This window comes from Pseudochaenichthys georgianus, chromosome 3 (genome assembly GCF_902827115.2).
Source record: "Pseudochaenichthys georgianus chromosome 3, fPseGeo1.2, whole genome shotgun sequence".
Classification (NCBI taxonomy): domain Eukaryota; kingdom Metazoa; phylum Chordata; class Actinopteri; order Perciformes; family Channichthyidae; genus Pseudochaenichthys; species Pseudochaenichthys georgianus.
In genome coordinates this window covers 40331290-40475468 of record NC_047505.1, presented here as the reverse complement: position 1 = coordinate 40475468, position 144179 = coordinate 40331290, and the positions used below count along the sequence as shown (strand labels likewise).

Sequence of the window (144179 nt, the reverse complement as noted above, 5' to 3'; positions counted from 1 at the left end):
CCAGACAGACAAGTGAAGGGAAGCAGAAGTTGATGAAACAAGATGTCACCATTGATGGGTCATTACACCCAAGTAAGCACTGACCCCCCTCGCTTTCTCTATCTTTTTGTCTCCCTCTCCCACAAAGAACTAGAAAATATGCTCCTGCCTACTTTCTTACTATTACTTTTAGGGCCTATTGGCGATTACCCTCTCGGTACGACAATTCACTGCAGTTCAGCGTGGCAGCACTCCTAATTGGCCCTCTTATATCCTCATACACATGTGTTTACATCTCCAGGTCAATTGAATTAGGCTTTATAATGAGCCTGGGTGCTGAATATCTAACGCAGCTCAACACATTGATGCATAAACCGGCACAAATCAGGTGAATTCAGTTAAGTGTTTACACTTTACAGCACATGCACCCAGTATCTGTCTCACGGTTCCTTGTTGCACCCTTCCTGTTGCTCATTATCAAGGCTTCGTGAAGATCAGGGCTACGGCGTCCATGATGCCACATCAGCGGGTCGAGGATATGAGATCAAAAAGCGACACTAATCTACAAATCCCTAGTGTTGGAGTTTAAGCTCACCCATTATTTGTTTTAAAGCTTACTCATTATTTACACAATGTCCATATCACACAGCCACTGACCACATCCCAGAGATGAGACAGTAAGAACCTGAGGATGCAGAAAGTGAGATGTTAATATATGGAAGAACTTAAGGTGCGATTATTAAAAAAGCAGAAAGAAGTCTTGATTTGAGTGTGTGAGGGATGAATTAGTGATCTGTCAGTGATTCAGGGCGTTAGTTTCTGTTGATGGATAGGGGAGTCTGGATAAGAGCTGTGATGTGAACATGACAGAGTGGGATTAGGCTTTGATTGTCCCTAGGCTGTTCAGTGGCAGAGAAGTTAGAGGTTATCGTTTAAGTATCAGTGCTGCAACTTACACAGGAGAGCCACTCGACTGTAAAATGTAAGGTTTAATATGTGTTCATTGTCTTGCATCAGTTACTTATACATTGTTCACTGTATAATGAATATAATATTAGCAAAATAAGGGATAGTGTTAGCTTTGTTTACTTACTTTACGTGAATTCATTATATGTCGAAAAGTGTTAATTGTGGAGGTTAATATATTATGTTTGTGTTTGTGTGTGGTTGACTGTTTTTCACATTAAATATAAGCCAACAAGCATTTCTTTGAGTCACAAAATGAAACAATGAGTGCATGCAAACTATCCGACCCAAACATCTCAAAGGCAGGCTTTGCCATCTCTATCAATCAAATGAAAAATACAGAACTAATGTAGTCAGTGTTGGATAAGAGTGTCAGGCTGTCACATGTAAAGAGGGGAGCGGCCCAGTGGGACCCCACATCATCCTTCATGTGTGCATTAAGACTAGTGAGTGGAACTAAAACCTGGCTCGCGAAACCAACACGCCTGGCTCCATTGGGACACACATAAGTGACAATAACAACCGAATTAACCATGCACATGCAGGCGTCGGCGTGTTGAGCTGATATTGGTGAGCCGTGGGCTCAGTCAGTGGCCCCGAGTCCAGTCTGGTCCACTGATTCGAGGGACTACAACGAAACCATCATGCAGCCAGGACTCTGTACTGTGAAATTAGACCGGGGTGTGAAAGTGGAAAAACCAAATAAGCATGAGGTTGAAACACGGTATCACGCTCCCTCGCCTGCCTCATTCCCACGCCTCAACACTGTCAAACTCAATAAAGAAGAAAATTGTCCACGATCAGAAGTATCTTGGTTTCTCTGTTGTGACTAATGTGCCATCTCTGCCTCAAGCTTGTTGAAATGCGGTCTCCTTTATCTCCATCTTGAATTATTAAGCCGTGCAAATATCTCTCAGCAAACAAAAGAGAAGCAGTTTGAAAACCAAAGTGAAACTTATCCCCTCACTTTTCTCTGCATTTTTTCCTACAAAGCAACGTAGATCAAGACACTGCCGCTAATTAAACAATGAGCAATTAACTTTGCAACGTGATAAGTGTATTCATCTAAATTTCCTTGTGTCATTTTACGTGTGTTTTGCCAAATCGCAACTGAGGTTCCTTTGCCATATTCTATTTGATTTCTTTTTATCCATCCATTCTTTTGGTCCTCCTTTGAGCCTCGACATGTTGCTTCTTTCATGCTGGCAACTCTAATAGCATCTCATCCACAGAGACCTGACTAACACTGCTCTGTCCACACACACACACACACACACACACACACACACACACACACACACACACACACACACACACACACACACACACACACACACACACACACACACACACACACACACACACACACACACACACACACACACACACACTGAGAATTAGGCCTAGTTGAAACACACAGAGGTCATAGGTGTATTATAGAACATAACACACATAAACAATAACATTTTTCCCACACAAGGAACTTTTTCTTGCTCTAAAAGAAAAAGACACTGTGAGGAACAAACAACTCCCTCCCTGACACCTCTCCATGTTACCTTAACCTTCTGCACCTCCGCTGTCTTGGTGGCATCTAGAGGCGGTAACTCCAATCTTAGTATCCATGACCACACACACTCACAGCAGCTGAACAGTCATCATGGCACGGCAGAGAGCTGGTCTACAGCAGTCTCTCCACATCAGGCGTAGTTATACTCTGCCTGTTTGAGGTACACTGATTACTGATATTACACACACACAAACACACACACCACCTTCACTGCAGGGTATGTGTAAACTCACCATGCAGAAGCAGGTCGCTGAATTAAACACAAGCATATGCTATCAAGGAGTCTTACTATGATCTTGCACACAGCCCTCCACTAGACTGGGCTTCAGTACGCTACACTTGTCTGTATTCCACTGCATTACATTGGGCAGAACAGGCTAATGGTAGCTGATGCACTGCCACACTGTTACAAGTCCAGGGCCTTGCTAGCAGGATGCTAGGCTAGGCTAAAGCAAATCAAGGCCTCCTGCAGTCATTGGTGTGAGAGCCCATTTTCACAGTTCACACCCGACCTACTAATGGCTGATCATTCATTCACGCTCTCTGTTGATTGTGCAGGCAGGGGGTTGGCCAATCGTACAATTCACTAATGTACCATACAGGATAATCGGCGAGAGCAATAAGCATGCTGATGTTCTGTTGGCCATGAAAACTGAGGTCTGGTAATATGGGAATGTTTTAGATCAGGATCATGACTGAGTTGTGGGAGCCACAGGTTGGGAGAGGAATGGACATTTAGATTTGATCAACACAAAAACCTTTGTATCTGTAAAATCTATGGATGCATAGTATTCAAAAGGGTGGCTGGCTATTCATTTCTATGCTCAGTAGGTTACTGATGATAATGTTACTGTTATATTATATTCCAGACCTGATGATACTAATGCATAGGCCTTCCTCTCTTTCTGCTTTGCTTGCATGCCATCTGAAATGTTTCATGGTTGCAGGTTTGCTGCATTGGGTTCATGAAATATTCAGTCAAAAGTGCTTGATATCTTTTCAAAACCAGCTGATTTGATGATAAACAAACATCACACTTTTGGCAGAGAGTGAAATTAGCTAACAATGGGACATGCTTATTTCACATTTATCATATCAATGTATTGGGCTCTCAATACACAGCATTTTTGGGATCTTCTTCACTTCAGATATTTTTATATATATATATATGTATTTTTAACTATTTCAATATGATCAAACTAATCCTGCTTTTAGTCATCAGAATATTAATTTAGTATATTTTGAGGTGCATGCTGTTTGCTCTCTTACAAAGATTTTTTTTTTTAAAGAACCAAATGTATTTATTCCAATGTAAATAAGTTACTGGTTAAGAAACACTCATAAAATCAGCAAGGTTTTTACAAACAAAAATAAAGACTTATAATGTTTTCTCACTCTAATCTGGGATGGTTTGTAAACCTGATTATGTTACTAATTAGAGAAAAGAGAGGCATGGAAAACTAAGTGTGAGGGAGGAAACAAACCCTCACAAATAAATTAATTGATATATTAAGGCAGCCTGCCTCAGGCAGCATGGGGCTGTTAACAGGAAAAAACAGTTCACTCCCTATAATTAACGTCAGTATATGCAGAGAAATACTGCACACATTCTCCACAGTTTCCCCGCTTTGACTGTATTTAGAAATTCTAATTGACATTAAGCCTGTATTAGTTTAGCATTTTATGTGTCAGTAAAGAGCTGTGAGGCTTGCTGATGTGAAACATGTTGCATCTGCCTCCCTCACAGGTTTTTCACAGTGCATTAGGAGAACCTTGTAGAATCAGTCTTTGAGATCACACCGCATTTTCTGTTTGACTTCACATCCTTACCCTGTGGACGAGCTTGACTCTGCTTCCCTGTCCATCTGGATTTCCCCTCTCATCCCAGAAAGTCCAGTTCTGCCAAACATGACAAACTTCCTCAACTAGATTGGATTACAACACGAAAGCGAGCGTGCGGCCTCAGCCTCAGACTTAAACACTCTGCGGGCTAAAAAGAGAGTGATAGAGTTAGTGCCAAGGAAGCATAATTAATGTTCTTAATTGGGCCTTTCCTTACAGTGGCCACTGATAGTCCACTCATAGCCATGGCTCCGGGGGCCACTGCCATGCATTTATAATGACGTGTGTCCTGTGCTTGTCTGATCTCATACAGTTGTTGGCCTTTTCTAGCAGGAATCTGTCTCAGATAACACTCAGCTTTGGACAGAGCAGGGGATGCAGCCTTAAAGTCATCAAGACAAGACATAATTATGTGTTGTCATCTCGTCATGTCTTAAGATGATCTACTGTTTGTTGACTGATGAAATGAGTCATAACAAGTCCCCTCTGTGTCCCTTCTTATTCAACCTGTGTCCACTACAAGATGGGTTTAACCCCCTGAACCTGCTCTCCCCCAGAGGTCTTACTTAAGCACTCTCCTCCCTCTGACCCATGGCTTAGTGACATCGGATGGGCAACGAGGTGTAAATCCGCTGCTATTACAGACCCCTGCCACAGTTAAGTCAGGTGTGACACACAATCCTGTTTGGTGGCAGGGAACATGTATTGTATATCCACTTGCGGTGAGATTTATTTTGATGTTTCTGCTGCAGAGGTTGAAAGATTCAATGAATGTCACTTGCGGTGTCCTGCTGGCTAGTGGAAAAGCATAACTGCAATATCCTTGGTTTAATTTCAGCTGGAGACCTTTGTTCCATGTCATACTCTGCTCTCTCTCATCACATGTTTCCTGTCCTTTTACTGTTGTCATTCATCCAATATCTGCTATAATCCTAGTTTTTTTCCCTTTCACTTAACCAGGTTAAAAAACGATTGATACAAATGTATTTTACAATGACTACAATGCCAAGAATGCAGCAAAGTGACATGCCATGTAGGCTACACGTGAATTTCATACAAGACATTTACATAAATATACATAAAACATAAATGGTAAGGAGTGAAAACTAATGTCCCTATCAACCAAACACAACACAACATTTTGTATGACATGTTACAATAATGTACATTAAATAATACAGACATGGTAAGTCCTGCAAAGAATTCAGATTTGAATATTTTTTACAACATAATGAAGTAGTATGGTTAATGTTTACCGGAATAAACTGTATCTCGTATTCACAGTAAATAGATATAACAACATTTATTGAAGTATACTAAGTATAGATGAAGCCTTGTAAAACCAACAGGCAAATGCTTTTTAGTCTGAGGATAAAGATTGTTGTTGAATTTGCAGTCCCTGAACAGCATCAGACCAGCAGGGGTCAGTAGTGCACTGCTATCAGAGCTCCTCATCACCAGCTGCACTAAGCTTAAGGTTAAGTAACACAGATATTTTCATATATAAAATATATTTCCTATATAACTTGAGTGCCTGTCTTCTATTTAGCAGCTACACAAAATTCAATAAATCACTTGACATATAACATAAGTAAAACACATATTGAAAATAATTATTTTCATGCTTACAGCTCGTATTAATTATGTGGACAAGGGTCAGTAATTTGTGGTCTCATTTTTAAATCATAATGAACTTCAGTCGGGCTAAAATGCTGAGATCTCACTGATGCACAAAGGTAGGGACAGACATTACCTTGTAATTGTTCAATTTAGTCAGCATTTATAATATTCACCTCAGTGAATTCACATATCTCACGATGTTCTGGACTAAATATAAATGCACCTTATTTCTATGTCTAATTAGATACCATTAGAGTGGACGTCTAAAAATCTATTTTTCTGCTTTCTCAGCACAAGGCTGTTGTTGTTTTCTTTGCAATAAGTGACAATTAAAAAATTACATTCAAGAGATAAAAATGAGGCAAGGAGCGCAGACTTGAAAACAATCACTAAGTTAATAAAGGCTATTTAGATATGCACATGCACAAGTGTGCTGATATGTTACTTGGCCTCCATGGTCATGGGGACGGGGTGACAGCTTAGTGTCCAACAAGAGAAGAGACTGACACACTTTCTCTCTGTGGTTTCACCCCGGGGCAGAGAGCTAATTAAGGAGGTATTCTGGTTTTATTTACTGTCAGCTATTGGCCTCTGGGTGTGTGTGTGTGTGTGTGTGTGTGTGTGTGTGTGTGTGTGTGTGTGTGTGTGTGTGTGTGTGTGTGTGTGTGTGTGTGTGTGTGTGTGTGTGTGTGTGTGTGTGTGTGTGTGTGTGTGTGTGTGTGTGTGTGTGTGTGTGTGTGTGTGTGTGTGTGTGTGTGTGTGTGTGTGTGTGTGTGTGTGTGTGAGTAGGACTGATTTTGCCCTATTTGAGACCGTTCTCAGTCTCACCAGTTTAGTTGGTTTAATTTCGCCCACATTCAGCCAGCGGCAGTAAGACAGTGGTAATGCTGACCGTTGTCCTTTAGCTAAAGCCTCTCTTAGAAGGGTATCTCCACGACGATGCAGGGAGGTGCGGGGCAGCCAGCGCTGCAGGGAGAAATGTAATTACTATGCCCTCAATATGATACAGATATCACAGATATATCAAAGATGTGGTGTGGAGATGCACTGTGCATCAGTGAGGCATATCAGCAGAACCATTACATCATCTTTTAATCATAATTCAAAGAATGTACAGTAAGTTAGTGTTCTAAATATAAATAGTCTTATTTTAAATCATCCAGTTGTTTGTATTACAACCTAAACATTGGTTTTGATGATCAAACATATCAAACATCCAAAGGTCTGCTTCTTTACCCAGCATCACATTATTTATCACTTTAAGTTTGAGCTTAATTTGGGCAATCTGTTCCTTTTCAACTTCATCATTGGACTTCTTAAAAAATAACAAATATGTTTTAGTGTCAGTGGATATTTTTTACAACATATTATATTTTGGATTCATTTTTCATTATTAATTATTCAAACTTCTCAAACAGTCCCTTCTTGAAAGTTGCCTAGTATGCTTTTATGTTTTTTCTAACCTAGATTTAAAATGTTACTTTTCTTATTGTTACTTCACTTGCATCTTTGACCTTAAGGATTTATGTGCAGAGTTTGACAATAGGAGACTTTTCACATGTATCTGCTAAAGGGGGAACATTTGTCAGTTTTCACCTCAATACTGAGGTTAAGATTTATATGTTCTCTTTTAATTAATTTTTTTATTATTTTGTGATTACTATTAGTCTGTATGAAAACCATGGTTGTGTGATAACTTGAAAACAGCATGTATAATGAAAGACTTACATATGAAGTAGGGGGATTTTGAAACTAACAGATTGTTTGCAAATTCATAAAAGCTGTTTTCTTTATTGTTGGAGAATGAATTGACTTGCCCGTGTGGATTCTTAACTAATAAATGTGTCATGAGTCAAATAGTAATAAAAGGTAGAAGTGCAATTATCAGCAGGCAATATGCAGAAAGACAATAGACAAAAAAACTAAAGAAAGGCAAAGACAAACCGCATGCATTAACTATTGAAAATATTATAACTACAAGGTTGTTGTATCAGATATTAGAGCATCAGTTAATCACCGACTACAACCAGGTATAATCTGTGACAGTGACAACAATAACAAAAGCAATCAATCTCAAAGTAATTATCGAGGCATGTTTGAACATACCAAATCTTATATTAGAATATTATACAATTCTCCTAAACCTTGCTTAAACATACTGCTGCTTATGCAACAAATACCCACTGTCTGTGTTGACTGTGGATGGTCATTTGTAGTTAAGCCGACAGTGGACACCCTCCCAACATCCGCTGATGTTGATCAAACAGAACCTGCAGTCCCCCAGCGGCCCCAAGCTGATTCAAACAGTACCTCAGCAGGACTCTCTTTACAGGGTTCCTCTGCAGCTCCATTTGTTGGTGACAGCGCTGCAGAGGTGACACACCACAGTGACAGGGGCAGCCCCCCCTCTTCTTCCTCCACCCTCTCCACCACCATCCACTCACCCAGCGGTGGTGCCCCAGTGAGCCCTCTACCTCGGCCACGTCAGTCAATAAACCACAGGCAGCCACACACACACAAACACACGTGTACACACGCGTACACACGCGTACACACACACTCACACACACACACACACACACACACACACACACACACACACACACACACACACACACACACACACACACACACACACACACACACACACATCATCGACAACCTGTGTGGATGTTGAGGGGAACGACAGGACACAGAGTGAGTGAAAGAAAGGAAGTGATGGCTGGATGGATGCGGAGTGTTTGAGTGGAATCTGTACGCCGGGCGCAGCGAGCAGGACTCTCATTATGGGCTGTTTTGTCTGACAGCGACGGTGCTGTAGCTGTTATGGGGAGTTGATGACCCAAGTGACCCGGAAAGCAAGGCGTGGCCCACACAGCTGTGGTCACCGTGGTGATCCCACACAGTGTAATTAATGCACACAATCAGAGGCATACTTGTGTGTGTGTGTGTGTGTGTGTGTGTGTGTGTGTGTGTGTGTGTGTGTGTGTGTGTGTGTGTGTGTGTGTGTGTGTGTGTGTGTGTGTGTGTGTGTGTGTGTGTGTGTGTGTGTGTGTGTGTGTGTGTGTGTGTGTGTGTGTGTGTGTGTGTGTGTGTGTGTGTGTGTGTGTGTGTGTGTGTGTGTGTGTGTGTGTGTGTGTGTGTGTGTGTGTGTGTGTGTGTGTGTGTGTGTGTGTGTGTGAACATGCAAGCAGGGGTTTGCCTGCTTATTACAACCAAACAGTGAGTTACAATCTGACAACAGAGAGCTCTGGGTAATTTCCCATCATGCCTCATCAGGAACAGCGGGGGGCCAAGAGCCTCGCCACATCAGCTCACACTCGGACCTGGGTAGAAAATTACCATCATTAAACAGCGATGTGTGCGAGAGAGAAAGAGGGAGCCAATAAAAGAGAGAGCCTGTGATAGACAATGGGAGAGAAGGGAGAATGGAGGACACACACTCCATCCTGTGAAAGGAGAGAGGGACAGTCTGTAAATGCCAAAATCATGATGCGGTATTGATTTAGGAAACATTGAGCTCTCAGGATCTGGGGTCCACAAAAGACAAATCTATGATACCATTTCACTAGAAAAACACAGAACAGAGCTTCACAGTTTCCTTGTCTCTCTTGTCGCTCCTTTTCTCTCTCTCTCTCTCATTAGCGAGTGGCTGTGATTGTATTGGATTGAACGGTGACTCTGTATTGATCTGGTCATTCCTCTGAGGAAAAACGTAATCAGTGCGCTGTGTCTCTGCGGGCCGAGAGGCTGGGGGTGGAGGGTGAGATTAGCTATGGGACAGGTGGGAAGATAGGCAGCAGACAACCACCGAGGAGCACAAGACACACAGTTTATATTTTATTGGGAGAAACAAGCGCGAGGAAAGAAAATCTCAACTTTGTACTTTAATGAACAAATTACTTTGGCCGTAAATGTACTCACTGAGGAACTTTCTCATAATAATTGATGCATTATTTCTGGGTGGTATAATCAGTCAAAATGCATCATTATGTATTTGTTTATAACTTTGTTTATGAATAATCTGGATCTTATGTTTCTCGTAGCTTTAAAATAAATGTATTCAAGGATTATTTGCAATATTTTCTGGAGTAGAAGTAGTAGCATAAAATGGAAACACACAAGTAATTTTTTTTTATAGGGTTACACAGAGTGAAACCACTGCTTAAAGCAAACAGATCCAGCCTCTTGCTTGTCAAATGTCCAACTGTGTTTCAGTACTGAAATACACACAAGATATGATAGACAAAGGATTTGTGGCGAGGCTCCAAGCTGAATCCCTGTCTCTCATCTCAAGCTTGCTTTATGTTACAGTGACACCTACATATTTAAGAAGTTAAAATGTAAGGCGGTATCAAAAAAGTGGTGTGAAATCACAACCACGCTGTGAGCAGAGTTGTGGTTATCTTGGAGAAGCCCAGTGTTTCCTGACAGTCTGTAGTCCTGCAGCTCCCTTTCCGTCCTGACAGCTCAACTAGGCCCATGGCTCTGTTATTAAGTCCTTCTGTCTTCTTATATTTTTCTCAGCCCCATGCTTAAAGAGTTTACCCTTCTATTCTCTACCATTACCCTTTTTCCCCAACACTAATTTCTGGATTTTCTGTACCCGCCTTTACAAAATGTAGCAATTTCTCCCTCTTTCTAATCTAGAAATGTCTCATCTTTCTAGTGCGCTGTTATATTTCCTCCGTTTCTCCCACTTCCTATAGTTCTCTTATGAAAATAGGAAAAAATAGCATCACATGATCACTTGACTGAACGTTCACCAGGCTGCTCTGCTGGCTGGAGATGAGAGGAAGGAAGAGATGAAAAAAAAACAAATGAGATGGAAAGTAAACAGAGATAGACTGAAAGACCCAGGAGGAGAGTGGGACATATGCAGACCAGAATTTATGTTTTGTTGAGGAGCAGTTGGCCCATCACCCCTCGTCTTTCTCTAACACATATTGTATCCTTATTAACACACACACACACACACACACACACACACACACACACACACACACACACACACACACACACACACACACACACACACACACACACACACACACACACACACACACACACACACACACACACACACACACACACACACACACACACACACACACACACACATTCCCCATGTAAAGGCCTACACAGATGCGCTCTTGGTGAGGAGGAGAGAGAGTCTTTGCATGGATGACCCAGTTGGGTGTGTGCCAGTTCTGGAGGAGCCTGGAGCCAAAGTGTAGACCTGGAGACAAACACACACACAATACACACACACGCACACACACGGACGTACACCATCTGGTCCCGTGCCTTTTAATAACTGAAACAAGGCACAAGATGTAGGCAGCATGGTGCATGATTTCCCATCAGCCTGGCAGCGAGAGAGCAGTAAGTATCAATAGCAACAATAGCCCTGAGAACAGTAAATACACAAAGCATAACAAGTGTAGATGGAAACACAAGGCAGCGGATAAGGCCTTTGTTTGCAGAAAATTGGAGAATGTGTTGAAGGAGATTATAATGCTTTTATGGGTTTCAACACACAGGATGTTCAAAAAGATGCAGCCACGCTTTCTCACCATAGCCGGCATACATTCCTTCGCTTCCTTTGCTCTCTCCCTTTCTTTTCTTCCTCTCTGTCTTTCTCCCCTGCTGCGTACAGGAGTCAGTCTGACTTTTGATCCTGACATCTGCGTCTTGCAGGAATGTCTGTGTGCTCTCTCTGCCCTCTGATGTAGCTCCAGGAACTAATGGAATGTGAAAGAGACAGACGGGCTTCTCGTCTGAAAAACACTGCCCTCTCTCCGTACACATGTGTATATATGTGTGTGTCTACATGTGTGTGTGTGTGTGTGTGTGTGTGTGTGTGTGTGTGTGTGTGTGTGTGTGTGTGTGTGTGTGTGTGTGTGTGTGTGTGTGTGTGTGTGTGTGTGTGTGTGTGTGTGTGTGTGTGTGTGTGTGTGTGTGTGTGTGTGTGTGTGTGTGTGTGTGTGTGTGTGTGTGTGTGTGTGTGTGTGTGTGAGTTGAGAGGGCACACACATATCTACTGTCTGCTTCAATCCAGCCATTTCCACAGCATCCCGAGATAAGATGAAATGAAATGAAAAGGGGGGAGACAGGGGAGAAAGCAAGTGAGTTGAACACCTCCATTTATGATTTTGCACTTGGCAATATGTGGTTTTTGGATCGGGTAACCTTTGAGCTGTAGTGTACGGGTTAATCCCACAACTCTTTTACTTTCTCTCCCTTGCTCCCTCTCCCTCATTCTGCGGAGAGAGTCTGAAGGTCTAAAAGGGTGTTTACAATTCACTAATCTGACTTCAAAACCAGCTTAACTCTGGGAGACATCAAAGGTGCGCGCGTGATGGCCCCACTGATCCCAGTAAGGGGGGATGTATGATAGACTGGAAACATAGTGAGAAGGGGTGGGGGATAAAAGAAACGAGAGGAAACTAGATATTTCTGAGATCTTGTGATGACTGTCTCACTTGATCCAAAACCAACTGTTCCAGACTTATGATAAGGCTTAGAAATCAAAAGCACTTCATGGGGATGCCCAGAAAACACAATCTAGGATTTGATTCCATCTTGATACATTATTTTAATGAAATAATAAATAGAACCTCATTTTCTCATTAACAAGGTTGGTAAATGTTGTGATGCACATCTCAAACTGTGATTTTTTTCTTACCCGAATAATAAATGCATCCATCACGCTTTATCGTCTTTATCAGAATCACGCATGATAAAAAAGGACGGATAATATATCTGCGTTTCATAAACATATTAATTAAGAACTGAAAGCTGGATTTTCCCATGTTCCAGGAGGTGGACATGGGAGTCTTTGTCCTGGTGAGGCTAACTAATGATGAAGAGCTCATTTAGAAGAGACTTGCATGAATATCTGCTCAGGAGAAAATGCAGCCAAAGTAAAATTAGCCAGTAATAAATGAACATTGTAGAAATACATCTGGCATTAATTTTCATCCAAAGGTCACGGTTCATTAAATTACCATTAAAGAGTTTGACAAAATATATTTGGTGCTCACTGAGGTATGCTGGCTTTGTGATGTAAAATATATAAATAACTGTAATAACTATAGCTGTGTTTCCAAGACCTATTAATATGAGATGGAGAGGAGAAGCCTATTCTGTAGGGACGTTATCAAGGGATTTTTGCTATTAACAGATGTATTTTTCCTCCTCTTTGAACACATAGAAATAATGCAAATTATAATAAATTATCAGGCCAAAAATGGGAGCAGCATGATTTGATGGAGATGAGCTGATTGCAGCCTTATTAGTTATTCCGTAAGTGTGGTGAATACATCTCAATGCAAAGTTCTTTTGTGATTTGAAGTTTGTCCCACATTTCTATCGAGCTATCAGGGACGGACATGTGAGACTGCCCCGAGCAAACATCTGCTCACACATGTACACATATGTATAAACATACACAGGCTGACATACTTGCCCACGCTGGACCCTTTGGAGACGAAACACTTAAACAAAAAACAACAAAAAGGAAAAATTAAAATGCCAAAGACAATGTACAATAGGAGCATATTTGATTGAGAGTAAAATAAAAATATAGGACATTTGTGTGTGCATTCTTCCATCTGTATTTTTATTTGTCTGGGTATGTGTGTGCGTGTGCGTGTGCGTGTGCGTGTGCGTGTGTGTGTGTGTGTGTGTGTGTGTGTGTGTGTGTGTGTGTGTGTGTGTGTGTGTGTGTGTGTGTCAGAGGGAAGCAGAGCAACATGAGATAGAGAGACTCGGGTGGACAGACACTGATTCCCCCAGGTGCATGTTGGGTAAGTCTTCAATAATATGGAGTGACAAGGAACAGAAGGAGCCGATTTCTCCTCATGTCATATCCTCTTTCTCTTCTCGCTTCCTGCTTCTTGTCAACAGGACTTTAAACTGGTGTTTGTTAAATTGGATGTCAGGGTCAACAGAGGACTTTGTTACATCGAATGCTTGTCTGTTTGTGTGCGTGTGCAAGCCTGCGCGTGCAGAAATGAGTGTGCGTGTTCAATGCGGTCGTTTAAATGTGATAACATGTTGTCTCTTGGTATTAGAGGGTCTGGGTCAGAGATTAAAACACTGTCGAAATACCTTTACCCAAACCAAACTTTAACATAATGTGTATATCACAACACATGTAATTTAAACACAAACACCATCGTGACACCGAGCTCTCAACCAAAGCAGAATCCGCACTGTATTACATGTCAAAGCCGCCGGAGCCTCCTCTGTTCAGCCATGCCACTGCAGCAGGTCTACACTGCCTTTACAGGAAGCCTCATATGAGTAGGAAGCCCCTGGACATCTCTGCTAATCACTCATCCCTAAACAAGCACTTCTTAAATGACCTCAGAGAGAAAGAAACACGAAACAGACAAACCGAGCAGCCCAACAAGGCCCCCAGGCCTCCAACCAATTTAAATCCCAATTAGATTTATCAGATACTCTCAAGAGGTGAGTGTGTGTCCGTAAATGTTTGTGCATGCTTGTGCGTATGTTTGCGTGCATGAGTGTGGATTGTCAGACAACCAGCTCTCCCGTACAAACAACAAAGGTCATTCCCTGTCTCAGTCGGTGTATGTTATTGTTCCGATTAGTGTGTGTGATTTTGTTTTGACTGTTATTGTTACAATCGCAGAAGCATCTGACCTTTGTCTGTATAAAATAGAGGATCAGATTATTGTCATTGTCAGAGGATTTCCCAAATGTCTTATCATGCTTTGGCAAGTCAATACTGATCATAAAGATTTATTTCCTGGATTACCCTAGGTCAAAGGGTATGCCCCCCCCCCCCCCCCCCCACACACACACACACACACACACACACACACACACACACACACACACACACACACACACACACACACACACACACACACACACACACACACACACACACACACACACACACACACACACACACACACACACACACACACACACACACACACACACACACACGTTAAGTGTTTATTGTGTTAACTACTGCAGTTTCTCACGTCATTACCTACATGCTAAAGTCTTAAAGAAAGAATATATACGCCATGTTTGCTGTTATACACAGTGTCAAGCAGGTTAGAATAGGCACTCTATTTTCTTTCCGCCCGCATACTCACTTAAACTCTGCCAACGGAAACTTTTATCCGTTTCTCCATCACACAGATAAAATGTACAATATCTCAATACACAGAATAAAAAGAGATGTAGCCTACGTTGTTTTGTTGTATAACCTCAGAATTTTAGATATAAATCACAAACGTTACATATCATAAAGCGAGTCCTACATACACTGTGCCCTGTCTCCATGTTGAGGGAATTACTTGAACAAACAGATTTGTGATCTATCTATCAAGTTAATTTCGCAAATGTCTACATTGTACACAACAATTTCAGAATGTTTTAGTAGCAGCTGCTTAAAAAAATCCTTTGGCCTATTAACGCTGTTTGATAGCTACATAAACAAAAGCACACACACACTCTGACAAACACACACCAGATGGCCACTCCCCCCTTCACCTCTTACATTAGGGTCCCGTGGCAACAGGTCAAAACAGGTCCCACCTGAACGGGGCATTTCTGGTTCACAGGTGAGTCCAATATTTTCCTCTGCTCCTCCTTCTCTTTATAGTCATGTCCCGCATCTCAAATGAGAGCAGGTCAGCATGTGCCGGGCTACTTCTGCGGGCCAGATGGGATTCAATGGAGATGACATTCGGTGGATGACCCACCTGATGTAACCATCGTGCAGCGAGAGACGCTGTTTCATATCCTTTTGATAACCACAATAGAGAGGTGGACACATGCAGGTGCACACAAATGCACACATGAACAAATGCAGCTTCAAATCCATACTGAAGATATAGTGCTAATGCTTTTGAATGTCAGCTACATATGTATTTAGTTGAGCATTGGCCTGTGTCATCAAATGTAGCAGGCCTGAATAAGGTTTCAGTCGGACTTGTGTTCCCGCCTCAGTCCTCCCCATGCCTCTAGGTGGCAGTATTGTCATATCAAGATCTTAAACCACAACTGCACAATAAATCTCAACAGTCTTCATCCGCAGTATAATTATATGACTGCTGCTAAAAGCTGATCATGTACCTTGCACCGAGTCAATGCTGTACAAAATATATCCAAAACTACAAAAAAAAGTGATATGTCCAAGATGTTTCCAGAGGGCCCGTCTGTTTGCGTTTGATCCTACATAAAATAGTATGTCGTTGTGGTTTAATACATCAACCCCACAATTTAAAATCTAAGTGACCATACATTAACAAGAAAGCATGTTTTATCAATGTTACAGAAATACAAAAATATAATTAATTGAAATAGATACCAATTAATGTTGTTTGAATGAAACTCCAATAGACTGCTCTTTTTTTAATTAAAACTGTGTTCAATGTACACATTCTCAGTTATTAAAGAGGATTCAGTGCTTATTGTATATGGCACAAAAGGAATGATTGCAGGGCTCAGAAATAATAAAAGCATCATCCTCACCAACCATGAGGTAATCTACATTGAAGTATGTCAGGCTCCAGTGTGAGCATCCTTCCTATGTTATATGGAACAAGGTGTTTTGGAGATGCAGGGAGCTTTACGTGCAGAGCAGCACTTGTTCCAACGCTGACAGTGAGCTAGTAGCAATAACAGCCGCATGGTTTGTACAAGTGAGCAGCAAACAATTAGACTCATTATTGTGTCCTGGAGATTAGAGAAATGCAACGCGGGCCCTCCCCTGCTGTGCCTTGGCACCCTTTGGAGACAGTGAATCATATACACATGTAGACATTTCCCACAACAATACACCAGAAGCACTTCAAACAGCCGGCCCCATTCATGCATTCTTCAGCCAGCCAAGCACACCGTCTACATTTGTCAGTCATTGGCAAGTGGTATTTAGGTATCTGGCCAACTCACCACTTCACACAGGTATGGGTTAATCAACTGCAGGCCTCTTTTCCATCCTGGGTTTGCTGCATTAGTTGATGCAAGTCCTGAATACAATCTGGTTGTAATCATCACTAAAATATATATTACTTCACGCAGGCCTCAATAACATGCTCATGGTTGACAGAGGAGTTACCTTTTATACTGTAGTTTGGGTATTTATGCACACAGGATTCAAAACGCCTCCTTGTTCTCTTGCTTTTACCTCCTTCCTTGGCTGCTAGAACTGTGGGTGCACCTGGACTCCCCAGCAGAGTGCTGGTCTGACAGCTAACGCTGCGCAATGTCACGGTGTGCACTGATTGTGTTATCTGCCCATTTATCACAGTTGAATTGGAACCAGCCTTGCCTGAAACCTGCTTTCAGACTTTGTTCGGGTGACTTGGGATGCATGATGGTGCAATTGCTGAGCTTTCGGAAATGGGGGTTCCATTGCAAATATATTCAGGGTTATTTTAATGCCGAGATACTTCATGTGTTTCTTACTGTATTACACTGGCCTGAGATAATAATTACAATTAGCCTGCCAGGGAGGAATTGTAGGGGAACTGTGCATAATGTCTTTGGACTTTTCTGTTTCAGCAAACTGACACAAAATGACTTCCTGACAAGTGTACGTTTCTCCTGCTTCAAATAGCTTTAAATGAAATCTTGCATGATTGTAAGACCTAAAAAATGCATCAGTGTGCGAAAAGTGGTTGGCTCCATGAAACTGTCCGCACAAGATGTTTGCACACAAACCAGCTCTGATGTCTTCTGTCAGCCCTCATTTTGGTAAACACTGATGTCGACGTGATGAAACGGAGTGACAGGTGCATGATTGAGGTACTTAAAAGCAGACACTCAGCGTCTCTCCTCCTCTCTCCTGATCTCCCAGGGTTGCTGTGATTCTCCTCATGCGTTTCAATCCTGACATTATATGCATCAGCTCTCTTTCATCTTCTACCATTTTTTTAAGGTCCCGTTTTAATGGATGTAATGCACCTTTTGCAAGCTTTAGTGTTAATTGCAATATCATAATAATCACCTTGTTATCATTCACTGAGGCAGAGTTGCTATGCATCTTCATTAATAATAGGAGTATTACTTCTTAGAGATCTAGTGCAAACTTCTTTGATTCTGTTGGGCATGCGCTGGCTTCAGATGGACTGTTGCCACCTTTTCAAAGACTTTGCTCTCCGAACAGGTCGGCTTAAACGAGATCTGTAAAAGATAAACCTTAAATATGCATCCAGATCTTCTGCTTGGGCAAGTGGACTGAATCTGTATGAATGGCTAATGTGTTGCTGTGACGGCAAGCAACTAGATTGATCACTCATTACGATATCTGCTCCATTGGCCATTAACACCCGCAAGGAGCCTAACCATGGGCCCCATCACACACCAGGGTTAAATTGAGAGTGAAGAAGTGAAGTGTGTGTGTGTGTGTGTGTGTGTGTGTGTGTGTGTGTGTGTGTGTGTGTGTGTGTGTGTGTGTGTGTGTGTGTGTGTGTGTGTGTGTGTGTGTGTGTGTGTGTGTGTGTGTGTGTGTGTGTGTGTGTGTGTGTGTGTGTGTGTGTGTGTGTGTGTGTGTGTGTGTGTGTGTGTGTGTGTGTGTGTGTGTGTGTGTGTGTGTGTGTGTGTGTGTGGGAAGGGTTGCTGAATTATCCAAATATGGTCAGCTATAGGCTGATGCAAGATGAAAGCAAAGATGACGATATAGGTGAGTGGGTTCAGGTGTCCTATACATCAATTGTACAATACATCTTTATAGTTTCTCACCAGGGATACTGTCCTCTGTATCTATCACACTCACTAACCACATTAGGCTACAATACTGCAGATAAAAGCGTAACCATTTACCCAGATGGCTCTTCAATGGCAATCCAATGTGTGATTAAATTAGACATTGACTCGCATGTGGCCTGCCTGAGACCTACCTTCCTGGTGGCTGTAAGAATGACGAACACATAGAAGTGAGTCAAGAGGTTCTCCACACCCACCGCTGCAGGGATGTTGTCAAAAGAACAACATTTAATAAACCTGTACACGACACACACACACACACACACACACACACACACACACACACACACACACACACACACACACACACACACACACACACACACACACACACACACACACACACACACACACACACACCTGCCTAAGTGAAGGATTTACCTGGGTTACACACAGTACATTGAACATGCCAATCACCGCACGGTGCAGCTGTCTGTGTGTTGTCTGTGAGCTGTCTGCATTCCTTTAGAAATTGACTGTGCACCTCAAATACTCTCAGACACGCAGCGTTACATGCTAAAGTGGGGACAAATGTCGTGACAAGCTGTTCCATCAGTTGCACGTCAGAATCACTCAAATTGTTTTTAATTACCATAACTGAATGACTAATGATGACCAAGATATTAAATTCATACCATAATGATTCATTCGCTACACAAACAAACAGAGAGCTGCTCTGCCACTGTGTAGTCTCACACCTCCTTCAGCACACTTCAATTCCAAGATTAATTACAAGATGTCGTCCTTTTTAAGCTTAGCTGATCCTAATAGTGACAGTCAACTGTTATATCAGGTTCTGAATGTTGGCTGACAATTGTGTTGTAGTAAATCCACAGGTGGGTAAAGTATAAACACTAGTTTCAAGTCAAAAACCAACAAACAGAAACATATTAAATAGGTGTTGTGTATTTCCCTAAACATCAATTATGTCTATCTCAAAGTGTATTATACTATATTACATTGTTCATGTATAAATGATACAAACATTAAAATATTTTGAAAAGTAGAGAACAATTATTTATATAGCCCCTTCTTCTACAGCAACATCGCAAACAAATTCCCCAAATGTACCATTTTCAAACGCAACTATTGCAAGGATAGTAGTTGCTATGTTGTGGGAGATGTATTGACATAAAGCCTGTTTACTCCACTGTGCTCCCTCTGTAAAGATTCTGTACACAGAGACCTCATACGGAGCGAGGGGACCCCTATTCATCTCCTCCCAAATGGGATAGCATCCTCCAGGGGAGAGGGGTGACACAGTCCCTGCCAAAGCGATGGGGAAGTCCTTCTGCTGATAATAGCAGTCGACGGGGGGAACAACCTCAGCAGGCAACAGGCCAGACAACTGTCAATCAAAGTACCTCTCCTCTTTTTCCACTTCTGGTTGCTCCTGCCCCTCTTCTCTTATGTGTCTCTCTTTCTTCCATCTCTTCCTCACAGTGTGCACACTCCAGAAAACCCTGATTCAAATCTCCAGCATGGAGATCCTTGCAGTGAACATAATGAGCATGATGCTCCGACAAATATCGGTCAGGGCAGCGATGAACACAATTCAATTACAGATGTATAACTATAAATAATAATGCATTTTAATGAGTCAGCTAATTGCATATCAGCAAGGACAACTGCCACACAAAGTAGAAAACAAACAATCTGTCCAACAATTTATTTTTCGGTCCCTTAGTGCATTAGATAACAAATAACAATCAACAATTGTGGATTCCTTTTACCTAATTAGTAATTAGCACAATGATAATTACTCGACTGTGCAATGGCATGAAACAAATTGTTATGAGAATAAAGTGTGAATCCCTCTCAATTTGTTTAATTTGTAACTTTGAGTCTCAATCATCCATCCATCATTTAAAAAAGACAAAAACAAAATAAGCTGCATGGAAGAAAGAAGAACAAGGAATTAACAGAGAACTCTGAGGCTGACTGATGTTTTAAATAATACATTCATGTAAGTGCCCACTTTAAGGCTCATGTATGTCAATAGTTCATGTGCATGTTTTTCCCTTTATCACATTGTATATACTGAAGTGTAGTGTTTTTCTGTGTTTTTGTTAAATCTTGTATTTGTTTTCTGTCTTGTGGAAGAAAAGTGTGAAAGTAATGAAAGAGTGCCTGTACATTGTCATTTTAAGCCTGTTTTGGTAGTATTTAGTACGTATTAGAAACAGCAAATTGCCTTGATAACAAAGTAATACAACATTGGCCTGACATTTGAAATGATTTCAATTATTCAGATGCATTGCTATTTGGTATGCCATGTTTGTATGGAAGGAGATAAGTTGGCGTCTTTTTCATTTTCACAATAACACCATGTTTGGAAGCACTATTCATCACACATACACAACCTCCTTTTGAGAGTATTTTGGATTAACAACAGCTTTTATTTAAGCTGGATTCTTTATTACTGAGTGTGATGAAGTGTGTTGCCATTTAGGGTGTCACGGGAACTTATTTTCTCTACAGAAAAGTGTTATGAATTAAATTGCCATCACTGATGACAACTTCGTACCTCAAATTGTTACACCTTCGGTTGCACCCAGTATTACAGAAATAGAAACATTATATTTTGTATTATTGTAACAGAAACTTTTTTGTCTTTTTTTTTGCTTCCAGTTGGGATGTGTCTGCGATGGACTGGGGACACATGTTTGTTGATAAAAGCAGAGCTGTCACCATGGCCCAGTGAAAGTGGGAGAGGTAACGCCATTCTTTAGCTGCAAGCCGTCTATTAATGAGACATCACTCCATCAGGGGTGGTCTGTTATGACAACTACCAGAGGCATTTCTGTGTGTTTTTGTTTGTTCGTATACAGCACATGTGTATGTGTGTATATTTGAACACTTGTGGCCCCAAGCAAACACTGAATAATGCACATTCTTAGGATTTCATAAAAGTCCTACAGTGTGTTTGTCATGATGAACATGACACATCTTAATGCAAAGGCAAGAGACTGAATAATTATCACACTCTTTTGTGGAAGATGTCAGAATCACCATGACGATTGCATAAACTGTACAATATTATAATCCAAAAAATGGGAAAATGAAGAATCAGCAATGTGAATGTCTTGGTCCACATGCCTGAAAGCACTGATTCAACACTGATCAATATTGTATTTATTAAGTTAATTATATTTGTTTTTTGGCATTAATTTGATTATATTTTTTCTTACAAAAAACAAAACCATGTTAAATGTTGGGATGATCTACATTAAATAACTATGCGTGTCTACCAGAGTTGCGTGAGTTTCCGTACCCTGCTGTGCATTACTAAATGCATTTTATTGAGGAGAACCATCCACTTATTTTTAAAGCAAGCTTTTTGCATTTACAAGTCACCGTGTGTGCGTGTCTTAACCAGCGTTATGTATAGCAGGTATTTGCGTGTCTGAGAGTGGTATGGTATAAAAAGAAACCCAAGACTCATAAAATATATAACACAGCCCATCTTGCAGATTTTACGATTGGAAACATTGACACACACACACACACACACACACACACACACACACACACACACACACACACACACACACACACACACACACACACACACACACACACACACACACACACACACACACACAACATGCACTCACACTCTGGTGTGCTGTCATATTTTTAAGCAGCAGCTTTGTGAAATGCCCCTTTAAACTGTTTAGAGTTTTTCTCGATTACTAACACACTTTTTTTTTTAGATTGCTCAGTTTCTCAGAACACTAAACACAATTCACAAAACCACACACCCAAAGTACAAAACACCTAATTTCTCTTGCTAAATGAAGAACTGCCACTCAAAACTACATAAACACTTACCAAATGCAAACTTTAGCACCAAATATAACACACTTCATTCATAATACTAGATAGTTTGACCACCCAACTACACACTGCTGAGCATACTCTAAAGCACTTTCATCTGTTATGGCCTTTGCTCTGTACAGAGAGGTTTCTGCAGAGAAAGATTGCTTGAGTTTACAGAAATACAGTAAATGAAGAAATACAAATGAGTTGTTGAAAAAAAATCACATTTTATTCAAAGATAACACTGTGCAACATGCATCTCAGCACAGAGCTACTATGCTTCGAATCTCTCTAAGTGTGATGCATTGTTTGCCAAAACCAAGTTTGTAGCTGCTGCTGCCTGCCTCATTGGAAATCCTTAGCTTTCCGCCTCTTTGTTTCTCAGTCCTTCAGATAAACAACAAAGATATAGTGGTTGGTCAGTGTGTGTGTTGCATAAAAGTAAGTTTACCACAGCACATTGTACAGGATTTCTGTACAGTTATAGTCTGCAACATGCCAACAATTCAATTACAGTAATGAAGTAAATACGTTTCACACAACAGATATAAGCACTGATATATCATGAGTTATGCAGAGCTACTGGTGACTAACCTGTTTTCAAGTCTACGTGTTCGGATTACAGAGGCGACAGTACATCAGCTTAGATTAGGCTGAACCCTGTGTCCAGCCTCTCTCATCGTCAAACCATGGTTGATAACATTTCATTTAATTAGAGAGTATTCTTCTTTGTCCACGTCCTCTCCCTCCAGCTCTACCTCCTCTCATTCTTCCTCCTCTCACTCTCACCCACCTCTTCCTCCTCTCACTCTCACCCCACCTATTCCTCTTCCTCTTGCTTCCATGTTGGCTTCCATTGTTGCTGTAAGAAAGTACTCACCTGTGGTGTTTTTATAGTGCTAACATCCTGATTGATGAGCCAACAAGTATGCTACCAGGTGTTTGGTCAGGTGGAACGTGTTTCTTGATCATTGGTCCATGTGTGAGGCATTTTGAATATCAGTGTTTTAAACCTGCTAACACGTGACTTGATGTCAGATTCCTGTATCTTATGTGGAGAAACGTGTGCAGTGGTTTGCAAAAAGTGCCATGTCGATTTGCAAATTGTGTGAAAAGCTGAAAACGTGTTTAGAGTTTTGGAGATTTGAGCCAATGTTTTGCTCTTTGAGTGTCAGTTAAAATAATTGTGCTTTTTGTAGAATTTAGTGTGTTAGCAATCGATAAAAAGTGTAAGTCAGTTGAATAGCACGTCTTTCAAATGTGGTCTTTGTTATGACATGGCACATTCAGGAACAATTTAACAATTATTGCATGTGCAGTCTAATTGTTTGCTCAGTGATTCAATAACCTGCTCAGGTATTTTAGGGCTGGACAACTAATTTAAATGTTTGATTGTAATGCCAGAATGACAATGAAAAGTACGGGTAAAAGTACTCCGGTGTGAAAGCGCCATGAAAATCACTTTTTCATCCACTTTTTTGCCTTTTGTCAGTGTTTTTTCTCACAAATAAAAGGTTTAATTGAGGTTTACTTACAATTAGCTAGAAATGAATAATTTTGACAAAATGGTTTGCAACACACGACACGGTTTGATCTCATTATGATACAAATCTACAAACTGTAAACTGCAAACAATGCTTTTGAATTATTGCAAATTCAATATGCAAGTGTATACTGTCTGACCTTTCAAATGTACTTACAGTATACAGTACATTAACTTTTCAGTACAATCTTTCATTCAGTTTGTTTTGAATTCACTTAAAGTCTTAAGTTCCTTGAAAGTGGAAACAACACTATTTTGATGATGTGTGATGACAAAGCATGTCCTTCACGTCCCTCTCTGTCTCTCTGTCTCTCTCTGTCTCTCTTTAGTTCAGAGGCTCCACAGATCTGTACTGTTTGCTCTCTCACAGCATTTCAGCTGACATCACCAAGAACTCCTTTTTATCAGTCCAGCAAAGTGCCTGGCATCGACAGAATGAACACAGTATTATCTCTTGCACAATGGATTCACCCGAACCCACCAAACTCTCATAATGACCAAGTCTCTCTATCCATGGCTGCGGTTGATGTTTGGCTTGCACTGTTGCTGATATTGCCCCCTCCTCCTGCTCTTTCCTTTCAAGTCCACCCATTTGACAAAGTGAAAACAGCAACAAAAACACAAACAAAAACCTACCCCAAGCTCAGGCACGCACAGCCAAACCTGACATTCTAATTAGTTTTAAAAGTAATTGCTCGAAATGATTAGTTGAGTTGGGCCACTTTCCCCTGTTACCTCTGAATTGGAAATATAATTGCGGCGGACAGTAATTGGCCAGCCATAGACTGTTGGTTATTGTAGTCTGTTGTGGCCGGCTGCATCATTACCAAGGCTTGGACGCGGTTCAGCTTTTGAACTACAATGACCGAAGAGGAACACACACACACACACACACACACACACACACACACACACACACACACACACACACACACACACACACACACACACACACACACACGCAATGCTCTGCTTCCTCTGACCTCTCTCTTTCCCATTCTTTCTCTTCTCCCTTTCTTTGCCCCTGCTCTAGTCTACCTTAGGGGCAAATGGACTCCATGTTCAGAGAAAGGGAAGCGGCAAGCTCTAATCCAGAGAGGAGAATCTGTAGTTAGAAAATACAAGAGCGCAGAGAGAGAGAGAGAGAGAGAGAGAGAGACACACACACACACACACACACACACACACACACACACACACACACACACGTGTTGAAATGTAATTGTATCTCTGTATATATATATATCATCAATAATATGTAAACATTTGAAATGTATGTTAATGTTGTTAATTATTTTGTATTGTGTTGCTTTGGCAACGTTGTTTAATTTAACTTTCATGCCAATAGAGAGAGAGAGAGAGAGAGAGAGAGAGAGAGAAGAGAGAGAGTAGAGAGAGAGAGAGAGAGAGAGAGAGAAGAGAGAGAGAGAGAGAGAGAGAGAGAGAGAGAGAGAGAGAGAGAGAGAGAGAGAGAGAGAGAGAGAGAGATTGTATAAGAATAAGAGACCGGATCAACCCGCGTGGTATGTGCTCATCCGTGACCTTCATGTATGATAATTACTTTGTCTTTTGTTTGCATATCTACGTGTGTCACTGGCTGCGTTTCTTTGTGTGTGCTCTCTCTGTTATTGCCTGGATCATTCTGTGTCTGTTTATGTTTGTTGTGCAGAGTTTCCTTTGCTAAATTGTCTGGAAGCAGAATAGCCCCCATCAGTAAACCAGGCAGAAAGTTCTGTGTATCCCAGCGCGGGATCCAGGACATGCCAGGGGGACCACAGCAAACACACACACACGCACACACACACACGCACGCACGCGCACACACACACACACACCCACCCACCCCCACACACACACACACACACACACACTAATTCGTGTCATAACTAACAAACGCTCACACCAGATGACTGACTAATTGTCTGACCATCAGAGAGAAACACAGACAGATTAGTTTGTTTCAGTATTGCAGCCACTGGACTTAGGATCATGCTAATGACGCAGACCATTTTTGTGTCAAGGCAAGACTTGTCTTATTAACTTGGCTCCAAAGGTGACACACAAGAGACTCAAGTAACGAGGAATTCTCCACACCCTCGCTTTTTGCTCTATATAGCGACCACACAAAACACTCTCCAGAAAGAATAGGAGCTACTAACTACAAATGTGTATATGCCAATTACTGTCCCTCTCTCTATTAAGCAAAGAGGCATATAGGTCAGGCCTGTCAGGCTAAGGCTTCTGTCACCCTCCCCTCCCCACCCTCTCCTCTATGCATCACTCCTTGCCTGAGGATAGAGGTCCCATAGCTTTCCATTAGGACCCTCAGTGAGTGTACTGTATGTACAGCAGAGGCCCCCCACCCTGTACTAACACATATTCCCACCCACCCGCACCATTAGAGGGAAGAAGCACTAATAGTGTTGACTGCCTTTAGGGGGGAAAAACACTAAGGCCAAAGGCGGACTAATGTTCGTGCGAAACCCTGTGCGTCACTGTCCTTTTGACTTCATTCACACAATGTGGAAACACAAGCAAACATGTACAAGTGTTACTTTTTGTGTTTAGAAGTTCATAAACTCACTTCTTTAATGAAATCCAGCAAAAGTTTTCTTAATACTCTTTGTGTGGGGTTGTTTTTTTCAACCTCTTTGATTAGTGGACTGTGAGTATTGACAGCTTGGTGTGTGTGTGATCATCACAACAAACTGACAGTAGGGAGCTCGATAGCCGTCCTACCCAGCCTCCAATACCATCTGTCTAGTATGGATCTCTGGAGGTTGACGCCTGTTGGCTTGGGAGATGTACACACCACATGCCTCAAGGGCTGGCAGAACAGAGTTGGAGGAGGTGTATGTGCCCCACTTGAAGCTGTTCAGTCATCTTCACACAGAACAGGGACCGGTAGAGTATCCCCACTCTTTTTCATGCGCTCTCACTCTCTCACACACACACAGAAAAGAAAGTGTGATCAAACGCGACTGTGATGTCTTAATTAAGAAGTACTAACAGGCTTGATTGAAAGAAGAGAATGAAAGGATCCGTCAATGAAAGGAGCAATTCCCTTATCAGCTAACAGCAACACGAGCGGATGGGAGAGTAAAGAAAAGAGGAGGCAGAAAACAGGATGCATCAATAGAACAGGAATATGCAAAGAGAGAGGGAGGAGAACTGACGCATGGTTGAATTCGTGCAGCAGTTTAATTGATATTGCTTAGTGACTGAGAGTCAAAAGTTTAGAGTGATAAAGGCTAAATAAGTTTTCATTAGTGACCTCGTGCCGGTAGTGCGTCCTCAGCACAGATATTTTTGTTTGCAGACAGCACTAAAAGAGACATTTGGCTGTCTGAGTAATGCTGCAGCGTCTGACCCAAGTTTACTTTTGGGTCACGTTCTCTACCATGGATATGAAAACAAACAAACCAGGCCATTACCGGTGACGGGTGGTTCTCTTACTCTCTTTACCCATACCTCCCTCTTTCACGTGTCTCTGCGCTTTTAAAGGATTCAATTAACCTGAAATGAACCAAGGAATCAAGCCAACAGATACTGCCTGTCTTCCCGTCTCTACCCCATATTCAACTATTCTCCACTCCAGTTCCCTCTTGTCCCTTCTGCCGCCTCCGCTTATTTCTCATCTTCCTCTTGCTTAACTCCTTTATTTAGTTAGTGCAACAGTTTCAGGAAACACAGTAGAGGGGGCAAGTATGAGGGACCAATACTGAATAATAATAATAATAACAGAAATAATGCAAATAATAATATTATTTGTCCTCACAATGCAAAACTCCAATTAAAAAAAAAAGTGTTTAGGGAAAATGATGGTGGTATATATTGAATGGCCTCACAGGATATCAACCTACTCAAATATTTGTTCAATACCCAAATTGCCCAGAAAATATTTCATATTTGATAAACAGACATCTAGTAACCTTGCATTATTGACTAATTTATGTGGCTCTTGGTAAACATACTGTATATAAACAAGGCCAAGAAAAATAAACCTAAAGCTACCGTTTATTAACTTAACATAATATGCACATCATCAGGGTAATTTGCGCTGCTAATTGTGTTACTTTATGCAATAGCATGATTACAGCGGTATAGAGAAACCCTTTTCTTAAAACGTTCATCCTGAGAACAACACAAAGGGATGAATTACTAATAATTGGTTTACCAGGAATTTGGACCCCAAGTAAGGCATACATGATATTTAACTACATGGGTTGGATGAGGTGACAAAAGATACAACACTATGGCTCTTAATGTTCCCCGATGAAAGAACTTCTTTCTAGTAAAAGATACATCACAATTATCTGGTAACTTAACAGTAACATTGATGTACCAGCCACTACAAGAAGAAGACACCTCAATGTCCCATGACATTGTGGGTTCTGTTGCATTGTGGGTAATGTAGGCACCATGATTGACAATGAAAAAGAACGCATGAATAAATAAATCGAAAACTCTGGTTCGCTGCATTGTTAGAAAGATGACCCTTTCAAAAGTGTATCTTTCGGCTTGGCAGATGTAGAGCTACATACTGCAGCAACACTATGACAATACATGTGTTCTGTCCCCCTGTTCTGTTACGGAGCAGCAGACACACTTCAGCCCGCTGACAGCACACAGCCTGACTCTGTGGTGCTGCATAGCTCAGCACAGCTGTCTGTTGTCCGTTTCTTCCGATCTCTATCTCTTCCTGCCTCAGTCCCAGCTTTGTGCCCACTCAGCATGATAATGATATACACCTCTGCCCGGTCATCTTTTTGAAACTCTGGTCTCCTGACACGACTCAAACTACAACAACAAAGGCAAAATACAGGATGTATCTATACTTCTAATATGAAGCTTTAATGTAGGTAGCCTACTATATGAGGAGAGTCTGATCAGCTGTAACTTTAAAGCCGGCCTGGAAATACTTGTCCTGTACTTGAGGCGGTGTGAATCCCCAATCTTCAGCTTTTACCGTGTTAACAGAGTAGGCCTACTGAAATCATAAAGAGCTTCATCCACCAGGACCTTGGTTTACAATAAACAGTGAGAGCTCCCTCTATGGGGCAGTATCTTTAAAGGGGCACGCTAAGATTACTTGTGTCAGCATTTCAGCTGAACACTGGCACAGTGTTGACACGCAGCAGATGAATATTAAACATTGAGAAACCAAGATGTGCTTGAAGCAAAATCCTACATAAATATTTTTCATGTACACACACACAGACGCTCACACAATCTTGAGCGTCCCTCCCAGCAGGCACAATCACACTCAGGCAGATAATTCAGTGTCACAGGGAGCCTTGTCTTTGACCCTCTGGCCCCCTCCAGACAGAGGAGGCAGCTGGACAGGGACCCACGGCTGCCGGGGACTCACTTCCCCTGGGGAGCTCTGAGGAGAAGAGTCCTTCTCTGCCTCGGAGAATGACCAGCTGAGCTTCCACAGCTCAGTATGTGAATGTGCAGTTATGTTTCTGTTTCCAAGAGGGGCTGAGCAGGCTTTAAAATGAGGATGTCGTGCAGGCCTTTTTGCGAGATTAAGCAGACTGGAGAAAAATATAATATCACAACCATCTTAATTTGTAACTCTTGGTCAGAAGTTGTTGCTTTCACTAAGTCACTATGCGTTGCACCAGGGCTAGCTCCCTATTGAGAGAATAGTTTTAACCTGCTTTTTAGAGGTGGAAACTTTTTGTTCATATATTTTAGCTTTCGCTTATTTATTATTTCAAATACAAAACGAGACCTACATCTACAGTAATGCTTCCTTCTTACTGCCTCATTACTTTTCCCATTAACTCTTTGTCATGCAGATGCACTCCTCTTAAAATCCTGTGAGAAACCTGGTTAAACTTTGATATGACTGAGAAGTTTGGTTTCACTGGCACCAATCTAACTACCAGTTTCTTCTTAGCCCTTTACCCCAACAAGATAAAACCACATTTACATGATGTTTGGTTACTACAGTAAGCTGATCATAATGCTGTGTCTTAAGTGCATGTTGAATACTGGTTGTAGGACTGGTTTGGTTCCAGACACACGCGCTGTTTCCAGTGGTGAGTGAGGCCCTTACTAAGTGCTTATTAATATTTTATGGTTAAATGGGAAATGTTAACATTTTTTCAATTGCCTTGGCAGCCTAATGAAATATTAAACGATATGAGAGCTTTTGTTTTACCATAATACTAAGAAAGGGTAAACATGAAATTAACAATATCTTTTTAAAAGCATGACTTTCCTTTGGTCATAGTCTATAGATTGAGACAGCTATCCTTGTTTAAAGCAATTGTTCAGTTGTCCTGTAAATAGTTATTTGGGTGCATTTCAGAGCAAATTAAATGAAACAGTTAAATTCAGCAATAAGTACCCATCCCATCATATTTATATTGAAAACGTTGAATTATTTTTGTCTTATTACTGAATGAGCACGATATCCAACATTAATCTTGTGCTGCCCATTTTCTGCCATTAGCAGTTCCTCAGAGACGCAGCTGTATTGGCTGCTAACGCAATGCCGTTTTTTATAGTATAGTGCTGCACATCCAGCACAATGTAAGCCCCAGATGACAAGGCCTTATCACCAAAACAATTATCTAAAGATGAAGCAAGTATAAGGTATGATTGCATGATGTTTTAACCCTTTAAAATACTGAGTACCAAAAGAATAACTACCTTTTAAAATATGCATTTATATAAATATCAGCTTTATTCAAAATGGTTGAAAACAAAGTGAATGAGTCAGTCTGAGTCACTCCGGGCTTTAATGATCCGTCTGGTTGGGCTTTCACTGAGGCTCCCAAAACTATGCAGTGGCCAGAGCTGTATGGGACAAAGGTTACAGAAAAACAATGGGTTAAAAAAAAAAGAGTGATTACACTCACAACATTACATAAATGACTCCTTAGCATCATGTGCAACACTTTATCTCCCTTTTTAGACACATTTGCTAATATGCCTTTTAATAATGCGTTTGACTTCGTAGAAGATCTTGTTATTTCATCAGCTGTCGTTATAGGGCCTCCAGTGGAGTGCCGCTGTCCAATCAGAGGGACAGAAGGTTGGCTGACCTGTTTCCAGGGTCGTGGTTGCTATGACATCCAGTGACATGACAACACAGCAGAATGGAAAGCTAGACAATATGTTGTCCAGGCTTTGGTCAATCAGACACACTTGCTTTGAACTTCCAACTGACTCACGTCTCTCAATTGTGCTTAAATATGGCCATACTGCACTAATGAAAAACCAAATGAAGAAAAAAAAGGAGCTCAACACCTAGCACTGTTAGACCCCATTATTGAAAGATTTAATCAAACAATTTTCCTCATTATGAAGAACAATTGTTTTTTAATACAAAACAAATACATCACAACATGCATTTCACAACCCCAGTTACCTTTAGGCAAACACGCCCTCGGATCAGGGCATATGGAATTGGGCCATAGCTCCTCGAGTCAGAGGAGTTCCTCAGGTTGTCCCCTTCTAGCCATACATGGCCTTTTGGAACCTAAAAACATCACCACACACATGGAAAGAGGAAAAACATAAACATGTGGACTGTTTCACCCCACAAATATTTTTGTTGCAGCACGACTTAACTTTAACACGAAAAAGTCAGTTAATCCATTATGCAGTGAGACTCTACCTTAACCCCACCCCCTACGCCTCGGCCGGCCCTGCCTCCTCAGCCAATCTTAACGTCAAACCTGCCTGTCCCTCTTTAACCCCGAACCGTCTTAGGAGAGGGGTCATGGGTAACGGGCAGGGTCGGGGGGGATTTAGAAGAACTTCAAACGGGGTCATTAGGCTGTTGGCTGAGATCTGCGCCCCTCTTACCCAGGGAGGGCAGAGCAGGAGAGGGGCCTGAGATAGCTGGGCAGAGAGAGAGAGGGAAACAGGGAGACGGAGAGGGCTAAGCCTCGGCTAGCAGCAGTGTCCAAGGGTCTCCACCGCGCTCTGACCTGCCAGTGGGGCGCTCATCCAAGCGGGCTCTAATTCACAGTGACACCAATTATGATTAATCTCATCACTTTAGGAGAGTAGGCTTGTCAAGGCCCTAATTAAGTGCGCTGTCCCCCCTATATGTGCAGACAGGATCAACAACACATTATATTGTCATAATGGGCATCACAATCCACGAGTCTATTTTTGTGTTGCCTAACTTTTTAACGGCAAAAGTCTTCTGCAGTGGAGAATAACATGAATAAGGAAAAATAATAATATCCACACTGAGGTGAAGTCACATCTTCGCATCTGCTCGTATCTCTCAGTCCCATCACCCTGCTGTCTGATTAAAGTCTTTAGTCCTACTGTGGGATGCTGCGTTTTGTTTCATATTCGATAATTGAGACAGATGATGTGACATAATCACGAGCCATTGACATGTTGACCTAACACGAGGTAAACAACTCACTGAATAACGACGACACAAATGAATATCATTAAAGGAGTCATCTGAGAACCATATGTCAGCATGCTGGATTCCCACCATTACACCTCATTAACATGGTAACATATGCTGGCTCCCAAGCACAGGAAAAAGAAACACCACCGTTTGTCATCTGTCAAACCAGAACCCCCCATTTCTCTGCATCTTCTATTAAAAAAAGCTTAATCTTTCTTGTACTTATCCTTAAGACATGGAGCTTTGATTAAGACATTTCAAGCTGCAGCACTTTTTGGAAATGAGGAAACTTTTCTTAGTCACTGTCAACATCTCTTCCACTTTATTAAGGATCAAGCTTCAGTAAGACGTCTGTGGCGATCGATCAATACCATTGGCACCAGCTGAAATAAGCGGCTTGATTTTGAGCCCCGTCAAACAAATGACCCTAAAGAGAAATCCAAGCATAGATAAAGAGAAAAGTACTTTAAGGATCAACGAAGCAGTATTTCAGAAAAGTGAAAAAGTGACGAGGTCTGAAACTTGATCTGCTGGAGAAAAGCTTATGCATATCACCTTGCAAGTCGCAGGTGTGTGAATGAGGGGGGACAAAAAATAGTAAGTCAAAAGGTTCTGAATTAAAGCTAGGTTAATGCAGAACAGCGGTGGAACCAGATAATGCCCTATCCTTGACTCTTCTTTTCAAAGACAACTGCTGTTTCAAGCACTTGTAAATGACCACAAAGCCACGAGCCTCATTAAAGTTTCCATGCACGTCCGTTGGGTTTGTGAAGCTTCTCTGCAGACAGGGTGGAATGGAGATACCTCAATCATTCATTAGTTTAGCCATATAGTTATATCGTTTTTAGAAGCAGAGTCACTTTGATCAACCCTGCCGGCGGCTCTGGTGTGATGGACGGCAGAGATTGCCCTCGTCCTGCAGTTGTAAGCTGGGTCAAAGCGAGGCATTGTGTACCTGTCAAGGACGTGTCGAGAGGCACTGAAACTAGAGCTCTCCTTGCTGCGAAGGTGTGTTGTTTAACAGCCACACCATTACAGTGCTCATTACGTTAACATGATTGAGGTAGTGAACTATGTTTAGCTTAAACACATACAGGCTTATAGAGATCATCTTTTACTATATCTCTCCGTCTATCTTTACTGCAAATAACATAACGTATGGGGACATTTCATCTCCCCCTCTGTCCCCCCTCTCTCCCTCGCTTTGCTATAATATTTGGGATCAAGTGTCATTGTTTTGACACAATAGCTCAGACACAGAAATGATTCCTAAAAGGTGACAGGGCAATTAGTCGGCTGTTGGATCTCTGAGGGAGGAGAGGACCTGCCTGTCTGTCAGGACAAAAAAGGAGGTGATAACAGGGTCTAACATTGGCTTCCAAAATGCATCTTTACAGGTCCAACCCTAATGCCAAACACCATCCTAATAGTCACAGACAAAACATACATCCTCTGGGGAAAAAACTCCCTGAGGGAATTCAAACATTTATATCGTCAGCGGGTGTTTTCTCAGCTACCTCCAATGCTGTCACATGAAGCTGATGGTTTTGCTCCTGGGAGATAATGAAATAATTGTACATAGGAAAGCTTATTATGCTTTAACAAAAAGCTCAGTGACAATCAGCTTTGTGAAGGGTTATTTTAAGCTTCCTCCCTTGTTTGTGATGCTCACAACTCTAAGACTTTAGAATAACATTAGCTATGCAGGTGTGCCTTTCCAGTTCAATTATTGTTTTAATCAATTCTGGCCACTATTAAAAGCATGACGTTTTGTCCAGTCTGGGAAAAATACTTCCTTTGACTTTTGCTGAGATTCTGGATGTCCAAAAACGACCATGTCCTTTATGCGAGCTCCGAAAGCTTCAACATCATGACTGTTAAAGAGGTTGCCCACAGTATCATCTCTGCTATCAGTGCTATTGGGGACACATTGGAGCTCGTATTTAGTGTGACTACCCCTCACAGACCCAATGAGATGGTTAGTCAGGCTGGCCAAATGATAAAACCATTTATGTGCAAGTCAAGTTTGTTGTGCACTGTAGATAAATTAAAACTTTAGTAGCTGTGCACCTAGTGGGAAACTTAAAAATGACTCAAACTGGACCGTCATTTCATCCTGGGATCACAAGTGAAAACCCAATGATGTCACCTGTTACAAGTCCGCTCCTGTGTATGTGGGGTTAGGGATGAAGCTAGTAGAAGAAGAAACCTCTGTATTCCTCATTTCATTTGTTCAATGACACTTATAGGCTTGGCCTTATGCTATGTTTTTTTTCTGAACTCATTCAACAGCCTGCCCATAGTCTATAAAATACGCAATAAATTCAAAAACATTCAACGCAACCTTTGCTTTGCCGACGTATGCACACACACGCACAAGCACACACCCATACACACACCTCCGCCCACCCATCAGTCTGTCCATTCGGCTGGCACTAACTCTAACAGGCTTCAGAGAGATTGCAGGCCTGAGCTGTGGGCGTTTGGGAGAGTAGTAATAGAAAAGCAATGACAGTGGTTTCAGCAGCAGAACCCCTGCTCACTCTGTGGTTTTATCACTGTTCTGAGGAAATATAGGTGTTGTCAAAAGCTGATATTTTGACCAATGGCACAAAATGGATGTGTGCCGTCTAAAATGTAAACAACTATGATAGTCTATAGACTGTGGTACACACACACACAAAGACAACCAAAGACAAAGTGAGAGACGATTTTGCATTATGCATAGATATTGTGTCATTTTAGGATGAAACAAGTATTTTATTGGAAACACATTCTTTAGTCATGCTCCCTTTTACTGTTTTATTTTAACATTTTCTTCTTCAAAATAGAGAAAACCTTCTAAAGCTGCCACAAGGTACCGTCCTTAGAAAGATGCTTATCAGGAAAGTATAAGAAAAGCGTCAGGAAATCATGACAAAGATGTAAACATACTCACATATGTGTGGGCCTTGAACAGATCTGATGGGGAACTTGTGCAGACCTTGTCACCCTCCAGTCCAGTTACCCTTTTACAAATGTTCATGTTAGGGTCAAATGGACTCTTTGCAATAATGATATCACCCCTGAAAAGAAAAAGAATTTTTTTTTAATTTGTAACACCTCGGTGTGCAGTAATTCACAAAAATAAAGCAAAGATATCTTGCTTTATCTATGATGTATATTTGTAAAAAAAAAAATGCTGCCCTATTTTCCTAACTCCTCTAAGAAAGAGAAAAGGAAATACAATTAGAATTTAAAATCGTGCAGGTAGAAAATATAATTTGTAAATGTCTCTTCATATTCCGGCATGCATATGAATCCATTGACTGGAACTCACTTCTGTATTTTGCATTGCAGACGACTCATCCGTTCAGAGAACACAATATCATGGTTGACGATGGTTGGCTCCATGGATGGACCAGAACACTGAAGAAGAAATACATCGTTTTCTTTTTTGCATAGATTTGTTGACAAGATTTGAGAGAAAAAATAACGGCCTGGACATTATTTCTGTAACACTAATCTACGAACCACCACAAATTCTCCAATGTATTCGAAGGCACAATGTGCAATGCAGCCATACTGGACTGTGTAGCCCACAAAGCCCAAGGTCTTTCCCAGCACACTGCGGAACATCTCCACCTGCAAAACAAAACACAACCAGAGGTTATAACACAATGTCAGAGTACATTGTTATCATGCTCTATACAATAGGGGTGACACGTTATGACATGCAATAAACACATTTTCTGCGATATTTAGCCTGATGTTTTACAGTTCTCTTTATAATAAACTCTTCCTTTCTGCTTGTTTTTCAGTATCCAGATAAAATAAAAATATTGCCAGTGTTTCCTCTAGGATGGAGTCATAGCAGCGGTGCTAAGGCACGCGGGCCCAGCTAAATGTGAGCACGGAGCCGCCGCTATTTGTATATAGGGGATATACTGATTGCTCACAAATGTATTATTTCATTAAATTCTTTAATGAAACACAAAAGGTACCAATAATAATAGAATAATAGTTACATTTTAAAGTGCAGTTTTTTCTACTGATACTCTCCTTAAAATCAATATATTGTGGAGCCCTATTAAACATACAGTGGTGAGTAAAGGGCTTAGTTTCTGATCCATTTATGGTAGGCTTATGTCTTTTACTAGATTACTAAAACAAAAGTTGTTTTGGGTTTAATTCTTAAAAAGGTGTGGACAAGGTTGTCACAGTTGGCCTACTGCTAAGATGGCACATTCCCTGGTGTTTCATTCTCAGAGGCTGAGCGGCCGGTTCACACCCGAAAACTGCGCTGAACTTTGCTCCTGTGTAGGATGGACCAATCGACACCTTGCGCTCAGGTGATGGACAAACACGGAGGCTGTGACACATCCAGCCTTGCAGCTCCACACTGTCTGCAACCAGCTGCTGACACCGGGCTGCCTCCAATACCACCACAATCATTAGAGCAGTTATCAACTTCTGTCAGCACCATAGAAACACAGAGACACCCCCAGCAGCACCCATCCGCCCGCCCTGCAAACACTCTGTCACACACACAAGGACCGTGTGTCTTCTGAGCAAACATCCCAGCCACACTCAGGTTATTGACTTTTACTCAAGCTGCAACCTGTTGTTCGGAGAGAAGAAAGTAAGTCAATCTTTACACACTGCCGTGCTCAGTGTGTACGCTGGCTCACCTGCACACACACACACACACACATGCAAATACACAAACAGATTGAAACTGTATGTCTTTCAGAAGAATAGATAAAGCTCGGTTTAGTCTGCCCTTCAAACATTTTATAGTTCAGGCCGCCGTCCTGCCAGTCCGCCACAGGGTAAAGAAATATTTTCCTCCGTCTCCCTTATTCCTTCTGTCTCTTTCCTTCTTTCTCTCTCCATGTCTTCTCTCCCTCCCAGGGTATTATTAACAAAAGCAAGTAGAGCGGAAACCAAAGCCCCAAATCCTCAGAGCTCTGGGAATGACTTCCCAAAGATGGACACGGATTAGACCCCCAATTTCTCCCTTGCCCCACCACCTCCACCCCCCTTTCTCCCCAGGTCCCCAACAGACCGGGTGTCAGGTGGCTCTCCCAGCCCTGCCAAAGGTGTTACTCCTAATCCCATTACCCCCCTCTGCTTTTCTCACACACAAATACAAAACACACACACAATGCTCTCTCATTCATGCCAACTATATTCCACCTATTAAACCCTCTCTCTATTCGTTCATCCCTAGCATGGTTTGTCTCTTTGGCCCATTCACCATCCTCTCTGATACAAAAAAGACCAACTTCATCCTTTCACCTCCCTGCGTGCTGCCTTTCCACTCTTCTCACTTTTCCTTGATCACCCCTGGCAACCCTGAATAACAGGTGAAGAGGCATATATGCGTTCAGCACAGGGCCAAAATGAGGTGCCCCTTTCCAGTCAGATTCTGCTCTGTGGTTCCTTTCCACGGGAACTATAAACTCAGTCCTACCACAGCTGGTACAACGACACCCCTGGCCCTATAATTCCTCTGTAGGGAAGCGAGTGGTCTAAAGGTTCATGTGAATCTCTAGGTCTGCACTAAGGTGACATGTTCAACTCTATTTGTCTTGCCCTCAGCATCCTCCAGCAGCATCTCTGTCATTGCAGGACTATAAAGTACTCTCAGACATGATCTCACATGTGCTCTTCCTTCTGCTAGGCTGGGGATCAGGAATCTTTGCTAGCACTTATTCGCAGAGCACAGTGGACGCCAGCCTCCCTTACAGCTGCCCTCATATCTCTGTTTCAGCTCCCCCTCCATTCCAGCCTGCATTCATCATAGGTAGGGATTAAGGGACTTTGCATAACAAGATCACACGGCCAGTGACTGATATCAAGAGAGTCCATATGCAGCCGCCTGGTTTTCTGAGGCACCCTCTGTCATTGATAGTGTGCGCTTGTGTGTGTGCGCATGTGGTGTGACTGTGCACAGACAAAAGCATTACCTATGTGTTTCATAGGAAGTGTATTTGAGCCGCAGTGACTCCTTTGGGATTCAGAATAAGGTGGACATCCACAGAGACTTCTGATTAGATCTCTATTACCTCTAACTCCCCAGGGCAAAGAGTCAGACAACCCACACTATCTCTTGCCCCTAATACCCAGCCCATGTGTGTGCTGGGGAGCACCAATATTAAATCGAATGCTGTATTACAGCTGTGAATTAACACAAAGTCTCTCTGTTAATCCAGGATTACACACCAAACATGTTCATTGGAAAACAAAGAAAGTCAGCGCAGCCCCCTCTGCAGAACCATCTGTGGCCACCGGCCTCCCGTGGTCACAGCACAGCGCTACAGTGGGGAAAAGAGGGGGATCCCAAATGAATAGCTGTGGATAGAAACACTTCATTGTGTGTTTAACTCTGTGATCCTCTTACTGGGGGAGCCCGTTACTCAGGGCAGAGCAATCACAAGTAGATACATTCTTTTTTTTTGCCAATACCAACTATGAGGAATCATAAAGTGCAGCAATAACAGGGATGCCATGCCTATTAATGTGTCCACCGAGCTGTCAAAAGCATTTTAAATGTAGAATTAGAGACACTACACAAATAAAATGTAAACAAAGGCATGTTTCTGCCATCTGTGTTGACATTAATGAAGACGCTTTGACAGACAAAACCACTAGAAAATAGAAGCTGTCTCTCAAAAGTTAAGAAGTGTTGGACAAGTTGTTATTGTCCTTTCATAACATCACATTATCGCATTATCAGGATGTAAACAATCAAATGCCCCTTGAAAATATCCCAATTTAATTTAATGGTTGTGATTCAAAGATAAAGATACTCTTGGTAATTTAATTATATATATTATATTTAACTTTATAAAAATGACACTTGTGTATTGGGAAAAAAAAGCGTTCATATCTTCATAAAAACGTTAACTTTCTTTTTTCCGTTGAAGTTATACAGCCAATTATTTTGGGTTTTGCCAAGTGTCAACATTGATACCTGATTAAACACGCATCATTGAAGCCATAAGGAAATATTCATAAAGGAATTACTGCTACTGGTCTCAAGAGATTTGAACCTGCCACTGGCTGAGGAGTGTTAATTGAAAAACATGGCCAGTCTATTAGAGTCACAAAGAGAATCCCAATCCAAACATCACATAAGGGCCTTGCAGTGGACTCCTTACACAACTAAATTAGGAAAACATGGGCTGAGAGAGAGCTGGCCAACAGGGGGGCTAAGAGGCTTACAAGCCCCTTGTCAGATATTCTTTTTCTCCCTGAGGATCCCAGATGGAAGGGAGTCTGGAGGAGCAGGCAGCACCAGAGAGGGGACCAATCCCACCTCTGATGTCTTCCTCTGGGCAGCAGAAGGCAGAGGAGGGTGGGGCATTAGTCCTGTTGCACAGAGCTTGATTTGATCTTAATGTGATCTATAAAAAGGAGGAGGTTTGGCAACCAGGGGGGTCTGTTTCAACTATCAGTCCAATCAGAGATAATCCTGCTGGTTTAGACACAGACACCTGGCAAGATGGAGAGTGACAGATGTAAAAGTCCCAGTCACAGAGTACCATGTCTAGCCCCCATCTCCTTTAGGTCTGCCTTCTATCAGAAGCTTTATTGAAGCAACTGATCTCCATATTGCTCTTTTCATTGTTGCTAACGGCAACATAGCCGTGAAACAGCTGAGCGAGGTTACTATTTGAGGAGCTGAGGGTTTAAACCTACAATCAATGGGTCAGACAGAGCAAATAATAGCCAAGTGATATGAATACAACTGCTATGAATTGAAAGGAAGTGTGGGTTGACGGAGTCCCCAGCCAATTACATAGAATGGAAAAATCAGCAACTAAGCCTTATTGTATTGACCAAAGCGAATGCATGTTGCTGGCCTGGTGCTGAGAGAATTGAGAGATCTTATCATGTGTTGTATCAGATTCACAAAGGACTTTGTCTTTGGCACTTGCCTGTTCACAACAATGCCCCATATATATTTGACAATAGCTAGTGACAGATACCTCAACCTTTAAGGCAAACCTAGGATTTTTAAGAATGGGATTTCCTTTAATTCTAAATGAATGACTTTCTCTTTATTGTCATTTTATTTTCTATCCTATAAGTCAAACTAAATATGGCTTGCTGTATTTCATGCCATATTAGCAACAAATCTAAATACAGCTTTTTTCAAAACAGGGGATGTTGAATAAATGGAAAAATCCTTTGACAACATCAGGTGGGTACAAAACCCATCCTATGCTTATTGTACTTGAGTCCTTAGAATATTACTTTACTTTTGTGGCTAAAATAACAAATATGCTGCATGTTGATGATAATCTTGCATCCTACGGATGCAAGAAGTGTACTGCTTCTCGCAGTTCCACACTGATGGCAGAATTACACTGAAGAAACCAAAACAATCTGACCAGGAACAGTCTGACATGTTATGACTGCTGCCATTATATAGCTCAATCAGATACAGAGACTGATAAAACGGACAAAAACACTGCAGAAAAAACACCAACAGGCACAGATTACATATTTAAAAAGGGGGGAAATTATGTTATTTTTCTACAATTAGGCTGCAGTATTTACACTAACACACAGGATTGTGCTACAGAGCCATGGGTTAAATTGGGATTCGAGACAATTGGAAATGAGGTGACTGGCACTGTGCAGAGGATGTGGAGAAAGTTTCCACAGAAATGTACTACATCCTGCACGTTGCACTGCTAAAGCCAGCTCTCCTCTGTCTGAGATAGTCTCGCATTTTATTTGTCTCGTATAGGCTTTCCACAATGCTCAGTGTTGTCAGTCATGATATATTCCCTTGGTCTCCTGTCAGCACATATAAATCTCAACAGTGCTGTCAAAACAGCAGGACTGCCTCTGCTGAGAGCATTTGTAAAGTGAGCAGTTGGGCTATTGCCTCCTCGGGAGCCTTACACTGTCCTGTGATCTTGTGCTGCCTCTGGCCTATCTCAGCCACAAAAACGTTTTTTACAGCTGCCTTAAGGATTACACTGATCACTCATCACTCAGCTAGTATTAATAGTGGACATCACACACAATGAATGGTCGTTTTCCCCTGTCAGCGGTTTGCCAGATCTGACAAACTGAGTATCTGAGTATTCTTAAAATATTAAAAATAAGTTTCCCTGATCAGTAGGCATTTCTCACATCAGACATATTGAGTTGTCATATTAGGAAAGAGAAAATGATGATATTGGAGTTTGAAAATGGCTGGAATAGATCCATGGTTCATTTAATTATTTACCCTCCCATAACCTACTATGATATTTGAACAGCAGAGTGCTGCATTATAATCCATACTTTAGCCCTAAACTTCTCTTACTAAAACATGAATAAGCTCAAAGTATTTTAGTTTTTGTTCATTTTGGAGACTTAGCCATACAAAAGAGTAGTCACAATGTGCAGTATTTAAAATAGATTATACAGTTAATACTTGGTTGTGTGTTGTAATCATGTAGGCTTGAATGTGAAAGTAACTAGGACATTTTAAATGTCAAAGAAGAGACAAAACACACAATAAACAAAGTCAAGATGAATGAGTATTGAATAAAAGTAAATTAGTTGTGTAGGGAAAACCTTACTCTGATAGCTCTACACAGAAGATACCTAATATCAATTTACATGGAACTGCTACCAGGCACATATAGATATTATATCTATGTCTCGCTGCTGAACTAAATCAGTTTAATATTTGCACAAACTTTAAATCATAAATGCAAAACGTTGTTTAAAAAGTCGACTTTCTGGTAGTTATGGCTGCTTTAAGTGTGAGCTATGCAAGTCATTTACATATTGCTGTGTGTTTTTAAAACACTCAGATATTCTCCTTGTCACTAACAGTTTTAGTTTTCCGAACATTTAAGACATGTAAGGCAACACATTATGCAACGAAGCAATTCAGTGTACGGCTGATTCCTGCATAATGAACATAATGTCCCATTCATGTATGAATGTGTAGTATGTTTTACATCTACGATAAATCGATTGAATATTGTGCCAGCTTGTTCTTATTTAACACATTAACATACAGTTAAATTGAAGTTATGTATACTCAGGCTGTTGTACAAGAGATGGGCTGTGACTGTAAAATAAGGGGCTGCTTCTGTAAAACAGTTTTCAGGTTCTGTAATGTAATGAAATGAGCCAACAAGGTCAAAGCGACACACAGTCTTGAGGTGACTCTCAGGCACACAATAGCGGCGGGTAAAGAGCGCATAAGCTGATACTTATGTGAACAAAATAAAAAATATAAGAAGTGACTTTAGCTTTACTTACCTACTGACTTAGTGTTTCAATGCTCCGACCATTCATTTACCACAACAACTTGAAAAATCACGTCCGTCAAACCTCTCACATGGCCCCACAACAATCTTTGCCCTCATTGGTCAAGCGCCACTAAAGTCTTCGGTGATTGGATAACACGTTCCAAAACATAAACAGGCGTCACCACGTTATAAACAGTATGGCTGCCCCCATGAGCAGTGTGGGTAAACCCTCAGCTGAACGATCACCGTTCAATAATACGAGTTTTCAGAAGAAAACAAGAAGCAAGTTAATCTCCATACCTGGTACCAGACCCTCGGTTCAAAATGGACAGCTCTTAGTCTCCACCGGTGTCACGTCACTCGACTATCTGCTCGGTCAGTCTGATGTTAGCATTTGCGCTAGCTACAAAGGCTAACGTTAACTGTGCTTCTCTATGTAACGTTAGCTAAACCCTGAAGTTCAGCCTGCTAAAAAATAGTCGTATTACTTTATCAAAAGGGGAATGTATGATTCACACATAATATGGAGTTTGGTCACTGTCAGGGCCTTACAACCTGTCCAGAATTCAGTGAAATGCAATTTTAGCATTGTAGATACTATGTATACTTAAGGCACATTTAGTTGGAACCTGTTACTGTCACTATAATATTTGTGTTAAATTGAATGTAAGGGTATTTCATTGAATTCTAGATAATCAGTCATTTTACATTTTATTTTTTGACTATGTTTAGATCCTAAATACGACTTAAAAGACAGGATTGTTTCTTGTAACAAAGCACTTTTTAAACTCTGGCAGTGCTACATTTACTACATTGTAAAATGTATTTTTCCATATGCTGATGACAAAAATGCGGAAGCTTTAAGCTCTAAAAGATCCAACAAACAGTATTATCCCTATTCTATCTCAACGCACAACTACACACCTATATCAAAACTAGACCCACATGAGCAGAGTGATCAACAAGTCATAATGCCTAAGTGTGATTAGGAGGAGTTTATCTAAATGAAACAGTGTACCAATAATAGGATGCTAATATTGTAAGAGGAACATCACTGCTGTTGTTTCTAAAGTAATTTGACTTAAAAGTATGTGATCTTTAAATAAGGTACACAAAAACTATTCCTATCCTCACTTTGGTTTTTAATCTTGAAGCCTGGATGGGTATAATCTCTCTCTCTCTCTCTTTATATATATTTAGCCATATTTAAAGCAATACATCACAAGTCTCTTAACTTTTTATGGCGTATTTCCCCGTTATATAAAATAAATATATCTTGCAAGTTAAGGTAATTGTTAGTCAGGACATTTTAATGAAATATTTAGAATGTTTGTGTCATCATATCTGAAAAGGGAAACTATTATCTTCTTGTGCATTTTGTATAACTTATGTTAGGATTTCTGACAGAAATGTAACAATGCTTTAATAGAATTATTGTGACCTGCCTATTTGTTGTTGTTGTTGACATAAATAGCATTTTATTTGAGCAATCTTATAGTTATTTTATATAACATGATGCAAAATGTGCATCTCAACAGCTGACTCTTTTTACTCTTAGCCTTAACCTTTTGAAGCCATTTTAGTTTTGATATTACCAGCCTGTACAATATCAAGCAGGACCAATTAGCAATGTGGGTTAATTAAACATAGAAAACATTTCCTGTGGATGTATTGTTTTAAGCCTATAAAGTGATCAAGGACTGTCCTGAAATGCTCTTAGTTTAGCAAAGGTCCTCGTTTTTTAATGTAGCTAATACAACTCTTTCCATAACTGTGTGAAAGCCAAATGTCAGCTGTCTCTTCTATGCTCACTTCTCCAATTGGCCATTTCCACAGTAGGCATTTTGACATGTGAGAGGCATAAGTGTAAATAAGGCAAGGCAAGTTTATTTATATAGCACCTTTCAACGCAAGGCAATTCAAGGTGCTTTACAAAAATGAAAGACATTCAAACAAAGGCATTAAAAAGATAATAAAATAAACATTAAAAGAATAACACAATTAATGATGGCCACATTCTTTTTATCTGCTTCAGTTTCAAGGTCCTGTTGTCATGCTCATTGTCACAGCTTAATTGGACACTTGAATATAACACAGCCTTTATTACTGTTATTATAAACATCTGTGCTTTTCCTACTATGACAAGTCAAAATGCCTGCTGTGAAAAATGGCTCTTTTCTTATAAAGATAAATCCACAGCTGTGGAGACATGAGGGGAGAGTGAAGGAAGCAGCAGTTAGCCAAAGGGCGGCTCAAAGTGGTTCACATTGATCCAGTGCCTGTAATATGTGACTGATATAATTAAAAATACAATTTCCTTTCTTTTTACAGGTGGCGGGTTAGCAGTTGGAACAGTACTTCTCATAGGTGAGCCTGCGTGAGAAATTGAACAATAATATATGACTGTCTTAATCAAGCAATAGGTCACACAGGCCATGGTATGTTGTGAATATATCACAGCTAAGGGGGGTGTTGCTGGATTTCACTGTCCAATTTGTTTGCTTCAAAGTGTTATTTTATTTGTTCTCTTTACGTCGCTGTGCATGTTGTTTAGAAGGTGTTTTTTCTGGCAATGGGCTCTGCTCTATTGTGTAGCAGGTTGTTTCTAGGCTATCTGACACAGCCTTTGAGTGTATGGGACTCCATGGTACACAGTAGTCTTTTCCTGAACCTTATTAAGCATTTTCTTGTCTGGAGGCTTCATGAATACGTTGAATGTTTTTAATGATTATCATAGTCCTTAGGTGAACATTTTAGTACCTAAAGCCATGTCCTTTTTGTTGCTCTCAACCGAACAATGAAAAACAAATTTGAAATGAATTACTGTTACAGTAAATGAAGATACCTTGGTAGGTAAGTGCATTGGTGTTTAGAATCATCCATTATCTACTCTATTTAATACTCAATCCCAGAAAGATGCAAGAGTGCTATTCTTTTTCTGGAGCATTATAGCCTTCAGCTTTTTAGCAACTCTCTCAATAAAGAACCTGTGTAGATAAATTACACCCATAATTATAAATATGTTATATTCATGTGAAGCCAAACATCAAAACAGAATTCAATAGCACTTTTTAGCATGCCACAGCTAATGATACTGCCTGTCTGTTCTCAGGCTCTTTGTGGTTATTGTGTCACTGTCTATCAGAGTGGTAAATATTGTAATAACCTGAAGGTCTCTAGCTAGAATCCCAGGTGTTCATACGCACACTGTGATCCTTAATTGATATGCTCATCTGCAGATGGTATGTAGAAGTTTTCGGAAGTACATTCAAAGCAAGTGGGTTTTCTAGACACATAAATGTCTTCCACTGTATTATTATTATTATTATTATCATTCATCATAGGCTAGGCTATATGCACTGGCAGACAGTAAGGTTAAGGTATTCTTGTTTTCCCTTGAAGCTGTAATTTGTGTGTAGCAAAGGCCTATACCAACTGATGATATTGCTTTGCCCTTTAATTCACCCCCCAATCGATGCAGGAGTCAGTGATTATACACTAATGCGTTCTTCCCTTCCATTTTGGGAATCAATGCACGGTTGGTTTCATCTGGTAATGAGAGACACAGTAAAGGTGAAATGCGTGTGTGAGCTCTCTTGTGTTTGTGTCTCTGAAAGCGGTGTGTGTGTGTGTGTGTGTGTGTGTGTGTGTGTGTGTGTGTGTGTGTGTGTGTGTGTGTGTGTGTGTGTGTGTGTGTGTGTGTGTGTGTGTGTGTGTGTGTGTGTGTGTGTGTGTGTGTGTGTGTGTGTGTGTGTGTGTGTGGACAGTATGCTGTCTGTGTTGTTGTGCTTTTTGAATGGGTGTGATGGGGGGTAGTTTGGAGTGTGTGTTTGTTTGTGTTTCAGGCAGTCGTCTCCTACAGTCTGCCCCTTTAGCTGTGATGGCCTGTTTGTGAGACACGGACATAAAATGATCAGGCTGGTTGTTGTCGGCTTTGAAGTGTCTTGAACTGTCCTTTCAGATTTGTCAACTCGAGGGGGATCCGCTCAGTATGGCCGCTGTCTGAAGATCTCTCATCTGGTGTTTTTGTAATGGAAGGAACAAAGCTTCTTATTATGTTGACCATGTACGCTTCCATTCCATTAGTTTAAGTTAATGTGTTTTTCCATTAACGCACCCATAATAATTACTTTTAAATGTGGCCTATTTGTTTTGTGTTTAAATGTTTCAAAGCTGTGAAGTGCACTTTGAATATTAATTAATCTTAGATTTGGGCATATTTATTATTTATGTAGAAAACTCTGACAAATGGTTTGAAAGTAGTTCATCATAATTATAACCCTGACAAAATAAATAGAACTGGTTAGAAAGTAGAATAAATATGTATATAATAACATGAGGTGCAGTGAATGTTACCTGCGTTATCATAATTACTAACACTTATATAAAGGTAAGCTATAAAGAAACCATAAGAAAGCATGAACACAATCAGAGAATATACAAGACAACTGAAGACATTTAAAGCACAAGTACTGTGCATGCAATACAATAAAATGTTTGTAAAAGCAATTACAAAAACAAAACAAGAATAGATACAAGATAATAAGCAACAATGTTCCGACAAAGACAAATAAAGGTCACATGTTGAAGCTTGAAATGTGTCATACATATACAGTTCATCGGTCTCAAGATATGCTGCTGATTGGTATTTAAGACAGCTTTGTAGTAGTACGTTGTTTTAATTACTTTAAAGATTAAGGGCTTTCTTTATTAATTGTCTAAATTGCATTTACCTGCCGTATGGCCTAAATGAGGCGTTCGGCTTCTCAATAGAAATGATATAGACCGAAAATTCATACAAGGGGGAAATCACTCTGACCTAGATATGTTGTCTCCTCCCCCTGCGGCTTCAGCAGATATGATTCAGGACTCTCGCCTGTTTGAAGGCAAATGAGGCAGAGGCGTTTCGCCCCTCATCCAAACCATCGTCAGAATCTGACAAAAAAAAAGAAGAAAAAAATCATCCCATGACTGTCTGTCCAGAGTGACTGATCTACCTCAAAGATATGACCGTCCCCCACCCCCTGTTGCTTGTATACCCCGCCACCTCCCGCCCCCTCCCTTACCCCCCGCCTCAACAGCCTAATGACTCCTGGAGGTTCCATTTGTAAGGCTCCCATAGAAACACAGCCACAATAGGCCCCATCTTGAGAGGGCCCATCTGGGAGTCTTTGTGGGGCCTGCTGAAAGCCACAAAGGCCTGCTGACCTAGAAACCCATCAATAAGAGAACAGGGAGCCCCACCGACAACAAATTGAAGAGCCCTGGAATTTCCTGTGCCATCCTAAGTCTGTAGGTGAGGACATAGACCGGGAACGTGGGAGGGGGGAATTCTCCGGATGTTTAAGGATGACACGTCAGGATGTCATTCCCAAGCTGTCAGCTGTATGCCCATTACCTTAAACTGTCAGTGCTGCCTTTGTCCTTGTGCCCACTGTTTGTCATTGTGCGGAAAGGGCTATGAAATCTTTACAAAATGACGATTGTGACAGGAAGCAGCAGCGGCATGCTGGGTAGAGTTATGTGCCCTGTTAGTAGGGGGGTTCATGGTGATGATGCACGCATTTTTTGTGAGTTTGGCTTGTGGAATGGCCGGGTGGCCGCTTTGTGTGCACCGAGAAAAGGATACCTTTGGGAAAGTATGTTCATTTTCAGAATCGCTTGTCTGTCCATTTAATGCTTTAATAAGCGCTCCTCTATATGAGCCTGTAAGGTCAGCTCTACAAGATGATATTCACTCTTTCCAACTGTGTTTAAAAGTATATTGGGTAACTTGTCTTTTCTAACCTACTTTCATGTTAATAAACACACCTGATGTAAATGTTTGCCAAAACATAATGAAAGGTTGCCATTGCCATCAGAGTTCACACACAAAGCAGAAAGATTCAACTGAACCAGATGTCGCAAAGCATTTTGAAGATAGGAAATATCTTATCCTGCTTCTGCCTCCTCTTGTCAGTTTCCCCCCTAACTGGGGTACCTTTGTGTTCAGGGGGAGGTGTCAGGTGAATGCTTCAGACAGGTGTCTCCCCCTCACCTCCGCTGCGGGTTGGGTTATGATAGGTGAAAGTGGACAGGAATACTGTGAAGACCTTAACAAGAGCATTAAAGATGTCAGCTCCACTCTGATAGTCAGGTCACACAATAACACCCATGTTTCTGTGCCATGTCGATTCCCACTTCATCTCTTCCCTTCAAAAGATAGCTCGAAGTGTGGTCCTTATATCAATTAGGGTTAGCGATTATGATGTGGTCATAAACCTCCGGATCTGTGGTGTCTGAATGAATGTTCAGAATGAGACCAGATCCAATGATAGTTTTGAGAGTGATATATTTTTCTCATAGGGAAGATGTTCTACCTAGTTTATCACCGAATCATGTAGTTAGGCTTTGTTGGCAGTGTTAGAAGTATGACATTGAATGTGTGTTTATTTGAGTTTTCCCATTCACCCTGAATTTGTGTTGTTGTTGTCTTTTGTTTATTTTGTTAGAGGAAGACCGATATGATAGCTACTCTCGTATGATCCTAAAATACTTCCTGGCAGAAGGAGTCGTGTGTCGGCATGAACTTTATGTGGCGGCGGCTCAGGATAACCCAGATGACATCTTACAGGTATGAGAGGTGTCGTCTTTTCTTTAAGCTTTCAGGAAGGAAATTATTTATACTTCAAAGTGTGATTTATTTTAAAGCTGCAAGTTTTGACGAACCATCCACCAAGAAACAAGCATGGCCTCAATATGTCTTCGATAACATCATCCCAATAATACATTTGTTGTAAACTTTTGTTTACCTTTTCGTCATCAGAGTTGGTTGCTATGTTCTGTCTGCTTGTATTATGTTATTGTCACAATATATTAATCAATTCCTGCTGTACAGTATTCATCCTGGTTCCTGCTGGTCAGACCATGATTCAAAAGACATTATAGGCGCACAGCTTTCCCCAAGATGTGTCAGGGTCAGCAGGGGTATCTGAGAGGTCGAGGGTGGCATGGTTGTGACATTGTTGAAATGTTTCCCGATGCATCACTCTGTGAAGAGGAACGTCGCCCCAGAAGCTGACTGCCACCCAGCATACAGGAGGAGGGCCTCTCTCCCACTGATTGATAGTGGGAGGGGTCACAGCCTCACCCTCTCTTTACATATCAAAGGCTTATTAAGAGAGGGGACTCCCAAAGGGGATATATCACATCATTTAGTGTTTTCACAGCTACATTCACAGTATGCTAATCTTCAGATGCTGAGGTTGTACTTTATGCATTACGTTAACATGCACACGAAAAACAAGCTTATTGGAAATCATTGGGTTAAAGCAGAACATTTGAGAACGGGTTCACACCCACGCTTTCTTGCATCAACTAATATATCAGATACCCCCGGCCCACACACAGCACAGTATTCTGTAAGAAAAATCTTTCCGTTATATCTGGGTTTTACAAATTGCTTCAACACAATTAAAGAAACGTATTGTCTCTTTGTTTTATATTAGAGTCAAGGTTACTTTCAAAAGCTTTGACTGAAGTGCATGTCCATTATGCACCAACAGAAAAGACTCGGTGATGGTCTTTGATGTCATATGATTTTATGACCATATCTCCTGACCATTCACAATCAACAAGATTACACTTTTTATATGAATTGTATCATCTGGTGCAGGAACTCCCGGCCCCCATCCTGGACGATGTTGCTATGCACAAACCAGCCGAGCAGCCCAGGCTGTCGCGTGAACCTCCAGACGGTTTGGACGCCATGAAGATCGCCTGGCGCTATCAGAATCTCCCGAAAGTACAGGTAATCAGGTGATCACATGACAGTTAACTGTACATTGTCTGTATTTATAATGGAATATATATTAGAAAATAGGTAACTTGTAATTATGCTACTTTTAATAAACTTCCTAAAGTTGTCTTCGTTAATGATTATAAGAGAAAGAACAGCGCTGGCTCTCTGGTCTTAGTGGTTTGGCAATTGTCTCTACCACTAAATCCATCAGCTTCTAAACTCCTTTGTGGAGTGAATGAGGCCTCAGCCTCTCCTTTCAGAGCTGGACCAGATTACTCACACTTAGCTGGCAATAGGTAGGCTTTTCACTGGTCCCCAACTCACATAGACACACATACACACACGCCTGCACCCCTGCTTAGCCTGGGAAACAAGAGTACTTTGCAGCCTGTGCATTGACATGTCTGCTCGCTCAACCCCATGACCCAGACCTGCGCCTCTGTCTTCCCCCAAATCCCTGCCTTTCCCCCTGCTAGGGTCGGCAGCCCTACACTCTTTCTTCCGCTTTGAGGAGAGGTGACCCTCCCCTTCTACTTCTCTGCAGTCTCCCCCCCTTCAGTCTATAATCCATATCGCTATGTGGATTAACAGCACACAGTGTATCCCTGGGGATCCTCTCCCTCTTTCTCTCTCCCTGGAAACTTCTTTATATCTGTGTCCTTTCCTCACCTCTCCCCCTTCCTCTGTAAAATCGTCTTTACAAACCACTAGTAAGCCCCACCAGAGGATTTGCATCCCAAATTCACCCCCAGAGTCAACGCTTACTTTCCCCTTACACACACCTCTCCTGGCATAGCCCACTGTGTCGCTCTCCCGATGAAGACATCAGATCAAAGGTGAGGCCGCCAGGGCGGGGATGGAACGCTAAGCGGGTTGCCTGGTTCACAAAGAGAAGATGAGCCCCTGACCCCCCTGCCCTGCTGACCCCCTCGTCCCGCCAGGAGAGGGACACACCGGGGGCCCTAATCCAGATTAGGAGTAGATTAAGGGCCCCTCTAACAATGGAATCCCTGGTTTCACTCTGAGAGAAGAGCTAAAACTCTCTCTTTCAGCTGCAGGAAAACATCCGCCTTCCCCTGCGTCCCTGACACGTTTGCTTTCACAGCGAGAAGTGGACATTTATGTGAAGAAATGATTAAGACCGTGGTCGTAGTGGTTATTTAACTTCTCTGCTTATGGAAAGTTGAGGAATGACCCATAAACAATTCAATTGCATTACCATAGTATCGTGAAGCACACTCATTTAAAGTATTAAAAGACCAGATAATTATTTAATAGATTGCTTTTATTGTCATCTGATATTAGTTAAATGCAGATTAGTTTTTGTTAGAAACAAGCAGTAGCGTCAGACGGGGATGAATGAAAATACATTAAAATGCTCTTAAATTAAAGTTCTTAAGTCTCCTTATGCCTTGACATGAATTTGACTTGTTGACCTCCTCAGACTGCCCTGGCCTCTTCATCCCGGTTCGGGCACTACTATGATGTTTCCAAGACGATGGAGCCAGAAATTCGCCAGGCAGCCAAGTGCCACCGCTTCTACCTTCCAGAACATCCTACCCAGTCATCACCCCCGCACAGGTAAAACGACAAGACATCATCCACAGAACGCATTGAAACCAATGAGACACCGTCTGCATAACACAGGCACACAAACACGACATCATACACAAAACACAGACGCACAAATAAGACATATTCAACAGAACGCTGGTAAACAAACATGGCATCGTTCACAGAATACAGGTAAACCAACAATGCAAACAGACCAACGTGTTTTAAAGAGTGTATACTTTATAATCCCTGCAAGCAGCATGTGTCTTTGAGAAAAGTCAACCTGAGAGGCAGCAACTCCAGATGTATCCCCAGTATCATGAAGAGCCCTTTGTTTTAGACATTTATAATAATATAATAAACTGGCGGACTGCAACTAATGCAATTAAAGATTGTTTTCCTTATCAATTTAGCTTTCAGAATTTATTGTTTCATTGTTTTGTCTATATATTGTCAGAAATAGTCAGAACAAATATTATAATAGGAGAAACAATATAATATTAAAAAACAATATTAATATATTACTATTTTATATTCCAGCTTGTTTTGTCTGAGCAACACTCCAAAAGTTGAAATATTTTGAATTTTCTCCATTTATTAAATTGTTAATAAAACTAAAACAAAAATGTTATAAAGCTGGAGTCGGTTTTTGTGTATTTCTGATGGAAATATTACTTATATTATTAACAAATGTTTGTGGTAGTTGCTCCATACATTGTTTTAGACCTAAAGATACAGCACAGTGCAGTCTATTACTGAGATTCGAATTGCTTATAATAATGAACATTTTAATCAATTAAGGTGAAATCTAATCATCCACATTATTAATCCTATCCTTATTTCTTGTTTGAACAAAATGTTATTTTAAAATAATTAAATTGTACATTTTTTCACACATACAGCGGAAAGAAATCAGTTAAACACCTGCTTGGTCCATCCTCTCTTCTAAGTAGTTTGCCTTTGGCTTAAGACATTCAGCCTCTTGGAAGGGTTGTGTATGTCTATTCAAATAAGGGTCTTGTTTGCTCAGCGTCTGTTTGATTTCTCCTGCGTTGAGTGTATTTAAGGTTCAGAGGTCATACGGGCTCTTTACTTAGACAGTGCTGTTGAACACACAAGGGCACACGAAGCCTCACTCACACACACTGGGTAAATACAGCAATCTGGAGCACAGAGGATGTGGAGGAGGCTTTATAAAATCCCTCTTCCTTTATTTCAGCAAACAGAGACTGTTTAACAGCGCACCCAAGCAAACACATTAAATGTTATGGATATTCAGTTTAAAGTATACATTTTCGAGAGTGGACCATTAAGTGAAGTGATACTCTATTTTACTAAATATCAGGTCAGAACTTAAACATTTCTATTGATTGGGAGAAAAGAAAATAACAAAATATCTTCTCCGTTGATGTCTGAAGCCCTGTGTCGCAGTGTAGTGAGTAGGAGTGACATGATGGTACTGTTTGTGTCTGAATGGCTTCTAGATCTTACAGACATTTTGACAGCAGGAAACTACACCTGCACCACACCATTGTGCCCCCAGCACCGCCCCAATACTGACACACACACACACACACACACACACACACACACACACACACACACACACACACACACACACACACACACACACACACACACACGGCATATTACAGACGCACATGTTCCAAACAAACTCCTAAGCAGGCTACTCCCACTTGCACGTGTCCACAGCCCCATGTTGATACCCTAGCTGTTAAATTGCTCCGTTTCACTTGAAGGCATAATTGGCACAAATTGCTCTCTAGGTGATACAGATCCTGTTGTTTAAGACCAAGCATCCCCCTTCTCTCCTCCTTTCTTTCCTTGCTGAAAGAGAAACACTGAGATAAAGAAGCGTCCCTGTGTATGATCCTAATTAGCCGGCGCACCAGCCCCTGTAGCTAAGCACCTAGACCTTTTTGGTACCTGAATGAGGAGTGCTCGGTAGGGGTAGCTAAAACACAATACCATCCCACACAATGGCTGCCAACCAGAGGCAACCTCCTGCTTAACTGCATGTCAAACCATCCCAGCCCCCTACCTCAGAGCAGGGGCATGGGCAGAGAGGCCAAGGAGGGTAGGTGTCCCTCTTTCACCAAACCAGCTCTATCATTAGCCCCAGCAGGGTCAGGAGGCACCATTGTCGGGCTGAATAACGGAAATAGAGTACATGGATGTACTTGGCGCAAGTGTAATCAGCATAAGTGTGTATTACTGTTCTTTACGCAGGGCTATTGGCGTGTGACCAATCTATGCGTATCAGCTTTTGTAGCCCGCAGGTCGAATTGACAACTGACATAGCTGCCCACTGTGACTCTCTGCAGAGTGGTCATTACAATGGTGGGGCGTTCTTAAGTTGACGGACCTTAGTAAAAACATGGGGTTAACATTGTCTGTCTTATAGGTCCATGATGGGCTCAGCAGTAATCCTTCCCCTGACTGTTTCTAAATGTGGCTCTGATGGTACTGTACGCCCTTTGTCAGTAGTGCACATCTTACCCCTGATTAAACACCAAAATGCTGTTCCTTGTTAATTTTAGATATCAGCCCATTAATCCCCCCCCCCTCCTTCTCACTTATCGTCTTTGTTGTGTGTATGTTTGTACATATGCACGTCTCATCTGTCTGTTTGTCCGTCTGTCTCGGCACAATCAGATCCTCGGGGAGCTGACAGAGAACCAGTCATGTTGTAATTTAATCAACCAAATAAATTAATTGGATCTCTTGATATGGATCATCTGTCTGCCTCAGTGGCTCCAGAAAAGCACAGTCAGGAGGAACATACTGCAGTCCTACAGGATTAAGCTACTGCGGTGAAAGGCTTGGCCCAGTTTGATCAAAATGCTTTTAATTACAGTTAACACGTCTGAAGTAACCCCTTTCTTTGTGTTCTCTTTCTGGTTGTCCCCTCAACTCTCTCCTCTGTCCTGTGCTCTTTTCAGTACCATGCTTGAGTCCTACTCGGCGTTGCTGAAGTCTCTTCAAGAGGTCATAAACAGGGAGGGCTTTGATGTAGCAGCCCCTATGGTAAGAACCAGAAGTGATGATCCACTTTGCATTTCTTTCTTTCAGCCTGATTAAAGGGTTTTTACATTTTTTTTTTTGCTTTTTGAAAATGTGTATCTCAATTGAAAACCAACACACCAAACAGCAATCCCACCTTGAATCTATTGAGTTTGCAGCTAAAACAGCAGACAAAGCAGCTGAACAAGAAAACACTTCAACCTTAGGCTGAGATCTCTTCATGTTATGGGATATCAAAGCTTCAACCATCACGTTAGTTAGACTGGAGTGTTAAAAATAACTTCAGTGTGGTTAAATGATTTGATTGAACAAAAAGCACCTACCACTCATATTTGATCACACATATACATTTCCATGATCACAAGTTTACATATTTATTTCTTTTCAAGTAACGCTGGAGATGGACAGGAAATAGGGAGAGTTTTTAAACGGTTCCCCTTCCATTGTTTGTGGATTTGGTTTTGGCTCTTATATTGGCTAAAAAAACAATGCTGAAAAACATTAGACATGCAGTAAGCTGCCGCTAGCAGCGAAGCAACACAACATGTTTGTGTGCATTTTCTCTTCTCACTAATTGTTACATAATGTGAAGTCATTCTGGTGCTTACAGGTTTGTGTTTCAAATGTGTGCTTCCAGCCGTGCTAATTATTATAAGCCCAGTCAAACTATTGTGCTTTTAAAGTATCATGTGTGAGCCGCATTCAAGGAGCAATTTTAAAAGAGAGAAAGTAAAACAGCGTCTGTGACCTGCAGCTCTTCTGTCACATTCCAACCACCACTTGTCTGGAGTCTGTTCACCTCTCTGTCACCTGCTCGGGTTGGGCCTCACCTGTGTGTCCCAGCTGTGCGTGTCTTACCTTTGACATACATCTTTTTAATAATCATCAGTCCCTTACAGAATGCCAGAAACAACCATGGTCCCTTCTGTTTCCCACAGGACCCAGTGTAATCCTCTTAACACTGTGATGTGCCTGTATATATGGATATATACGGGACGAGTGTTTGTGTGTGTGTCTGCGCCTCCTGTGTCTTATTCACCTACTTTCGATGACCCCTCTGCTCGTCACCTGGAGCCACCTCTCCCCCTGTCAATCTCGCACAGGGTTTACCTCTAGTACCCCCCACCCTCCCTCCCCAAGCGCTGTCACTCACACGCCAGATTAACTGCTGACATCATTAAAGCAGTGTGGCCGCCTGACATGCTGTTGGCACAGTCGAGGAATGCAGAGCGGCACAGAGCGACATGGGCACTGGCACAAGAATGCCCAGTATGGGTGATAATCAGTGTGCGTGTGAGTTTATGTTTATTTGTGATTCTGCCATTATGGACTGGTAACAAGATGCAGATTTGATATAAACCGTGTAATGTTAATAACAGATTACATCAAGGGTTAATCTCCCAGAACATTTTTTTTTTTTGGAGTCTTTTGAGATGAATGGGACAGGGGTGGCAGCAGGACTGTGAGTCTGCTCAGTGATTGGCTGGTGATTAGGTTGTGCTCCCAGGCTGGCTGCAGTCTATATGGCTGGCCTCGGTTCCTTGGCTGGACTCAACTGGCACTGTTCCCTGATTTTTCTATAGGCTAAACTATAGGAGTTAAGTTTGGCTTCTCCTCTTGGTGCCACAGCAACAGTCGTGTTACCACAACCCCCCCCTGCTGGGCTGCAGACATAGAAATCGAATTCTTATTCTCTGGCCCCCCAAGACCTGCGTAGGCAAAGCCTGTTAAACAAAGAAAGGGCATATCTAACAACCACAAAGGCCCACACAAAACACTTACACTTAAGTATAGTAAGGTATAGAGATGTAGCACTGATTTGGAATGCCGTAGCAGAGGATAAATGTAGTCCGGTGTGAGAGTCCTCCTTTGGGAAACTATGAGCCAACTGTGGAAAACTCCAGAAACAATGGGGTTTATTTTTCTTAGATGCCTGTGATTCTGATCCAGATTCAAACGAAGCTTAGGTCATACTGTTGGGAGAGGAAGCGATGGGGAGTAGGGTAGAGGAGATTTTGGGAGGGTTGAGATAATAGAGGGGGAGGGATGAAAGAGAGGAGAGGCTGGAATAAAACAAAAAAAGGAAAAAGTGAGCAGATTTTGGGCCAGAGCTTTGTTAATCACTCTTGGCTCTCACCTCAGTAATCAGGAGCCACCCTGAAGAAACTCCAAATAAAAGGCAATTGTAGGAAAGGTTAAAAAACCTCTCACAGTTTGGACAGCTCCTCCATTCTCTCAGTTTCAGTGATATATATCCCACCACTGTTTGGCCACTTTTTCTCTGTCTTCATGAGAGTGGATTACTGTTGATCTCTTATGGTGGGTTGGGGGGGTTGTTTCAAGGGAAGGCACTCCACCCTTACCCAGGCCCCCTTGGCTGCAGAGCATCGCTGTTGTGCCAAGAATGTGCTGGGGTTTCTGGGTGGCGGCCATATTGGAAGCCTGTCTGACAGGTCCATTGTGTGTGTGTCAGATGGCCTCTGTGATTGGGCAGTTGTGTCCAGTCACGTTTGGGCACCGATCGTCTGTGCTGGTGAGCAGACTGTCCAGTCGCTCTCTCCAAGAGTTTGGGAATAGTACCCATAACAGCACCTTTCCAAACTATTCCAAAAGCAGCAACATTTAAATCTTCAGATGCACTGGGAGAACTTTAAATAAAGAAAAAAGTGTATTACTGCATGAGTAGAAAGTTACATTCTTGACTTGCTTTTTGGTTTTCCTGACCCCTTCTTTGTGCTTCTTCTTTTTCATAGTCAAATTCACGTAACATCCTGCGAATCGGGCTTCACTCTCTTGGCTCGGCTCTGTGGGGTGATGACCTGTGTTGCCATGACAACCCTAAAAATGGCCGCGCCCTCACTACCTTTCTCTATGGACTGCGTGCTTTGCTGAGGTCTTCGCTGTCAGTGGCAGTAGTTACTTTGCCTTCACATCTCATCCAGGTAAGACTCTTTTTTGACACACGAACAACAACTCTGTGCAGTTCACAAGCATCAGCATGAACTCAGGATACATTTATATGATCAAACATTACATACATCTGATATATAACTGATGTATACACTTTTGATGCTAGTTTTAAAAAGTCGATAACAGTTTGTCATTCGTTTCTAAAATGTGTGGTGCTGCTGATATAATACCTCGACATCCAAAGTTTACAGTATGTTTTGCATTATTCAATTCTACATCTATATGTCTTTGCTTCTCTGCTGTGTTTTAAACCACCACCGCCAATTAATAACGCACTTTGAAATGACTTGAATTTACAGATAATAGACAGTTTGGATTTTTGGTGCGTGGTTTGGCCCATGTGCCTTTTCTTTGTCTCGTTTCGTTAATGGGAAACAAAGTTTGAAGTCTTTTGTAGTGGGGCCTCCTCTTGACCCTGTAGTTCAGTGTCAACCTGGTATGACTCAGGCCTGAGCGGGGGCCTCTTCCTCACGCATCGCTCTCCCAACAGACCCAGTCGAGTGCACACTTCATTCAAAGGCCTCTGGATCTATGTTTGTTTGTTTGTTTGGGCTTTTAATTGCTTGAAGCGTTACACAATGAGAGTGTGTGTCTGTGTTCATGCATTTTATTCTCTTACAAATATCCCTCCGTTAGTTGTGTGAGTCTCAGGCTGTGTGTGTGTTTATGTATGGGTTGGGGGGGGTTATGAGTCTGCGTGCATGCGTCTGTGTACAGTCTGGCCTCTCAGTGTGAAGGTGGAGTCATCTGCTGAGGCATATGGCAAACCACAGCCCTCCCCCAGACAGTGGACCGTAGAAGCACACTTACCAGAAAAGCCATCTGAGACGTTCTACTTAAATGTTTTATCTTGCCTACACGTAAATCACCCTACTTCTTGATTCTCTTCAATCACAACAGCATGGAAACACAATAGTCTACATTGGTTTATATAAAGATATAGGTTGATTCTTAACTTTCAGAAGAGCTGTGTTGTCACAACATGCTCTGGCTTCAAGCCTATATACTCAGTGCACAGCGGCCTTGGCCTAGTCAAAAAAGGTAGAGTGGCTAACTAGCAGATGTCAGCTGTGGTGGGAGCGGTCCCCCTGTCCCTCTCCGGCCTGGCCTCCAAACCCTTAATCTGTCCCCTCCCCCTTCTCCACCCTGGGGAGTGAAGTGAATGAGCGGGTGAGGAAGAGGATAGGGGGACATTTTGGACTGAATCAGGTGTTGGGTGACTAAGCCAACATGGAGGTAATGAGAGGCTGTTAGGATGGGTATCTATGAATTGACCTTATGATTAGTTTAATTACACTTGGTCTTTGATCAGCTGATCTCACCAAGGTGTGCAGGCTGCTAATTTCAACTTAATGACAACAATATGTCTGGTACTTTAACAATTTGTGTGTTAGCAGAGCTTCTTTCCGCAACTACCTTTCCTTATCTTAGTTAACGTGGCCTTTTTAAGACTGTCTAGACTAGTAGTAGTGGGCTAGCTGGCCGAGAACGCGCTGGACTCTCTATCCATTATTGAGCAGCTTGGGAAGTTGAGCAACTCACTGAAAGCCTCCTCACAGCGGCCCAGTGCCACAGTCCATCTGAAACATTAATTAGGCTTGTCCTAGCCCGGTCCTCCTCCATCATACTATCGCCTGCCACCACCCCCACAAGTAAACACACACAAACACAAAACACACAGTCGTCACTAAGATGCATCCATATACACCTCACCTGCTGCTCAGACTAAGTGGTGTTCTGAATCTATGCAAATATTTAGACTTTGGACTGGTCAGGCAGAGTTGTTGTGTTGCTACAAAACCACAACTCCAGGTTCAGTTGACCTTTACTAATTTGAATCTAAAGCTGCAATCAGCAGATTAATTGCATCATTGATTAATCTGCTGATTATGTTCTATGTATACAAAGATTATGAAAGACGTATATGAAAACGTAGGAGAATTGTCAAAAACCAAAACGTATGTTATTTACTTTCACATAAGACAATAAAAAAGCAGAAAATCCTGATTTGTAAAATAAAGTTATTAATTTGTCTTAAAATGTTGTGTTTTTCAAAACTGTAAAATATTTGTGAAACAACATATTTTATTAGCATGTTGTTATTTGTAATTTGTATATTAAAGGTCACCTATCATGCTATTTTTTGGCAATAGCATAGGTCTCAGATATATAAAAATATATAAAAAACATGTCTATGAAGTGTTTTGCTCAAAATACCAAACAGATCACCCATTCTAGCCATGCCTCATATCCCTCTAGTCTATTCACTTCCTGTTTCAAAAGTGCTGATTTGGGGTATAAAGCTTTAAAAAAAATAAAAATTGATAAAAAATACACATTTCCGATATTACGTAATATCGGACGCAAATCTGGATCAGCTCTGTTGTACCCCCGTTTTTAGAGATTTGGGTCGGAGGAAAAGAGAGAGGGTTTTATTTTCTGACGATGTGTGAGTTCCCTGACACACCGGGGACACATATTTATGTATAAAATACATCAAAAAGTGCATTTTGCATGATAGGTCCCCTTATATTAAATTCCCTTAAACTAAGCAGACTTTTTTAGCTCAAGAGCAAATGTTACTTCGTGGCTCTTTATTACAAATTAATATTAGTTTTTACATCTTAAAGGTGGGGTAGGTAAGTTTGAGAAACCGGCTCGAGGTCGCTAGAATTTGAAAATACACAACCGGAGAAAATCTGCCACTTCCTTATAGAGCCCCTCCTCCAACACACACGAATGTGCACATGACCAATGAGGGCACGAGATAAGTTTGTGCCCCGATGGAAGGCTGACAGGCAGGTAGGCTATTGTACTTTTTACAGTATTACGGCTTCTACAGATGACATTTTTTTATGGATTTTTTGTCAAAGCACTTAAGATATTCATTGCTATCGAGATGTTAAGAGCATTCCATGGAATATAACAAAAAATGTATCTCGAGCCGGTTTCTGAAACTTACCTACCCCACCTTTAATCTGTCTAATTTTGTTACGTAAAATTGTGTTTTTTACACATGTTTAAGTATTTTCAAACAAGAGCATGTATCTATAATAATCATGAAAAATGCAACTATGAGTTATATTTTATAGTGGAGAAACTGTGCCTGTGTTCAGATAAGATTTTTTTTGGAGCAACACCTGCTTCCAATCCTAGCCTTGGAAGTGTGCATTTATTCTGTCTCATATATAGACTCTACTCTCCAAAGACATTGAACAGAACGAAAGACATCTGCCTCCCTCAGAGTGATGTATTGAATTTTGAGTTTGTATACATAATATATCAATTTTCAAAAAGCAAACTAAAGTACAGAGAGACATACAGCCGAAACCTGATAAGTCAAACATCTGTGATGAAATGGTGTTCATCACTAACTGGTTACATGAATTGACTGTGGTGGATTCAATCAAGTTAAGATGCTGCAGGGTAAATGAAGGCTGGCTCTCCCTATGATCTGTCAGTCAGTGACGGTCAGCGGAGGCTCTGGGTGTTCAGGGGATTTGCACTGATGGAATCTGAGCTAATTGAGCCAGCATATACTTTCATTGCAGAATGGAGGACACTCTAGTTTGAGCTCGTTATCAATTATGAATACGATTTAAAAAAAGATGTAGACCTCCTAAAACTCAAGGAGCTGTGTACCACGTGCATGTCTTGCTGACGTCATTCTGCCTTTCTGCCCCTGCTCCGAGCAGCTCTATGACTTTGAAACTTTTGAGTCTTTGCCAAAGAGCCTCATCTTTGTATTCAAGTAAGCACAGAATAATTATTATGGCCTAGACAGACCAGCACAGACAAAGTTTTCGCAAACCCTCTCTCTCTCTCTCTCTCTCTCTCTCTCTCTCTCTCTCTCTCTCTCTCTCTCTCTCTCTCTCTCTCTCTCTCTCTCTCTCTCTCTCTCTCTCTCTCGTACAAACGCTATTGGCCATACTGTACCATTAGTTGTTTAAGAAACTGTCTTAGCCAAACTCTTACACTGACTTTAATTGCTGCATTTAAGTGACCTCAGATACCCTGTAAGTGCTGGCAGTCCTGACTGGTAGGATATGCATACTTTAAAAGTAGGACAAAAATGAAAAGGAAGAAGAAAGAGTGGGGAAAAGACATGAAGGCATGAAAACTGCATTAGGCGGTGGCAGCCAACACAGAGAGAAGGATGTGAATGATTCAAGAGGCAAAAGGATTAATAATGCAGGACTCCCTCTTTGCCTCCATCCCAGTGTCCCTCTCTCTCACCCTCTTCTGCCTTTACCCTCTGCCTCCACCCTTTTGTATGTTTCTCATTCTTTCTGTCTGCTGTACTGTTCGCCCCTGATGTGTCCTCTTTGTTGTCAAGTCAATCACCTAACCAGTAGGGGGAGCCCTCCCCATCGAGCCTCCACTACTTTCTCCCACTTCCTTTCTGTCCTCCCCCGCTGTGTGCCAGTATGAAAGTGTGCCCCAACTGTGAGCCTTACTGTAATAATTGTTCTTCCATGAAGTAAAATAATGATGTGTTGCCACTTGCCATTGACTTCATAGGCCACGTTTGAAGATGTATGCCTGATGTAAGGTTTTAGTTCATTTACCTGCCCAAACATCACCTGTGTAACCTATCAGGGCTCTTTCTCCTCATCACCCTCACCTAAGCCTTGGGCAGAAATGACCTGGCCACGGGACATGATGACCTCATTTAATTGCAACACTGATGGCCCGTCAGGAGGCTTTTAATTACCTGCTCATGTTTCTCTCTCTCTCTCTCCCTCCCTCTCTCTCTCTCTCTCTCTCTCTCTCTCTCTCTCTCTCTCTCTCTCTCTCTCTCTCACACTCACTCTCTCGACCCTACAGGACAGAGCTCTAATGGGCAGCATAACCAGGCTATGTGACAATGCCATAGCCCTGGAATCATTCAAAGGCTCTGAGAGAGAGACTAACCCACTCTACAAAGATTACCATGGTAAGAACACACACACACACACACACACACACACACACACACACACACACACACACACACACACACACACACACACACACACACACACACACACACACACTCGCTTATCTTTCTGTCTCTTTTCCCTCAGACACACACGTACACACAAGCAGTGCATTAAGGCTGGGGCTGGGTTGTGGATGGAGGCAGGGCAGCCCCCTTGCAGGCCAGGCTGTCAGTGCGCGTTAGTGTGCTGCTGCTCAATCAGACGTGCTCCTCAGTAGACAGGCCGGGGGGGATTCAGCTGCCACGCTGTACCCCCTCTCCCTCGCACCCTCACCCACTCCATCCCTGCCTCCCCCCCTCCAGCACAGCCTCTCTCCCTCTCGCCTCGCCCTCTCTCCATCCCCAGTCCCATACCCCTGAGGCTCTGGAGCAGAGCAGACCAACACTGGGGAATCGATATTCTCACCATCACTCTCTCTTCCTCTCTGCTTGTATCTCTCCATCCCTCGCTCAATGTCTCCATGGCCAGCATGCTCTGCTAATAAATGGAGGGCAAGGCTTTCAGTAGAGGGAAGAGGACACCAATAAGGGACGAGTGGAGAGACGGAAACGAAGAAAAGGAGGGGGGGAAACATAGTTTGTCTCTGCTCTCTCCGGCCTTGCCATCACTTTTCTTTTACGGTTTTATCATTCGTTCTTTCTCTTGTTTGCTTCCCTCTTTTCTATCACACTCTCCGCAAATAAAGGTCAGTTTAAGCGAGTGGGGTATTTTTAGCCATGCCTCTCGAACTCTCCGACTCACTCTTGCGCTTTTTCTCTCGTTTCCCCCCCTCCCTCCTCGGGGTTAGACGGCCTCGGTTGTGACGGATGAAGGGATGAGGAGTAAAAACATTCAATGGCAGATTTTGGTTTCATCCAACAGCATGTTTTATTTAGATAACCCATCCCATAGTGACCACATTCCTCTTCATTGTAAAGGCAGGTGGCATGTAAACGCATGTATTATTTGAGCGTTGTGGGGCATCATTAAAAAAAAAAATTTGGAGTACAAAATTGTTCTTTGGGATTTGCAATTAATATTGTTTGAATTTCTCGTTCAAGAATATATTTGCTGTCTGTTTAACCAGCCAGTAAGATTCTGGTTGTGTTATGAAATACATTTATGTGCATGAATGTTTTGATGTGAGTGCAAACGCATCTGGTATGAGTGTGGGAGTGCGTGCGGATGCGCGTGCGTGCGTGCGTGTTTGCGGCAGCAGTTCAGGGCTGCTCAAAGCATGCTGGGAAGCCTGTCACTGCAAATCAGGCAAGGGAAAATCACCCAAGTGCACAGAGGAGAGAACCCACCATCCCCCACTTTCTGTGTCTGTCTCACTTTCTCCATTACTCTCTCGATTTCTTCTTTTCTCTCTCACGATCATTTATACCATCCCACTTCTTTTGTACTTTTCCAGTTTTATTCAAATGTAACTTTGTGGGGACAGGAAAAGTGAAACACAGAGTTAAAAAAGTGCTGCAAAACGTCCCTTTACCCTTTGCAGGAATCCCTGACTTGTATTTGTGTACTGCCCCTCATTGCTCTACTGTGTCCTTTAATTGGCAAATGTACTTTACAGTACACCCATGCTCCAGCCTGTAGGGAAAATAAAGAGCGTAGGATTATCAATTTAGAAATGTTGTTTGTCAATATCTGATAATAAGTAATTTCTCTGGTCTAAGCAACTTTGATGCTTAGTGCAGATGTAGGTGTCAAAAGATATTGGTTTGTTTATGACTGTCCTACTACATGCACTCAATTAGACCAGCACACTTTACTTCAAAATGTAGTATCGATTTGTGTAAACATCTTTCAAAATTCTTACTATCCAACATTTTGGGATAAACAGGTGGATTATTGAAAGTTTCCTTTTTAAGATGCTGACTTCAATGCGTCAAATGAAAACAAGAGGTGTCAATCATCAACATCGACCAATGGGGGCCAGAGATATGGCAAATCCACCCAAATGACCCCAGAAGTGGTTTTTTTTTCTAAACCTCTATAAAAAGGTCAAATGTCACTTGTTTTACATCAATCTTGATACAGGGTACTTATTATATGTTATAGTTTGGATTCCTAAAGCTTGTAGTCTGCTATCCCATCATTCAAGGGTGGTTTTCACTATAAGTATTGTAATGTGGGTTTTTTGGACGGACACTATAATTTACATTTTCTTACTATGTTCAATCTGAATTTACTTTAAAATAAATAAAATTATATTGATTCTGACTTATCTACATCCAACTCACAGGTTTATCATTGCTTAGAGAAAAAAGATGATTAATTTACCCCTTTTAGAAGGGAAGATATAGTCATTTGTTCTGGGAATGTCATTTTCGAGCCTGAGACCTGAAAAACAGGCTTGGGGCTTAACAGGTTAAGATTATAGTTTTTTTTTTTTTTTAAAGAGATAAACCTCTGCCTAAATTGTATTTTTAAGGACTATATTAAAAGACAGACGCAGATAAAAACATGGACATCATACAACAATACTACTAGAATGTAGTGTTATATTGCTTTTTTGCATTGTTCAGCCCATTCGGTTTTAATATGCTTTCATCGTTTTTCACAGGTCTGATACATGTACGCCAAGTACCTCATCTGAACTGTCTGGCGAGTAAACTTCCTGACCACAAGGACCTGGCCTTCAAGCTCAAGAGAAAACAGTTCAGTATTGAGGTAAGTTGTCAACATTACACAGTCTAGCCTGGATTTGAACATAAACAGAACTTGGTTTTATATTGATGATCTCTCTTAGTCTATTTTGTTGCCCCATTTTATTTTCTCTAAAGTCTTTTTACCATTGCAAATCTTCCCATTCACCATGTCCATAGCCAGGCTGAAATCTAGTGCTGATGGTAATGAGACGTCTCTCAAGTCAGCCAAGTTCTGCCAACCTTTTATTATTATTGGGTGTCAAAATAAAAGGTGAAGCTATTGATTATACACTGTTGCTGCCACACTTACTTCAGTGTAGTGTCAAGAGGCAACAGGGTGAAACAAATCTCCATCTATATTCATGAATACGCGAAGAATAAATACTTTTGGCAGTTAAAGTTAAAGGTATAATTCACATTTTATATACAAATACAAGACTATAAACTAATCAGCAGTAGAGACATACATGCATGGACATGTTCCCAGTCATCATGCCAGACAAAAGTGAAGCAACAGCAACAAACATGGTTCCACTATCCACTAGCTCTCAATAGAACAAGCTTTGTACGGTAGGTGCTGCTTACTTTCTCTGGCAGGGCTCTGTTCATTCACTCCACAGCTGGCAACAGCCGTGACCTGTTGAGAAAATGAAGCAGAAGACAGTTGCTTTACCTCATGCTGCAGCCCACCATGACAGTGTAATCAATGGCAGTTTTATGTCAAAGTGGCCAGCCAAACACTATTTAGGATAGATGCAAGACCAGAAGATTACACAATTTGACATATTGCTTCATATCCCTCCAATTCATAGTTTGACTCGACAGTTGGACCACAAAACACTGCAGGGCTAAGTTAAAATGGGCGTTGTGATAGTCATACAAACAGTGCGTGCTCACTGAAAGGTAACAATAGGTGAAGATGTCGAATTTGGCATACATTTATTTTATACTAGATGTGAGAAAGAAGAAAAGTGAGGAGAACAGGAGCAAGTTGGAGAGTAATATCCCTATGAATAGAGGCAAATAAGTATGTCTGTATTCCCAGGATTAGACGGTTCATCTGCAGTGAGTTTTGCACAATGCCTTAAATGTACCATACCGTCCAGCCATAAGTGCTACGAAAGTAACTTACTGGAATCAGATAACTAATTCATACCATGCTGTGAACTATGGTTACGCATCAATACAGTGGCATCTCTTTGAAAATCCCTTCTCATCCTGTGAGATGATGATGATGTTGCATGACTTATTCCTAACAGGTGCTGTATTAGTGACTCTTTGACCAGGTTCATCCATTGGTTGTAGTTCACCTTTTAATTTGCTTTGTCATATTTGCTGTTTTATATATTTGAACTGAACTGGAGCACTGCTGACTCTAGCTACATTCATGACAGCTGCTGGCCTACGTTGCCTCTGAGAGGGCTTACTGTATGTCATTTTGGTGACTCCAAGAAGAACAGGGTGAAGGCGGTGAGGCCTGGAAACAGCCTCAACATCCCTGGCAGAGCACAGCTGCTGCAAAGGGAGATTGGGCAGTGTGTAATGGTGCACAAAATGGACACGTGCAGAGGTTTCGTTCATCAAGGGTATATGATGCGGACATTAGCGCTCATCATGGTGGCACCACCATGTGTTTACCGTTGACTTTCCCCTTAAGATTAGTTAGGCTCTCAGCATGTTTCATAGTTATCTACCACAATATCCAAAATGCTTTCTCTCTGTATTGATTGGGAGTATATATCCCAATACAAGCACCAGTCATATGAAGGATGAGGTTTTTTTCAACAGTTTTTTCTTATCATTTGCAGAGCAACAAATCTGTTTTAGCCACTTGCAACTTCTTCTCTGTACAACGGGCACATGCGGTTCTACAGCTTGTTCTGAATTGTGATTGCGATCCCATTGCAAACTGGCCTCACACATTGTTTTTGAATGTTCATTGGAAATTATAGGGTGCAGACATTCTGCATGTAGGACTATTTCACCTCACAGTTTAATACAGTTCACTACAGTTTACTTGTTGGCTATTTTCTTCATTCCCTGTTTGTATGAACATTCATTTGGGTAGCTATGTTGCTCTGTCTGTACAGAGCAACATAGACATATAGACAGAGCTTACACACAGAACTGATAGATTGTGCGGCCTTTCAATTTCTTCATTCATTATGATTTATGAATTCTTATCCTCTTTCTCTTTCTCTTCCTGTCAGAGACACATCCATGTTGCATGTGTCACATCATCAGTCTCACTCAGCGCAATCAATCTGTCACTGAACTACCACTCTAGAGACAAATTAAGGGGCCCTCCTCTTAGCTCAGGCTCATGATTGGTCCTCATTACATTATCATTACCTTATCACACCCTCTGGTCCTTGGCTCTTAGTGAGTCCTATTGTTTCAGCAGGAGGTGAGGGGGAGGAGAGGAATGCCCACCCCCCTAAACTCTCTCCGCATCCTACGGTCAAACCCCTTCTCATTTTCTGCAAGCCTTCACCATCCTTCTAACCCTTTACTCTGGTCTGCATTGGTCCGCTCCCCCCTCCTTGCTCTGACCCCCTGAATAGGCCACTCTAGTATAGATTTATATGGTTCGTAAAAGTCAAGGTGGTTATCCTCAATGGTCTTTTAATTAGGCTTCTGTATTGGTCAGGCCAGGGGGCAGAGGCCTAAAGCATCCCTGTAGCTCTGTGGGGCCTGGATACTGTGTCATATATCCCAGCAGCACATTGTAAAGACCAAGCTTTGTCTGCCTTCCTTCTTTAAGGAGCTTTATTGGAGTTTTTTTGTTGAATGGCAACCAGGACTTTTCATCATCCAAAACGGCTGATAATGTTGACACAAGAGAGTACATGATATGAAATGTCAATCATAATCCTTGGCCATGGCATGTTTTATGTCTCAGGGAAATTCCCATAGAACATTGCATGATATCACCAGTCAAGCGTCAAATCAGTCAAAACACATGCAATAGGCAATTATTTTCCCTTGCTGGGTTCTGTGGCTTTTTGATTGACTGTCATTAATTAGTACATCACTTTACTTTGAGATGTCACAAAGGTATGAGTGCATGTTGGCTCTGCATCCCTGGTTACACAGGTTGGATTATACCAGTTTACCATTGTATGCCTTGCATGCAGGCCTGCTGTTGTGCTCTGACTACGTGGCTCAGCGTATACTGTGTTTGACCTGTTGGTCAACTGCTGGTGGGCTACTGATTGACACATGATTGGATTTTAAGCCCAGTGTCTGGTGTGTGACAGCTCACACCATCCCTGCTAATCACCTCATTTACTCAAACTACAGGGCTCCTCACCCTGGGGCCACATAATACAACATTCTCTTACCAAGTGCTCACAGTCTGTCTTCTTCCTCATATCTGTTATGGTAATGATTGATCAGTTCTTCAGCTTCTTTCAACTTTTGACCAACATTGTAATTGCTCCGAATCAAGCCTCACACAGATGTTTATCAGCACCATATGTGGATTAATTTGTGATGTTGTGGTGGCAGGTGACAGGTGATTGACAGTGGTAGCTTCTCCCAGGTGGGTCACGCAGCTCCATGACACTCCCAACTGTGAATGGAGTCATGCTGGTAACACATTTTTTAACTGCTGTTTGACTCAGGCTCGTAGCGCCTTAGGAATGCCGAAATATTTATTTGACAGCACACACAGAGTACAAGTTTTGTCAAAAAACAAATATTTTGTGTTCAGCTACTGTAATAATTCACTTTTTTCTAATTCAAAAGGTTTTAGTAGATTATATCCCAGCCTTACACTCGGCACCATCATCAAGGTTCTGTTGGTTCGTGATAAGGTTACCACGACAACAGTTGACGTTTCCAAGAGTTCACACTGCGGTGGATGAGCAGTTATTAGCCATAATGCCTAAAGCCAGAATTAACCCATGGCCCTGTCTGAGCAGGTAGGGGAGTGTTAGGTGTTTAGAAAAGATTAACACATACTCATAGACACACAAACATTGCTCACACCCAAACATAGCGATATTGACATTCATGCAAAGACCAAACATACTTATTGAGAAATGCAAGCACATATGTGACACGCAATGCGTGTGAGAATGTTTTCACTCTTATTAAACACAGACTTCTGTCACTGCTTTCACAATGCAAGATGCTTTGAGGATGAAGCTCTGAAGAATGCAGATGGTACGCAATTATATTCTTGTTACCTCTGTCTGACCCTTTAAACTGACAGCTAATGTGCCTATGGGGTACTGGGGTGCCAGAGGCAGGTCAGAGGGTCAACTACAGTATAAGACGGGGATTTATGTCAAATTAGTCTTTGCCTAGACGGCCTATTTAGAGGTGTCAGTGACAAGCTCTGCCAAAAGGGTCTAAAAGACCTTTTTAAGGAAAACTGTGTACTCCTGGAAACTTTCAGTGATATTAGGATGTTTGTTTAACATTTTATGCATTCATTTTAAAGACATCATTGGATAAAGTCAGTAAGAAGAGATCAGGATGATGAAGGTACTAGGCCCTGACTCGTATTCAAGATCTCGCTGTGCCTTTTTCCACATCGATTAATGGTGGTTATTGTAAATGACTATTTCTGACTCATTAGTACAATTCAAATCAACATCCAAGTCTGAATTCAAAACAGAATACTATATCTTTTAGATATCTTAGGTTAAAAAATGTACAACTTTTCCCCACAATGTAGCACCTCGTCATCATTCAAGGTGCAACCATGGTCAATCAATTAATGCAAACACACGTATTGACTTTAGAGCCTTAAGTTGACATTTGATGGACTGCAGTTTTTCATTTTTCAGTCCAGGATGTTGCCACTTGTTTTATTGCATGCTGTTTTTAGTCTGAACACCATCAAATATGTGCCCAAAAGAGAAATCAGGCACGGTTTCATTCTGTCAGCCAAAGACCAGCGTTGTTATTCTTATTTATTTTTTATTGATAAAGTGCTAGATTGGCAATGCACTGTATTTTTAACCTCTACACGACCAACTTTAAGGATGTCCAATGTCCTTTTATCCCTCATTTCTCGAAATTGACATCAGCCAGCTAGGTTTATTTTTCATCGGAGTGGAAGCAAAAAGGGAGCAGAAAAGGGGGATGAAGAGGATGATGGTGCTGACTAGAAGAAGACTTATGAAGAAGAGGAAGCAGAACCGAAAGAGTCCGAGGGAGATGTATAGAGTAGGTTAATGTTTCTTGGCATGTCCTCAAAACGTCTTTAAGACAACGCCTGTGTCTGCCCCCTGTTGAAGTCTGTGGGTGCCGAGGGAAGGGTGTTAATGGACCTATGTGAGGAACAGAGCAAAGGCTCAGAGAGGAAGGGGGAGGCAAACTCGCAGAGGAGCAGTTAAGTGATTCTCAGGTCAGGTCTAATTAAAATGAGGGCTTTTCCTCAGAGGCACCAAACCGTCTTATTGAGAGAGAAATAAAAAGGGAGGGAAAGAAAGAAAGAATTGCAGAATGAGTTAGACAGAGACCCAGTCCTTAGGGCTTGTTTGTGTATTTGCTTATATGTTTGTTTGTATTCCATGCCTGGTCGTATATGTGCTTTCCATGTCTGAAATAATGCGTGGTACTAAAGATCAGAGAAAAGCCAATGTTGAAAATAACTCGTATAGAGGACGAACTGAACTGGGTAATTTAGTGTTTACTTCCATTAGTGGATCCCAATGACTGTTCGCAGACTGAAATTAAAGTAAATACCAACAATAGGCTTACCTAATGTCTTGACCCTATTAGTAGCAAGTAAAAGATACTTAGGTGCTTTATACATCTGCCTGTGATTCCAACGCCTGCCTTGGGAATCACGATCAGATGGGAATGGACCTTTTGGAATAATATTCTGATTGAATAATTTATACTTCCTCCCTTGGTGCACACCAGCCTCTATCGCATTTTGGAATGAGGTGTGCTTATGGTTTGTGCGTGTATGAGAAAAAGAGAGAGAGAGGGCCCGGTGTAGGCCAGTCAGTGGCACGCGATCGGACCCCTTAGCCGAACAATATTCACAACATACATCAGATTTGCATTTATTATTTAACAGGGATTTTATCTATTCTGCAAATGTGCATTTGTGTTTGAAAAGGCCCAGCTTGTAAGGTCTCTGTGCTGAGTCTTGAGTCTATGGGGGGTGCAAACATGTGCTTCTTTATATGGTTTGTTTGTTATGGTGTTGTATAAATACTGACCTATCTTTAAAACTATTGATTGAAAAAAAAAAACCTCACCAAAGCCAAATATCATAAATAATCCACTGATGTGTTGGCTGGAAATGCAAATGCATGACTAGGTTAGGGTTTCAGAATCATTAGGACTGTGGCATTAACAGTAAATAATGAGTTGTTATAAGAAAATCAAACAGCCAGGGAGAAAACAAAAGAGCATTTTTGTTTGCGGTAGTTGAGTCAAAGCAACGTAAGAGACTATCTGAGACTTTTCCAAATGTGCTGCCCTCTATATTATATCAACACATTGCAGAAATGTTTCTCCCAAACAGTAAGTATTAAAGGAAAACAAAACTGGGCATATGTGCTCCTCCTGCCAGATTGAGTAAGAGTGTGGTCTGCCTGAACACGCCCTGGAAGTGAAGCTGTTTCATCAGTAAGCAGTGAACCCTTAACATGGTCCATGCACCACTCAGACCCCATCAGACCAGACTGGCCACATGGACTCAGACCTGATTATAGTAGCCCCAGTTGTCTTCAGCTCCCATTAGAGATAGAAAAGAAAAGATGCTGTAACTTGCATGCCACCCTGCATCCATGGGGTCTTGTGGTACTATAGGGTATGTGTAAGTGTGTTCAGAAAGGGCTCGCTATTAGCATAATGGTAGTGACTGGGGAACCAGAGGCCCCCTGGTGCTTATAAACTGGGTCTTCACTTTATTATGGCTTCTGAATCCGCTTATTGTTATCTCTTAATTTTGCCTTAGGTCCATGCACTTTTGTGTAAGTTTGGAATAGAATTTGTTTGTTTATTCGCAAGATTGTTGAATGGGTTTTCCGTAGATCCTGTGCTAAACCTCTGTTTTTCCTCACATTCAAGCACAAAATGTTTCCTTTTTCTATTTGTTGTTCATATAAACCTTATACTTGGACATGGTTTTTAAAACAAACTAGTACGCATTATATGATGGAGCTATGAAAAAATATATTTGTTGAGCGTTTCATTTAATAGACATTCAAACAACTATTCACTCTGCATATTTGCCTACAGAGAATAGGACACTTGCATTTGCAATTATGCATATGTTTTTAAAACATACATGATGGTATTTAAAAGTCCAAACACTCAATGATGCTAAATCCTCCAGAGACAATCAATGTCCTTTCTCAAAAGTGCACCTAAACAGACGAAAACTGTTTCTAAGATCTAATCTTGAGTTGAATGCGTTGTGTCTTAGGCTTTTACAGAAAACACTTTTAAGATTGTTACTGATACTTGAATAAAAAGTGGCAAAAGGCAGTAGTTGCCCTGGTTTGGCTGGTGTCATTTTAAACCAGCCAAAATGAAACAGTCCCCTCGCTGCTGTCTGTCCACAGAGAAACTTAAAATTGCCAACATTGGCACAAACGGCTCCGCGGTCGGAGCGGTTCAAAGGTGGAATGTTGATCCGGAGCAGGAGCATCAAACTCAGGAAGGCTCTCTGCTTGGGTCCTAAAAATAACTTTCCCACACTCTCGTTGCTCAGTGTCCTGGGGGGTCAGGAGGAGGAGTGTGTGTATGCATGTGTGCCCACTCAGTGTTTATGTATGTTCTGCAGTTGTAATGTGAACAGTTGAAAACACAAACAATGCGTCTAATGGGATGCTGTCCAATTTTCTATTTGGTTTACTAAATATGTGTTGATTCTCCGTGCTTAAGTCTCTTATTCCTCTTCATCAGTATGGCATAAAAACAATGTTTGCCGTGATTTGGTACAGCATGGAGTTGCATGGACACACGCTCAGATTAGACTGAGTTTGTTGCGTCTTTTTATATTGTTGCTAGTCAACCCCCTGATGAGTCTGATTGTTAGTTCAACACAAACCAGAAACTATAACAACCTTATAGTTGATAGTACAGTGAAAATAAATGACTTTTCTTTTCAGATCACAGTAATTACCCCTGGTAAAGACATGTAGGTTCTTTGGCTATCTAGCAACAGTTCGTACAGATAGCCCGGCTTCCATTTTACCCGATTAGAAAATGGAAAAAACTTAAATGATGTCAGGCATTTTCCCACCCTGAGTTTATTTTTGTTTTACTTGAAGCTTTTAGGGTGCTCCTGAAAGACCGCTAAGTGACCAGAGCAAAGGTAAAACGTGATGCGCTCAGCCACCAAAGCAGATAGCTAAACGCTTCTCTTTTATTGAAGACAATTAAGAAACAGCCGCTCCAGGTTGATAAAATGCACTTGTCTGATAGAATCCTTTTTTCTAAATGCTTTCTCTGTCAGCAGTCCCTCAATGAGTCCTTGCTTGACAAAAACAAATTGGGGGTCTTGATCCTCTTTCTTTCTCTTTATCTTTGAGCACACCATAAAGGCATTTGTTTCAGCTAATCACGGGAGCTACTTAACCCCTGCTACGGTGAATATGGTTGTATTTAAAAAGGATTCACCCAACAGTCAACACAGAGTTGTTTAAAGTCTTGTTGGCCATTGAGAGATGTTGGCCAACCACTGAATGTAGCAGGGCTCATGAATTTTATGAGGGCAAGTGTCCCTGTCCTTCAGAGTTCACAGGTGGCTATTGAAAGGACGGGCCAGATGATGTAGGATAGTTAGGACACATATAGAGCCCTGAATAGACTTTAATTACACTTAGCAGATGAGTAAGGGGGGGCATTCGAAGGACAAGCCCATTTCAAAAGGCAAGTTAGAGGGCAAGGTGACGGCACCTTATCAAAAGGTTTGTGCTTCATTGAAGAGTTAAGTTGCATTTTGGAGTCAGTGGTCTTGTATATTTATGCGGCAAAAATAAAATCATTTTCTGTGTGTGTGTGTGTGTGTGTGTGTGTGTGTGTGTGTGTGTGTGTGTGTGTGTGTGTGTGTGTGTGTGTGTGTGTGTGTGTGTGTGTGTGTGTGTGTGTGTGTGTGTGTGTGTGTGTGTGTGTGTGTGTGTGTGTGTGTGTGTGTGTGTGTGTGTGTGTGTGTGTGTGTGTGTGTGTGTGTGTGTGTGTGTGCTACCTAACGCACATATGTGAAGGTGGGGGAGGCATTGGGTGGGAGAATACTCCAGTGTGTGGCTTAACCAAACTTTCCTTTTGTCCCTAACAATGATGAGTGATGATGAGTGACAGGGGTGTTAGGAGTGGGATCTGGGGAACAGAATGCGCCTAAGCAGTGCTCACCCAAACTCACACAAAAGGCAGCAAAAGGTCAAATCTGAGTCAAGCTTCTTAACCACTGGCAAATAATATTGCACCATGTTATGTGTCACATAGTAAGCTAAAACATGTCGTGTGTTTTTGCTGTGCTTAGGGTGACTTGACATTATGTTGTACGTATTTTCAGTACCATCCTGTCCATGATTTTTCAAGAAGGAATTCATGCAATCGTTTTTAAGTATTCATATTATGTCAGTTATTGATGATCTGGAAATCTTATCACATTGAGTGCATAAGATATCTATTGCTTTTTTCGTTGCCCTCATTTTAAAGTTTAATAATAACAAGGTTTGCCTCAAGATACTTCATCACTTCCCCTCTCTCTGAAGCAAGTAAGAAAACATACACAGTTGTCCTTTTGTTGCGCAAAATCCATACATTCTGCTTGCACAGCCCAACACTATAAACAGAAAGCCCTCCCTTTACCTCCCCCCCTCACACACACACACACACATTATGCCCCACCGCTAGCTAGGGATGAGGAGGACTTGCGTGCAAGTGTTTCCCAGGAGGCAATGGTAGACTGAGGGTTCTGAGGCCTGAGGATGGCTCTAGATGGCGGTTAGCGAGGAACCAGTTTTCTTTTTTTCTTTTTGCCTGCTCTCCTCCTCCCCCTCCCCCTTTCTGAACTCAAGCAGTGATCGTAATGGGGGGTGACAGCTCACCTCTCCCTAGCGTGCCTATGGTCCTCGGAGCGTTATACCCCCCCGTGTAACCCCCCCACCACCACCCCCCAGTCCCGGAAGGCCACAAAGGTTACTCCATATGTCTGAGGATTCTTATGACTCGTTTTTTCTTTCCTCACAAAAGTATTTTTCCTTTCAAGTCCAGAAAGATTTGTATGCATCATATCTGATGTATTTCTGCTTGATCCCTCCATCATAGATATAATATCTGCCAAGTATGGAGTCTATTTTATTATTACATTTGTTGTTCTGTCATCCTCTGTGTCCTGTTCTTCTGTGTGAGTTGAGACTCAGTGGTGTGAAAAGATCCAGGGCCCGGAGTTTCACATCTATTAAAGGGTTTGTGTTTGGACAGCGAAGTGATCTGATGGCCTGATGTTGTACGCTCACTTACACAGACTGTTTGTATGAGGATGATATGTACACTTGCTGCATCACCCACATTGAGCATGCATTTAATCCTGAAATAATTTGTTTTGTTTCAAGTCTCCTACATTGTTTCCTGACTTAACTTTATTTGAAATAAAAGTAAGATAAATGAAAACCACAGCTTAGTTGCTAAATTAAAATGGTGCATTCAAAGGGTGGTACACTCGCTATTGTTTTGTTTACTCAAAGGTACGATTGGAATATTTATTTACTCATATCAGAAATTACCTGCTTACCTGATCAAGAGGAAAGTTACTTAAAAATATCCCACTCTAGATAAATCTCATAGGACGTGAAAGTTAACAGCTCCCTTTGAAGCACATCTTTTAAAACACTTAGACATTCAGAAGTCATCGTTTGAGCTTGAGAAGAGACAGAAGATGCGATGCACAAAATTATAATTAAATCAGTGCACCGAATGTCTTGCATCATTCAATACGTAACACAGCTTGTGTTAGTGTGTGTTTCTTAGACTTTTTGAAGGAGTGTTAATGCTTGTGCAAGTCTTGGATAAACCGGCTAGAGAAGTCGTATAATGGGTAGTGTGTGTATTGAGAGGAGGGTTTGCGTGCTTAGATGGGCGAGGAATAGCGCACAAAAGCATGTGTAGTGGTGAATATTAGAGAAGGCAAAGTGTTAGCAAGGTCACACGGAAATAAGTGCTTTCCCATTTCAAACTCACTCCCTCGTTCCCTCACTCTGTTTCTTTTGTCGGACTCTCCCGCCCTCTACGCCTCTTTTTTTAATCATAGTGAGCTTTTTAAGAGTGGTTCTCTCTCTTCATTCAGAGCCTTTACCCCAACTTAACAACCTTCACACTCACCCGTTACACCTCATTTGCTACCAGACACAAAGTCAGCTTGGCATTTTATACGCTGGTGCCTGTGTTAGGATGTTGTAATCATGGTGAACATTCAATCTAAACTCAATTGCTGAACCTTGTTTGCCCCCATCCCCCCAAAAAGATAGGCAAGCTCTTTTGGAAGTGCACAGACACAGGAGCACTGCTCTGGGAATCAATCTGCAAGCTTAGGATATGCCAAATAAGTGCCAAAGGGTGTGTGTGCAGCTTCCCAGCATCCTCTTCCAGCAGGCTAAAGTGGAATCCCAGCCACGCCCCACATTTCACCCCATGTGATGTTTGGGGACACATTCAACACCGACTCTGGACACGCAGAGGTTTTTTTTTTTTTTTAAACAGATGAGCCTCCTATCTTTTTCTCAATGCAGTGTACAAGTGCATCCCCACTTCGGGCCTAATGGTAGCCTACATATCAGAGAGGAGGCACTGGTCTGGTGTAATCTGACTTGTCTTAATTACAGGCAGTATCCAGTAATAGGCTGCTTCCATAGATATCGGCCATTACAGCAGTGTCTCTGACGGGAGAGGCCTGATTGGCTACGAGCTAGGTGATAAAGAAGCCATGCCTCATTTACCTCCAATTTTTTGTTCACACATCCCTGTATTAAAATCAAGCGTGAAGATGGCAAAGGGCTGTGTTAAACTGATTGATGTGCCCTCCTATGTGGTGGTAGCTAATCTGCTCTCCCTGATTGCATTGTCAGCAATCACTGCTGCTCTATAAGTACATTATTTTACTGGATGGGAGTAGTTTCAGCAAAGTTTCAATGCTGAAGTTTTTCATAAAATATCCAATCTCTGGACTTGTTCAACTTGATGTGAATCTAGGATTTTTTTTCTTCCATTGTGAGCTTATAAACTTCCCATGCTTTATGTGTGGTTTGGTTCACATCCAAACCCTCAGACCAGCAGCTCTTGTCTGCTAATTTGGGTTAACCACAACAAGTGTCCTCAAATAGACTTTACAAACTTGAACAAGAAGTTTGTCTTTCAGCAGACTTTTACTCTTTCCTCTCAACTGTCTGCACTTGTCTGCCTTTATTCTCTCTTCACACGTCCACACACGCCCTCTGATCGAGTCATTGTGGGCTTTCCTTGAGGTTGAGTTTGGATAAAAAAGATATGCAGTGATATCATTGACAACCAGAAGTAGGAAAATGAAACATTCACTTTGCCTCTCTTAGCACCAGAGCAGCATGTGATCTGATGACATGATATGTTTGAGCAATTCCACAGACGACTTCACCATCCATTTCAAATGCCGTAAAACAAAGTCAAACTATTAAAAATAATATACCCATTATTAGTATGGAAATTAGAAACTAGAGTACTGAAAGCTTGTCACTTGAGTGACAGTTAAAGACACTCCTGGTTCAGTGCACTGTATTTAAGATATGTTTGATGTTTTTCAAACTCCATATTTGGCGTATTATCCTTGGGTGGCAGCTCACACCTTGTTGGTATTTAAGACAGATTTCTACGGATATTACCGGATTGTGGTGGCGGTTACATTTAAGGGTGAAGCTCCCTCATAACAGGGAGGTGTCGTCTGCTGACAGATCACTGTCTGGATGAGAGAGCACAGCGGCATCCCACCTCATTACCGTAGCAACACACTAACCGAGGGGACCGACACACTGCTCGCTGTGATTAAGATGTAAATTTCCTCTAATTGGAATGTAAATTCATACATTTATATGAAGACGTCAGCTGTCAGATTGCAATATTGTGTCCTTTTTTCTCCTTCTCCCCTGTTCCCCAGGCAGGGAATAGGTGCCTGTAATCTGTATCATACTCCCGCAGCCCATCCTGGGATTTGCCGTTTGTTTAGTGCCGGGCCCATTGTCCCGCATCCAGCCCGTCATTGTAATGCTTTCCATTCATGTTTCTATGTTTTGTTGAAGTCTGATTTGCTCTCGCTACCTGTGTTTGTTCCTCCATGCATGGATGCGCTACCAGGTCTTCGGGGACGGGGAGAGACTTTCAGACGTGGGGCTGGGGTCATTGGGTGGCCGTATTTTGTGTGTGCATCAATTACTTCTGCTGAATGTTCCTCAATGCAAATAAGTCTGCCACTTTGAGAGGAAGCACATGTATCTGAAGTAATTAATTTTACCCTTGAATGCCAGCTGTGGTGTTTGTGTGACGTGTTCCAAATAGAGCTTTCTCACCAAAAAGGTGTTAATTTAGGGATTTGGCAGATTAAGTAAGTGTGTTTGCCAACATATATGGCCCATATAACTGGGATGTGTCTTATGTCCTGCTCATGTTGTGATTGGGATTGTAAGGTTACATTATTATATTTTGAGACCCAATCACTTTTAAAATGACAGTAGACTAGGTTCTAAATAAATGTTTGCATAGGGGTTCTCCTAAGTGGATGGATGCCATTCAAGAGTGTGTTATTGGTTATAAAATAGTTATGTAGTTAAGCTAATCTTAGCCTTGTTATGTAGTTAAGCTAAGTTTAGCCTTGCAAGTAATTGCAAAATAAGTGCATATTTTCCACACAACACTCTTCTACTGATTGTGAGAGAAAAGGGAAGCTATTACAAAGGATTGAAAGTATTTGTATATGTGATTCTTTTTTTATTAATGTGAGTTCTGGCACTTAAAAACACTTCAGACTTCAGACATAATAAATAATCCTATTTTCACACAACAAGCATTACTAATACCTGTCTCAACAGGTCATGCTCCTGAAATGATCAGGATGCGAAAAACAATGACAAACCTGGAGCAAACTAAATGTAATTTGTGTGAGGAAGTAAAAGAGAGCAAACCTCAATTATGCCTTTTTTTTATGGATGTCTAAAATGTTCCTTTATTAGCCCAACCAATGCAATCAGACCACCGGTGAATTTATCAAAGTGACACATGTTTTATCAATTGCGCCCTAACAGTAAAATAACGCCTTTTTGTGTATAATAAAAAATAATTTAAAAATGTCTTTATGTCCATTAGCACTAGCATGAGCATTGACTATTCTTCCTGGGGTCCTCACACACTCAAAACATACATAAACATACATACAACAAAATTAAAACAAAACAAAACAGCTCATAATTTCATGCAATTTACAGTGAAATGAAGTGAAAACTAAAATGGTCATCCAATTATCGCCATCCTAAGGCCAAACAAAAGTAAATAAAAATAAGTGTACATAATAATATATGCATACATAGCCACAGGCACAGTTCAAATGTACTTTGTAATACTTAAATATTTTTTTAGCAACCTTTTCAAATGTACTTGAGAATTTTCCTGAATGATGTGAACCGGTAAAGAGTTCCAGCTGATCACGGCTCTGTACATGACTGTTTTCTGTCCCATATTTGATTTAGATTTGGGTAATACAAACCTTCCTTCTATTGTATGTCGTGTTTGATAGTTATGTTGTGCATATTGCGCTATAAACCTTTGTGATAATATATCTGGTGAGTGAGTCACTGTAATATTTCTGACAAGATTTAATAAAATATAAGTTGACCTCTGTCTGACAGCTAACCATTTCAGTGTCTCTGGTTCTGTAGGAGCACTGCAGTGCACATCGTGCTGCCTTATTTTGTGCTACTTGTAGTTTGTTTAAATCTTTTTCAGCAGCACTAGACCATATAACCAAACAATAATCAAGCTGCGACAGAACCAAAGCATCCAAAACTTGTCTACTGACATCCATAGGCAAATATTTTACAATTCTTTTTACAAGTGACACACCCCTTCCCATTTTACATACAACACTATCAATTTGTTTAGACCAAGATAATTTATGATCCAGGGTTATACCTAGCAATTTTGTCTCCTTGACCTGTTCAATTTCAATATGGTTTAAATGTAGTTGCAATTTTGGTTCACCTTTTAACTGATGATTTGATCCTATTAATAACAATTTAGTTTTTCCCGCATTAAGTACCAACTTATTATTTATGACCCACTCTGATATCAGTAGTAGATCTTTATTCATAACATTTGTCAACTCTCTTGTAGTTGATGCTGCATAATATATTGTTGAGTCATCTGCATACATTACAATTTTTCTAACACTAATGGTAGGTCATTTGTAAAAAATAGAAAATAAAAGTGGTCCCAAACAACTACCCTGAGGTACTCCACAAGTGACTGTTTTCATCTTTGAGAGACTTCCATTAAAAAAAACAGTTTGACTTCGATTTGTCAGGTAACTTTCTAACCACCTCAGCGTTTCAAAATTAAAACCATATTGTTCCAGCTTGTGTAACAACAAAGAATGGTCAATGACATCAAAAGCAGAACTAAAATTGAGTAGTACTGCACCCACTAACTTCCTATTATCTAGTTCGCCCTTCCAGTCATCTGTCATTTGTGTTAAAGCGGTGCATGTGGAATGGCCAGGTCTGTAAGCATGTTGATACAAAGTATTACGTTTGTTACCTTCAAAGTATTTTTGTATTTGATTAAAAATGATTCTCTCCATTATCTTTGCTAATGCTGGTAATTTATCAATACTCAAATGTATAATATGACAGATAGGCTCTGCAACAAAATTAGCAACATATCTAAGAAATGTACCAACTAAATTATCCACTCCTGGTGGTTTATCATTACATTTACCTAGTAGACATTCAACATCATTACCTTTTAATTTTTTTTAATTTTTTTAATTTTTTGATTTGATTTTTGATTTGATTAACCAACACAGTGTGTTATAATATAATTGACACGTCACTTATACCATACCTTAAAGCTAGAAGAAATCTTTCTGTGAGTTTGTACAAATGACATTCACTGAGTTCATCATGAATATATTTGTATAAGTATTTTTGTTGTGTTAATGACATAACAGAACTGTATGGCATGCTAGTTTCTGTACACGTCATGTGTACAGAAACTAGCATGCCATACAGTTCTGTTATGTCAAATACAAACAAAAGCTGCACGATTTATTTAGTTTTTGTTTGTGGACTGAACAGACTATCAAGCATTTCTAGGTGTGTACTCGAGGATCCTGCATATCTCTTGTACATTCCTCTTTGACGCAGGTAGCGTGTGAAATCTCTCGCAATTCTTCAATTTTTCACACGGTTCAGAGAAAACGTAAGTGTTGGTATTTTGAAATGTGTGTACAGACCTTAATCAAATAAAAACGGGAAACAAACCCTTAAGACAATGGTGTGTTAACAGTATATCAGTGTGTGTGAAGGGTGCTGCAGGGTTTGACAACAGCACATGTAGGTGTTGTAGGGTGCAGGAAATTAAAACACTAAAGCTACCAGGGGGATCCTCCTGGACACATCAAGCAGGGAGGAAGAAGGCAGAGAGGGTGAGGGGACAGTCTATTTTTAGGACCAGCTGCAGGTCATAGTAGCTGAGCCTGTGTAAACGAAACACTGGTTAGTTAGAGGCCAATAGGTCTTCACAGACCTTACCTTTCGTGTTGTTGTGTGACGGAGCCTGGGATTCACATGCAGTTAAGGCTAAGGGTTAAGCTGTACACCCGGAATCCTGACAATGCTGCCTTAGCATGTCAACACTACTCCACCCACCTGTGGCACCAGGCGTTCTCGGCGTGCCCTCCCTCAATTAGCAATCTATCAGGAAGGAATCCCAATAAACCTGCTCCTTTCACTTCCATGCAATCCATCACCTTCTGTTTATTAAACCGAATCAACGGCGTGGAAAGCGGACACGTTCCCAGCCGTTGTTCTGTTTACCAGGAATCTGCCTCTGGTCAGGTGAACTGGTTGGCCCTTGTCATGTGTTTTATTTTCAAGTTTGGGATGGGCTCGTAGATATTGGTGACAGGAGAGCAGCCTTTCAGGAATCATGTGCACACAAACCACAGTGACTTACAGTTTAACCCATCACCTGATCATTCAGGTGTCAGAAGAGGAAGTGAATCATCTATTTTGCCTTTGGGTGCCATGAGAAAAGTGGTTTACATATTGTGCAAGTTGCTCCTTGATTAAGGTTTTATAGATAATGATAATAATATTTATACTGCTTGTCACTCTCTATTTTAGTCCTCAGGCTCTTTTGCAATGCATTGCCATACTCGCCATAGTCAGGATACAGACATTCAAGAGGAATGGAAGGAAGGCACTGGGAGAGAGAGAGAGGGAGACCATTGTGTCCCCCAGGTATGACAGAGTCACTCATGCAGAAAGATCCCACATGGAGGAAGGTGGGAGAATGGGAGTGAGGAAGGGGGCATGAAGGAACTCTTGGCTTCCTCTCCGTGTTGTGCCCCCCTTCCCTGAAAACACATCTGTCTTCTTTTCTCTGCCACACACCTTTTCTGCACCCTTTGCTCACCTTCTATCTCCAGTACCCGAGACTTTTCACTGCTAACAGCTACAAATATTTTTCTCATATTTTGGCCAGCCCAAAAGTGTATTCCTTCGGAGGATTCCCTGTCACATTTCATGCCACCTGCCATTTTTTTGTCTGACATTCTGGGGATTGAGCTCTTTGGATGCAGGTTTGTTCTCTTATTAGCCAATGTTCTTTGGCCTTCGGACACACTGCTGTTACGATTACCCCAAGCGGTCCGTCTTACATGCAAATATGTGTCGGCTCTACAGCTATCACCATTTTAGACTGCGGCAGAGCTATCTCATGGCTGCGTGCATTAAAACAATTAAACGTTGCCCCTCCCCCGCCACAACAATCATTTGCGGATGTGTTGGGTGAAATTTTGCAAGAAATTATCATTTTCTGAATCACTTCACTCCGCTTGCTCTGTGTTCGTTTCATTCTTTCTCTTTCTCCGTCTCTTCTTTGAGCTCTTCAAAAGACTCAGAGCCCCCTGCATGTTCTTCTTTTTGCTTCTTTTCTCTGTACTTTTTTTTCATCATTATCCAACAGCACTTTTCTGTGCGTGCAAATGCTTTCTGAACGGCGTCCTTTCTTTCCTTTCAGGCTGGATGTCATTGTTGCTGCCTGTGGGCTGGGTGTATTTATTTAGGGGTAATTGGTGTGTAGATGAGTGAGGTAATGAGGTGCATCCACACTTGGCTGCTCCCCTCCCTGAGAGCCTGAGACAGACGTAGCCTAGCTGGGCTCCGGCTTGAGCTGTACCACACTGCTGTTTCCTCCACACAGGCCAGAATGGCTCTTTCATACCCAGGTGGACAAACACAATCACTGGGGCTGATACCTCAATGAGGCGTCTGCAGTTTGAAGTGTGTGTGTATGCGTGCATGAGTACGCATACACACAGGCCTTGTGCATGAGTCCTTGTGTGTGTTCTTGTGCTCGTATTTGTGGGTGAGGAGGGGAAAAACAGCGCTTGGTTGTTGGCTTGTCTCTGTCTCCAGTCCTTGTTTGTCTTACGGCTTGTGTTTGTATAAGTGATTTTCCCTGTGTGTTCGTAAGTGCATGTATATCAGGCTGAGTGGGTGTTCAATGGAGCTCAAGAAGGACCTCTGGCTCTCATAGCCCTCCTGCCAACCTCAAACTGCCCCTGCTGTCCTGCAGAGTTACCTAATGATTTCACTTACACCTCCCTTATCTGTCTGGCCCGTGTGGCAGCAACCGTCTGACGCTTCAGCCTTTACATGCCATTTGCTGCCTCATATCCTGTGAAATTCAATTGCACAGAAGCAACTGTAGCCGGAGTAGAGGGATCTCCCTCTCTCACCCTCTCCCTCTCTTTCTCTCTCTCTCGTCTCCCAAACTCATCTGCCATATTTGTAAATAAAAGCAAACAGTGCTACGATGTCACTTTTTATCCATATAATCTCAGTGCAACGTTGAATTTTAGCACTCTAAAGTTTGCACTTTAATTCACTGCAGTGTGTTGCTGAAATACTTTAAATAGGATGTAGAAGTTTTAAGCCGGGAGCGTTCATGTTTGAGGGTTCCCCACAGGTGCTGGGCCGATAATATTATGCATAGATTGTTTTGTTGTTATCAGGGTAATTGTGTGTCTATCAAAGGCTGGCAGGTCTACACCAATTACTGTATTTGATGCATAAGTGGACTCATTTTAGGGCAGGATTTTGAGTTGCTAATGGTGCATTATTCAGCTTTTGGTCTGTCCCCAAAAGTGCCGGGCCAAATCAAACACGCCGCTCTAGGGTAATTGAGGCCCAGTCCGCACCCCCTGCGGTGAGCAAGGCAGAACTGTAATCCCCTGACAACTCTGACTTGGCCCCAATCTGGCAGGCAGCCCATTTCCCAGCAAAACGCCTAACTCAACATCGGGGAGAATGAAGAAGCTGATGGTCACATTTGGAACGCTTTCCAATTTTGCTATTCTTTTCAACTCAACAGCCCCGTGTAGCCATCGCAGTTCTTACGCTTACTTTTTTTATTTGAAACTCTACTTCATAGAACATAATTGCTCTCTAATTACATACCGTCAAACTGATATTCTTACTCATTAGTCTTTTCAAGCTTTTGTGGTTTTAGGATCAAAGGTTTTTGGCAAATAAACCTAACCGCAGAATAGTTCCACTTTTCGTTTAAAACGGTTGCTAGAAACTCTCCCTCAGTAATGACAGAAAATGTTGCCGTACATTTTGGACTGAAATGTATAATTTTGTCAGAATCCTTCCTGAAATTAGGAAACGCATTTCCACGATCATTTGAAAACAAATCTGCTAATCCTGTTCAACAAAATTCCACATATTTTATTTTTTTTGTTAAAGCAGTTTTCCGTAATGGGTTTTGCTTATTGCAATTGTTTTAAAATCCAGACATTGTTTGCGGTGCCTCTCTATAGGGGTCACCGACAGCGAGGGTATCAAATGCATTTAGCTCTGTCTGATTTTGAACGTGAGCATGCATTCTCCCCAGGCCCTGGCTCACTGCTTTAATGGCTTTAGTAATGCTTCACAATTAACACTCAGACAGCGCTCTAGGTTAAGTAATGGCTGATGTGTTTCAGGCAAGAATATAAAACACAAAACAAGAATTCCCCGTCACCCACAGTGCTTTTAGGACCTAGAGGTTACGGGGGAAATGGAAGGTGGTGAATTTTTTGACAGGGCAGCCGAGGTGATGTCTCATTCCCTCTGACATCTTGAACACCCTAAAGGTGGCTTTGCCAACAGTCTACCCAGGAAGCACCTCACCTTGCTGTGGCTACATTTACACAACCACCTGCCCACGGGTAGCATACTGGAGAGGAGAGCAGAGGTGGAGTTGGGATGAGGATGGAGGACGAATGGGGGAAGAGAGAAGGAGAGGGTGTTGCTGAGGTGCGTGTGATTGTCAAAGGTCAAGTTTAAGTAGCTATATTAAATATAATTAGCTATTTGGTTGAAGAATATTCAAGAAGTTTCAACATTTGTATTTAGCATTGTGTCCCTTTTGGCTCAGCTTTTCCTTTTTGCTGTTGTTCTATGTTGTATTGCAAGATGCATCAGTGACGGAACATATGTCAAATTTGGGTTTTTCTGAAGGCAGTTAGGAGTGCGGTGTCTTAGGGGAATGAAGCATTTCAGCCCTCCACCGAAGTCCATTGCTAACACATCAGCTGTTTTCTCATTTTATTAAGCCTTGAAAGAGGTGACCATCATTTCAGAGTGTAACACATAACAATTGAAGGGGGAACATGTGTGAATACCTGAGCATGGCTTAATACAATACATCCATCCATCTTTTCCCGCTTATCCGTGGTCGGGTCGCGGAGGCAGCAGTTACATCTCATAATAAAGACATTATATTTGTTATGTCTTAAACAAACTTGTCTCTTTTACATTAGGTTGTTGAGAACTTTGTGATAATTGGTTGCTGTGGTTGTATTATAGCACCAGAAGTTCGTATGCGTCTCTTTGTACTAAAAGTCTTAAATAAGTTCTGTATCTTGCTTTGTTGATTATTATCATGTTGGAACCGCTGTTTGAAGCACAGATTAAGTAGATACTGAGCAATTAAAGATTCTATTTATATTCAATATTGCCACATTATTTTCCACACATTGCACATTTTAATGAATAGCCACAGACTTTATCCCTTTAAAACGGTATATTCATGCTTTTATATGCATCTGCTCAAAGGCTGCGTATATTGAAGCTCTCAAGACGGACAGTCCAATTGAATGGTAACAATTCTAGATGCTCCCCAGTGGCAGAGTTCAGGCTGTGTGCCTGTGGGCTGATGTGGAGTGAATGGCCTTAGAGGCTCGAGGCTGGTCTATGTGTGGCCCGGCTGGTCCAAGTCAGCAGTAATGACTGGCTTTGACCAGCATGCCTGTTAATGTGAATGGGGTTACTCTGGGCAACACCTTTTCAGCTGGGTCCTATGAAGTCCCCAGTATGGTGGTCTTTGTCCACACAAGGGCTGTCCTCTCAGCAAAAAGGGCTCCTTTTTTGTGAGGACTATCAACTGTTGATGGATTATACCACCCCCCTTTATTCATCCGGGCGGACCAACAGACACGGATGCATGCAAACATACACACACTCTCATGCAGACGTACCACCACAAAGACATCAAAAGTATTACAAACGCGTAAGCACATGGTCTTACGCAAGTGTTTCGTATTGCAAAGCTATTGCATATATCTTCCTTAAGGTTTACTCAGAACAGATCTATAACTGATGCTTTCACCCTATTAAATCACTAATCTTAATCCAACTAAATCTTCTCTTCCTGTCTTGAGTTACAGAAAAATGTATTACTTCAGTTTTCTTCAACTTTTCTGAAATATTTGATAAATGTTGTCCTTCTTTTTTGCTGAGTGATGATGTAAAAATCCTGAGACACAATAACTTCATGAATGCTGGAACATATCGGCTTCCAAGTTGTGTGCATGATCCATATGATTGCTTGGATTGTTACAAAAGATTAAAAAACGTTTGAGCTTGAGAACATAATCCTGAACGTGAAAGAATCACTGTTCTATCGTCTCTCCTCAACTCTATGGCAATTTTAAATAGAGGTGATACATAAATGTCATTTTTCCATTTTAATTGTTGCACAAAGCAATAGAGAACAGTTGGTATTTCTTCAGCTAAATTTGTAGAAAGTGTTGGCCTTCAAATGCCATATAACTCTGTGCAGGACTATTCCTTAGCAAGAAGGTTGCTGGAGATGAGGTATACAGACTTGTGCTGGGAGCTTAAACATCAACATGTTGATTCAGGAAGTAATTTAAATGATAATATAAAATATTCTGCCTTCTGTCATAGTATATCCAGTTTTGGTGTGCCCTATTCTATCCTGGTCTTTTGATAGCACAACAATAGATAATTCCTCAGTGAGTGTGATCGCCCCCACCCTCAGAAGGGGTCATCCACTTACCCAGGCTGACACAGTAACCTCCAAACGACCTTTCGCTTTGCCAAATGTCATGCTTGTAAACTGCTGAACTCGTTCACAGTGCAAAAGAGGAGACAACAGGAGAAATAGGATGTTCTGTTGGAAGGCAGGCTGGTATAAGGAAACCCTAGCTTTACTGGCCAGCTTTGTGTGCTCATGTTGTAAATACCTTTGTGTTTCACATGCATAGGCAAGTGGCAGTGTGAGTCTGTCTGTCTGCTTTTCTACATCAGTGTGTGCACTTGTCAACTGAGTGCAACACAGAAAAACAATGAATAATACATGACAAAATATCCTTGGTAATGCTCTTGCTTTTATTTGTTGGTGACTGAAGCAGAGACACAGCCAGTCAGAACAGTGATCTCAAATAAATATGTCAAAATGTTCCCTTTTCCCTTGCTTCCTTTATGTTACTGTGAGATTACCAAGAAACAAGTTAAGATACTAGGAAGTCATTGCTACCAACCGAGAATTTGTTTCGCTCACAACCATTTAAAAACACACATTTAAATTAAACCAGGCCAGCTGTTTCCAGTGTTAATGCTATGCTAAGCTGAACGGCTTCTATAAAAAGGACGCCCTGCGATCAGTTTAGTTTAGTCCAGTGGTTCCCAAACTTTTTCTGTCAGGCCCCCCCCCTTTGGAGAAAAAAAAAAGTCGGGTCCCCCAACACAAGTCAGGCTCAGTGGCGGCGCCAGAGATTTATTTTGGGGGTGCTGTGGGGTAGCTTGACATTTCATAGAGGGTGCTCAAACATTTAGGGCAAGCTCCCCCGAAGTTAAAAGCATCAATCTGGTGCACTTTGAGAGCAAAATGAAGAGATCTATGGATACCTCTCTCAACACCCATATGAAACAGAACTGTAAACAGATTTACTTTTTCTTTATGGATATTTTACAAATCACCCTTTTAAACTTTATTCTTTTTTTACTGTCATATAGTATTTCAAACCTGTTTTTCATTTATTCTCTTATTTTTTTATAACTATAATGATCATATAAACGTGTGCCTCGGAAATAATTGTTTACATTAATGGTGACCCAAACGTTTGAGACCCACTGAGATAACACTGAGAGTCCTTTAGCTCACTGAGTCTCTCAGTCCGACAGGAGAGGACTCTCTTCCACTTTGTTGTTGAAAAAACTCCTTATATCCGTTAGCGTAGCTCGCTAGCACCTGAAGCTAACAACAACAATCTCCGGTACCGGTGCGCTCTCTCTCGCTCGCGCACACAAAATGGCTCGTTTCACACACACACACACACATAGTCGAGCTTTAATGAAACACAGAGACCCAGACGTAATAGTACTGTACTGTATCATATTGTTTTCGAATCAATAATTTTTCAAATTATGATTTTCATTTTTTTTTAATAACCATTTTTCCTCATGGTCTCTCGCACCCCCCGTGTCATGCCTCTGCGCCCCCCAGGGGGGGCTCACCCCCCACTTTGGGAACCACTGGTTTAGTCCCATTGTCATGCACATAGGACATTATTTGTTCAAATTAATTTATCAGGATTTGATCACAGGTCCAAATGGAACCATCAACGTGTCCATGTCTGAACCGCAGTCCGCCATTTTATGATGAAAATTTTAAAACATTGCTTTCTTATACTGTTATTTTCTTTGGCATGGTCATTTTTATTGAAAATCGAACGCAAAGTGGCCTAGACCTAAAGAACTACTTTGCATATAGTCAGTTTAATAGTGTGCCAAGCTATTCCCTTGTGTATTTTTCTCCAAAGTGTGATTATTGTAGCAGGGCATCTATTTAGCGCTAGAAAACCTGCTTTTACCAAAAGTGTCAGTGATGTTTTAACCTGAGGACGTTTGTATCAGAGTCATGGTTTGAGGCGTAAAATGTGTGTTTGAGGGGTGGAGGGCACAAGAGGTCCGCCAGATATGCTGTCATAACCCATGCAGCCTCGCTCTTTGCTATGGGCCTATCTGTAGTGAAGGCAGCACTTAGACATGTTTGTACTCTACGCCCTACATCCCCCCCCCCTTTCTCCCCAGGCACCATGTCACTCCAGGGGCGGACCAGCACTCCCTGACTGCCGAAGTCCATAACACCAACTAAGCCCCCCCCTCTTACTACCCTCCAACAGTGGGGTCAATGTGCCCTCACCCCCTCACCCTACAACGCCCACGGTCCATACCAACACTGCCCTCCAAAGAGAAACAAAACCGAACTGAAAAGAGACAAAATGGCCCCACACTGCTGCTCCTGTCAAAGCTCTTGTCAGGCCCTGCGCATATGCCCCCAGAGGAGGGTTCAGTTGAAGATGATGACGACGGAGATAACAAGTCAAGTTGTTGTTACAGTGCAGTTACACTTTGGCCCTTATTTGTCTATTTGGTTATTCAGAAGCATGGCAGAGCTAACTGATTCCAATGCATGTCATGTTTAGTAACATGACAGATACTATCAAATGCTGTTTTACATCAGTCTTTGGAGCGTGAAGGGTAAGTGAGGAGATAGCTGTTCAAGAGAACTGGAAAAAACATTCCATTAGGTATTAAAAAACCTTGAAATATTGTCAGCCAATCAATTTCCTGCTTGGACATGCTGACTTTGACTGAAATTCATTCCAATATTAGTCCCATCCTGTTCTTCCAGTGTTTGGGAATATAATTACACTCAAAATGCTTACTCATCCTTCTGCCTGCATGCTGCCTACTCTGTCAGATGCATTAACCGTGAAGCAGAAGAGATGAGGAGCCTGTTTCTGTATCTGTCTCTCTGTCAGTCTGCCTGACTGTCTGTATGCCTCTCAGATTATCCCGGATCAGGCAGCAGGTGACATGGCAGGCAGGTGACCAGCACCCAATTACCAAAAAGAAACTCGAGATGAGCTCCAGTGTAGTTTACATTTGTTTCTTTCATCCCCTCTCACTCATGACCATGATAACATGTACCCACCCTTACATTTTATTTTTATAAAATGTATTTTATTATCTTTATTTTATACTTTATACAGATTCAACCTAAGCTAAATTGATTGATTCGTTTTTTAAATCCCTAATCGCCAACATAACATGCTTTAAATAGTGAGGGCTGCAGGTAGAATATCGGACATAAAGATAAATGAATTTACTTTTTTTTTTACTTTTCACAAAAATAGTGAATAAAACCAATTAAATTCCAAAAATGAGAAAACCTGAGGGATTAAAAGGTTCCCGGTTAACAGGTTATTCTTAGGGCAAGGCCAGGGATCGTGTTGCACTCTTTGTTATCGCGAAAAAGAGGAGGAAGGAAAAGCTTCTTCTCAGCTTTTGTTAGGTGCAGGTGGGCTAGAATTACCAAAGTGATGGGATTTATGCAGGTTTCTTTCTACATCTTGTAAGGAAACGGAAGTATTCTGTGGAATTGCTAGCGTAAATGTGAAGATAGTTTGCTTATCCAATAGGAAAGCACATCGACTCATTATGTGGATGTTGGTGTGCTGAAGTTAAAACTAGTTCCTATAGGATCAGCAAATAATTTCCCACACAATGCAGTGTAACTTTAGAGGTGTGAAGGATTACGACACTGGGAGGTGATTTAGCTTGGTTTAGAGAATGGGTAGATAGGCAGGTCTGGAATATTTCTGCCAATTTTGTTTTGCTACCATTTTAACCCTTGGCTGGTTGTAGAAATAGGACTGGAAATAGAGGACATTGACCTGGTGTCATGGACAGACGTTCACATTAGTTTACAGTGACTGCACTGCAGCTGTGTTGCTCAGGGAAATGGAATTGGCAAAAGGTATCACCTCCAATGTGACCACTGCTCATGAATACTGGACTTTTCCATTGATGGTATTTTTTTTTAAAGTATATTAGTGTCCTCTGCATCAATACAAAAACTGGAACTTTTTATTCATGCATTCACAGCATATAGCCAGATTACTTTGTCAGCATTTACTTTGTGATTATTATGACTTCAGTTTAGTGAAACAATGTTCAGTTTTTCTCATTTCAAGGATTTCAATAGAGCTTATAATGTGCTGACAAAATGACTACAATGATTGTGTTAAGTAGGTGTTTATGGTAAATATCGTGTCACTACCATGAGCATGTTCCAACGTGGCCTAATCTGATTTGAGCAGCCCGACCGCTCGTCATGTGTTCCAACAAGGTGTTGGGTTTCCCATAGTTCTAAGCTGTACAGTGACACGGGCCATTTGAAAGTGTGGCTCAAACTCTATGGAAGAAATGACTCGTTAAATTAGCACCTAATACTCCAGTCATTAGCAAGCCGTTACCAGCAGTGGAATGCCTTTGATGGTGTTGCTTTGTGTTGAGTAGGTGCTGTTTAATCTCCACTGGAGAAATTGGTACGTTGGGATCTTGGAAAATATAATGCACTTACATAACATTGTAATACTTATAACCAAGACATAATACAAATGTAAAATGCTCTGATTTGGTCACTTTTACCAGCCGTAAAAAGCTGACGTGATATGCTGTATGTAGAGATTACGAATGACCGTTTACAAGCAGCATTAAACGCCATATTCCTTAAGAACCATGTCTTTGGGGCGTCTAGTAAACCAAAGGGAATTGTCCATTGTAGGGTGATATTAGTAACCCTCTTAGCCAAAGCTAGTCTGTGGGCTGGTCCTGAGGGCTCATTTCAAGTGCTTAGCGCTCGTTTGGAGCTTTGTCACCCCTCACCCTGTTGCCAGCATGGCCCTAGCCCCTCTGGCTGTGGAGCGGAGCTGAACCACAGACCTTTACCCCCGTCCGCCACCAAGGAGGGAACACTGACATCACAACTCTAACACACATACTCACACTAACGTTGTGGCACACATCCATTTTCACAAACTCCCCCACCCCAACTCCACCAACGCACCACAGCCAATGGTATATTTTCCCGCCGTTCACTCCCATCCAACGACCCCCTCTTTTTTTTTTTTTTTCTCTTTCTCCACTCTCGTGAAGGTTGCCAGGCAGCACAGAAAGACTTCTCACACACATACACCCCACTATGCCTCTGAGGGTTTTCCGGATGTCCTTGTTTACATCATGGAGTGTGCAGGTCATAGGGAAGCAGACTCAGAGCCTCCCTGGTTATGTCTGTCTAGGTCCTACACTGACCTCCATTCATTTGGTGTCAATGCAAATGTTATGCCCACCTGCAGTTGGCTGCCATCGAATATTTGGTTGTAAATTTCAAAATCGTAGAAAAAATGAATCTCAATATTTGTATTGGATTGTGTGGAACAGTTCACTTGCATCGATATTGGTATGAAAGCAGTTTATTTGGAGTATAACTGAAATTAACTGAATAAAAGTCAGTTTTCATGGCCCTGATAACCAATGACAGTTATCAGCCCTTGTATTGGCTGTCACTGATGAACAGCAGGGTTTCTGACTGTTACTGGGCTCCCTTTTCCCTCTGTGTGTCAAACCGATCGATTGGTTTTGTCTGCTCCTCCCTCCAACTTTGATGTTATCATTGATTGTTTTTATCTGCTCCTGAACTCAAAGGTTAGAGGAGTGGAGCTGCACTTCTGGATTGCTTTGACCTTCGCTCCGCACATGCTCAGTGGGTTTACAGAGCTCAGAGCCAAACAAACACGGTGTAGCCAGGCCCATGGGTGCGTGACAGCCAGACAACGGTGTGATGTCTTTTTTTTTTACTCACCCACTGGGGTGATGTATGTGATTGATTTTTCTCCTACCCCTCTCTCTACCATGTTTCCGCTGCATTGCACTAAGCAGGACTGAGTCCGGGCTTGATCAATGCATTGTTTTTCTTTTTCAATCACACTCGAGTGAGCTGAAGACACGAAAGGTTACACAGGTGAGGTTTGGCAGCGGTGGAAGCTGGAGCTTCTGGAGGCCCCCTCAAGGCCAATATTTGAGTTTGCATAGATGTGTGTGTGTTTGTGTGTTAAAGAGCGAGAGAGGGAATCGGAGAAAGGGTTATACAGGGAGAACTTTACCTAATTTATCATTTGTGTTTTTAGCAACTTGATAATAAAAACATTTCTATGGGTGTCACAAGAGTAAGTAAATGCTAAATATGGTATTTTTTTGTCTTTTCTCCCAATGGCATTTTCCATCTGTGCCTCTATACGTCCTTTGTAACCTTACCTTTACCATCTTACATTAAATTATAGGTCCTTCACAATGTCTCAGAGCTCACCTGCCCCAGATAATCTGCAGGGCTGCGTAAAGACTCCTCTTGTTTCCTCTATACTTGCTTGACAAACAGTCTTCTGACACACACACAAAGGCAATGTGTTGGACAGAAAAGAGACCACTTGAGCATGTCGCGCCTCTGAGCTGTTATCTACTGAAGTAGGAGAACAAAGCTTCATATCAGACATGAGAATCAGGGATGTAAAAACATTTTGCAGTTCAGACTGAGCCGTTTCAATGCTCTTAAAAAGACAGTATTGAGCAAATGGAGGAAGTAGTCTACCCTAGAGGGGTGAAGAGTGCTACGTTGTCCTGAATGATCTCTTAGTAATGATGCTGTTAAACCCTTTACCCAAACACCTAGTCATTAAGAAAAAGATAAGTATCTGTGGGAGTGGAAGGGCTCTTCGAAAGCTGCATGTCTAGAGGGGGTAAGGATGTGGTGGGCAGGGAAGGTTTAGAGGGCTGGGGTGGGAGGCTTTGACCAATGGGTGTCAGATGTCATGGCAGATTCTTTCAGGGGCAAATTACAGGGTTTAACTTCTCTTGTAACCGGGATGCCAGTATTCTGATTCAACTTCCTCGATAGACACTCGAGCAACATGCTACTCAACACCATTGTCGGGTGTCCCCTTGACTCTGGAGATACTTCACCTCCTCTCACGCTCTCAGCACCTCTTCAAGACTTTATTGGTTGAGTGCCACTAGCGGCCTTTCTCGTGGCTCCTGGAGGGAGCAGAGCAGTGTAGCCCCCTCTTAAGCTTTATAGTAGTTAGCGTGTTGGTGTTAGGGGGCTTTACATGAGTGGCCCTTATTAACCTCTTAGCGTCTTTGTGCTATGAGTTGGCACAGGGCTGCTCCATAGATAAGCTTTATGAAACAGCGAAAACACTTGATTCTAAGGACTCTGGCATAAGCTGAACCTAATCAGGTGTGTTACTAACGAACACATCCAGATTGTGCATTCACATCTGTCTGAACTCACACTTTTTCTTACCTCGCCTCATACATGCACACTGTTGTTGTCCATACACAACTTCTCTAAACGCCCCTACCTCACACACACATATTCCCTGTGAGCTGTAACAGACCCCAAAGCTCTCTGAAGCATTTAGCAGCTCGCTCGCAGGTTTGCTCTGCCATGCCGGGCTGAGGGGAGTGCTGAAGCATCTAATGCAATTTCAACCCAACATGGCTCTCTGTGAATAAACATCACTGAAGTGTACCATCTACTGTATGTTGATCCACTGTAGTTCTTTCTTTTTTCTCCAAACTACCTGATCTAATATGCTGCCCTCCCTCCCTCTCTCTCTCTCTCTCTCTCTCTCTCTCTCTCTCTACTCTCTCTCTCCCTCCCTATCTCTCTCTCTCTCTCTCTCTCTCTCTGATTTCTGTAGAGACTGCACTTGCCTCCAGACTTGTCTGACACGGTGAGTCGTGTGAGCAGGGGGGAGCTGGCAGGAGCGACAACGGTGGCCTCAGCCTGTGGCTCCGGCTCTTCCGGCAACAAACACCTGGACTTCTAGCGCTCCCACACAGTCGCCACGGGCAACCCACGCCTGGAACGCCGTGGCGTTGTCCTCTTTACCATGGCGACCAGGTTGTTCCCTTGCCCACATGATGTCAACCTTGTTAACCCTGCCAACTGTCCCAGCCAGGGGTGAAGATCTAAACATCCACAGTGCTTTGTCTCATAACGGACATTTCATTTTTTAAATAAAACAGTACACTATTTGTTTGCACATTCCAAGAATAAAGATGAGTTTATTTAACTGAATGTATTGGCCAATGATTTATATTTTACCTTTAAGTTAGAAAATAAATATAATACCTTTTGGTATTTTTGAAATGTTATATAAATATAAATGAATGTTATGATAACTAGAACCTAACCCATTACATGATAACAAATGTAGGGTTATTTAAGATTTGGGACTTTGCTGTTCTCTGTCTGTGGGGATTTTGAGGAAAGTGTAATCATGGAATATGTTGTAGTCTTTACAGACGCTCACTCTTGGTAAACATTAAATAATTCATCTGGCCCCTCCTGCCTAGCTCCACCTTGCACAAGAGCGGTTTATTCTCTTCGATAATGCAAAGAAATGTGCTTTTGTTTAGTCAAATAAAATAAAATAAATACAAAGAACACAATATATGCTCTTTATGAATGTTTTACTTCACTGCGCCTCAACACCAAAAGGAAATGTTGACTGCCTGTGAGACTGTGAGAGGATGTAAAGTGAGTGTGTTATGAATGACTCTGGTCTGCATCGCTGGTTTCAGGTTGGAGTAGGGATGCCTCCATCTGACCCTGAGACGTCCACCTCCACTAAGCTGGAGAGCTCGGGAGGAATGTGGGCAGAGGGTAGGAGAGCTGGATTTGGGTGCAGGCTTCACACCTCATCAGGCGTGTTTGCTGGATGAGCTGCTTTGCCATGACAAGCCCAAACGAACAAATTAGGTCAAATGGTGACATGGAGAAACGGAGAAAAAAACAACATGAAAAATTAAATGTTTCATTGTTGTTTTCCTCAGTCTGCTGTTGATGCCAGATTGAATAATTCTGCCTGCGAAAACTGGCAGCATTGGTAACCATCTGCAGCACGTGTTGCGAGAGGGTAGTGTTACCTGACAGTTTCATGCATGAATGAAGTGCGCTTATATCGGGTGTATGAGAAAGAGAGATGACATACACAGGTCACTTATACAGGTGAGCAAAAGCTTGAGTTTTCAAGATAACAAATATTTTCCAAGTAGTTGTTGTGCAAGAGCTGACATATTCAGGGTACACTGTAAAGGTGGAATACAATAGAATCAATTCATTTTGGCATTTGTTTATGTTGACATACTACAGTTTCTTACAGATTGTACATCTGCATTTCACCACGCTGCGGATTGACTTGTTCAGTGAGTTCAGAAAGTGCATCATTTTCCAGTTCTGCGACCATTGAAGGTGTATAATATCAGTTTAATAATAAAGAAAGCCTCATTCATTATACAGCTGTTCAACATTAATGTAAATATTTTAAATATATCTTCTTATACCTGATTTGAAGTGTTAGTATTTTTTCCTCAGATTTAGTCGGTTACATCTGGTTAGATATACACGGGCTAAATTAGTCACACATGTTTCTTTAATGAGTATGAAAAGTAATTCAGGGTGCAAGGAAATCTCAATTAATTGAAGCCTCTGAACACAATGACTTGAACTTCAGGTGAATAACGTATTCTTCCCTGTTCAGTATTATCTGGATTAATATCACGTGAGGCTCTTTAAACACTTTCATCCTTCTCACCTCAACTATAGTAATAAATATTACTGTTCTTGGGCAACCCGGACATATATATTTATTTTATTATTTCTGATTTCTCTTAATCCTCCTTTCTTATTGCTCAAATCTCAATAAGGGTGTATAACATGTTTTATAACAGCTCATTAAATATTTAAACCTGGGGGGCAAATGGCAGTACTTCATATGAGGCATTTTTTTGTCTCGTTTGCATTTGGTCTTAATACAATTTGCAACAACGACACATAAGATGGACACTCAGTGCTGTTGGCAAATTTCAGAGACCCACTTCTTGAAAGCCTCACTTAGCCTTTAGAAAAGACAGGAAGCCATTGGACCGAGGACTGAGAATACGCTTTTATTATCGTGTCTTTTGGCAGCTGCCGCTCATGTCCTATTGATTCCTCTCCAAAGCCATGGTTGTTTTCCTGCAGTAGCTTTAGCTGAGGTCTTATGGATTGTATTATTGAATGTCCGTCACAGTGCAGCACTATTCAAGTAGCAAAATGTGGGACAGTACATGTTTACCATATTGGACATCTCTCTCTGCCAATGTTGGTTTAATAAAGCCAGCCTTAAATCACAAGGTCACCATATTTGTCCAAGACAATGTACAAAATACCTAAAGCAACACTTTTTTGTATTTCTGTGGGAATTAAGATGTCAAGGTCAGAATGATTGTGTCTCATTAAAAAAAAAAAAACAGATCAAAAAAAGTTCTGTAAAACTTTTCCCAAAACTTGAATTGGCTGACTTGGTTTCAGAGGGAGAATTACATTTAAACCTTTTTATCCCAAGGCTGTATATTATTTAGACTTCCTCTAATTGCAGTTTTTTTTTTTGCCTTTTGAATTTATTTTTAATTCTCTCTCTGTAATTATTAATGTTCCTCTTCCTCTTCCTCTTCCCCACGCCTCCCCTTGCTCTCAAAACACTGTTCCTCGGTCTGTGTGATAAACTGTATTAAATGAACAGAGAAAACTGCATTAGCTTTAGAGAAAAATGAATCCTCTTAAAGATCTGATTAGCCTACAATCCTCGAAGTTCTGATTGGACTATTAAATATTAAGTGAGACGTGTAAATTCAATTAATCAGTTTAGCACGATACTTGCCGCTGTGAATTTTACCTGACCTCGCTCTCTCCTGGACATCCTTTCCTTTAGATGCTCTCTCCCTCCCTCTCTCTCTCTCTCTAACACCCCCTCAATCCACACACATACACACAGACACAACCCCCCTGCTGAGGCAGCAAGTGAAGCAAAATAACTCACTCTGCCACACAATCGCTCCTTTGCCTCGCTCTAGGCACTGACTGCTTTATTCCATGACTTTTTTTTCCCTCTCCTCTGCTCCCTTCTCCTCTTCATTGGTTCTGTATTTTTTTTTTCATACCATCGTAACTCTAGTACAACAAGAGCCAGCGATGTTGAATTGCTTGACCTTTCTCATTGTGCGGCGGTGTTGTGCTGTGTGGTCTGTGTCGACTTGGTTCAGCCCATACATCAAGAGAGGTTTGTTTTTTTGGACACCTTTGTTTTGGTGGGAATTGGAGGTGTTGTGTGTAAAACAAGCTCTTGAACTGGCATTTGTCAGCATTTATACTTGTTAAAATGTGAGGATATGATGCATTGTGTCAATATTTGTGTTGCTCAGTAAATATGGACACGTTATAAGACAGAACATTGAACAGGCAAAAAGGCTTTCTTCAAGACACAATTTTACTGTACAAAATGTTTTATAGTTTTCACAAAATACATTTAGAAAGCACCATTTTAAATAAAAATTAAATTGAAATATTTAAGAGACAGCGTGTAGACGTTTTTATCTCAGAAGCATTGCTCAGACGTAAACCCAGTGTGTGTCCATGTTCTACGTACACACTGAAATAAAAATGCAAAACTCAAAATAGCATGACAGATGATGCTAGAAAAACCCTCCCATGGTCTTCAATTATAAATAAGGACTGCGTGGTTCGACTGCAGTCTTACGAACTCGAAGCCAATGTAATCGAACAGAACGTGTTTACAAAATGTTGCAACACAAGACTAATATCTTTAAAAAAACATTGTGTACTAGATGAAATACAAAGGCTTTGGTCTGTTTTACAATCAACAATGATTAAATCTGATATGTACTTGTAAACAACTGCCAAACACTTAAGTTTAAAACTCTGTCAAGCAATGTTTAATCATAATTATAGGAATTAAATATTTCTAGTTGCACAATTTTTTTTCGACCATAGGACACTATAATACAACTAAACCTAAGAGACAAATTGTACCTGACCCTAAAGAAATGTATTTCATGATGCATGGAACATTTATAGAATATTCTCAGGGATATAAATGAAATCAACTTTTATTGGAGAAATCTTTCTGGAAGATTTCTGGGGAAGACAAGTACTTTACATTTTGACAAACAAACTGGATTATATCGAAGACGCAGTCTACCATTTACAGACTACAGGTTTTCTTTTACACCTGTTTCCCACGTTTAATGTTCTTCGTGGTAATCTAGAGTCAATCCAACCACCGTAGCAAGAGGTCCGAGTTGTGTCGCATGTTGTGCCGTCTTTGCACACTTTGAGCTGTTGATAGAGATCCATGTTTAATAGGCCGGCAAACGCAGGCCCACATCAGAGGAGTCAAGACCACAGCCTCAGTGGGTGGATCGAGTCTGAGTTTTCCTCTGCTAAAAATCCACTCGTAAGAAATAAGACCAATAAATAGTTGTTTTTTTGACACAGTAAGAGTCTTCCCTCCAGCTTTTCGTCTTAATGATATGCAACAGCGTCCAGAGACCATGCAAAGGCTGGTAGAAAGTCTCGATATAAGCAGATCAAAAGATAGTCATGGCAGAATCTCTCAGGTTCTTCTCTCTCAAACAAATGCAAGACCAACATGGTTTTCTAGCAGTCCATCTATCAGTACTTGATCTTGGTTTGTCATATTAACATACAAATGGCCATTTACTAACACACCAGAGAAAAAAGGAAACAATGACTGAAGTTGGAAATAGAAAAAAAAACAGATACGTTTTTGTTCCATAAAAATGTAACACCGGGCACTTTACAGAGGTCCATTTTTTTCTGTCTATCCATTGTTGTTCTCTCTTCCAAGTCCTCCTTTGAATGTGCCTAGAGCTACAGAACAGCACACAGTCCCACTGGAAAACAAAAGCCCAGATGTCCCAAGGCTCTCCCAGAGTCTCTTTCTTTCTCTCCTCCTCTCCTGTCCTTTGCTGCTTCACAACCCTCTCTCCTTCTTTACTCTCCTGTGCCGTGTATGTGTGAGGAGCACTGCCGGAGGGCGATGGTGGAGTGGGTGGTTAAAGGGTGAAGTAGCTCTTCTCTCTACTGTAGTCTTGACCAGTACTGAGACATGTCAGGCTCGCCCCCTGGGACCTGGACAGGGACAGACACTCCAGGAGAGATGAGTCCTGCAGAGACAAAAAGAGAAAATGTCAGTAAAACAAATAAATATAAATGAAAACCCCAGAAGTCAACATGGTAAATATGATGCACAGTTAGTGTGACAGCTAACACTAGTTAGCCTCATAGCACAGAGCATTGTGCTTTAAATGCTTGCAAATAGGTAGACGAGCCGTGGAGCCGCAGTGAGTCACAATGCTCTGCACATGGATGCACAGTAAAAGGCTTGCAAGCTCGATAAATTAAGGCTTTGGCAATGGCATTTAAACAGAGAGAGTAGAACAGCAAATGAATCAAATTAATTAGCAATTTAGCACAGAGGAAATGTGGTTATGCATGATTAACTCTTCATGACTATAACCGGTATATATGGCTCCCAGTAAAAGCATCCTAATGGGGTGGAACTAAACTATGGGCTGGAGTAGTGGGGTTGACATGATGGCGTACAGCGCAGAGATGAAATGAGCTTCATGCAACTGGAGAAGGAAATTGATATGGAAGGTAGAAATATTGATCCGTTTAAAACCATAATGTTTCTCAGATAGGTGGAAAGGAAAAATAAGTTGTTGCAACAGATCATGAATCAAAGATGGCTATGTAGTACCCCTTAAATTACAGGAAATGTGGCAGATGTTTCAAAGAGTGCACTGTTTGTTAATTCCAAAGCATATTGGTAAACAATGAACTGTCTGCCTACCTGTTGAGGTGGTACCAGAAGCGCTCATTGATTGGCTGTTCATATGTGCCTGCATATGAGGGGGCGTGTATGTGTCGTAGCTCCGCCCGTTCACAGGCGGACTGGTAGGCAGCATGCAGGAATAAGAGGTCTGGCTGGGCTATAGATGGGGAAGAGAATGTGACATTAGCTTAGCCAACCATAGGTGTAGTCTTTAATTCTGTTATTTTATATAATTTATATTTGTTGTTCTCTAAGAAAGTATCCTTTAATTTTTTTTTGTTTGGCCAGTAACCACAGTTCTATATTACTCATGGTCTGTTTCATTCCACTCTTACAATCATATCAATCTTTATAAAATATCACAGGAAAAGTCTTTAAACATCATTCACTAGTGAGCATTATGGTATTTTACTTACTTGCATAGATAGATTGTTTCCCATGGTGAAGCTGGGCATGGGGGGCAGCGCACTGTAAGTGTTTGCGAGTGCAGAGTCAGGTCTACCCAGCATTGACCCCGAGGTGAAAGACACTGTGGATGAAAATAAAAATAGTTAAAACCCGCTAAAATAACACAGAATGAGAGTGAGCGTCTCATTAGCATGAAGTAGCCCAGTGCGTGCGTAAAGTGACGCGTTATCTGACAGGCTGATCGGCCCGGACACATACTGTAGGCCTATAGCACAGCGCGTGTCTCAGGTGATTGACTTGTGAGCATGAGCTCTGCCGGTGTGCCCTCGTGCCTGATTCGGTAATCAAGCAGATAGTCAGCTGAGAAGTTTTGCTCAATCATCCATCAAAAGGAAACCACCGGAGCTTCTTCGTGAGAACTAGAGCGCACAGCCACCGAGGCCTCTTGTCCTCTTTAATATTTATCCGCTTGCTGTCACACACAAATATGTTATAATATTTCATCTGTTGTCTGACTTGATCTCACTGACATTAAATGTATTATTCCTTAAAGTATTACAGTAACGGTGACGAGTTATTGTATGTGGCGTTTGCGCAGTGCAATCGTTGACATATTCTCAGAAATGGAAGTACTCAGGTCTTGTATACTTAAGTAAAAGTAGAGCTACCAGAGTGTAGGAATACTCTGTTAAAGTATTGCATTCAAATTGTGACTTAAGTAAAAGTAAGTATTAGCATGAAAATATACTTAAAATGACAAAAGTACTCATTATGCATATTGGCCAATATATAATATATGTTCTGGTTAAGGATGCATGAATGTGTTTATTAAAGCTAGATGCAGCACATTTTAATTACTTTGTAAGGGATATTTTGTGAATGTTATTCCAGTTAATTTAATGTTATTAAAGTGTTGATTATATTTCACATCATCATTCTAAATCTACAAAGTAACTTAGGGTATTAAAATAATGTAGAGGAGTAAAAGTACACTACCACTTATTTGTATTGGGGTAAAAGTACAAAGTATCAAAACAATTGAAATATTGAAAGTCCCTCTTTCACTAGTAGCTACTTGAGTACTTAGTTACTACATCACTGCATATTCTATTTTAAAATGAAATGGAAATATTATTTTTAGCGGTGTCCTGTAAATGTTGTCCCGGATGTGGAGGGCCTACCCGGTGTGGTGGGCTGTGGGATGGCCTGGTAGACGCTAGTGCTGAAGCTGCTGCTGATGGGGATGTGGGAGGAGGAGTTGTTGGCCTGCCGGCGCTGGTTCCGCAGCTTCTCCTCTCGCCTCCACTTTGCTCTTCTGTTTGAGAACCATACCTGCAAAGGATTTTGCTTATTAGTTTGCTCACATGCATTTACTTTGCGTGCAACTTTTGAAAACTGTCATACATCCGTTGCAACAACAACAAAAATGTGGATCACTCACTTGTATTCTTGCTTCGGGCAGGTCGATTTTCGCTGCTAGTCTCTCTCGCGCGAAAACATCTGGATAATGAGTCCTTTCAAATTCTGTAATGCAATAAATCGTAAAAAATAAGTAAGTAATAGTTTATTATTATAAACATTATTCATTTCAAAACAATTAATAACTTATTTGTGTTATTACGAATGCATGTTGTATCATTAAAAAAGTCAATATGGCAGATATAAATGATTCACTGCATGCTCCACCTTTTTCCAGTGCTTCAATCTGCTCCTGTGTGAAGGACGTGCGGTTTCTCTGTAGTTTCCTCTTGAGCTGCAGTCTCATCTGTGTCTCCTCTGAATCCTCCCCGTTCGAGCTGATAGAGTTTGTGTTTTCGCCTGCACCGTCTGGTTGTGGGCAACCATCTGCACAAGAAAATATAGAAGAAATATACATTAAATTAAGCTAATTGAATAATTAATTCTCTGCTCTCGTGTTGTATCGGCTTACAGCTAATTGTACAGACCGCGGTGCAACATCATTAATTAAAGCCCCTATCATGGCTGATTAAATTCAAAATCAGATGAATTATTGCCGTTTTTTTCCTAATGTTGACAGATTACAGACGACTGCCTGCGTGAAAAGGAACAATATGAAAAAGGCTCCGCGGTTAAACTGTTTATATAATATTGTGGGAAAAACAGGCTGCAGAGGGAAAGGCTCCGCGTACTTATCGCTTCCCAACAATGGCGTGTGTTCTCAAAAGGTTAAGAGAAATGTGACAAGATGTGGCGAGCCTCTTTTCAGAGCCTATGAAATGTATTAAAACCCCAAACTCTCTAGCCCCCTTTTTTAGGGCAGAGCAATGCCTCAATGGTCGTTCCCATATGGGCGTTGGTATAGCCATTGAGGTGACCACCAACTTTTGAATAGAAGAAGACGCTTTTCAGAATGATACAATGCCTTCAGGAGCAAGGGAAACCATTAAACTATGGACACAGCCAGGGACGAGCAGTGAGCCCTCGGTGGGTGTAATATATGGGAGGGGGGCTTTTGGAGGAGATGACAAAAGGATCCTCTCTCTCTGGAGGCGCGCAGGCTATAGTACTTTGGCATTGTGCGTACGAGGATCCCAGTCAACAGAGCTTTGAGTCCAGTGTGTTAACCCTTATCCACTACCATCATTAATCACGTCCCCCGGCCAGCTACACGCCAGTCAGGATTTCTGTCTTCAATTGGAAACAAATGAGTGAGGAGAGAGCATGCAACCCCCTGAACAACCAAAATAAGACCAATCTATTCACTGCCCCTTCAGTTTCCAGGGCGAGGCTTATCGACTAATGTCCGTCTTGTTATTGGACATCATTATCACACCGAGAAGTTAATGCGAAAGTAAGCAGGGGTGCGTTGATAAGAGGGTGGTTGATGTAATATCTCACGGATGTTTGTTTGGAGCAATGGGTTGAACTCATGAAGGGAAATTCATCTTTTGGCATGCAGATTTTGATTTGCATATTTAGTCATTAGTGGCTTGCTCAAGGACACGAGGATGTTGCAAGGTTTTGGACAGGTGTAGTGAGGCCTATATAAAGGCATATACTAGGCTTTGTGCCGTGAGTAACATGCATAGCCAACATTTTTTTATTGAAAACTTTTTTGGGGGGGTGTGAAAGATGTAGCAGTTAGTACTTTATATTTTCTTTTTTAAACCGTTTCCATTCGCTCACAGGCAATTTGACTGCTGTAGGTCTGAAAACATATTTAGTGTGTTTAAAAGTTCTGGAGGAAAATCTGGTGCTACACGTTTCTTGACAATTTCCCTCGCTGCAAAAATAGACAAAAAGTATTCTTCTATAGGCCAATAGTTTGTGCTATTTGTTTCTTCACTCAGGCTAATCCATAAAAAGGAGTGAATGTGCAGCTATTATCCGTCTGCCAGACCCACTGACGCTAGGATGGGATTTGTTTTCTTTATAAAAGCGCTGGGAAATAAACTCATTCTTTAGTATCTCGGTGTCTCAGCCAGTGAGGCGGAAAAGCAGCAAAAAAGAGATACCGAACCAATTGCGGCACCTTTCAGCTGCTGAGACCGGATCAAAACACTCTTGAGAAACCGCTTAGAACTGAAAGAGAAAGTGAGAGACTAAATCCTATAGACGGGATTTAGAGCCATATAGCCAGCGAATGAGAATGAGATCAAAGACGAAATCGGTGAGGAGTTTTTATTCGTTCCTTTTGGATAGAGTTGTCTTCTTTTGGGGCCCTGTCACTCTCCATGTAGCCATTATATCTGCTTACTCGGCTGTCAGATGGAAAACATATTTTCCTTCCCCTGAGACAACTGCTTAACTTAAACAGTCATTGAATTCAAAACACATGTAATGCTAATTACTATTACTGTAATTATTATTATCATTTAGAATATTAATTATAAAATATGATCTTTTTAAATAATAATTAATACATTTTACAGGCATTAGGGTACCAACCGTAATCAGGTCAAAAACATTAAAAAAAAAAATAGAATGTTGCTATTTAAAATAATAATAACAAAAGCAATATTATTGATTTGTATTGTTTTTTTTAATTACATTTAGCTGTCCATATGGTCGTTTCCGCTTTACTGCTTGTTGATAACAGCCCACGTGTCCAAATGGTCATCAAACAAATGCAAATTATTATTTGATACGACTGAATTCCAGCACTTGCATTTCCCTTTTCTGATGCAAATCAATGAATGCTTCTATAGCCTAATACTTGTTTCATGAATGGATATTTAAGACGCAAAGAACGCGTATGGTGATGCTTCCAATAAGAAAATGTGCTCAGTGTTCGGCCTGCAGAAGGCCGACAGGAAACCCTCTGAAGTGGAACATTTCCACAGCAGCCTTACCATCTCCACACTCCTGCCTGCATGTTGCCATAATGAGAGACAAAGCCCTCTCTAATGAGCAATTACACGTAGTGCGGGCCGTTCCCATAACCAATCATTGCGTGTGAAGGAAAACATTCCTTTGTACTAATATCCCCGCACACAGCTCCCCGGCTCTGCCTCCCCATCAGGAGGGGAGGAAAATGTAGGCTGTTGGGTGGACACCTCTGCTGAAAGGACAAGTCGCTGTCACGCACATCCATGTCTGGGACAGTGGAGGCATTCAGACTGCATGCATGGCCTATGGCTTCCTCTAATCGACTAGTCTTAATTGGGGGTCTTGTTCAGGGCATCAAAGCATGCCAAATACCTTATTGCATACAGAGCCGTGTACCGGAACTACTGGAATAGAAAGCTGTAAAACTATTCATATTCAAACATGGCAATTTATTGTGACCTCGGTGGAGTTCACATGTATCCCTATGCAGCCACATTCAAACATGGATGGTGAAATACTTATTTGGGTCTGACAATATTTTAAATCCTTCTTTTTTTAAATAACCGTGCATTCGTCAAGGTGTCTTTATTGCCACTGTGTGATAATGAGGCTCACCTTGGTTGGGCTGGCCTGGCACTGATGTTCCGGGGTACCAGCCGGGCCGGGTCCCCCAAGTTCCTGTCTGACCGTTGAGCATTCTCAGTTTGTCATACATGCCATCTGCGCCCATCTGTTGCTTTTCACTAGCCAGGTTGCGGAGGACTCTGTTTATCGATGACACCTGAATGACAAATTACATGATATACAGATTAGATGGAGCGCCGTATCAGTGTACAAATATATAGAGCAGTGGTTTCATAGCACACATATAGGCTTAATAAGCAAAATAAATGTACACAAGAAGGTGTTCCAAAGCGCACACATGGACAGCGAGCTGTTTTCACATCTGCGCGCCGCACAATGTGAAACGCATTGTATTTAATAAGACTGAATGGTTCGTTGCCCATCTCCTTTTCCTCCACTGCATGAGAAAAAAAAGTCATTTCATGTGGCAAATTAAATCATGCACATAACTTACAGTCAGCACACTTACACTGGGTATGTTGTCGTTGGTGCAGGTCCCCTCCGACAGAAGTCTGTCACGGATCTCCCACGCAAAGATAGACGGACACTCCCGTTTGTACTGGGCGATTTTCGCGACCACCTCTGGAGTGGCGACTCTGGGCTTGCTGCCGCCTATTGCTCTCGGTCTTATGGAGCCAGTTTCATAATACCGGCCCAGTATTTTGCTCACACAGCCGTTGGATACCTGTATAGAAAACAAAAGACACAATTCACATACATTATTTACGACTATTAATGGAATTTCTGAGATGGCGTCAAAAAAGTATCACCTTTTCACTGTCCAGCACTTGGACTTCATCATGGGTCTATAAAAACAAAAAATATGCCTTGAATGGTATATTAGCCATTTCCCATATTATATTTATTCTTTATAGAAGCTTAACGTTTACTGTAGGCTTACTTTGTATCGGTCTTATTAGGTTTCCAATAAAAGGAATTATGTTAACTAATAAATGATCATTTACCAGCTAAAAAAATCATAATGCCAAATTCAGGCTGCTTTACTGCAGCTTAAATGTTGCATTTTAAAGATGGACTTCATTTTTGAAAAAGCATACATTTCATGCTTTGCTTAACGATTTTATAAAAATTGACAAAATCTGCATAAACGTGTTTCTGTGAAAAAGGTGTGTTAGTGTCACCTGCAGTATCCTGGAGATGTCGCAGGGTCGAGCACCACTGTGAGCAAGTTCAACTATTTTCTGCCTGGTGGAATCCGGCAGCGGTCTACCATTAACAAACACACCACCAAGCTGGTTTACGCCACTGTGACCTACATGGAGAGAAAAGCATCTCAGTCATCACACCGTTTTATAACTTCAATTAAAACATGTGATAAAGCAAATGAGTTTCATTTAATGGAGAAGAGAATGGTAAAAGCGCTCAGGATAACCGAGTGAAATATGAAACATGAAGACAGTAAACAGAGGCACAGACGGCATTTTGCAGTTCAATTCAAACAAGTCAATATCATATTGTAGAAAAAAGTGTTTAAAATCGAAGTGCACTAATTAAACTATAGTTTTAAGAAACTGTCACACCACACGGCACAGCCCTCTGCAGAAAACACTGCGCAGTTATTTAGTAAGACATGCAGAAACTGGATTCAACGACAATAGCCTACCCTCACTTCAATTAAACTAGAACATTTAAAAACGTATTTTTCTTATATTAAATGAAGACATCAGTTGATCTTTAGCCCCTAGGAAACTCAACCAACCTTTTATCAAACCGGCAAACTTCGTTATTAACAGTCGAATCTTTATCAATGACCAGACAATTAAAGCTGCGCAGCAGCAACATCCGCAACTCACTCCTAAACTATCTCCAAAATAACAACCAGCAGCACCGAAAATCACATAATATCCTTAACCCGAAATAATATGTTAAACTAGCTTATATTTAAAAGCATCGCTAGTCCGAAAGTGACTTTAAATCGACAAGTTATTTCTACGATAGTCCTCCAAAACAAACAATAATTACGCATCAATACGACAGAAATCACATACAATACTAGCTCTAAAATAGCATTTTTATGATTGGTTATTGTCTAAAAAAAGATTGCTTTTTAGAGATTATTCCTTATATGTCCTATGGTATTCCTCTAAAGCATAGAATAAAGCAGCAAACCTGATGCCAAAAGGGAGAGCTGACTCCCCGGAGTGCCTGAGCTGCTCTCTGTTTCTCCGCTCCCTTCCCCTGCGCTGCCGCCCGGTACATTGACTCCGGGAGCAGAGGCTCCTTAGCAATAAATAAGCTCCAAATATAGAAGAGGGGGAAAATATGATGAGCCTGCCTGACATTTGTCTTTAAAATAAAGCTAGCTGCACGTCAAGTTTGAGCTTAATTTCTGGAAATAGGCGGAAGTCGCCTCGGATCATGCATGGGAGGCTAATTGAAAAGATCAGTTGGAGCACTTGTGGCAGGCATGTCACTTTATGACACCGCTCTGCTTTTGAAAATCGCATCGTCACGACAAATAGTAGCATGATAAAAACGACCCTTTCTGTCTGCATTTGGATATCACTCAGACAAAATTGGACGCTACTCGTTTACCCTCCGAGGGAGACTTCGTTTTAAGGTGGCCAGGGGCTATGCGCGGTCACAGAAACGAGGGCGCGCCTGGATTCTTAACATATTAAAAGTGACAAGCAGTTTTTTCCCCCCCTTGTTTGTATTTGACAACAAATGCTCACAGCCACTGCAGTCCTGTTGTGTGCAATCGGTAGGCGTCTTTACTCTGCAATATGTCACAGGACTCTGCTTTAAACTGCTATTTAATTGTATACAAATTATCAACATGGGCCTGCGTGAAAAACAAAACTGTTTAACTGAGTAGCATATGCCTTTTGGCCGCTATGTGTAATAATCTTCCAGCGTGGATCTGATTGATAGTAAATCCATTAGCATCCCTCCTGCTCTTTGGTAATTCCAGGATTAAGTGGAATTAATAGACTTCTTACGGGGAAATTGGCCTACCCGCATTAAGTGCTGCTCTGCGGGTTCTCCAGTCACCTCTGATTTACAGCTATCATATAAATCCTCCGGATCGATAAAGCCGTCGGATAAGGACATCACATACAAATCAAACACTCCTAAGGTTAAGTCTTAATCATGGCACAATTCCCTCAAGTGCCAGAGTCGATCTCGCCCGCTGGCGCTGATTATGCGCCTTGTATTCTATTACAAGTCGACTAATAGGAAAACATATGGTGTCAATTTGGACGCTCCCCACCATATATACCCAGGAGTTATTAGCACAAAAGCCACGGAGGCCGTCGCGACCTTTAGACAACCCAAAGGGCCGGGCCCAATGATATCTCATCGTCTATTTGCACCAGACATCACACGCCAAGCCTGGTGAGCATCCCATTATCATCAATCCGCTGCAAAGCAGAAGCACTGGGTATTGTATACAGCTTTGATAAGGCCTCATCATCTCTAGGAACACGGGCAAGCAAATAAAAAAAATCACAGGGAATAACCTATAAAATAAGACTCTATTTCTAGTTCGTAAAAAATATTAGTTTTATTGTCATCACAGGTCACTGTTATTATGATTCACACCTCCTCACATCAAACAATCCAACTGTCATCAAACATATTTTTTTGTATCATTAATGCGCACAGATTACAGCACAGACACGTCATAAAGGTATAGATAATAATAAAATAAAATCAACCCACACACCTTCATCACAGATGTCATACACCTCTTGTCCAGCAGCAAGAGAGAAAATGATTCATGTTTATCCTTTTTGATTTCATCACACCAGGAACAAAACAAATATGTGGGCCACTTTAAACACAGAGGCCTATAAGCAACTTTGACTTTTTTGATTGGCACCCACGACAATATGGTTGTTAAAGGACTGGCTTAGCCAGTTGAGCAGCACTTGAAACGATTGGCTCTTTGAAACCTGATGTTCTTATATGATTCTGTTTTCCTCAAGGTTGTGTCTTCCTGGTCGAATGTACTTATTGTAAGTCGCTTTGGATAAAAGCGTCAGCTAAATGCAATGTAATGTAATGTAATGTTATCTTCCCCTGTGATTCCAGCCTGCACCTAGCAGTGATGCCTGCGGTTATAATATGAGCATTCTTTTTTCTTCTTCATGCTGTCTGTCCGTGAAGAATATGGACTAATCTACATAAGACATTATTGCTATTCCTCATGTTTCATGCAGGGCTCTTCTCTACGCAGCTAATCTTGTATGCAGCCTGGCAGCCAGCTCTAACGCTAATGCAGACGGCTGTGCAATTATTTAATACCAACTCAAGCAGAAACAAAAATCTCCCTCTCAACCCAACCCCCTCTATTCTCCCTCCCTCTCTATGGAGCAGGACGACGTGTGATTAACTTGTTCAATAATAACTTCTCTACCTATCATTGCAAAAAATAAATTAACAGCAATGAAACGGCCATCAAATAACTGAGAATATTTTGCCCCTGCACCTCAAAGTCATGCAAATGTATAGCCTGCACATACATTTCCTTTCCTTTAAAGTGTTCTTAAAGTTATTTCGCTATAACAACATGTGCATAATGTCAGTGGGTGTGGCCTCAATGCAACCACTTTAAATATTGCATTTGTAATCAAACGTTTTACAAATAAAAAGACATAAGAAAACAACTTACTGTTCTGCATCATTGAGGCTACGCCAGACTCCCACGCGGCTTGGCTGTGGTATTCTAAGCGTCACAAGGGGAAAACAAATAGGTTAGCATCCTGTACACATTTTTATTTGTTCACATTTAAATTATTTGCAACTTTTTTTGTAATTTATTTTGTATTATTTAAGTTTCTCATCTTATCGTGCTATTATAATGTTTGGGGATCTTTGTGATTAAAACATTATAGATGCATAATGAATTTTCACATCCACTCAGTGTATGTGTATTTTAATTAAACTTGCCTGGAAACAGAGTTGACTGTCCACTCTACAACAATTTAGTCAATCATCTGCCGTTTTCACTACTTAATGTCTCCCTACAGGACAAAGCAAAACAACACATTAGCACAGCCACAGCTATACTGATGCACTTACTTTATCTTCATTTGTGCCCTACATTAACAATTAACCTAAATGTATCTGACAAGCAAATAAATTAAAATTGACGAGACAAGATTTTTTTAACATCTCTGTTGGGCCTGTTTAGAACTTGTTAAAATAAATTCAGACTAACAGCTTAGCCGTGATGTTGGGCCTATAACTCTTTTACAGCACTATTTCTTTCAAGGCTTATAAAGCAATCAGCCCTCATCGTCTCAGCAAGAGGCTTCTATTATTATGTTTTACTTGATATCCCTCCTCTTGTGGAGTCTACCGTGGAAACTGTACAGTGACACACGTTGTCTACCTCGCCTCATTGCTCTGCAAAAGTCCAGACCAGGAGGGGGTACAAAGCTGCTGTACAAAGCCTGCTGGACTCCCAACAATGCACCCCCCCTTTTCTGCCTCCGTATACCTCAGACCCGGGGCGAATACTCGGCCTCCGCGACTAGAAACACACAGCTTCCCCACTAAACACACCAACAAGTTCAGATTAATACAAAGAGCCGGAGGCATGCATCCACCCCCTCCGGGACCATTCACACACACTCCCCCCCCCCCCCCACCACACACACACACACACAGATACACGACCGTGACCCCGGTGCAGCTATAGTGTGTGAATGTGGGTTTTGTTGTCCCTGCTTTTATAGAAAAAAAATGTAAAAAGTAATTTCTTGTTACAAATATTTGGTGGTTATTTTGTGCTGCTGGTGCAGGTTGTAAAGCGGGTTTTAAAGACACAACAGCGCAACAGGGCGCTCAATTGGAAAAGACAAATGCATTAAAGAAGCTATTGACTGGGAGACAGATAAAAAGGGGGCCAGGGAGGGAGAAGTCTGAATTTTCGTTTTCTCCCTCCATGCACAGTTGTGTTGTGTGCAGAGCAAAATGGCCTGATAGCGACGTCTAAAACAGCCTGAGTTTAGTCCATGGCTAGTTTGTAGGATGCACGCATGGGCCGCCATTGCATTTAGATTGTAGCTTCCTTTCATGTTTAACAAATAGGCTGAATTAATCAAATTCAGATTCCATCACACTGGACCACATAGCCTGAGTTAGCCTGTTTAGCATAACATAAACTTACCAAAACATCAGATAATAATGTTATTGTTTGCCTTATGTCATGATGTCTAAATTAAATTGGAATTAAACCTTTTTTTAAAAAGACTATTTAAATTTGCCCAGCTTGGAAACGCACTGCAGCAGTAGCTTTTTAGCTTTTTAGGGTCCAAGTGGTTAATCATTTATTTAAGGTCGAAAGCTCAAACGTTGTTGTTCACGAGGTTAACTACGATCTAATCTGCATTTATTTTCCTTTAGTAATCCGTAACAACAATGTCTTAATTCAACATGCTTATTCTGGCCGCGCTCACAACATTCATATGCAGAAATAGTGCATGTAGGCCTGGACTACAATGGCCCGGGTGCAAGTTGCAGGATAACAAAGAATAACATATATATATATATATATATATATATTTGTAATGCCTTTATAAAGGCTTGATACTTGATATTTTAAAAATGTGTTACATATTACATATTGCATTTAGTGAGTTAGTTAATATCCTGCATGTTGCCAACAGGTTTAATCTCAACTCAAAGCCTTAACAATTTTAGTGTATCCTATTTTAACAATTGTATCAAGCCATGGGCCTGCATGGTGTGTTTCTTCCATAAGTATTTTGTAATATAAATCATAATTTTAGGTTCAATTATTTTCAGAATAACAACATAAAAATGTTAAATGGCAGAAACATTACTACATCTGATTCTAATAATGTATTTGTTTTGACAAACTATTTTAAAGCATTATCAATTTGAATCAATTGTTATGTTAATACAAATGGTTTAAATTAATCATTTGAAATATTTCAAATCATTATACTGATTGGCCTGTCAATATAGTAGCTTACTATTTTAAAAATACAACACAGCCTAAGTACTGACGTTTCAAAGTAGTTTAACTCGCTGTCATTAGGGGAAACACGTTTTAAAAAGCGGGGAAATTTGTATTTTCTCTGACACACAAACACTCTAAAACCGGCCTCCTCTTCAAGTGCTCCATGGAGCTTTTTTTTGTAGAAGGCGCTTGGGTGACTCGCCTGCATGAATCAATCTGACACCTTTCCTCAACGGGTCATTGCGCCCCATTCTCCACGATGATCACTGTCCTGGCCCAACGTGACTTTTTACTCTTTGGTGTCATAAATAAGCGGTAAGCTATCCGTAGGCCTAAACACACCAACAAAATCGAGCAGATAAAACAGACAGAGGAGCTAAAGGCTGTTCGCACTTTTGAGTGAGTCCAGTCAGAAGACAGGCTGCACAGTCCAAACAATAAAACACCCAAAACCTCACCACTGCACTCAACCTACAGCCGAGAATAAATGAGCTATATTAATAATAATAATAATAATAATAATAATATTAATAATAATAATACAAATAATAATAATATTAATCCTAATAATAAAATACAATAATAACACATACAATAATACTACATGTTATTTATAATAATATATAATTATAACAATAATCATTACAAAAGCACACATAAAACTTTAAGTCAGGATCTCACCTTTTTGGGGCATCCTGCTTGGTTGTCAGAGTCCTTGGTAAACTATAGGCTACAGCCTAGTTCTCCACACCACAGAAAGAGCACAAAAAGCCGACCAGGATCAGTCTCTCTCGGGAAGTTTAGAAGAGGAAAAATTAGTTTCCAGTGGTCTTCGGCGGAGACGGAGGGGATATCCCTGCGAAGGGGACAGAGATTGACAGTGAACTCAGATGTCAGGACGCACGGAGTTTGGCGAGGATGTGCGCTGGCGTGTGAGAGAGCGAATGAGAGAGTCGGAAAGAGAGAGAGAGAGAGAGAGAGAGAGAGAGAGAGAGAGAGAGAGAGAGAGAGAGAGAGAGAGAGAGAGAGAGAGAGAGTGGGGACGAGAACGAGAGAGAGGGGTGGGGGCGGAGGGAAGGAGGGAGGGAGAATGGTGGTGATGGTAGAAGGAGGTGGGGGTAAGAGAATGAACACACCTATGCTGATTGGTGATGGAACAAGTGTATTAATGTATGTGTTCCTGGTCTGCTGTGTGCGCCTCGCCTCGCCTCGCCTCCCTCCGCTGCTCTTCACTGGCCCATTAGCGCGACCCGACCTCTGTCATCATCCCCCATATAAACACTTCCCCCTGCACCATAGCAAAAGCGGCAAACGGGGCCGAGTCACAGCGAGAGAGAAAAGAGAGAGAGTCTTCGCATCCCACTAATCAGCCCACGCATGCAAATACCCTGCGCTCACTTGCTGAATATTGCCCTATTGCAAAGCAACTGCCTCGGAAATGCCCATTGGTTGGAAGGCTCTATTCTTCCAGGCTGAATTGGGTCTGCACTGGGAATCTGAGGCATGTTCATCAGCTTCAACCTGAGGCTAACTAGTGCTGCAGTGAAACGGGAAGTAGCACAGCAGCAGCAGCAGCAGCAGCACGTGAACCAAGGCGCTCATAACACTGCATAACATTTACAAAGAGCTGCAGCGTGTTTTGTAACGAAACAAGGCACTGTTCTGCAGATGTGGGTAATGTCACATTAAAACAGGATATTATATCGTTATGTTGAAAAGTTTGGAGACATTTTGGAAAGTGTCCAACCCTGGTTTCTTTGTGGTTCCTGCGTCCATGTGGGTTCTCAGGATGATTGACATATAACTATTTACAATTGTTTACATAAATTACACCAGACTTGCTCACTTTGTGAAACACTTCCACTTAAATCAGCTTAGCGCAGGAATTAACTCAAGGCTCGAACATAGGATTTTGCAGCTCCAAAAGTAAAACTGCATTGAAAGTGCAGCTAAGTTGTGGAAAGTAATTTTTTAAGATTCTATGTGAGCATATTTACTTAAAACAAAAATATTTTACATGTCCATGTGGCACTACCCTCGCTCACTAAAAATAATAAATGCCCACCACGTGCTTTTGTTGATTATTTTGGGTATCACCTTCCACTGAATAGCCTCACCCCTCCTGTCAACAAGGACACCATGCGTAAAGAGCGCAGCCTTTATGCATGCTTCGGTGCTTTTTATGGACACATTTGCGAGGCACGGCGACGTCACTCCTGCGACCTGACAGCAAATAGCACGCGTAAATAAAGTAAAGCAAATGACTGTGTAGCCATGGCCACACGCTCCCAAACTGCACTGGTTGAATGACTGGCTATTAACGCACACCTCAACGCACCCAAAAGCAACCCCTCTGCGCCCGTGTTTGAGCATACACCCCGAGCTTTGGGCAGCACCAGTCTTAGCTCTGAGGAGCCCCGTTGCTCACTCCAAAAGGAGGAAAACCGAAGGGAAGAGAATGAGGGTTGTATGGATGTGGAAGCCAAACTATAGCAGAAAAGGGGGTGCATGAAAGGGCAAAGAGAGAAAGGGGGAGAGGGACAGGCATAAGCAGGGGGAGGGGAGAGAAATTGCTTCTTTTTTTGGATGGGAGGCCATGAAATGAAGTCATAGAGGCCTACACTTGACTTTCTTTGACATGTGAAAAAGTAGGAGAAGTCAGAGCTCATCAATAAAACACTTCGGAGGTGAAAGAGGGCTCCCTAACAACCATCGCATTCCTGACTATGGGTTCAATGAGTAGACAAACGACACTGCCAGAGAGAGAGAGGGTGAGAGTCAGAGAGGGAGAGGGAGGGAGGAAGGGGAGAGAGAGAGAGAGGGACTGCCCGGCTTGAATGGGGCCCTCAGTGGGCCGGCGAGATAATGAGCTGAGAGGACCGGCTCAAACTGTCACCGAGGGTCCCGCGGTGAGGAACAACACTTTGGCCAATACTCCTTCATCAAACAACCCGTAAACTAAACGAGCACATTCATCTGTTTCTCCTTGCTGCATTGTTTCTACTCACTTAGACTGGTGGCTCAGCCTATAGGCCTACCGTGAATGGCCGCAGCTTATATCAGCTAAGGGGGGGTTCCCAAACATTTTCACGTCAAGAACCCCCCTATTAGACATGCATTAGACGACAAACACCCCCCCACCTAGTAACCCCATCCGAAAGGAGTTTGTGCAATGAGGGGAGCTTGTGTTGGTTATGATTTACAGTCTATCTGAATGACAGGACACGCTGAAGGTGGAGCTAAACTTCCGAAGAGACATTACTATGAGATTGACTTTTTGTCTAGTTGTTTAACGGAGGGAAATTATTTTCTGGTGAGAGAATCTAATTAAAGTTACAGACATAGTGTAATACTAAAAAAAAACATAGTTGATTGGACTATCTCCTACTCTGTTTACCAAACTGTGCATCCTCCAGTTGGCTGTCAGAGGCATCTAAACCTCAGCCATGTTTTTATAGATATATATATAGGCCTACTTGTATTGTTTTTTTCGGATTTGGACACTTAAGGTGTGCTCAATTTTGTAACACGACGCTGATAAACATATAGCATATCGTTATGTGGTCTCGAATGGACAAAAAAAAGAACTGTCTCCATGCCTGTTTTTAAGATAATTGTGGTTATAGCCTATACCTTTGTAGTGCAAATGTTATTGCCACTCACTTGTCACAGACTGCAGCTGTCAAAAATTCACACCACTAACTTGCCCTCGCTGAAAAGACAGATTCCCCGATGAGTGTGTCAAGTAGTTTTCTTTGGAAACAATACCTCCAGTAGGTTATTGATTTATTTGGTTAAGCTGTAAATCCGCTCCAAGAGCTAATTTGTTGTCTGCACTCTCGGGAGATTTCGTATTTGTTTCCTTCACATCCTTCACTCGCATGTCAAGTAAGCCTTAACTTGATCAGAAAATAAAATGCAAAACATGTTTCCTATATATTGTTTTACTGTTTTGTAAGGTAGTCTAGATTTCTGTGTTAGTCTGTAAAAAACGGGTTAGGATGATGTGAGGAAAGCAATTAGCCCAATTCGGATTAGCAGCAACTAATGCCACAGGCTTTGAAAAGAAAGCCTAATCTGGTCGCTATTTTCCCCCCAGGGCAATTTGGTATTTGTACCCATCTAGGAACTTTTAAATGCAAAAAAAAGAAAAGGATGAAAGAAAGAAGACAGAAGGGGAGGGAAGGAGATGCAGTGAAAAACAGTGACATTGTTTTTGGACAGGGAGAGGGATGTAGTGCAGGGTAAACCCCCTAATGTAGTTCTTATTTGGGATTACAGTTTCAGGGCTGATGCACATTTATAAATTCATCACGTATGAATCTGGTTGATATGGTGCTTCCAATCCGGTTCCTTTTTTAGGAAAAACAGTTTTTTTCTTTTTAATTCTTGAATGCTTGTTTGCCTTTGTGATGATCTCCCATTGGAGGTCATAGTTCACTCACCTTTTATAAAGCAGGACATCTGGGGAGGTCTATTAGAAAATGTTACAAGCTTGTTTATAGTAAATAAAGGTGGCTGAGCTGATTCCTTCTGATTCAAGGAGATTTTTAAGAAAAAAGTAATGGGGTTACTTGTTATTTTTGGAAGAATACATCAAATATATATATTTTAGTTTCAGGACAGCGCTGCTTGCACATTATAAACCCTGTGTAACTGTTATTACTTCCAACAAATCTCATTTATACCTGCTGCCTAATTAAAATTGCACAAGCATACCATTTTATTACACCTGCTTCATGCACTATTGAGCAAATAATCAAATTCAATATTATAATCTATCATAATCTTTGTTTCACTATTGATAATTATTGATGATAACAATAACAATTATGAGATGGCATTTTTTATTTCCATTCAATTAAAAAAAAAATTGTTGGCTGCACTATAATGGACTATATTTGAGCCAAAAAAAAATGTGTATTAAAAAAACACTACAATTATAACTATTTTTTAAATAATTAATAATAAGAGTAATTTTCAACTGATGTTTATTGTTTGTTTCCAATTATCACTACAAACGTCGATCTGAATTTGTAAATTGTATTCTTGATGAGTTGACCTGTCATTCATCAAACAGCCTCGGACTGTCAGATTTATTCTCGCTAAGAGATTCATGAGGACATCTCTGGTTTATTTGCATATATTATTTGCACTTTAACAATGAGCAATTCTGTTTATATCAACCGTAATTAAATAAACTTATTTCATTAATCTGCTCTTTTTTATTTTTTTTACAAGCATGCTGCACATGGACCGCGTCCCGGAAGACATCAATCTATTTATTTCTCAGCACACTAAGCAAATATATATACCAAAATACCTCCAGGTAAAAAATAAATACTTGAAGGTGTGACTTATTTTGTAAACAAGCATTGTCGCATGTTTCAGTACAATAAAGATGCCAACACATGTCATTGTATTAAATTAATTAGGGTTTATCCTCCATTGTTGCAAACGTATATTTTGTGTATTTACTTAATTATTTGTGCAAGTTTATGAAGACAAAAAGGCCAGGATTGAGGATGTCTTGTGCAGCCTGCTGAAGGTGTAACCACAGTCCACAGAAGCCCTCTCCTGGCAAAAGGCTGAAGGCTGGGATAAACACCGGGCTAATGGTGTCACAGCGCTGCTCGGAAGCGTGACAAAAAGAAACACTGGACCCAAACATACAAGAGCCTGGACCGAGACATCCAGTGTCCCAGCTACTGTTTGGAAATTAGATAGTATTTGTATACATTACGTTATGAATAAAATACAATATATATATATATATATATATATATATATAGGCCTATATATATATGGGAAGGACATCTAATTAAAGATGGAAATAAAATAGAAACAAATAAAACCCCACATCAATACAGGTATAAACTCAAGGCACACGTCAATAAACAAATGTTTGTTTTAATCTGAAACCGCTCACGTTCTTTCCCTGCTGTGTTGTTTTATTTTGTTTTACTTCCTGTAAAAATTATGCAAAAAAAATAAGTAAGTTAAAACACGACCAATAATAATACTCAAATGAAGTTTTTCTCAAAAAAATACACGTGGCTCCCATCTCAAATAAATAGCAGACAGCTCACATAATGAAATATTCCATTGATGGACAGCGTCATTTGCACGGTGCTGATGGACCGAGCAGAGCTGAATAGATCCCCATACACTTTACAGGTCGAAGCCTTTAATTTCCACCCGGCGTAGGCGCTTTTTAACGGAGTGACGTGTGCTTAATTCCTCATTGAAGATCGCTAATTACACGCTAGCTACGTGTGTGATAGATGACAACAGAAACAAAGTCAGATGCTATGTTCAACTTTATGTGGGTGTACACCTCCTGTGGGCTACACTGAGCAACATGCAAGGAGTAAACCCATAATTGCACCTAATTCTGCCAATGCATCATGCTTTTAATTAATCAACCTGCAGGCAAATAGGCTATCAGATTTAAATGTTCTTTGCACCCATTAAAGTTTGGGAGAGCAGGAGAAGTGCGCACATTTTCAATGTTTTAGTGTTTTCAAAGAAAGAAAAAAAAGAAAAGTATCAGAGAATTAAAAATGTAAAAGAAGTTAGAATATAGTCAGTCCAAACTCACCGTTTGAAAGGCAGCAGCTGAGTCTGACCGGTATCCTGTGCGTATTTAGTCGCTTCTTCCCTCCCCGGATCTCTCCTCCGTGTCACAGCGACAGAAACTTATAGGTCCCGATTAAAATATATCTACCTTTGGATCCGTCGTGGAGTTTAAATGTCAATGAGAGTGGGAAAAAAAATCTGCGGCTCTTACTAGCAACTTTCCCTTCAGCATCAGCCTCAAGTTGGCAGTGATTGGCTGGAGCGACGGGTCGACGTCATACCTCGGACAGGACACAGAATGGGGAAGTGCACAAGGTAGCATATACATGTGGATCTCACCGACCTGTTTACTGTCCCAGTGTGTGTGTGTGTGTGTGTGTGTGTGTGTGTGTGTGTGTGTGTGTGTGTGTGTGTGTGTGTGTGTGTGTGTGTGTGTGTGTGTGTGTGTGTGTGTGTGTGTGTGTGTGTGTGTGTGTGCGTGCGTGCGTGCGTGCGCGCGTGCGTGCGCGCGCGCGCGTGGCCTAGCATTACTATACTTGTGGGGACCTAAATCTGTTTACATAGTCACGTGTGGGGACTCGCCCCCCTTATGGGGACACAATGGAGGTCCCCATGAGGGGGATCATTACTTTTAGGGTGAATACTTGGTTAGGTTTAGGGTTAGGGTAAGGTTTTGGGTACGGGTAAGGGTTAGGGTTAGGCATGTGTTGGTTATGGTTAAGGTTAGGATAAGTCTCCAGGAAATGCATGTAAGTCAATGTAATGTCCCCTGAAGTGATGTATACATGGTGTATGTGTGTGTGTGTGTGTGTGTGTGTGTGTGTGTGTGTGTGTGTGTGTGTGTGTGTGTGTGTGTGTGTGTGTGTGTGTGTGTGTGTGTGTGTGTGTGTGCGTGCGTGCGTGCGTGCGTGCGTGTGTGTGTGCAGGGACTGACAGCTAACACCACACTCAACAGGGGCCATTCTTTTATTAAAATTATCTTTTATCTTTATTACATTTTAAAATGATCTTATTTCATTTGAGACTGTCCCCTGTTTAAAGTAGCTATAAGGTTAAGCAAAATACAAAATAAAACTGTCTTCTCCAGTGATTTTAGAAATAAAAGTCTTACATTGAGATGTTCTCTGAGCTTGACATACAAATAAATGAGTAAAATCTATAGAAAACAACATAAGATATAGACTTGGGTGACTTTGTCAGTTTTTATTTTGAGTATATAAAAAATATTGTACATATCATTTCAAATGTATGGAAACTCAACTATCAACACAATGGATTTTGAAAGCTGCGTTAAACAGACGATGCTTTTAACAGTTTAACAGACAGGGGTTGACTGACATTAGGAGTGTGAGACATAAGCATTTAAACATGCAGTTGTTGTTGTTGTTGTTGTTGTTGTTGTTGTTGTATTTTTAAATTTTTAAATGAGCATGCTCAGCGTGCAACAGGTGGTCAGAACAGATGCAGGCAGGTCCTAATCAATACACCTGTGTAAATCAAATGCCTCTTACTGCTCCTTATGATGTGTGTGGGCAGTAGGCCGAGCATCGTTTCCAAAGCTTTAGTATTATAATGACAGAGCTATGTTGCAATAATTCTAATTAGTACTCATAAACATGAGTTACGTTGGAGACAATTCCACTGTTTCAGCCTGGCCTGAAAGCGTTTTATTTCTACAGCCCTATAAAGTTGCCATAATGGGGCTTTGGCTTCCCTTTTACTAAGGCGGGCTAAAAGCCTCGAATCCTATTTCACAGCCTCTGATGTTTGTGTCAATTTGAACAAGACGGTGAGTAAATGGGCAACCGCGTCGCCGCCTGTCTCTCAGGAAGAGACCGGGGCAGCGCAGGTACGGGCCAGTCAGGACTGGCTGTGTTTGGGCCATTATTTGGAGGGACAGCCATTAAGAGGCCTTGATACTGTGCAACGCAGCAGGGTGCTCGACATCCGCGTTGGAAACAGCACGGCTTGGTCCCTGCTTATCAGGCTGTCAATAAAACGAGATGGGATACAGCGGTCGAGCCAGGTGCTCCCTTTCCCTTCCCACACAGCCCCGCTCTTCAGAAGCAGATCAGGCGTAAACGCAAATCTGTCCAGCCGGTTTTCCCTCTGCCGTCACCACGCTGCTGCACAACGCCCCCCCCCCCCCCCCTCTCTCTCTTACACACACACATTCACACTAAACCACACTGACAGTTTCAGTTTTTTATGAATAAATGGAAACTACTTTGCAACTCAAATACTCATAATAATAAAAATCAGCCTATATTTGCATGTAATCTCAATCGTCACCGCTAATGCATATTTAGCAACCACATACATTTAAATAAAAGTTAGATATCTGACATTATTCACAGCGAGATATATCTATAGGATGTGAACAGGCCTGCAAAGACAACATTTGTTATTTATTTATGGGAATATCCTAAAACTAAGGATGGGCATGTTCCTTTCCAGGAACATGCCAATCTCTTGCTCGCTCCAACTGATCAAATTTGAAACAAATTGTGTAATGATCGACCTCCCCTCTCTAACCATGCAGAACATTATGCTGCCATAGCCTACGCCTCATGAGCTTATTGTTTACTGCCGCTGTTGCAGACAGAGACAAATGTCCAGGGGACCGACCACGTTACCAGAAAGCAGAGGGTGCATGCAGAGTTGATGCTGCGTTCAAAGGGGGCATTTCATCCATCTAAATTAGGATTAATTGCAATGGAGACGAAGAGGTAAGTTTGATCTGAACTTCAAGTTTAAACTGACTGTGAAGAAGGCCCTGTACATTTGACTGAACGTTTGTTAAATGCATAAAGCTTTGGGTTTTTACCTATACAGTCTATGGTTTTTACTGGTCTTTTAAAGTTGTAAGCGTCAAAAGAACCTTGACAGACTTGATATTAAAGTGAACCTCAGTTAGTCAAACTGCAGCCTGGTCTGCGGTGGATTGGTTAAATGATGTCAGGCCTGTCTGCCACTCAAACAGCAGGCATGTAGTGTGCAGATATATTTAAATTGGTCATCTGATATTTTCAATTCAAAATACTGTGTCCAAACATAATATAGTCTAATTACCCCCACACATACCCCACAGTACACACGCGCGTACACGCATGCACAGACACACACTCCTCGTCTCTCTCTCTCTCTCTCTCTCTCTCTCTCTCTCTCTCTCTCTATCTCTCTCTCCTCTCTCTCTCTCTCTCTCTCTCTCTCTCCTCTCTCCTCTCTCTCTCCCTGTGTGAAATGTTTTAATAAGCCCTACACGCTCTGTGTGTAGAGTTTGATTTGTTTTCTCTCCATGCTCCCCGGCCCTGGATCGAGACATTAGCCGAATTCCCCCGGGGTGATTGGATGCAATTTGTCCGGAGTAGACAGGCACGTCCTGGATGTTAGGAATTCACTTTGGCTCAACGTGACAAGTCTGACTTCGATCTACAATTGCATCTGAAAGTGCAGCTAGCGGAAAGATCCCATGCCATTAAGTGTTCTTCTCCCCTTTTCTTTTTTTCGTGCACAATAACAAGATCCTCCATTTGCTCACACATATTCATAACAATCCTATTTGCGACACCTCTAATCTGCTACTGAGGCCTGTGTGGAGCACTAAATGCGGGCTGTGTCGGCAGTGCTGCATGGTCAGTCCTCCGAGTCAGACTGGAGAGAGAGAGAGAGAGAGAGAGAGAGAGAGAGAGAGAGAGAGAGAGAGAGAGAGAGAGAGAGAGAGAGAGAGAGAGAGAGAGCGATAGAGAGAGAGAGAACAAACAAGGGGATAGTATGCCCCAAATCTACGACCCTTTAAATTAGATTAAAGATTGACAGTGGGCAGGATCTAAAAAGAGAAACCGTAAGATTGACACCTGCCACGCAGACTTGCCTGTGATTGATTCTGATGCTTCGTGCTGGCAACAATAATGCTGTTTTGCGCAGGGCTGAGTAGGCGCATTTATCACTCGCTTGCCAGGAGTGGCTAAAGTCAGTGTCCGTGTCGCGCTGCGAGCTGACAGGGGAAAATGGGAGCTAACGAGGTTGTCAGATGTCCTGACAAGACAAATGAGAGCTCGTCACTCCCTGTGCTTTAATAACGTGTAATGAAAACGTATTGCACCGTTCAAAAATAAAGTGTTACACATACCGGGGTCTGTCGGCGACGCAGTTAATTACGCACGGCGAGGTAAATTACGCATTAGCTAAAGGGTGTTGGCCTGGATTCAGCACCACCAAACAGCATTGTATCTATATAACAACTATAAGATTTGTAGTTTTGCAGATTATCTCGACCTTGGACTTGGTGATGTTACTTTAAACGGGCCATTTACACTGAAGTTAACGAACAAATAATTATTGCACAATTGACTCTCGAACATCTGGATAGTTTTCAACATTTGTGAAAAGGTCTGTTTTCAGAGCACATTTGCAACAGCTCGAAAAACAATGTATGCAAAAACACCTATTACCTTTCACTTGGACAATAGATAATACATGTAATATCTACCATATATCAGATGAATAGATGAGCATTCTTGATGGTGACTCTTTATCTTATCTCTGACTTTATCTTAGGTGACACATAAGCTAAAATAATAAAGTATTTACATTAAGAATAACATAATTTGTAGTATCTTCTAAGCAGTGTAAAAAACACTATTTTGTATCTTGCTCCAACATGTAAGCAGTACATGTGCATCTCTTACTCATATCACTCCATACATTATTTCAAGTTCAAATCTAAATAAGACTATGAATGTAACAAAGCTTTGAGGATTTAATTTGCACTCATAAAAGTTTATACGAAATGTAGCTCCAGTCACCCCTCACCACCTCTGCTACTGTGATCTGGCTGATTTTTGTGAATAACGTTGAGCACTGAGGTTGTGCATTCTCCTGTGTAATTCATGGTGTGCGATATAGCCAACACACGGTATGGTAGTTATGGTCATGATACATAATCCCCAGGGCAGGGATGATCATGGGCTCTTAACTAAACCCTTTAGCAGTGGTGTGGGCTGTATTAGAATGAATGAATGAATGAAAACTTTATTACAGACTCAGGGTCCAGATAAAAGACAAGACATTACAAGAGACTCGCTGCAGTTTTGTATTTAATCATATCCACGCTATTTGTTATTTCTTTGATAATATCCATATTAGAAACAGATGTTATGAGGACCCATGATAATCTGCTGTTACTTTAAATTTGCTTTGTGTTATTGCAGAATGGGTAACTCTGCATGTTTTGTTGAGGATAAATAAATAAGCTTAGATAACGTTGCGTTAAAATAGGATGTGTAAACTAAGCACCAAATTATGACACATATTCGAAGATTGAGTGACAAATAACTTCTCGCCAAAGATTGTTTCTACAGCCTCGTTTTCCAATAATGATTAATTAAAAATAATATAGGTGTTGTGTGTCAGCCTAAAAAGGGAGTATTCCGGACGTCTCTTCCACTAAATGATGGTAATAACTCATTACTTTGCACAGAGCCTCACCTCCCCCACAGGTGATGGGATGGCATTTGTAAAGATCTTATTTGGCCCCTGTTCCTTTCTTTCCTGATGGAGGGGGCGGCATGTGCGCATAAAAATAGACATCATTTCACTAATGCCATCACCTGGCCTCTGGCACTTTTCTGTGCAGGGTCGAAGAGGCCGGAGCACCTGCTGCAGGAGGAGCAGCGAGAGATGATCCGAGGAGGAGAGGTAATTATACTGTCGGCACCGCTGCACACACACTGAAGAACACAGCAACACATTTCATTCATAGGTCTAGAGAATATGTTTGTGCGTAACTGCAAAAGATAATGCTAAAATGTCCGGATAAATGAGCATGTTGTCCCTGAATTGCGCACAGGCCAGTGGGACCTTCTACAAAAAAGCCTATAGCTCCAAGCAAGAGTGGAAACACAACATATATCACCAAATGTGACAAACTCAACGCAGATCTGTGTGATATGTATAAATGGATGCAGCAGCAAAAGGCTGTAGTGAACTCACACAGATAACTGGGCTATGTAAAACAACATACACCAAATCAGGCAATAACGACGACAAACCGTCTGGAAAATGGACGCACATAGTGCAGCAAGAAATCACTTCTTGTCCCCTCCCTCCTTCTCTGTGTCTGGATGACAAATCCTATCCTGGAGTAAATATTTTGAGGATAATTGAACTGATTGTTATTTGCAAGTTTCTCTGTCTTGAATATAAAGGCGGCGGCGGCGTGCCTGCTCGCAGTCGTAATGACTTTCAGACCATTGGCAAGATATATTCATAATGTGGCGAATCTTAAATCGCTAATATGAAATTCTGCGGGATATGTCAGTATGCATTATTAATTTGGCTTTTTGTGTTTTCCCCTCTGCAAATGTTTTTTTAACACTGAAAATATGACTGAGATGGAGATCCAGAGGCTCTCAAAGGACCTGAAAAAGCTCGTCGTTAAAATGTGACATAAGCTGACCCCGTCACTGCTTTTAAGAAAGATCACTAAAGGCTTTCAATCTCTGAAGGGAAGGGTTATAAAAAAAATGTGCCAAACATAATGCAGACAAAAAGGAAAGCGAATATGTTTCTGGCTCATTCTGGAGGCACTTTGTTGCACCTTGAACATATAGATTATTGAGGATTTCTGTGAGAAAAATAAAGATAACTTTCGGGTCAGTGCTTCACTATTGATCTTATTCACTCCATCTCTTATAGGCCGGTTATTCAGCAGCACCCCGCTGTGGATACATACTACATTTCAGCCTATACAGTGTTAAGCCTGCGCACTGGAAACAGAAAGCCTCTGTATAGACCGAGAAACGTTTCTAAATCTAATCACAAACGAACCGTAATTAGACAAGTAATTACCGGCGTAATTAACAGCCTCTTTCTGCTCGCTGTGCTTTGATATGGACGGGCAGCGAGCTCTGCGCTTTATGGCACACAGGCAGCAGCAGCGGCAGCGGATAAAGTCTTTATTATTATTGCTGGAAACCCATCTGGTAATAGTCTTGCCCGAGACCTCCTCCCCCCTAATCAAGGTTTTAATTAAAGACGGTTGAGGGCCATGGAGAACATGAAGGCCAGTAATTAAGACTAACATTGGACCCTAACAGATGCAACCCTCCTGCGTTGGTGCAGAAAAGGGAAGCTCACAAACCATGACGCGCACAGTCGTTTATGCATAGATGTAATATTCAATAAATAATGTTGAACTATGATTGAGAGTTGCTGAACATTATAATTTATCACAACACGGCTATATAAACAGGAAAACAATTGTTTTCTTATGTAATTTCCCTCAGGTTTAACCAGATATATGTCAGAGTAAGGGGAGAATACTAATAAACTAAGGAGAATCTGGTTCTTTGTTTCTTATATTTTTTAAAGCATTGTTTTGAGCGCTGGGCAATTTCATGACAAGTTTGAGTTACTGGTCACACTCCTTCAGTTTGGTGCCTGTGCATTACAATATGTAATCTGTGGTCCAAACAGAAAGAGAGCTGCACATCATCATCATCACCAAATGATCATTTGATAGACGAGTGCGGTTGAAAGCGTGCATAAAAGTTGGCATCACACATTATATATAATTCCAATTAAGGCCATGTTTGGAATTCAATTTTTTTTTTGTATCGAAACTTTTTAATATAATATTTTTCTGTACGCTATAACAGATATACAAATTAAATGTTATTCCAATATAGATAGATCCCTATTTAACACAAGTTATACTGATATAATAAATTAATCGCAAATGATTGATCGAAGGTGAAAGACAGGTTTTAGTATAGGTAGCACAATAATAACAAAGCAGCAAATCATCCTAATTGCTAATCCTAACCTGCAATAAAACGGGGATTTATGGGATTGTTTTGCATATGTTGTGCGTAAAAGTGCACCTGGAATCAATCACGCAGACCACGTTATACAGAAATACAATAAAACTGTGTCATGTGTGGTTATGAATATTCATCATATTCGCTTCAATCAGTCCCCACTCATTCACTGTCTCTCCTACGCACGCACGCACGCGCTCGCTCTCACGCGCTAAGAGACTTCCTCCATAAGTTGCATTGTGGAAGTTAAAGATGTGCCCCTCTTCAGATGGGCCAGCAGATGGGCGGATGTTTAGCCAAAATCCCCCGCAAAGTTGCCTGGCTGCTGAGCCACCACTGGAGAGGGCTATGAAGGCTGTACTCATGGCTTCTCGACCTCGTCACATCTCCCTTAACAAATGGCACACCTGAACCCGAGTCAAGATTCAGACCTGTGAGTCAAGATTCAGACCTGAGAGGCAAGATTCAGACCTGAGAGGCAATACTGTCAGCTGGACCTAAAGTAAAAACCCTTCAATGGGAGCTCTCCCTTTCTCCTACTCGCACGCATGCAAGATAAATCATCTCAAAATATAGTCCTTATTCTCATTATAGGAGGTTCAGTTAAACGACGATAACGTTGACATTACCACATTTGTGGTTAAACTGTGGTGAGTTTTGAGAGGATATCATACATGTACAGTCTTCAATGTATAAGAGTATTAATAATTCACATAAATCACACATATATTCCATACCTAATTATTGGGGTAATTTTTAACAACAAAAGAGATGAAATTAAAATAAGTTTGCACTGAGTATATTTGCATCTCATAATTCAAAGCAAAAATAACGCTAAACCATTGTCAGATGATAACAGATAGAAAACGTGGCCAGTGTGCTGCAGCAGCTCTCAGCCACACTGGTTTCTCCATTCTCGCAACTTGTGGAGCTTTTCTGCCCCCTAGCGTCCGACTTAAGATCCGCACATACAAACAGATGTGGAGTTAAATATCAAAACATGCTGCTGGGTTAATTTGCGCTCTGCTTAACAAAGGTGACCTGGCACTGTTTGTATTCCGGGGAACTGGTTTGCTGAATGATTTCTTTCATTGTTTGAGTCCACTATGTGCTCTGAGATATGGCATTACTTGGAGTACAGAACAATTAATTTAAATATGTTGTTTATTTGTAAAATATAAATGCAAATATGTTTGGCATGAGGTAGGGGCCCCGATTCTGAAGATATTGTTTTTAACTAATTGTACTTGCAAAATGCTGTAACAGTGTAATTTCCTGTGTGTTTTAATAAAGTACTCTGTCCATACAGTAATGGTTTTAATTAATGTACTTCATCCAGTTTTAATTTAATAAAACTGATAAGATGTGTGGTTTTCACATAAAAAATAATGATAGTCATGGTGTGAGAAAAAAGTACTGACACACACACACACACACACACACACACACACACACACACACACCAGAAATTCTCTATTGAACAAATTAGAGTCATTAAATACAAATAATTGTACAGGTGTATGCAAACATTAAGACCTTAATGGTGACTGACACACAGTGATGTTTTAAAGTCATTGTCACACATTGCTCATTGATGCAGTTAACGTATGACCTCTCAGTTTATGTTGGCAGACTACATCTATTTATCAAGGTTCTCATACTGCTATAAAATGCCACAGTATACGATATAACATCTGACACATTATGTCATTAAAAAGTATAGTTGTGTTTAAGATTTACAAAGGGTCTCTCCATTTACAGTAAGTATTTATGAATGTGTTGTGTATAACTTTGAGTATAACACAGAAAAAGAAAAAAAACAGAACCATGTGTGTCAATAGACTGTAACTGTAAATTGTAATGTCCCCCACTGGCTATGTACATGAATCACAATCCTCATGATCCATTAAATAATAAAGTAATTTTAGAAATCATTAATATATAACTAGTCTAAATAATGAAAGAGTATTAGTCTTTAAAAATTCATTTGAATTCACAGAAAGGTTGCCATTAAGTATGGGGCCAAATCCAGAACCAAAGTCAAACTTATAAAACATTTCAGAGCTTTAAGTGTGATTTTTATCTCATAACACAACCTGCTGAGTCGTATTTACTGACTTAGTGTAGAGCACAACAACATTTTCCTGTCTTGATTTTTACCAATATTTAAAGTCGTAAGTGAGTAACGGGACATTTACATTTGAATGTGTATTTCAATGTACAATTGATTTGTACTTATATCTGCTGCAATTGTCTTTATGACAAACCAGAAACTTTAACCAACCCACCTTTTTCATTATCACTACATTACAGCTTTCCGCTTCAGGTACAAAGAAAGGAAAGAAGCAATTATCCTTAATATCTATGTAATGTTAAAAGAATGAGGCTTAATTTTCCATCTGATTGCATGACCAGAAATGTCAAACATATATTGGATTGAGACCGTAGCTTGAATCGTTAAGGGAGCACAGTGAAATTTGATCAAGAGGTATTACAGTTGTACTGCTCGTGCTTAACAGCCCAAATGGACAACATATTGGCTTCTTCATTGGATAACTCATTTGAATCTTTCTAAAGAAAAAACAGTAGTTTTGACTTTGGAATATGTACTTTAATAAACCATGGGTCATAATATTTGAGTCTAAACCATATAATTTGTAGAAAATATGATTATTGATAGTTCAGCTTGAGAAATACCTTAAATAAGTGAACAGTTGTGGCCACTTCCAGAGACAAACTGTGTAGGTGTCGCAGTATTTTGTCTTGTAATGGAAATGTGTTTTCCTTAGAGGATCTGTCTCTCTCTCCCTTTCTTTCTCTCTATGCATGGAGGGAGGTTGGCATTTACTTGACAATTCTGCCTTTAAGTGCAGGCTTTAAGTGCAGTGTTTTTATCTACACCTAAGATAGCTGCGGACCAGGACAATTTAACAGGCAATTTAACTGACCGTGCGTTAGTGAAGCTGTCTGAGTCCCACTCTCTGCCAGAGCGCCATGGCATGATGGATGTAGGCAGTCTGGGCTAGGTGAAGACACACACACACACACACACACACACACACACACACACACACACACACACACACACACACACACACACACACACACACACACACACACACACACACACACACACACACACACACACACACACACACACACACACACACGCGCACACACACACACACACACACACACACACACACACGCACGCACACAGTCCTATTGAATACACAGACACACCGCCCTGCCATATTTTCCCAATACAAACGCATATGGGCCAATCCACAGCCAACCCCTTTCCATTAAGTCAACATCTTGTGCTGGCGGTTGGAACAGTGCGGGGCTGGAGTCAGGTCGTCCAAATCCGTCAGTAAGAGGAGGCAGAGGCGTTTGTCATCCTCCTCTCTGGGCACCATCCTCCTGGAAGAGAGGAAGGGGGGACAGAGTGTTGTGGAGCTACGTAGCATCTGGCTCTGGTAGCTCCAGCTGCAGGGAGAGAAGAGGACAGGAGCTACGCTGCAGCCCAGGGGAGACACTCTTACTGCAGCCAAAACTGCTTCACCACCATCCTATCTGCAGGATGGAGGAGTGGGGAAACAAGTCAGATCATACAGTGAAAGAGTTTGCAGATGTTGTCAATAATCTACAGTAAGGACAAAGATGTCGTACAGAGAAGGAGGTTTCTTGATTACTGTTGTTTCTTGATTCATTTTGCATTGATCTGACATTGGAAATTCTCTCAGAGCACTGAGATCAGTCAGACTATGAAAACAAACCTCTGTACATCAGATAGGATTAGGGTCTTTGTGGCAACACTTTTCTACATAGTGTCCTCCGTCACATAACAACCCAGCAGCGACAACAGAAAGGCTGGAAATGGCGTTTGCGGCACGTGTGCACAGTTTCCCTCATACCACAGTGCAGAGAAGGTGTAAAGAAATCGTAACGCCGACTGACAAGAATTATGTACCAGAGGAAAATGTCACCCAAATGATGACCCATAAATCACAGCCTAGAGACAGTCTTTAGCATCTAACGTCAGCACACAAATGTTTAGCCAGTGGCGCACATTTAGCACCAGACTCCATCGCCTCCGAGGCCACTTTGTCACAGATCTATGAATGATTCAAAGCCCGGGGCAGAGTATTAGCACTTAATGTCCCAGTGTGTTCCAGGGTTTGTTATCAGGCGGCATAGTTATGCTGATTGGAGGAAGGAGATCAAATTAGATCTTTTGAGGGAGAGGATGAGAAGTACATGCATTTGTCTTATTCTGAAGTATGACCTTTATTGCGGGGAGAACTAGAGGGCTGATGAGCCCCTCTTCTCATTCTGAAATGTCCTCTGGGATTAATTAACCCCATTCTCCCATTAAGCCGCTGGGATTTGCATTTCCTAGATTGGGTTAAATCCACACGAGAAGCACTGTTATTATGATCTCTACCAGGTAAATGCAATTCCTGTTACATTTTAAAAGACGTCCTAGCCCCCATAACGTGTCTCAGTATTGTCAAATATTTTAGTTTTTTGGAGGATAGGTATTTGTATTCTCTCATCAAGGATGACTGTATAGCTAATTTCACATGCTGTAGGTCATAATAAAGCAGAAAACAATGGCAAAAGAGCACCACATATCAAACAAGGAGCCATAAATCGGACAGTTTTGCACCTCTTCCTCAGATTAACCGAAAGCATTTAACACACTGTTGTGGTTAGCATGACAAGCTAATGAATTTAGCGGCACAAATCACAAGCATCTGTTTGATGTCACTAATGATGTGTCACGGGGGCTGCCTTGTGCTATTGTTCTGATCGCCTTTAGATGCATGTCTGTATAATGTGATAAATGTCATATTCTCAAAAGACAGAACACAAATGTACCATTCTTTCCAAAAACTGGACCATTAATGTCAATCATGTGGACGGCTACAGGAAGCCAGAGGGGTGCCAGCTCACACAACAAGCGCTGGTCCCCACAGTCTCATGATGGCGGTCCCCAGACGGTCTGCTGTAACAGCTCCAGCTAATCTTCTTTTCATGGTCTTCATTACGACCTGTCAGGACATAAATTGACAGTAAATTGCCATGTTTATTAACACAGCACTAAAACAGCATCCTTAACTGTTCTGCCCCCTCGTGCAAATGTTAACGTTTAACAGTGACCAATGGGATCAATTAAAATGCGGCATTAAATGATGCTGCGCCAAAACAAATCCCCCTTCAACAAACACACACAAACACACATACAGGGCCTCACATTCACAATTCCACCTTAATATGCCTCCTCAAACATTATGTCCTCTGTTGATGACCCCCTTTGAAGACCTATTCAGACAGACACTTGCTCGCCACATATTTGCAGCTCGAGTAACGATGGGAAGGGCCATGCTTCATGGAGCACTGCATCAACAGAGTCTTGAGTCTGAGACTTGCTGCGGCCTTTGCCATATAACACAGTAATTACTAGATCAAATCTGTTCAAATTGAGGCAACGCTGTTCTGTGATCCCTCCTATACTAATCAGCACGCTGAGGTATGGCTGTGCGACTATAAATTGCTGACTTAATTAAAACCAGGACCTCTCTGTCATCTAATTACAGGGAGAAAAGGTTATTGCTTCAATGCAATTTTCCAAATATGATTCCTTCACAGTTATTAAAGGCTCAGGCGTCGTTTATTGTTTCAGATTTTTCAATATGGAAATGGCCCCAGTGACAGACGTAATGACTCGGGGAAAACGCTTCATCTCGATAGTGGGCTGGCACGGCCATTTGTCTAAGATAAGTGGAGCGGACAGGAACGGGGAAATGTCATGGGAGGCATCCCATGATTGCCTCCACTTTACAGTTGTCATTAAACAGAGCAAAGGTTTCTTTTCTCCTATGTGGCAGCAATGAGAAGTTTATTAATCTATCCAGAATAGTAGGGGCGGTGAGTTATTATAACTATGAAAATTCACAAGGGAGAGGGAAATTGTGGAGAGTGATTGTGTGATGAGAGACTCTATGCTCTGTTGTTGTTAAATCAATATTCCACTTCAACTCCATCACCACCTAAAACACGGACGGAAGATTGCTGAAGAGAAAGAAACAAAAAAACTAATGTTTATTAAAAACGACACAGGGAAATCCCTAACAATTAGTTTAGAAATAACTTGAGTTTACAGAGCTTGAATGAGAAAAAAAAGAGAGAGATTAAGAAATAATGACAATGTAGTTTCAAAGGTCAGACAACAATAAGTGTGCCAAATTGACTCATCTACAGGGCTGATGCACAGCAGGGAGACCTGCTCCGGATCCATAATCACACAAAAATACACTTCATTATTTGTTAGTCAGTGCTTTTTTGATTCTACTGTTAACTTTTTTTCAACAACTTGATCATAGATACATATTTTAAAGTTTCTTCCCTGTTATCTATAGGGCTGCAACTAACTATTTAATTATTGGTTATATGGTACAATATTTTCTCAAAGAATCAATTCATCAAACATAAAATACCAGCATTTTTTTATCAAAATTGCCAAAACCCAAGGTTAAGTATTTAAGTGTTTTACGTAGTCCCAAACTCAAAGATATATAGCTTACTGTCTCATTTAATAAAACAAGTGCAGCCTCCTTACATTTGAGAGGCCATGAGTTTTAGCTGACTGACAGCACAGAGAAAAGCACAATGAAATGGTCAGACCCTCGAGCAACAAACTTTGACAGGAAAAACTGTCAAGAATGTCTGAAACAACATCAATTAATACCCAGAACAGAAGAATATTTGTTTTCGGAAAGGTTTGTAGAAGAGACTGGTTATTTTTCTTCCAATACTGAATGAAACATTACTGAATGGGTTTCTCCCATTTTCCCCTTTAAACTGTGGGTTTTCTCTGGAAGTTTTTCCTTGTACGATGTGAGGGTCTAAGGTCAGAGGGTGTCATTTTCTCATACTGATATTCTGCACAAACTGTGCTGTTGTATTTGCTGTATAGTGTCCTTACTGTAAAGTAATTATTATATGTACAGCACTTTGGCTCAACCAAAAATTGTTTTAAAAATGTGCTATATAAATAAAACTTGATTTGATTATATGTATCCTCAATTATGCATATCCTACCAATACACAATGTTTCTATGCAATCAATTTGATCTTTTTGGGTCAAATTCACATCCATACATTAGTGTAAGAACTCAGTTAGTCATATGCACTTAGATATTAACATGTTCAGATTAATGTTTCACGCATAAACATGCTACTAATCTTCTGCTGCATAGAAAAAAAAGTGAATCAGAAAAATGCAGTCTGTGGCTGTGAGCGTTGGGGCAGGAAAAGGCCACAACAGAACAGTATATCCCGGACATTAATGCTCTGTGTCTCCCACCATAGGGTTTTCTTAATTACATTAACCAAATGCCTTCTGCAGTGTGTGTAATCTCATGGTTAACTGAACACCCCTGTAGCTGCAACACCCCACCCCCCTTCCTATTCCTCAGTGAAATATTCATGTTGAAAGCCTTCTTCTCTTCCCAACTACTTCTCTTTCCAACATGTTAATGCCTGCAATTGTCAGCCATGCTAGTATTGTTTGAGATTAATCTTTATTTCCCATAACCTTCAACACATATCAAAAGCATGTACTATTATCTTACTTTTTATAATTAAAGTGAATTAAGCAACATTTAAACGTCAATAATATTATTAGCAGAAAAATACATGTTTGAATGCATGTTCTATAGTCAATATTGGCTACATTATGTTGGTTTATTTTATGGATGTATCTCACTAGGAAAAAAACATTTGTATTTCTTCATGTCTTCACAACACACTGATTCAAATAGACCAGGCAGGACTCATTTAAATACATTAACTATTCATTAATTGAATAAAGAGGCTAGTTAGCCCCAAGGCCCCTTTATAATCATAAACTGGGGTGTACTGTTTATGCAAAACAGCAAAGTGCCATGTGCTGGCTTATTATGCTACTGATGAATGGCAAAGTACATGTTTCTCCTGCCCACGAAGGAGGATTAGGCACGGCAGTGTCAGCAAGTTGTTTCCAGGGTATAGAGTCTGCTCCTTCACATTACTGCATGTTGAGATGCGTCTCGGTAATGTGATTCGTCTACTCATCTTCATGTAGATATGATCGCCCCCTTGAAAATACTTTCTCAAAACATAATGTTGCATCATGAAGTTCACAAAAGCGGGACACCTCCACACTCATTACATTTATTAATACATTAATACACCAACTACAACACACTTGAGCTAGTGTTGCTCACTATTGTGTGTCTTGTTAACAGAATGAATTCAGGTATCTACCAAAAACTGAGTACGATCAGAAACCAGTGCTTCAGTTTTCCTACATTTAAAATCTCTAAGCTACAAATATTTGAGTTACTTTTCATATAAAGTTGCATGAGGCCAAAAATTATAAAACTACCGGCAGCTCACAATGAATTCAAACAGGAATTGATAGCAGCATTCATGAAATGGAATTAGATACATTTGCAAACTAAAAAAACAAAATGGAACTGCTGCAATAAAAAATAAAAAGGTAAATACTGTGATTTAATAAAAACTGTGGATGCTGGCCTAGATAACAGTTATTTAACTTGTACTGTTATTTATGGCATTTGTTGTATTGGTTTGTCACCTGGACTCCTGTATCTGTTCTCATTTTATCAAAGACCAAAATGGAAAGGAGTCTTGGCTGTTATTGTGACATATTTACTGTGCCATGACATTGAACGGGATTAAGTAATTGCATGAGTCTAAAAGAGGTGAATGTTAGTACTGGACTTAACCATCACCTACACAATTAAATGTTTCGCTCTCACTCTAAGAATCCAAATAATATGAAATATGTATTGATCAGAGGATGTTGTACTGTGTTATATCTGGAATCAGATGTCTACTGTCTGCCAAAATGTGATTGTATGATGCCGTAATGCATAGACAGAGACGTTAATCACCAAATTACAGTGCTTGATAATGTACAGAAGAAATAGCTTATAGGTGTGTCTAGTCTCAATGTTTGGTGCCAGTAAAACTCTGCAGAGCTGACATGACTTTTTAAGGCTAGGTGGCTTGATCCACGTGCAGGCCTAGGTTTTATTATGACCCAATTTAAAATGGACGAGTAAAAATAGAATACAAATCTTACCAAACAGTAGTAAAACAGAAATATGAAATAAGATGTAGGCTAGTCTTTCCATTTTTCTGATTAGCTCTCCCTTCATATACTCTGCCAACAGTGTTTACAGTACAAAAGTAGAGGTTAGCAACTTGTCTTGGCCTTATCAAAGAAAACTAATTAAAACACCCTTTGTTAAGGAAGGCTAGATTGTCAGTCACTGAAAATGGTGCAATGTGCTAAATTCATGATATTATTGTGGTGTAACAAACAAGAATCACAGCTCAGGGCCCCAACCACACAATGACTGAACATGTACACAGGCCTTAGCTGTGGACACCTAAATGATTGTCAGGGTGCTGTTTATTGTTTTGTCCCTTTTTTCAACAATCCTCTTTGTTTTATTACCAAACTACAGCAGAGACAAGACTTTATTACCAAACTACAGCAGAGACAAGACTCTACAGGGGTTTCATATCTGTGGGTGACAGTGTATAATTAAAGTAGTGGGCGATTCAAAACGTTTTACACGTAAACATACCTGAATGCTCCAAACATTTGGAGACACAAACACCGTCATGTCGGTAAGAGTGGAAACACAACCATGATACTGAAGCAGCTCTGCAGGTTGTAGAGGAGTTTGGATCTCATACTTTACCGCCACACTTGTTACAAACTGACCTGACTCCACAATGAGTTAAGTTTGAACGTCAGCGTGCAACGTGGCGCCTGAATCCCTCCAGTGTAACCGACATCTCACGGACCAATGGCAGGACTCCATTCGGCCGACGAGGCGGGGGCCTGCCTGAAACGGACATTGTAATTGGCTGTACGTAAGGCGGCAGAAAATCCCCGTTTGGTTGCATCCCTCCCTCAGGAAAAGTGGGACAGGATTCGGAATGACCAAAATCGCTTGAGTGAGTAGGCTACTGTAGGTGTTTTCAGTGGACTTCTGTGCAGGCGTAGGTGCTCTCTGGAGGGTTTGTTAGCTGCAACGTTGGTGCACACCGCTGCTCGGGAGAGAAAGAAAGGTTAGTGTGTGTCGCTACAAGCAGTGAAAGTGGCAACAAAGCGGCTTGCTCATTGTGCATTGTGGTGTCACAGGCCTGTTTGGAAACATCTGAGCTCCATCCCTGACTGATGGAAGTCCTCAGCTTCGTGTGTGCTGCGCTTCTGTGCACTGTTTTGGTGCACGGTAAGCCAACATTAAGGAAAGAGAGAGTTATAAATAAGGACCCAGAACTGAGCAGGAAAGCCTATGAAGACAATAACAGCTTCCAATACGACCATGATGCCTTTCTGGGTAAAGAGGAGGCCAAGACATTTGACCAGCTCAGCCCTGAGGAGAGCAAGGACAAGCTCGGGTAAGGACATCATTACTATGAACATGAGCTGATTTTAATACCAGCCCTGGTGCTATTGTCACAGGCCCTGTTTGAGCCTTTGTTTTTTGTAAATCACGCACAGCCACGCCTCCCTGCTGGAGTCAGTTGCGTGTCACTGTTCAGGCTGAGGACATTAATAATTAAGAACCTATTCACAAGTGCCTGAGAAAGATGTGCATGCCAGCAGATACGAGGCTAGATAAAATGGTGCGTTATTGCGCCACCGGCACTATTCGCACACACTCCTATAGAGTTGATTGCTCATCCGAAATCTTAATTATGCATCGTCATTAAAGAACCATTCGAAGGTGCTGAAGTTTGTGTAAAGTTGTGCAATGTGCAGCAGTACAGTCATTATTTAAAGCTTCTGTCGCTGAATGCATTGCATACTCTTCATGGGCTACGTGTTTTTTTTCGTCACTGTCTGAATGACAAGTTGGTACCATGTATCACACGTTGGCTAAACGGAAACAGTTTCCTGTGGTGTTGGGAGTGGGAGGACCCCTGTAACATCACAACGTGGCAACCCAGGGCCAAGAATATACCCAGCCAAACGGCATTCTTCACTAAAATACGTTTTCCTGCTCCTCCCTTCTAGAGTGGTCTAACCCTATTTAAAGCCACGTCCTTTATACTAAAAATGGTACTACCAAATATTTGCTTTTGTCCCCTGTTTGCCTCTAGTAATAGTAGCTCAGTGTGTTGAAGTGAAACAGCACAAACACTTGATTTATGTCAATCCTTCAAAAGTGCATATACTGGATGTGAACCATAATGTTTGTGTCACAGCTTGTCTTTATTGTCTTGTCTTTTACAGTAAAATAGTTGACCGGATCGACAGCAACGTTGATGGCTACATCACCACAGCCGAGCTCAAGTCGTGGATAAAGCGTGTACAGAAGCGCTACGTTTATGAAAATGTGGCAAAGGTGTGGACAGACTATGACCTGAACAAAGACAACAAGATTTCATGGGAAGAGTACAAGCAAGCCACATATGGATACTATCTCGGTATGTACGCCATGTCATTATTTGACATACAGTACAGTATTCAAGTAGCTATTCAGAAATGTGACCGTAACCTGAGTTTGTTTCCCTCTTAAGCCAACCCAGAGGAGTTTGACGAATCAACAGACCAGTTCAGCTTCAAGAAGATGCTCCCGCGTGATGAGAGGAGGTTTAAAACAGCTGATCTGAACAGGGACCTGGCAGCAGACAGAGAAGAGTTCACATCCTTTCTCCACCCTGAGGAGTTTGATCACATGAGGGATACTGTGGTTTTGGTAAGCCTTTTTAACCACATGGTAACTAAGTATGATTAGAAAGGGGCGAAATAGTAAGACTAACTGTGCGTCTACTAAGCTCTGTGTTTGATTTGAGAATTGCTTGTAGGAGAAATAAAACTTCCACAAATTAGGTAATTTCTCCATCCACAAAGTTATATTATTTAATCACATGGACACATTTGAGTTTCTATTCCATTTGTTTTATCTGATTGACCGCTTGGATGAATGTGCTACATTTGGATGAATCCTTAATGACATTTTAACTGGACCAGGAAATGATTGAGTTTGTTTATTTCTTTTGAACAGGTCCAGTGGGATGGATCGACTGTCCCATTTAGGGCTCGATCTTTAGATATAAATGTGGCTGCATGAAACCGTTGCGTGGCAAATGTTAGCAGTGGAGCACTATGCCACTCTGTTCAGAAAAGTTGTACCACCCATTTGACATATTTAATTATTAATCTCTCATCTTTATGACATCATCGAATGTTACCAACTGTACAGCCGGTGGTGTCTTCACTGATTGTGGTGAATCTGGCTGAAGCTTAGCCTGTTTCTCACAACAGTAGACTCCTTTTATATTTTTCACACAGCTATGCAACAATGAGTAATTGATGGTTCGTGTAGTCATATGAGGAAAGGAAGAGACACTTTACAGCTTTAGAAACAGGACATGATTGTTCTGTAGAAGGACACATCACTAGTGGAGCTTGTAGTGCAGGTATAGGCAGGAAATCAAGTCTGAGTCCAAATGTGCACTCAAACACTCATTCACATTACAAAGGAACAGTCTGTTTAAAGGACCTCTATCTACCTGCTGCTTCTGTTGCTGCTCTCTGCTTTCATTGCACTTTATACCTAATCTTTTCAGTTTCCTCCTTCCTTGTATAGCCTTCTCAATGTCCCCTAGGTAGAAGGTACTATCCTCTTATTTTTTATTTTACATTGTCCCAGAAATGGCTTTAGTTAGGTGCAACTCTGGAAAACCTAAGCGTTTCGTCTCCAGGTTGTCACAGAGCCTCCCTCAAAGTTATAGGTCGCCATCTGTCTGCTTTGGTCTGCAGTGGTATAAGGAAGAGATTCGATTTTTCCAGCCAAAAAGTCTCAATACTCATGGGAGAGTGGTAGTACATTGTGTAGACATTTTGCACCATCATTAATCCAAAGAAAAGGTATATTTAACTCTTTATTCTTATTATTTGTTCAACTATAGCATTGATCCTCCTTGTTCTTTTCCAAGTTTCTGAAATGTACTGAACATCTCTCACACTGTCAGTGCTTACTGCGGGCTATAGTGATCTATAGGTTTTATATATATATATATATATATATTTAATGAACATATCTCTTCTTGTTTACACGCAACCTTTAACAGGTTAAGCGGGTATATGGGATGGATGGCTGTTCTTGTTTATTTGTACTATGCTATTAGACTACAGAAGCTACATGGATATGAATCATTCAGCAGGTTTTAGAGAGGTTATCTCACCTGCAGGTAAAGATGCATACAGTGATTTCTGTGTGTGTGTGTGTGTGTGTGTGTGTGTGTGTGTGTGTGTGTGTGTGTGTGTGTGTGTGTGTGTGTGTGTGTGTGTGTGTGTGTGTGTGTGTGTGTGTGTGTGTGTGTGTGTGTGTGTGTGTGTGTGTGTGTGTGTGTGTGTGTGTGTGTGTGTGTGTGTGTGTGTGTGTGTGTGTGTGTGTGTGTGTGTGTGTGTGTGTGTGTGTGTGTGTGTGTGTGTGTGTGTGTGTTCCCCAGATGCATTGCAATTAGTGTACATGTGTGTGTGGCTGTTAACTAATGATCGGCTCACACGGCAAAGCTTTAAGTAACCGTTCAGTCAAATTCACACTGTAAAAATCAGGATGTAAGAGAGGAAAGCATCTACCAGCGCTTTAAAGCCATTATTTGAAACATTCATAATTGAATGTGAAGGGTTCGGCTGTCATCAGTAGTCCTGTGATTGTACTGTAGGCCTGCCAGCCCAGCTTTAAGTTAAACCTTATACCGTCCCTCGTCCAGCCTGGGGTGATATCTCTCTCTTTTATTACTCACAGTGAAAGTCCCACTATCGTTGACCCTTTTAACGACACCATAAACACATTTTGAATGCAGGAAACCTTGGAGGACATTGACAAGAATGGTGACGGACATGTGGATGAAGATGAGTATATTAGTAAGTTTAAGCAATACATTGAAATGAATTGGGTCAAACAAGTTAAGCTCATAATTTGCTATCCAATAAAATACATAAATGCAGGAAAAATAGAAGCATTAACTGTCACTTTTAATGTGCGCATTCCAGGTGACTTGTTTCTGAGTTGTTTTTTTGACCTGATGAAGAATCAAAGCTGTTTTTTTTGCATGTGAAATATGTCTGCCTAAAATTGCATGTATATCAACGTAATTTCCCTTGGTTGTTTCAGCTGACATGTTTGCCCATGAGGACGGGGGACCGGAGCCTGACTGGGTCAAGACAGAGAGGGAACAGTTCTCTGACTTTAGAGACTTGAACAAAGATGGTAAAATGGACATGGAAGAAATCCGCCACTGGATTATGCCCCAAGACTACGACCACGCCCAAGCTGAGGCCAGGCATCTGGTGTACGAGTCTGACCAGGACAAGGTGCGTTCAGCTGCATCAACATGCCTAAGAAACCTCTCTCACCATGTTGTGTATATGAGATACAACTTTAAACATACAGCTTTCATCATCATATTTACACATGTTGTATTTTGATAATGATGTTGTTGCAATAAGACTTGCTTATCTTGCCATTTCCTTTGTCCTCCCCTGCAGGATGAGATGCTGACCAAAGAGGAGATCCTGGAAAACTGGAACATGTTTGTGGGAAGCCAGGCCACCAACTACGGAGAGGACCTCACCAAGAACCATGACGAGCTCTGAGCTCTCAGGGCAGCTTCTGAGGTGTGGGCGTGAGGAGCGTTGGTGAAAATCTTCGAAGACAGAATTACAGACTCTTTCCCTCCTCCCACCACCACAACCAACACTCCATCTTTCCCCCGTAATACTGGAACAGATGTCAGTGTTGGATTGTAAACCAACACTGTAGATACCAGGCAAGAGGGGGGAGGGGTCTCTCCTACCACTAACACTAAGGGTCCATCTCGATTTGGTGCTTCTGTTTCTGACATTCAGGAGCAAAGCCAGATCCAGTGGACTTATTTCCCATCAATGGTGCCTTCCAGCCGCACTGCCGGCTCTGCTGCCTCACAGATCTGTGTCGAAAGTCTTTAATAAACGCTGTCAAAGCTGAATGCTGAGCTTTAGGTGAATTGTCAGATATAGGAATAGTTTTTGATGGCGACGTTAATGTGAAACAGCGCAGATCATTTATTTAGATTTTATTTATTAATGAAATCTATTCTTTGTTTACACGTTTCCTGGACATATGATTTAAATGATTTGTTTGTTTGATTAGTTAAGTGCTTTTAAAACTGTTAAAGACTGATTAACTGATGTTTAACGGCATGGTTTTTGCACGCTTTTGGTTTAAAATTAGTCTGTGAAATATCTTTTCTTCATATATTTAGTTTGACATTTATTTATTGGTATACTTCAGGCCAACAGTATGCTCCATGTTAGATTTGTATTGACCTTTGCTGATGTTACATTTGAGCTTCATCGTTTTATAGAGTTCTTATTTAAATACGTTTTTTTTTTAGTACTTTGTTTATTTGAACACGTAACTCCACACAACTCCTTGCTTCTTGTTACATCACTCCATGGTCATCTTTTTCAATCAGATGTACCAATTTTATTTCCACTGCATTGGCTTTGTATATAAAAGCATGGTGTTTACAACATCAGAAATTCATCTTCTGTATTTCTTTTATCAC

General features: G+C 41.3%; 4 protein-coding genes across 11 annotated transcripts in view; 2 read left to right on the top strand and 2 right to left on the bottom strand.

Moving 5' to 3' along the window:
• Positions 1 to 30761: 30761 nt before the first annotated feature.
• Positions 30762 to 66371, bottom strand: immp1l (inner mitochondrial membrane peptidase subunit 1). Of its 3 annotated transcripts, none has more exons than XM_034079758.2 (6): positions 66296 to 66371; positions 36007 to 36117; positions 35813 to 35901; positions 35432 to 35558; positions 31486 to 31596; positions 30762 to 30911 (listed from the first exon to the last, which is right to left on the bottom strand). In XM_034079758.2, the coding sequence occupies exons 1-6, from the start codon at positions 66317 to 66319 to the stop codon at positions 30831 to 30833; spliced, it is 543 nt and encodes a 180-aa protein (XP_033935649.1). In that variant the 5' UTR covers positions 66320 to 66371; the 3' UTR covers positions 30762 to 30830. The 3 variants fall into 3 exon arrangements, with proteins under 3 accessions (XP_033935649.1, XP_033935657.1, XP_033935663.1); XM_034079766.1 differs by lacking the exon at positions 66296 to 66371 and adding an exon at positions 42757 to 42862; XM_034079772.1 differs by lacking the exon at positions 66296 to 66371 and adding an exon at positions 38701 to 38767.
• On the top strand, positions 42941 to 96572 carry elp4 (elongator acetyltransferase complex subunit 4). Its single transcript, XM_034079745.2, has 10 exons — positions 42941 to 43121; positions 45078 to 45113; positions 49238 to 49359; positions 50401 to 50535; positions 51971 to 52107; positions 55044 to 55128; positions 57879 to 58067; positions 62923 to 63031; positions 65626 to 65732; positions 95838 to 96572. The coding sequence occupies exons 1-10, from the start codon at positions 42944 to 42946 to the stop codon at positions 95964 to 95966; spliced, it is 1227 nt and encodes a 408-aa protein (XP_033935636.1). The 5' UTR covers positions 42941 to 42943; the 3' UTR covers positions 95967 to 96572.
• A 2932-nt stretch (positions 96573 to 99504) lies between these two features.
• On the bottom strand, positions 99505 to 115018 carry pax6b (paired box 6b). Of its 6 annotated transcripts, XM_071202389.1 has the most exons (14): positions 114802 to 115018; positions 112080 to 112153; positions 111802 to 111855; positions 110854 to 110877; positions 108305 to 108435; positions 107933 to 107968; positions 107632 to 107847; positions 107154 to 107319; positions 103935 to 104093; positions 103690 to 103772; positions 103430 to 103580; positions 102257 to 102369; positions 101859 to 101997; positions 99505 to 101169 (listed from the first exon to the last, which is right to left on the bottom strand). In XM_071202389.1, the coding sequence occupies exons 3-14, from the start codon at positions 111812 to 111814 to the stop codon at positions 101084 to 101086; spliced, it is 1317 nt and encodes a 438-aa protein (XP_071058490.1). In that variant the 5' UTR covers positions 111815 to 111855; positions 112080 to 112153; positions 114802 to 115018; the 3' UTR covers positions 99505 to 101083. The 6 variants fall into 6 exon arrangements, with proteins under 6 accessions (XP_071058490.1, XP_071058492.1, XP_033959312.1 ...); XM_071202391.1 differs by lacking the exon at positions 110854 to 110877; XM_034103421.1 differs by lacking the exon at positions 112080 to 112153.
• A 23502-nt stretch (positions 115019 to 138520) lies between these two features.
• The window catches only part of rcn1 (reticulocalbin 1, EF-hand calcium binding domain), a 5889-nt gene continuing 230 nt past the window's right edge, over positions 138521 to 144179 (top strand). Inside the window, exons 1-6 of the mRNA XM_034079629.1 lie at positions 138521 to 139013; positions 139852 to 140045; positions 140139 to 140317; positions 142434 to 142494; positions 142745 to 142944; positions 143119 to 144179. The exon at positions 143119 to 144179 is cut by the window's right edge and continues 230 nt beyond it. Of these exons, the coding sequence (XP_033935520.1) occupies positions 138790 to 139013; positions 139852 to 140045; positions 140139 to 140317; positions 142434 to 142494; positions 142745 to 142944; positions 143119 to 143226 (966 nt within the window). The 5' untranslated portion in view covers positions 138521 to 138789 and the 3' untranslated portion in view covers positions 143227 to 144179. The remainder of the gene's footprint in view (positions 139014 to 139851; positions 140046 to 140138; positions 140318 to 142433; positions 142495 to 142744; positions 142945 to 143118) is intronic.

Coding starts and splice junctions, on each gene's coding strand:
- elp4 (XM_034079745.2), top strand. CDS start 42,944: ATGGCTGCCCCCATGAGCAGTGTGGGTAAACCCTCAGCTGAACGATCA. Junction 52,108..55,043: donor CAGTCATCACCCCCGCACAG/GTAAAACGACAA, acceptor TGCTCTTTTCAG/TACCATGCTTGAGTCCTACT. Junction 58,068..62,922: donor TGCCTTCACATCTCATCCAG/GTAAGACTCTTT, acceptor TCGACCCTACAG/GACAGAGCTCTAATGGGCAG.
- immp1l (XM_034079758.2), bottom strand. CDS start 66,319: ATGAACAGAGCCCTGCCAGAGAAA. Junction 36,118..66,295: donor ACAGAGCCCTGCCAGAGAAA/GTAAGCAGCACC, acceptor TTTGTTTTGCAG/GTGGAGATGTTCCGCAGTGT. Junction 35,902..36,006: donor ACATTGGAGAATTTGTGGTG/GTTCGTAGATTA, acceptor TTTCTTCTTCAG/TGTTCTGGTCCATCCATGGA.
- pax6b (XM_034103421.1), bottom strand. Junction 101,998..102,256: donor GAAACAATCTATCTATGCAA/GTAAGTAAAATA, acceptor CCCCATCTATAG/CCCAGCCAGACCTCTTATTC. Junction 101,170..101,858: donor TTCTGGTACCACCTCAACAG/GTAGGCAGACAG, acceptor TTGTCTCTGCAG/GACTCATCTCTCCTGGAGTG.